Source organism: Vigna unguiculata, chromosome 6 (genome assembly GCF_037176805.1).
Source record: "Vigna unguiculata cultivar grain cowpea cultivar isolate G323 ecotype 2 chromosome 6, ASM3717680v1, whole genome shotgun sequence".
Taxonomy (NCBI): domain Eukaryota; kingdom Viridiplantae; phylum Streptophyta; class Magnoliopsida; order Fabales; family Fabaceae; genus Vigna; species Vigna unguiculata.
In genome coordinates, this window is record NC_140797.1 from 26,735,126 (window position 1) to 26,879,304 (window position 144,179).

Consider the following 144,179-nt stretch of genomic DNA (forward strand, 5'->3'; position numbering starts at 1 on the left):
TATAATCCGTAGTAGATAAAAGTAAAATATGTATCTAAATACTACAATTCAAATAATAACACTAAGATTGATAATAGTAATAATAATAATAACACTAATATTATTTAAAATAAAAATACAAATAATAATAATAATTATTATTATATTAATATTAATACTAATACTAATTATTATTTTTGAAATTTAAATGAATATTTATAATAAAAAAAACTAAATTTTAGTTTTATTATTTTACTAATTTTAATAACTACTTTTTTGGATTCAACTAATTACTCATATGTAAAGACAAACCAACAACAAAGCAAATAAAAATACAAGTAATTAAAATATAATCTCGTAGTATATAAAAATAAGATGTGCATCTAAATACTACAATCCAAATAATAAAAATGTAAATAATTAAAATATAATCTTGTGTCAAAACTGAAATAATATTAATAATACTAATATTATTTATGATAAGTATAGTACTAATAACAATAAATAATAATAATAATAATAATTTTATTAATAATAATATCATAAAAACTAATAACAAAATGTCATTAATAATATTAAGTTTTTCTAGTTTTTTTCTATAATATATAAAAAGATTAATATATTATATATTGATATGATAAATAATACTATACTAATATTTTTACTACTACTAATATTATCAATAAATTTAATAATAACAACAATCATATATAATCATAATATTAATATATTATATATTAATATTGTTAATACTAATAATAATAATAACAATAATAATATAGTAATAATTTTAATATTACTAATAATGTTAATAATTTTCACAATAACAAAATATAATAGTACTAATACTAATAATTTCACTTCTAATTTAAGTATTAATTTTCGTATATTATAGTTAATAATTTTTATAATTATTTCTTTACTCATAATAATAATAATATATAATAATAGTAGTAACTATTTTTTTTGAATTAATTACTCCGATGTAATGATAAATCAACAACAAAAGGAACAAAAAAGTGTAAGTAATTAGAACATGATTATGTAGTAAATATAAATAAAATGAGTGTCTAACTAAAATAATAATATCCTGTATTGATAAAAATAATAATAATACACAACTACATATATAGAATACATGGTCTCTTATTTTGTTTTTACAATTATATTCTCTTAATTATTATTTTTTACATTTACATGATTATTGATAATAAAAAAATTATTCTTTAGTTCTATTATTTTACTAATTTTAGTAACTACTTTTTTTAATTCAACTAATTACTCGAATGTAAAGATAAATCAATAACAAAACAAATAAAAATGCAAGTAATTAATATATAATCCGTAATAGATAAAAGTAAAATGTGTATCTAAATACTACAATTCAAATAATAACACTAAGATTGATATTAATATAATAATAACAACATAAATATTATTTAAAATAAAAATACAAAATAATAATAATAATTATTATTATTATATTAATATTAATATTAATACTAACACTAATTATTATTTTTTAAATTTAAATGATTATTTATAATAAAAAAACTACATTTTAGTTTTATTATTTTACTAATTTTAGTAACTACTCGGATTCAACTAATTACTCAAATATAAAGACAAATCAACAATGAAGCAAATAAAAATGCAAGTAATTAAAATATAATCTCGTACTATATAAAAGTAAAATGTGTATCTAAATACTATAATCCAAATAATAAAATTGTAGGTAATTAAAGTACAATCTTGTGTCAAAATTGAAATAATAGTAATAATACTAATATTATTTATGATAAGTATAGTACTAATAACCGTAAATAATAATAATAGTAATAAGAATAATTTTATTAATAATAATATCATTAAAACTAATAATATTATTATTAGTAATAATAAATTTTTCTAGTTTTTTTTCATAATATATAAAAATATTAATATATTATATATTGATATCATAAGTAATACTATACTAATATTTTTACTACTAATATTATCAATAAATTTAATAATAACAACAATGATATATAATCATAATATTAATATATTATATGTTAATATTGTTAATAATACTAATACTAATAACAACAATAATTTTACTATTACTAATAATGTTAATAATTTTTATAATAACAAAATATAATAGTAATAATACTAATACTAATAATTTCACTACTAATTTAAGTATTAATTTCTGTATATTATAGTTAATAATTTTTCTAATTACTTCTTTACTAATAATAATAATATATAATAATAATTTTAATAATACCAATAATAATATATAATAGTAACATATAATAATAATAATAATAATTATTATTATATTAATATTTGTTATAATTTTATTACTATCACTACAAATAATATTTATAATAATATTATTATTAATAATTACAAATAATAATAATACTTATAAAAATATTACAAATAATAATATTATTAATAATTACAAATAATAATACTTATAAAAATATTACAAATAATAATATTACTTATAATTAATATTATAGTTGAAATCATAAATAAATAAAAAAATAAAAACAAATTGGGATTTGTAGGATTTGAACCCGGGTCCTTTTGTTACACAGTTTCAAAATGACGAAAAAACTAAATTTTTTGACACTTGTCAATAAAAGAAGATGGGTAATGTAGTAAAATTTAGTGGTATCTTGTTTTCTTAATATGTAATAGATTCCACGTATACAATAGAGATGACAAATAAACCCGTCCCCGTGGGTATTGCCCGAACCCGTCCCCGTTTTGACGGGGAATCCCCGCATTGACTGGGTATGGGTATGGGTATGGGGAATCCCCGACTTTTTCAGTTGGGTATGGGGATGTACATATACCCGCCATAATATCCGTCCCCACCATATCTCCATTCTCGTTTAAATTATTAAAATATTCACAATTAATCAAGTAACCCCTATATATATATATATTTTTTTTTTCTATTTTTTATTTCTTTTAATTATTTCATTTGTCATGAAACTCATTTTCATCTCCAATATATTTTTTATCTTATCATAACCTTTATGTAATTATGTTAAAATGATATGTTAATAAAAAAAAATTATGCCTCACATTTGAATATTTATATTATTTTTTAATATTTTTATTTATTATAAATTTTCCTTTCACATGAGAATGTTTATACTCTCAATTTAAGGTAATATAAAAAAAATTCTTTACTTATTATTATTATTATTAATTTTTGTTTAATTTGAAGAACTCTTTTGTTTTATTAAAATAATTTTCGTTATTTTTCAACCATTAAGTATATATGTTGATATTTGAAAAGTTTTCTTAGTTCTCTAAGATATTTTTCGTCTTATCATACCTTAGTTATACATTTGATTTCCTTTGTGTGATTTTTTTCGATAGTATCTCAAATTATTTCTAAAACACACATTTGTTAATTTTTTAATATTTTTATTTATTGTTTTTATTTTCATCATGTAGAATAATATTTCGATATATTCTATCTAATTATTTTTTATTTTATAACTCATTATTAATCATAATGTAATTTTTTCACTTTAAATTCTGTTTGAAGTGGTTAAAATTATATATATATATATATATATATATATATATATATATATAATGATATTTAGGAATAGTATATGATAATTCACTACAAGAAAAACATGAAATGGTGACTGATTTAGTCAGTAACCAATATCAGTCACTATTTTTCGTCATTGGTGGTAGTAGTTGATTTTTATTGTCTGAATCAATGACTAAATTAGTGACTGATTCAATTATCGAATCGGTACTTGATTTAGTGACCAATTTAATTACTAATTTATTTGTAATTTAATGACAAATTTTTTGGTCACTAATGATATTTCTATTTATTTTTAACCACTTCAAACATAATTTAATAATTAGTTCTCTAAGGTTTTTTTCATTTTATCATACCTTAATTATACATTTGATTTTCTTTGTGCGATTTCTTTCGATAATCTCTCAAATTATTTCTAAAACACACATTTGTTAGTTTTTTAATATTTTTATTTATTGTTTATTTTCATCATGTAGAATAATATTTCGATATATTCTATCTAATTATTTGTTATTTTATAACTCACTATTAATCATACTGTAATTTTTTTCACTTTAATTGTATAAATAACTTTTATTTACTACAATATAAAAATTTAATGTAATTTCTATGAATATTTTTTTGTCACTATCCAACATATATTGAAGTTCAAAAGATACAAAATCTATGTCAAAATTTTATTATTATGTTTATTATTTGTTCTTTGTGTCATTTTGATCAAGTGATGTATTATAACTTTTATTAGTGTATAAAAAAGAGATTCATTATAATTTAAAAAATTGAAGTAAACAAACATTTAAAATATATTTTAATTTGAATATTTGTTTTCCTTTTATTATTTGTTCTTTGTGTCATTTTGATCAAGTGATATATTATAACTTTTATTAGTGTATAAAAAAGAGATTCATTAGAATTTAAAAAATTGAAGTAAACAAACATTTAAAATATATTTTAATTTGAATATTTGTTTTCCTTTTATATTTTTTTTGAAATATTTTTTAATTTTATCAACTAAGTTCATCAATGTTGTAGTTTGCAAATTTAATAAATGTTTTGGTTCACATGAAATTTTATTTGGTATTCTAATATAAAATGTAAACAATTATAATTTATTTTAAGATATTTGGCATCGAAGAAAATCCTCCTAATATTGAATATTTCATAATATTATGTTTTCTTTACCGTAATTTTTTTTTTCTTTTATAAGAATTAATATTGAAGTAGTTAGAACACGAGTACGGGTATGGGTACAGGATTATACCCGTTACCCGGTGGGGATGAGGATTGGAAAAAAGTTTGATACCCGTTGGGTTTGGGTATGGGGATGGAGATGAATTTTTTATGCGGGGATGGGTATGGGATAGCGAAACCCGTCCCCGCCCCACCCCGTTGCCATCCCTAGTATACAAGCTATTAGCAAAATATCAAATACCTCAAAAGAGAATAATTAATTACATATAAAATTTATGAATTCTAGATGTGATCAGGTAAATACAAAAGAAAATGACTAATTACATAAACTAAATTTAATTATATGTCCTTAAAAAAGTAACCAAACTAACACTAATAAAACTTATTGCTTGAGATTAAAGGTTAATTAAATTCATTTACTTTTGTTATTGGTTGAAAGATAATAAACAAAAAGTGCATATAATTTAATAAGTAATATATATTCAAAAATAGGATCAATATAATAATTTTTTTATGGCTTTAAAATATTAATTAATATAAAAATTCTCATAAAAACATTATGTTGTTCCTAAATTGAGCTACCAATTGATTCTTTTTCACTTTCTTTATTTATATTTATACATGTTTTAAAAGTGAACCAGTTAAATTAATCGATAATGTAACAATCCCGTAGTTAAATTACGAAAAATATGATTAACACATTCTCATATTTTTAAAATGTTTTTAAGGACCCAAAAATTATCATAAAATTTATTAAAATTATAAATTATAAAAGATTTCCAGATTTGAATATTTGATTTCAAATAGATTTCATTCATAAGTAAAGACTATTTTGAGAGGGATGAACTAGATAAAGGCTTTATGAAAATATATAATAATAAAACTGATATTCCTATAACATTTCTATGTTATTTATGTAATTTTTTTGAAGTCTTTCCTTAACTTTTCTATGAAATATTATTTCAAAAGCCACATTCTACAATAATTGAAATCGAAGACATTTAATACAAATATCTAACATGCGTTAGGATTAAAAAATAATATATAATTGATTTATTTTATTATTAGAAGAAATAAAATTGTTTTTGTAGTGGTTGGATGAGGACACCGAGGACAATACCTAGGATATTATGACCAATTCCACAAAAATTATCAGGTAGAATTCCTTGACCCTAGGACCTAATGTATTGGTGAGTCAAGGGGGAAGACACCTTGTCATACATGTCTACATGAGTCAAGGAGGAGGACCTCCCAACCTATAGTGGTTGGACGATGACATCTAGGTCAATACCACCTCGACCAATGCACATTGAAGACCTAAGGACACGTACACCTCGACATGTACTAAGAAGCCAAGGACATATATGTCACTACTCCTATATGGACCCATCTATGCAAAAGAACAAATCGCAAATTGATTAAGGACATGTAAACACATTAAGAAATCCTAAGATGAGTTAATCCTGCAAACCTTAGACCCAACAAGTAAGGTAGATATAGGTAATATAAATAACATTGTTCACGAGATAAGTCAGTGATATCATTTATTGCAATCTCACTATTATTCACAGTAACTAACTTAAGCGTCCTGAGTGTCTTAACAAGCTCTCATTGAGGCCACACCACCTTCATAAGAAAAAAACATCTCCACAAGAGTAATGAGTAAGGTTTCTGATCAAGAGGATAGGGAGAATAGTGGTTTTGACAAGAGTAGTGAGCAAGACTTGTGATAAGGAGGATAAGAAGAAGAATGGTCAACTGAAAAACACAAAGAGAAGTAAACACTGAAATTATCTGATACGTCTCAACATAAGTAAAAGATTTGTGTCCCTCTAGGTATATCTAACCCAACAAGAACAATTTTGTTAACATATCGTTCCCTCACTAGAAGAAAAATATTAAAATGAAGCTATATATTAGAGAAAGAAAAAAAATAGTGATATTCGCATAGTATTTAGTGGAAGTGATATTTCGCACTTTCGCACTATATTTAGGAAAAAATAAGGGTGGGCTGAGATTTTCTCCCAATCCCAACCCTAAGGCTATGTTTGTTTGTGGGTTGGATAATTACTATGGTAAGAGAATGGCGATGTATGATTTGCAGTGAGAGTGTTGTTCGCATTCATGGATTTTAAGAGCGAGAGAAGGAATGGATTAGCGAAGATTATAGGATTTTCAAATCTTTCCTCAACTAAGGAGATTTGATATACATATATATATATATATATATGCTTCAGTTGGTTCAACAGTGAGAGATTGTGTGAGTAACCAGGTTTCATGGCGAGGAAGGATGTATAGAAAAGATTTAAAGAATAATTCTGATGTATTATTTCAAAGAATAGGGTACCATATATATACATACAAGAGTGTTATAATTCCTCATCTATTAAAAGGAATGAGTGCACATATTTGCTCACAAATATAATAATACCTAAATTATAGCTAATACAATATTTGACATATCTTAACACCCCTACTCAAGTTGGTGCATGGATATCACACATTCCCAACTTGAATAGAGACTCATTAAACACTTTGCTTGACACTCCTTTAGTGAGAACATAAACCAACTGCAATTCTAATCTTACAAAAGGAAAGGAAATTATTCCAACTTCAAGTTTCTCTTTGATGAAATGTCTATCAATCTCCACATGCTTTGTTCTATCATGTTGCACCGGATTGTGAGCAATTGCTATAGCCGACGTATTATCACAGTACAAAATCATAGTTTCATTTTGTTTAAAGCCCAAATCTGATAGCATATTTTTAATCCACAAAAGTTCACATACACCTAGTGCCATGCCTCAGAATTCTGCTTCAACACTAGATCTTGCTACTACAGGCTGTTTTTTACTCCTCCAAGTTACAAGATTTCCTCCTACAAAAGTAAAGTATCCAGAGGTAGATCTTCTATCATCTTTTGAACATGCCCAATCTGCATCAGTATAGCCTTCTACTTTTAAGTTTCCATGATTTGAGAACAAAATTCCTTTTCCAGGAGTGGACTTTAAATATCTCAGAATCCTCACAACAACATCCATATGAATCTTTCGGGGGTCATGCATAAATTGGCTAACAACATTCACTACATAGGTAATATCTGGACGTGTATGAGACAAATAAATTAATTTTCCTACCAGCCTTTGGTATCTCCCTTTGTTTATGTTTTCTAAATTTGAGCATTGAAAAAGTTTATGATTCTGTTCAATTGGTGTATCAAGTGGTTTTTACTCCCAAGTAATCCAGTTTTTGATAGTAAATCAATAGTATATTTTCTTTGACATAGAAAAATACCATGTTTTGATCTAGCTACTTCAATACCCAAAAAATATTTAAGGTTTCCAAGTTGTTTCATCTCAAAATCAGATGCAAGATATTGTTGTAAACTGGAAATCTCATCTTGGTCATTTCCTGTAACAATCGTGTCATCTACATATATAATCAAAGTTGTAATTCTTCCTTTACCTCTCTTCAAAAATAAGGTGTGATCAGAGTTACTAGCTCTATAGCCAAAAGCCTTCATAGACTTGGTAAACCTTCCAAACCATGCTCCTGGGGATTGTTTTAATCCATATAGAGCCTTCTTTATTTTGCAAACCTTCATTCCAATTGAATCTATCATACCTGGTGGAGAATCCATATAAATTTCTTCTGAAATTTCTCCATGTAGGAAAGCATTTTTCACATCAAATTGTAGAAGAGGCTAATCTTGGTTTGCTACTAGTGACAGAAGTATTCTCACAGTATTGAGCTTGGCTACTGGTGCGAACGTTTCTTGATAATCTACCCCATAAGATTGAGTGTAACCTTTAGCCACAAGTCGTGCTTTATACCTCTCAATAGTTCCATCAGCGCTATGCTTAATTGTAAATACCCATTTGCAGCCCACAGTCTTCTTCCCTCTTGCTAAGGACACAAGATCCCAAGTGTTATCTTTTTCTAAAGCTGCCATCTCATCAACTATTGCTTTGGTCCATCTAGGATCTGCCAAAGCTTCCTGTATATTACTAGGAATAGAAATTGAAGATAATTGAGATACAAATGATGCATATGACTGGGATAACCTGTGAGATGACACATATTTACTAATGGGATATTTAATTTTGGCTTGGAGGTCTGGTTCATATTTAGCTGGAGGTTGACCACGGTTAGAACGGGGTGGAAGATTATACTGGACAGTAGTAGACTTAATGTTTGGTGTGTTGGTGGTCTCATGCAGACAAGGATCAATTTCATGATCGGTTTCGTCTAAATTAGTATTATCAAGGATAGGATCAAGAGAAACAATTTCATGATTAGTTTCAACTACATTAGTATTATCAAAGATAGGATCAGAAGTACCTATGAAGAGTCAAGCCGAACTTGTGGAGAAGATTGAGCCAATTGGTTAGGATCAAAAGACACTGTATTATCCAAAGGAGAAGTTTCCATATTTAGGATTGGCTCACTTCCTGCAGAATGATCCTCACACGATAATTTATCTTTACAGTATAATTTTATATCTGGGATATCAAACATACTAACATCATGATTATGCACTTCACTTTCATTGCCGCCCTAAAGTGTAGAATCAACATAAAAAAACTATGCTCATTAAATGTCACATCTATAGAGATATAAAATTTCTTTGATGGTGGATGGTAAGCATAATAGCCTTTTTAAGTTGATCCATATCCAACAAAAACACATTTTAAAGCTCGTTCTTCAAGTTTTGTACGTTGATGTGGGTGTAAGTGAACATATATAACACATCCAAAAATATGAGGAGGTAAAGAGACTATGGAAGGAAGGATACAATGATCAGACAACACATCAAAAGGCCTTCTAAAGTTAAGCACACTAGAAGGTGTTCGATTAATCAAATAAAATGCAGATCTCACAGCCTCACCCCATAAATGGGATGGGACATTACCATTTATCAAAAGTGATCTTGTCACCTCTAATATATGTCTATTTTTTCTCTCAGCCACCCCATTTTGTTGTGGTGAATAAGGACATGTAGTTTGATGTAAGATGCCTTTGGAGTTCATGAACTCGATTAATTCAGTCTTAAAATATTCCCCTCCATTGTCTAATCGAATGACCTTAATGTGTGTATTAAATTGAGTAACTATCATATGATGAAAGGAACGAAACACATTACACACATCACTTTTATGTTTAAGCAAATACACCCAAGTTACCCGAGTACAATCATCAACAAAACTAATAAACCATTTTTCCCCATTATATGTAGATTGTGGGGCAGGGCCCCAAACATCTGTGTGGATTAATGAAAAAGGAAAATCTGTTTTTTTATTGCTTAAAGGAAACACAACACGATGACTTTTTGCCATAACACAAGTTTCACAAATAAAATCAGAAATATTGCATTTATGAAATAGTGATGGAAATAATTTTTTTAGATAACCAAAAGAGGGATGTCCCAATCTTTTATGCCATAACCAAAATTCCTTTTTGTTTTTATCGTGTATATGTTCATTCGCAAGACAAGCCAACGTTCCTTTATGGGTTTGTTGTGAGACATTTTCAAGATAATACAATCCTTCTCTCTCTACCACTGCTAATCTTCTCCTTAGAATGGATGTTCTGGAAAAAACAATGGGTTGGATAAAATAAGGCAACACAAGAATGTGATTTGGTTAACTTGCTGACAGAGAGAAGATTACAATTCAATGTAGGAATAAATAAAACATCAGAGATTGATAAGGAGGAAGAGAGGGATAGAGTACCTACCCCTTCAATAGGAGATGAGATCCCATTAGCATTAACAATAGCAGTTTTAGAACAATTAGGGGAAAAATAATAAATTTATGTGGATCACAAGTCATATGATCAGTAGCACTTGAATCAATTATCCAATCACCACCCCTAGTAACAACAGAAAGATTAAGAGCAGAGTTAGATATACCTGACTTGGTCACAAATCCGGCAACAATAGAACTATGACAACTATGACTCTTGGGAATAGCATTTTGCATATAGGTAGCAACGGAAGTCCCAAAATCAAGTTTCTCCAATTGATTTTTATCGGAAGGAGCCATCAGAAATATTCAAATAAAGAAGCACTGCTTCCTATATTGTAGAGTATGTCGGTGTGTTGAGTATTGTGCTCCCTTCCTATGTGGAGAAAAGGCCCAAAACTTGAGAAGCCCATGTCTCATTTAACCTAGTGGAGAGGGGGCTATAAAATAAAGAGAGAGGCAGAACAATACAGTCAGAACATACTGAAAGCCCTAATACAGAAGGAGAGGTAGAGGGAAAATTCTGTTCACGTTTTTCACAGAGCTGTCACAGTAGAATCGGCGTTGCGGATTCGTTCACCGTTGGATCGGACTGAAATTTTTACAGCAGGTTCAGAACTCATTGCTCTTCATTCTGACCGGTCGGATCTTTGATACGAGGTCTGAGTTGGGAGATATTAATTTCGCACTGCAGCAGTGATATTATAGGTTTTCCTTTCTTGTTCTTCTCTATTTTGAAAGCTTTGTTGCTTTGTTATTTGGTTGGGTGTTGGTACTAATTTGTGCTATTGATTGAGACTCTTTTGTACTCTTGTTGATCATAGTGGAGCTATTTCTTTGGTCTGGACGACTCGTGGTTTTTACCCTTGATTTGAGGGGTTTTCCACGTTAAAAATCTTGGTGCCTTTATTTGTACTTTTGGTGATTTATTATTGCTGCTCTTTGATTATTGCTCGTCATAGATTCTTGCAAGTTAGGGGAAATTATATTTGCTGCATTCTCTGGTATATTGTTTGTTGTTGTTTTCCCCATCAGAGTGGCATCAGAGCTCTTGGTTGGGCTATATTTTTACTTGCTTGAATGATGGAGGCAAATGCAAAGATGGTTGCTTTGAATGGTACAAATTATCATTTGTGGAAGGGCAAGATGAAAGATTTATTATTTGTCAAGAAATTGCATCTTCCGGTCTTTACTACACAGAAGCCAGATTCTATGTCTGAAGAAGAATGGGACTTTGAACACCAACAAGTATGTTGTTTTATTCGGCAATATGTTGAAGATAATGTTTATAATCCTATTGCTAATGAGACACATGCCAGAGCTTTGTGGGAGAAGATTGAGTCTTTGTATGCTTCTAAGTCGGGCAATAATAAATTGTATTTGTTAAATTGCTTGATGAATTTGAGGTACAGGGAGAATTCTTCTATTTCTGATCACTTAAATGAGTTTTAAGGGCTCCTAGATCAATTGTCAGGAATGGGCATAAAGTTTGATGACGAAGTTATGGGATTATGGTTGCTTAATACTCTACCAGAGTCTTGGGAGGTATTTCGGGTTTCAATTACGAACTCTGCCTCAAATGGTGTTGTTTCTTTTCAGATGGCAAAAAGCGGTGCTCTTAATGAAGAGATGAGATGGAAGGCACATGGTTCTTCATCTCAGTCTGAGATGCTTGTTACAGAAGCTAGGGGGAGAAGTCAGAAAAAGGAACATAAAGGTGGTAGAAAGAAGAGTAGGAGCAAGTCCAAGTCAAGATACAAGAATTTAGAGTGCCATTTTTGTCATAAAACTGGGCACATTCAGAAATACTGTTTTAAGTGGAAAAAGGAGAACAAAGACAAGAAGGGCAAACAGAGAGAGAATGACCATGATGATGATGATCGTGTCACTACTGCTACAGATGGTGATCTTGTTCTTCTTCGTGACTTTGAGTCCGTTAATCTTGTATCTGATGAGAGCATGTGGATTATTGATAGTGGTGCTACACTGCATGTTACACCTAGGAAGGAGTTCTTCACATCTTACACTTCTTGTGATTTTGGAGTGTTCGAAGATGAGTAATGATGGTGAGTCTAAAGTGATTGGTGTTGGTGATGTTTTCCTGTAAACCAACATGGGAGTGCAGTTGTTGCTTAAAGGAGTCAAACATGCTCCGGATGTCTGTTTTAATTTAATCTCTATGCAGTTGCTTGATGATTGTGGTTATGACAATCACTTTGGTTCTAGTAAATGGAAGCTCACTAAAGGTAACTTGGTTATGGCCAGAGGGGAGAAACAATCTAAATTGTACTAGACCAAAGCTTTGGTTGCTAAAGACAATGTGAATGCTATGTATATGGAGGCATCTTTGTGGCACATGAGGCTTGGTCATATAAGTGAGAAAGGGCTTAACTGCTTAGCTAAAAAGGATGTGCTTATGGGATTGAGAAATGCAGAATTGGAGAAATGTTCTCATTGCATGGCTGGTAAACAAACCAAAGTATCTTTTAAGAAGCATCATCCCTCAAGGAAGTCAGAATTGCTTGAATTGGTGCATTCTGATGTTTGTGGCCCATTAAAGGTAAAGTCATTTAGTGGTGCACTTTACTTTGTTACTTTTATTGATGATTGTTCCAGTAAGCTATGGGTCTATGCTCTTCAGCGGAAAGATCAAGTACTTGAAAAGTTCAAGGAATTTCATGCTATGGTTGAGAGGCAATCAGGCAAGAAGCTGAAATGCATCCGTGGTGATAATGGTGGTGAGTACCGTGGACCTTTTGATGTTTATTGCAGGCTGCATGGTATTAGACACGAGAAGACTCCTCCTAAAACTCCTCAGTTGAATGGTCTAGCGGAGAGGATGAACAGAACCTTGGTTGAAAAGGGTTACATGTATGCTTTTAGAAGCAAAGTTGCCTAAGCACTTTTGGGGAGAGGCATTGCTTGCAACTGTGCATGTTATTAATCTCAGTCCCGCAGTTGCTTTGAATATTGAGGTGCCAGACAAAATTTGGTTTGGTAAGAATGTTAGCTATGATCATTTGCGTGTCTTTGGTTACAGGGCATTTGTTCATGTTCCTAAGGATGAAAGATCCAAGTTAGATAAAAAGACAAGGCAATGTATCTTTATTGGCTATGGTGAGGATGAATTTGGCTACAGGTTTTATGATCCTGTTGAGAAGAAGCTTGTTAGAAGTCGTGATGTATAATTCATGGAAGACTAGACCATTAAAGACATTGATAAGGTGGAGAAGACCACACCCGAGAAAGATAGTAATCTCACTGATAGTAATCCGATGAGGTTGCCCGCTCACAATTTGGAGAATGTTGAAACGGAAGCTCAAGACAATGAGCAACATGGTGATATTGATGATCAACAGTTTGGAAGTGGAGTAGAGGTTCCAATTGATGATGCTTAAGAGGAACATGATGATGATGATCTTGGTGATATACCTGAATCACCTCAAGTCCAACTCAGGAGGTCTAATAGACAAAAATAACCTTCTACAAGGTATTCTTGTGATGAGTACATAACCTTGACTGACGGTGGAGAACCTGAGTGTTTTGAAGAGGCTTTGGATAGTGAAGAGAAGAAATAGTGGCTGGATGCAATGCAAGATGAGATGAAATCTTTGCATGACAATCACACTTACGAATTGGTAAAATTGCCTAAGGGCAAAAGGGCATTGGAAACTAGGTGGATTTTCAAGGTGAAACAAGATTCAAATTCTACACTTCCAAGGTACAAGGCCAGATTAGTGGTGAAAGGTTTCAGACAGAAAAAGGGTGTTGATTTCAATAAGATTTTCTCACCTGTGGTGAAAATGTCATCCATCAGAACTGTGCTAAGTTTAGCTGCTACTCTTGATTTGGAGGTTGAGCAGATGGATGTGAAGACAACTATCCTTCATGGTAATTTGGAGGAAGAGATATACATGAAGCAACCTGATGGGTTTCTTGTTAAAGGCAAGGAAGATTATGTGTGTAGACTAAGGAAGAGTCTATACGGTTTGAAGCAGGCCCCAAGGCAGTGGTATAAGAAGTTTGAGTCTTTTATGTGTGAGCAAGGTTACAAGAAGACTACTTCTGATCATTGTGTCTTTGTTAAAAGTTTTTCTAATGATGACTTTATTATCCTGTTATTATATGTTGATGACATGCTTATTGTTGGGAAAGATATTTCCAAAATTGACAGGTTAAAGAAGACACTTGGCGAGTCTTTTGCCATGAAAGACTTGGGAGCTGCCAAAAGGATTCTTGGCATACATATCTCACATGATAGGAGATAAAAGAAGATTTATCTATCACAAGAGCAATACATTAGGAAGGTGTTGCAGAGATTCCAGATGGAAAATGCTAAAGCTGTGTGTACTCCTCTTGCTACTCATTTTAAACTGAGTGTTAAATAAAGTCCTTCAAATGAAGTTGAGAAGACCAATATGAGTCGAGTTCCTTATGCATCTGCGGTGGGCAGTTTGATGTATGCGATGGTGTGTACAAGACCAGATATTGCACATGCTGTTGGTACAGTTAGTCGATTTTTGTCAAATCCAGGTAGAGAGCATTGGAATGTTGTGAAATGGATTTTGAGGTATCTTCATGGTACAGATAATATGAAGTTTTGTTTTGGAGGTGATAAACCTACTTTGATGGGTTACTCAGACTCAGATATGGCTGGGGACATTGATTCCAGAAAGTCCACTTCGGGCTATTTGATAAAGTTTGTAGGGGGAGCTGTGGCTTGGCAATCAAGACTACAGAGGTGTGTAGCGTTGTCTACTACAGAGGCAGAGTTCATTGCTATTACTGAAGCATGCAAGGAGTTTTTATGGTTGAAGAAATTCTTGCAGGAGCTTGGTTTTAGGCAAGATAACTATTCATTGTTCATTGATAGCCAAAGTGCTATCCATCTTGGTAAGAATCCAACTTTTCATTCTAGATCCAAACATATTGATGTGAGGTATCATTGGATACGTGATGCTTTGGATGCTAAGTTATTGGAGTTGGAAAAGGTTCATACAGACGATAATGGTGCTGATATGATGACTAAAGCATTGCCAAGAGGGAAGTTTGAAGTTTGTTGTGAGATCGCCGGTTTGGCGGTCATCTCCACATAGTTGTGAGGGGGAGATTTGTTGGGTATTGGGCTCCCTTCCTATGTGGAGAAAAGGCCCAAAACTTAAGAAGTCCATGTCTCATTTAACCTAGTGGAGAGGGGGCTATAAAATAAAGAGAGAGGCAGAATAATACAATCAGAACACACTGAAAGCCCTAACACAGAATGAGAGGTAGAGGGAAAATTCTGTTCACGTTTTTCACAGAGATGTCACAGTAGAATCGGCGCTGCGGATTCGTTCACCGTTGGATCGGGCTGAAATTTTTACAGCAGGTTCAGAACTCATTGCTCTTCATTCTGACCGGTCGGATCTTTGATACGAGGTCTGAGTTGGGAGATATTAATTTCTCACTGCAGCAGTGATATTATAGGTTTTCCTCTCTTGTTCTTCTCTATTTTGAAAGCTTTGTTGCTTTGTTATTTGGTTGGGTGTTGGCACTAATTTGTGCTATTGATTGAGACTCTTTTGTACTCTTGTTGATCATAATGGAGCTATTTCTTTGGTCTGGACGACTCGTGGTTTTTACCCTTGATTTGAGGGATTTTCCACGTTAAAAATCTTGGTGCCTTTATTTGTGTTTTTGGTGATTTATTATTGCTGCTCTTTGATTATTGCTCGTCATAGATTCTTGCAAGTTAGGGGAAATTATATCCGCTGCATTCTCTGGTATATTTTTTGTTGTTGTTTTCCCTATCACGATGTTTGGCTCTGATACCATATAGAAAAGATTTAAAGAATAATTATGCTGTATTATTTCAAAGAATAGGGTACCATATATAGACATACAAGAGTGCTATAATTCCTCATCTAGTAAAGGAATGAGTGCACAAATTTGCTCACAAATATAATAATGCCTAAATTATAGCTAATACAATATTTGACATATCTTAACAAGATGGAGGTTGTGGTAGATTCCATGGTGGTGAAGGACGAATTCCAAGAAGGTGGATCTGATTCGAGTGAGAAGGGGTGAGACTAGTTCTGATTCCAAGGAAGGTTAGATCAATCCAATCTAATGATATTGAATCCAAGGTAATGAAATTGGATCGATCCTACTGATGTTGATACTGATGTTGATGTTGGATGTAATTTCATGATGCTTAGATCCTTTTCCAAGTATATATATATATATATATATATATATATATATATATATATATATAATATTAAATAATTATAGTTAAAATATATTAATTTTAGAAAAATAATTTTTTAACTAACCAACTTTTGACAAAAGTTAAGTTATCAAATAAAGTAACTTTTTATTTTCTTAAAAATGTTATAAAACAAATTAATAAAATTTAGGATTTTATTTTATAAAAAATGATTGTTTATCAGATAAAATTTTGTCGAGGTATCATTTCCCTTAATTTTAACTATATAAAAAAAATTGTAATTTTACAATTTAATATATTAAAACTTTATTTTTATTTATGAGATTATTTAAGTAATTCAAAAACTTCTATAAACCTTACTTCAAAATCTAATCGTAACTTTAAATCTTTAAAAAAATAAATTACATACTTCACTCCATCAAATCCTTTATTAATATAATATTGGAGCCAACAAAGCCTAAACGAAAAAAATTGAAATCAATCAGAAAAGCAACGCACACAGAGACTTGCGCTGCTGCTCTTCTCTCTACCAACGTGCTGTTCTTCTTCTCTCCAGTGAGCGACGGCGGCTCTTTTCTTTGTCTTCACCGCCGACGAGGAAGGAACTCCTATCCCCAGCCAGCGGCGTCTTCTCTTTTTCTTCACCGGCGTTAAGAGTGATCTCTCGAGAATCGTGAGCAATCTGTAGCTGGTCTTCTTCATCGTCTTGCTCGGCCTCACCCTCTCTTGGTCTGCCTCTGTCAAAAAGGTATGTTTTTTTATTTCTATAATATTCGTTGTTTTCTTTCTTCCTAAGGTTTTGCAAGTCAGATGGCCAATCGCACTTTGTTGAAACTTTCGTGCTTGTTAAGAATCGCGCGTCTCTGGAGTTTTACATTGTGCCTCATCTTGATCGTATTTCAAATGTGTACGACAATCACTTGGCTTCAATTAATTATTGCTTTGTGTTACAGAATTGAATTGTGATTTATCCTTACTTAATTTAAGTTGGTGGTTCTGATATTACCTGTTGGGTTTCGTTATCTCTGTTGATTTATATTGTTGTTGCATTGTTCTATTTAATATTGCATTGTTCCATTATTCATCCCGATTAGGATGTTTATTTATTAATTTATTTTTAGAATGGACGAAGAAGATATTAATGTGCCCTTCTTGTGAAAATGAGATTGAAAAGATGATATTGAAAAACAATATATGAAACTGTTGAAACTAACAAAAAGAGAAAGAATGATGGAACCGATTCTGATTGTTGGAGGTATTTTAATAAGACTGGGGTGGGTAAGAATGGAAAAGAAAAGGCAAAAGTGTAATGGTTGTAACAAAATATTGGTGTGGTGGAAAAAATATGGTATTTTTCATTTGAATCGTGATGTTATGTAATGTGATAGAAGCAAAACTGAAGATATTAGTCAAACGATGTTTAGATATGAATTGCAGATCTCAGATTTTTAGAGTAGATAGTGTCTTGATGCCCGCCTAGTTTGGTCTTGATCCAAGATTTTGTTTGCTCAGAGCATCCAACTCTCGACCATTTTAGAGATATTTTCTTTCCAAAAATGAAACCATCCATAGTGTTAGAATAAATAGTCTTAAAAGAGATTCATTTTCCTAGGAGCATGCTTTAGATCTAGTTCCTAGGAGCATGCTTTAGTCCTAGTTCCTAGGAGCATGCTTTAGTTCTAGTTCCTAGGAGCATCTTCTAGAATTCTCCTCTTTCCTCTCATCCATTGTATCTCATGTACTATACATATTGAAACCTAAGAGGAGAGAACACACACTTTCAAATTCACTCTAAAATCTTCTTCTCTTTAGTTTTAAGTTGGTATCAGAGCCAAGTTAAAGCCTATCCTAGCGAACTTTCTTGGACATTTCTGTTCCACCCGATATCGGGCCGCTAACAGACCACCCACTAATTTCTTGTCCCACGCACGAGATGAATATACCTCGGCGTGAGGGGGTGTGTTGGAAGTTCCACATCGACTAGAGATAAGGCAATTTCATAGTATATAAGTGAGGTGCAAACCTCACCTTACAAGTTGGTTTTGTGGGGTTGAATTAGGCTTAAAGCCCACTTCCAACATGGTATCAAAGCCCATGTCACCTTTGTTGAGCAATCTACCTTCTTCCCTACTGCTACTTGTGATTCAAATTCTATCCAACATGTTCTACCTATTCCCTTCATTGAGTCTCCGACTCCGATAGTCCAAAATACCGTACCCGATCCTATTGAGCCATTGTCACCACCCATTATTACTTATCAACACAGGAACCAAATGGCTAGACCAATACTCCAAGGTGAGTCCTCTTTTGAAGGTCATTCTCCATCATCACCTGGTACCACGACTCTTGATCATGATGATTTGAATTGGCCCATTGATATCCGCAAAGGTACACGATCTACTCGAAATCCTCATCCTATTTACAATTTTCTTAGTTATCACAGGGTATCTCCTTCCTATTTCTCTTTTATTTCTTCTGTCTCTTCCATTACTATTCCTAAAATTGTGAAAGAAGCACTTGATCATCCTGGGTGGCGACAAGCCATGATTTCTGAAATGCAGGCTCTTGAACACAACAAAACATGGGAGTTAGTTCCTCTTCCTTTTGGGAAAAAGACAGTAGGTTGTCGATGGGTCTATGCCATTAAAGTTGGACCCAACGGTGAAATTGATCGACTTAAGGCACGATTGGTGGCCAAAGGATACACTCAAATCTATGGGCTTGATTAGAGTGATACTTTTTCACCAGTAGCCAAAATGACTACCGTCAGACTCTTTCTTGCAATGGCAGCCATTCGTCATTGGCCCCTTCATCAACTAGACATTAAAAATGCTTTTCTGCATGGAGATCTTGAAGAGGAAGTTTACATGGAGCAACCTCCTGGATTTGTTGCTCAGGGGGAGTCTGGTTTGGTTTGTAAGTTACGTCGCTCTCTCTATGGTCTCAAGCAATCTCCACGTGCTTGGTTCGGGAAATTCAGCCACATTGTTCAAAACTTTGGGCTGAAACGCAGTGAGGCAGACCACTCTGTTTTCTATTGCCTTACCTCTCCTGGAAAATGTGTGTACTTAATAGTGTACGTCGATGATATAGTGATCACAGGCAATGATGTTGGTAAAATCTCTCAGTTAAAAGAACACTTATGCCATCATTTTCAAACCAAGGATCTTGGAACTCTAAAATATTTTCAGGGCATAGAAGTAGCCCAATCAAAGGAAGGAGTTGTAATTTCTCAAAGGAAATATGCTCTTGACATCCTTAAAGAGACAGGTATGATCAACTGTAAACCAATGGATTGTCCCATGGATCCAAATCAGAAATTAATGGCAGAATAGGGAGAAGCTTTCTCTGATCCAGAAAGGTACAGAAGACTAGTTGGAAAACTTATTTATCTTACTATTACCAGGCCAGATTTATCCTTTGCAGTTGGTGTTGTGAGTCAATTCATGCAGAATCCGTCTATCGATCATTGGAATGCTGTCATTCGTATTCTAAGGTATCTTAAAAAAGCTCCAGGACAAGGACTACTTTATGAGGATAAAGGGAATACTCAAGTTTTTGGATATTGTGATGTTGATTGGGCTGGTTCTCCTATGGATAGACGTTTTACCATGGGATATTATGTTTTTCTTGGAGCAAATATAGTCTCGTGGAAAAGTAAAAAGCAGAATGTTGTTGCACGATCATCCGCTGAAGCAGAGTATAGAGCAATGACATCCCTAACATGTGAACTTATATGGGTTAAACAATTTCTACAAGAAATAGGTTTTTGCAACATTCAACCAATGAAGATGTATTGTGATAATCAAGCTGCTTTCCACATCGCTTCTAATCCAGTGTTCCATGAAAGGACCAAACATATTGAAATTGATTGTTACTTTATTCGAGAAAAATTGATGACCAAAGAAATTTGCACAGAATTTGTAGGATCAAATGAACAACTTGCAGATGTATTAACAAAATTCTTGAGAGGTCCTAGGATTGAATTTATATGTTCTAAGCTTGGCACATACAATTTGTATGCTCCAGCTTGAGGGGGAGTGTTAGAATAAATAGTCTTAAAAGAGATTCATTTTCCTAGGAACATGCTTTAGATCTAGTTCCTAGGAGCATGCTTTAGTCCTAGTTCCTAGGAGCATGCTTTAGTTCTAGTTCCTAGGAGCATCTTCTAGAATTCTCCTCTTTCCTCTCATCCATTGTATCTCATGTACTATAAATATTGAAACCTAAGAGGAGAGAACACACACTCAAATTCACTCTAAAATCTTCTTCTCTTTAATTTTAAGTCATAGAATGAAACACATGTCTGCAAAGCTATTTAAGGTGTCAGATGATGAAGCATAGGAAGAGGGGTTTGTGGGCATTGACACTGAACCAAAAACGTTTGAACCGTTTGAGTGTACTAGTGCTGCAGTTTTAAACACCAAGTTAGTAAATATATGATAATATTTTCTCTTCCAATTGTTGCAACATAATAACAAATGAAACTATATTTGCATACTAAAAAGAATAAATAACTGAAAGTATATATAATTATATACGAGTAAGGAAGGGCCACCAAGTGATTAGATATTGACATGCCCCAGTACCTGCAAAACAAGAAAATACATTCATCAAATGTTCTCAACAACCAAATAATACCAAGGTTTATAGCGTGCTGTGTGCTGGAAATAAACAAAAAATGTACATCAGATTTAAATGCACATGATTTTTGCAGTTCTAGATGAAGGTGTTGTAAGTTGGACAAGTGAGAGGTGGGAGTGATTATTATAAATCTATAATTGGTTAAATATGATTTAAAATAACAAATTTTCCAAACCAATGAATTCATGTGTTTTGTCCAAAGCATGATGTGATATCATTTTTAATTCACAATTATTAGTATTCAACCAGTTGTTTATGCACATTAAATGAAAAAAATTGTGATAAACAGCAATACTTAGCTCATGCTTTTTGTGATAACAGTTGTTTATGCACATTTAGTGAAACAATAAATCTTTGTGACAATACATAAAGGAGGCTTTGAAGATGCTGCTTCCAAAAAAAAGTTTGACTTTTGCATCACTCAAATGGTTTTAGCTCTTGCACGTTGCGCCCCCAATCCTAAGTCAGAGTCTACAATCAATTCAAAGATGCAATAAAATAAGTTTCTTCTTTTTCTACTCTGTTCAAAATGGAATCGAAAAATCATGAACCGGGATGTGTCTGAATACCATAAAATATGTCTTTACTAAACCATGAAATGTAGGCCAGCCCGCATGCCCACGAGACAAGAAGGATGCGGGACAGACTGCATGCCCACGAGACAAGAAGGATGCGGGACAGACCGACCTGACCTGCATTTTGTGGGTAAAGTGCACAAAATGCAAGGCAGGCCTAAATGGATTGGGTCGGCCTGCATTGCCAACCTTAGTATTTAGGGTTTGCTAGGTAAAGTTCTTTCAATGTAGTATTTTTCGTATTTGATCTTTTTCTCCCTCTCTTCCCGGAAGCACATCCTCTTCTCTCCATAAACCATCCTCTCTTTCCGTGTAAACCATCTTCTCCTTGTGCATTTTTATTTTCATTAGTGTTTCCCTTTCTGTAAGTTGATCTTCTGTTATTGTGGGTTATTTTTCTCTTAAATCATCTTCTAATTCAATTTTTTTAATATTCAACTTCTCATAAACCCTAATATTAATGTGGTTGGCTACGAGTGGTGTAAGTTTAAATTCTGATGCAGTCAAATTAGATTCACTCCTTAATGTGTATGCTTATAATTATCCTTATTATTGATTGTTGACATTGTATAAACTAGGTTATGTTGACATTGTTTCTGTTTTTTGAGAGATGTTTATAATAGTTTGTGTCTTGGATGTTTGTAATAATTAGTGACATGTTTTTTATTATAGTAAGTTGCATATGAACTAAATAGTAATTCTTCAAGTTTTGATAAGTTTATAGTACGAAAATCTGGAAGAGATAAAAAGAAAGTGGGAGTAAAGTAAATGATGATCGATCGTAATTTAAACTTGCACAGCTTGTTTAAAGCAAATCAAATTGATATTTGAAACAATTTTGATAAATGAATTTGAAAATACTGTCAATATGTATTCCCTGTGATATATCCTCTTTTGTGGGTTGTTGTGATTGGAGTTCAAACAAGGGTGATATCTCATTTCATGATATACCAGAGAAAATATGGTTTCTTTTATTCTTTTCGTTTTACAAAAAATAGCCAAATCAATAAAAACAATAGCCAAGTCATTTGGGGCAGTTATTTATTCTATAAAATCCTCTGTTTTTGGCTGAAAAATTATGTGCATTTCTATAAGTAAGATCGTTTAAAGTGGGCTAGTTATATCAACCGTAATTGCAATTCCAAGTCCTAATATTAGGCAAACTAACTTTTAATCAACTCAAGCTAGTTTTATTAGGAAATTTAGTTTTACTTTTTTCATATATAAAATATTAATTAAAATATTATCTTATAAGAGAAACCCAAATCGTTTGAGTCGCGTATCAAACCCAAATCTCTGAACCGCGAAACCACGATTCTTGTATCAGTGACTTCAAGCTTCAAGCCCTGGTTGCTGTTACCAATTTTCTCTCTTCTGGTACTTTTCTTCTCAAAATCATTTTCCTTTAAATTCATCAGTTTCATTTATCAAAACCATTTCGGTTAAGCTTTTTGGTGTATTAAGTAATATCTAGGTTTTAATAATTTGTGTGGGAACTGAGAAGGTTCGCATGAAACACTATTTGTGAACAGTTTATCACACATTGAAGCTCTTTGTGAAAGATTTCTTTTTGTGTTTTTTGACTCTGCTTTTGTGGTTTTAGAGTGAATCGTGAAATGGGTTGGAAAGCAGCTGAAAAACTCATTAGGCACTGGAAAGTTCTCAGAGGGGATAATGTAAGCCAAGCCAAATTCTCCACCATATATATATATATATTGTTGCTTGTTCTTTCCCACTTCCACTTTTTTTATTTTGAAATGATAACAATTATTATTTTACAGTCATTCATTTATTCATTTGTAACAGGTAATGATAATAAGAGGCAAAGATAAGGGTGAGACTGGGACTATTAAGCGTGTTATTCGCTCTCAGAATCGTGTCATTGTTGAGGGTAAAAATCTGGTGAGGGATTAACACAACTCTCACCATAACAATTTGGTTATTCCTTGTCGAATTTTCGATTAAGTGTTGCATTTTCAATTCCATTACCGATGTTTCTAATATTAAATACTTTGTTAATTGTCTAATTGAGATTTGGACATGTTATTGTGTAAATTTGCCTGACTGGTTTCTATTTCCAATGCCGATTGACTTTCTCTTTGCAGGTGAAGAAGCATATTAAGCAAGGGCAAGGTCATGAAGGGGGAATCTTTGCAGTCGAAGCCCCACTCCATGCCTCCAACGTGCAAGTTGTTGACCCAGTGACAGGGTATGCACATTTGTTAAAGAGCATGCTTGTGATTGCATCTTCTGGGTTTGAGGATAACATATACTGAATTAACAAAGTTTTACTTTTTCAGGAAGCCTTGCAAGGTTGGAGTTAAATATCTTGAAGATGGTACTAAAGTCAGAGTATCCAGAGGAATAGGAGCATCTGGGTCTATAATCCCTCGTCCTGAGATCTTAAAGATACGAACTACCCCAAGACCTACTGTCCGTAAGTATCCCAAAGGCTAATACATGTTTCTTGTCTGAATTATTATTAAAAATGGCAAGAACTAAGAGAGAATTGGCTGAAAGTGAGAAATTGGCTATGCAGAATGTGTGTCAACATGCTAATGAAATGGCTTATGCAGAAAGAGAGAGACAATAATTACTAAACAAGATTATAACAGTTTTTATGTGGAAGCATACCATAATCTCTAAAAATAGTCCAATCCTCCAAACACATAGTTACTTATTAAATTAAGAAACCTTTGGTGATAGTAGCTGACATTTCTCTTTCAATTATCTTGATGTACCTCTGCCCTTTTTCGCTACGATTCTGTTAGGCTGCTAGCACATGTGATTATCCATAAGCTTTTTATTATACTTGGCCTTGAAGGGGAGCTTCCTTGCACATTACAGACATTCTTTAAACTGGTCCTTTTTTAGTTGAAATCCGTAATTATGTTAGCAGTAGATGAGAGTAGAAGTGTCTTAGAGAAAAATGGTTGAGAGTGTGGGCTCTCAGAAGATCTATTTTTATATCTCTTAACCAAAATATAAATAGGCTGACTGAAAACCTACACCTAGGACCCTGTATGATTTACAACCACAGCCAAAGCAGCTTTTACAAAATAACCGAGAAGACAATAGAAAGCATTTTTTTTCTAACAGTGTTAATACTCTTTTAGTCGCATGAGAGTAACAAAAATCCCAAATCCCCCCTCTAATGTAGTAGAGTGGCAACCTAGGTGTCTATCCAATGCAACTCCAATCTTAGTAACTATATTGTGTTATGTTAATCATGAGAAGTGAAACTAATGATGGGGGAAATATAAAATATGCAAACTATTCTTAAATGATGAATGAAACTAATGCAAAAAGTCCAAAATGATGCAAAAAGTGTATGCTGTAAACATGACAGTGTTTGTGTGCCAAAATGAATGTGAAAATGGTGGATTCAATGGTCAAATGATGTTGGAATGGTGTAACATAGATGGTTTATATGCAAGACAGCAAGAATTTATGAATGCAATGTGGTCTGAGACCTAGTTCTACCTATAACAGTGTAAAAATGCAGAATCTAAAACTGTTTGTGAAAAGCCCTAAAAGAAACCCTAGTGTTCACCAAGTGTTTGATGAAATGCCTAAACGAAGTAAAAATGTAGAATGTACAAAACTGAAGTATGGAGCATGTTTCAATGGATATATGTGTGCATGATATGTGTTTAAAATTGCCAAAATGCCTAGAATTCTCAAATTCACTAATCAAACCAAGATTTGACAGCAAAATGACTAAACCAGTTTTCACAGCAAATGGTTTTTATGCAGATATGGGTTTGAATAAAATGTAATGCATGAATGTGTTATTTTATCATCTAAGCATGTTTGATATGATGCTAATTGACTTCTAAAACAGTGAATTGATCAGAAGAATCAATGAAAAGATGAAATGCCTAATTCTACCCAAGCTTATGAAATCTAACTTTTAAACATGGTTGAAAATCTGTAAAATGCATGTAGAGCTGTAATTCTCAATACGAACATGATTCAAAACACTAAACAAACATGTTATGATGCTCAGATCGCCATCGGAATCACAAAATCACAAAATCAATGGTAAAACCAAAGGCGTTAAAAGTAACTATATTACCTAACTTTCAAGAAACTGGAGATTTTAATTTCTAAACCTAAAACTAATGATTGAAACACATCAAAGATCATGAAAACAGATTAAAGACATCAAGAATCAGTAAAACCAGAGATCAAAAACAGAAATCATGTATTGAGTTATGAAAACAGAAAAATGGGTTTTGAGACAAAACCAAGAACTTGAATCTTGATCAATTTGGGTTTCAACCTTTGACATCAATCAATTCATTGGGAATTATTGGATTGAATTAGTGACATTGAACTACTTAGAAGTTGATCCTGAATCCAGAAATCAATTCTAGAAAAATAAAATAAAGGCTGGAATCAATTAATCAAGCTTCACGAACAGATTTTGACAGCTAAACTGACAAATGGGTTTGGATAACATTGTCATGAAACTTCAGACTTGCAAGAACTCATGAATGAAAGCTATAAATTGCAAGAAACATAAATGACAACTAAAAGTAGATTCAAAAGCAGTAAATCAATGAAAAACAGTAAAGAGAAAGATAAAATGCTGCATTGAATTGAGAGTTGAATACAAGAGAAAGGAGTCAAGATCACAATTACTATGGGATAGTTGGAAAAACTCTGCTCACATTGTAGTCTGGTTCTCCAACTTCCTTCCTGCAAAAGCTCTCCAAAACTTCAGAAATCTAAAATTAAGGAACTGCACTATGCTTGTACGTAAAAACTTAAGAGCTGGTATATGGTGTTGTTGTTTTTCTTCTATCTACTCTAATCTATTTAAAGAAAAAGAATACAAAGAATGAAGAACTAAAAATTCTTTTTGTATACAATGTATATCCTAACCGACTAAGCTTCTCTTTGACCAATCTTTTTTACTTCCTAACTTCTTGATGCCAATTCCATGAGTCTGTCCAAGTCAGCTTGATGCTTTGTCCATGCTTGCTGCCGCCTAGAATTTGTGATGTTGACACTTAAACTTTGGTTTGGCAGCTTCTATTCATTGCTCGGCCAGCTTTCTAGGCTTCATTAGTCTTCAAATCTCATCTTAGATCCACTGAAAAATACAAATTTAGCTCAAGTTAGTCAAGTCAAGAAGGTTAAATAAAAATGAAGCAAAGTTACAACTACACTAAGCTAATTCTAAAGACTCAACTTACTAAACCAAAATTTACTCTAAAAATACCCTATTTAATACATTTTCACTAAAACTAGGATTTTTACTAAAAAGAATGAAAATGATCTAAAAACAGAAAATAAAAACAAGAAAACACCCAAAAGAAGTGCTCTAAACTACTAAAAAAAACAGTCGTAAGCACTAGAAAGAAAGCCTTTGGGAAAGGGTGTTGGATGGAGTTAATCATAAAGATTCGGGATTCATTAAGTGCCTTCCATTTCCTTAAAATCATGTTTCTATTTTGTGTACTTTTGTTAGTTGATCCCCGCTCCTTCATATTGACCCACTAACATGGTTTTATATGCAGAAGGGTAAGTAAACGCACATATGTATGGTATAAGACTGTAATTTATTGACAGAGTAATGTGGATTGATGAATTAATTCTTCTGTTATATTTGAGTAAGAAGCTAGGTTTAACGTAGTATAGTAAGTGGCATGAACTCATTCTCCTGTTCATCCTCCATAACCATATTATTAACGTAGTGTTGTTAGAAACTACTTATTCCACTTGTAAAAAATTTGCAAAATTTGTATGGACATATGAAATTAGAATTCAGTGTGAAACCTATGCCTTTTCAATTCTCAGTCATTTCAAACATACGTTATAACACATTTTTCTTAAATCCAAAATATTATCCTTTGTTATTTATTTTTGGCAGTTGGTCCCAAAGATACTCCGATGGATCTTGTGCTAGAGAAGACTTACGATGCTAAAACAGGAAGGGGAATGCCTGAGCTTTAAGGATATTATGTACCTTATTCAAATGAGTGAGTTGCTATCACGATGAACAAGATATGGAAAGAGTTTGTCACATGTTTTGTTTACCGTGATTTTGTGGAATTGCTTTCAAATTTTAATGGTTTAGCCTGTGATTTACTGATAGCTAAAAACAATTAATAATTATTTTTATCCTTTTCTATGCAATGGATGTTAGCTCTTCTAAGGATAGTCACATAACTTTCACTCCACAATTGTTAGAGTGAGTGAAACAGAGAATCCCTTTGATAGTTATGGTTATAGTGGGTGAAATTAATTGATTTCATCCATTATTCTTTGATTTGATCTCCTCCCAAAGGCCTCACATTCTATAAGGTGGAACTCATTCACCCAGTTTCTTCGAACCCTATTGTACAAAATCAGGTTGCATGAAAATGGTAAAAAAATTCTGAGGATTGCTAATTTTGTAGACTAACTTATTGGTCAACTTGTTTGGTTTCATGACCTTATTTTTACCTTTTGTTGTAAATACCATTGATTTTTCTGGAGTTAATATATTATATTTGAGAAAACCTTCAATTTGATATTCCAAAGTGACACATGTCACCACATCAGTTCTTTATAAACTGTGGCCACCAAATCAGATTAGACCGACAAAATTTAAATCATTATAGTTGTCCTCCAAAGATTGTCACTAAATTATTCCATGAAGGATTCAATTGGTCAAATTAGTCCCATAGATACTATATTACCACATTGGTCTTTATATAGGATGACAATGGTGACTAAAAGAATCACTAAAACTGTGTTGAGATAAAGCATTTGAAGAGAACAATGTAATTTCACTGTTGGCTGGAATTTCATTGCTTCAATTGAATTACTCTGCATTTCAAAATCTGACACTATAACACACTTAATACAAAAATGTAAGGGACTAATTTGATGACAAAATTTTTGGAAGATCAATATCGTAATTTATGTAACGAACGGATACAACCATTGCTGAGAAGGAAGCATGCATCTAAACAAACACATGCCATTAATGTGGGGTAAGGTCCAAAGATTCAAAAACGCGAGAAGAAAAATGATAGATCCACAAAGACACAATACTGACGTAATTTGATGAAATATACATGCCATCGTATATGTTTGGCTACAGCTATAGCAGTAGGAAAAAAGATAAATTTCAGTTTATATATTGAATTGCATAATCTTAAATATTATAATTTATGGGGTGCAGGAAGAAATTTATCGAGCTTGAAACAAGAATGATAAACTTAAAAGTCTTGGCTTACTTACGGTAAGCTGGAGAGAGTTTCATTACAGACTAAGATTTTTAAGATACTTTCGATTTTAGAATGGAAGTTAGCTTCAGAAATTAGTATTAATTTAATTTAATGTAGGTGGATTTGCTTTTGATTGAATAATAAAGTCTAAATGACACACAGTTTTATTACACTGAATCTCATTTAACTTTTGACGAAACAATCTAATCTCTCTTAATTTGACGCTGAAAAATAAAGTCCCTGAACCATATGAAGACATTGGAAATATTCAGACAAATAAACGAGGTTTGAATAAAAGGTTGTAATTGATGATTCTATTGTACAATAATATTGTAGACATTGCATAAAAGGTTGTATTTTCTTTAGGATAAAAAAAAAATACAGTCCAAATTATATATTCCGGAAGTAAAATTTACATTTGAGATTAGACAATTTAGAATGCAAGAATTCATGAGGGTGCAGGAAGAAAATATTGGAGGTGCAGAAAGAAAGTGCGTTTGAGTGTTATGGAGCATATATTATTCATGATGTGAGTGATATTAATTTGGTGGTGGAAGAAGAGAGAGAGAGTAGTCCAGAAAAATGGCTGGTGAAGAAGGAGAAAGAGGAAAGGCAGTGATAGTGGGAGGAAGCATAGCAGGTATATCATGTGCACATGCTCTTACCTTAGCTGGTTGGAATGTCCTTGTGCTTGAGAAAACACCTTTACGTCCAACCGGAAGCCCCACTCACTGGTTCTGGTCTTGGACTCAACTCTTTCTCCAAACAAATCATTCAATCATGGCTTCCACACTCACAACAACAACTCCTACACAACACCACTCTGCCTCTAACCATTGTTCAGGTCTTTCATCACTTCTATTAGTCCTTTGTCAAATTTTCAACTTATATTTCATAAATTTTGACATAAAATTGAAATTTTTCTATATCTCAAACTTTGAAATATTATGGTTTTCAAACTTTAAAAATGAATAATCGACGAGATAAACACGTTTTATATTAATATCTGAGTTATTTATATCATTTGATACAATTCCGTTTCAATATCAACTTGAAAACAAAAATATATCAACTAAATTTAACCTAATTGAAATTATCTCTATTCATTTTTTAAGTTTAGGAATCAAAGAAAAATTTTAATTTTGTTGTCCGATTTCAGGATTAAAAAAGTATTTAACCCTATTTTTTATTTTATTTTATATGCAGAATAGAAAAAGATACCGTTATGATTTTCTTTTTTGCCTGAGTAGAACTGTGTAACTGATAGTGAGAGGAAGGTTCACAATACATTGACAAGGGATGAGAGTTTGAATTTCAGAGCAGCGCATTGGGCAGACCTTCATGGCCTTCTGTACAATGCTCTGCCATCAAATATATTGTTGTGGGGTCATCTTTTTCTCTCTTTCCATCTTCTATATGATAAGGGTTCTGTCATAGTAAAGGCCAAGGTTCTATAAACTAGTGAGGTTGTAGAGATACAAGGGGATTTGTTTGTTGCAGCAAATGGTTGTCTCTCTTCCATCCGTCAGAAATATCTCCCTGACTTTAAACCGAGGTTTGTATTTCAACCCAGTGGGATAAGACTTTTGCCTGTCATTTGTATTTCAAAATTCTTATCCCTCAATATGGAAATGTAAACGATATTTGTACAATAAATTTAATGCACAAATTTACAACTTATGAAAAAAAGAAGACCCAAAAACACTGAATCTTAAGGTTTTATGTTAGAGGCAGTCTCAGGTTTATTATATGAGCAACTCAGACAACAGATGTGGTCAATTGTTCCAGTCCCAGTAAGAAAAAAAATCTAACACAAGTAAAAGAAGAAAAAGAGAAAGAAGAATGAGATATAATAAATTGTACGAGGGAGAGAGATGGACATAATTGTGTATGAATAATTGCTGTACGAGTTGTAATATGAATAACACATCTAATCTGGAAAAGGTCCATTAATAAGATCTTTTATCTTTTAAAGATATTCAGGCTATGTTAGGATTACATAGGAGATTTTATTGGGAAGAACAAACACCAATGAGACTGAGTCTAACCATACATTGGTACACTCCCCCTCCAGTAGAAGCATTCCCAACCACGAGCCAATGAGACTTGAGTCCAACCACATAAGGCATTGACACCACTCTCAACCCAAAACCTTAAGGCAATGGATTTATGGGTCTTTATCCTTATATAGTGCTCTACTTTCTCATTTATAGCCAATGTGGGATTTAGACTCACACTTGGATTCCTGACAATCTTTCTCTCAAGGATGAGTCCTTCGAAGCATTCCTGGTGTACATAATCTAGCTGATATGTTGACCAAGACTGTCACAACAACTAAGTTGAGGTTTTGCATTGCCTCAACTGGCCTTCAAGAAAATTGATGATGAAGACACTACACTAGGTGGTAATGTAAATCAAACCCCAAGTGGGAAAATTGTTAGTATTATGGTGCTTGATTTAGTATCACATCACTTAGAATTGTGAGATGTGGTTCTCTATTTTACTATATAAGAGACCCTATGTAAAGCTTGAGATACACTAGAAATAAAAATACTTCCTAGTGTAGTCATGAACGTAGACATACACATTGTACGCCGAACCATGTTAAATTTTCCGTGTCTATTTTTTTCTCCTTTATTTTTTCTTTATTGTGCATGGAGAGGGGTTCTTGATTTTTCAAAAATTGAGAATTCAGAAAAAATGGCTGGTATCAGAAAGGCATACCCTGATTTAGGAAAATGTTGTACTTTGACTTGGCCTCAGGTTCACACACTATCCTGTATGAGCTGCATAGAAAAACACTCAATTGGGTTTGGCATGTGAATCAGCCTGAGCCTGAAGTGAAGGTAAATTTGTTGCTCATCCTTTTACTTACAATATTAAAAACCTGATTGCTAATAATCCTGAAATGATTTTTCTGTCATTCTTCATGCTTCCATTGGTTGGCACTTTTTCATGGGACATCTGTGACAATGAAGGTAAATAGTGAGATGATCTAGAAGATGCATGAAGAAGCAGAAAAGGTTTTGATTCCTGAAATGGTAAAGGTGATAAAAGAAACAAGGGAACCTTTCTTGAATTTCATATATGATAGTGATCCCTTGGAGAAGATGTTTTGGGAGAGAGTGGTATTGGTAGGTGATGCAGCTCACCCCACCACTCCTCACTGTGTTAGAAGCACAAACATGTCCATATTAGATGCAACTGTGTTAGGAAAATGCATGGAGGAATGGGGACCACAAAACCTTCAATCAGCTTTGGAAGAGTATGAGTTGATTAGGCTACCAATGACCTCCAAAGCAAGTTCTCCGTGCTAAAATAATTTTTAATATATTTATATATCAAATTATTCCACCTAACTATTCAAATTATTATTTTTTTTACATGTGTATAAAATTTCAAGTATAAAAAATTATAAATCAAAAAATATAAGAAATAAAATAGCATGAGTATTTAGGAAGTAATTAAACTTGTTTTTAAATGATAAAAATTATTTTAACATGACTATAAAAGTTATAATTAAACTTAATTATTAATTTGGTTTCAAATTAGAGAGGACAAAATTGAATCATTTTAAAAATTTAGGAGACTAAGTTGAATCAAAATTTCAAATAAAGGGACTAAATTGAAAATAACCAATATTAGCTTCACACGTGGTACAATGACATGCCACATGGTAGTATATATTTTTTAAAATAAAAGATAAAAAAATTCTCAAATTAACATGTGTCACAACCATAAAGTGACATGTGGCAGTTTAATTTTTAAAAAATTAAAAAAATTAAAAAATTAAAAACAAAATTAAAAATAAAATTGAAAATTCCACAAAATGACATGTACAAAGACGGTATAACGTCAACTTAACTTAATGCAGGGACCAAATCAAACATTTTTAAAGAATTAGAAAACCAAATTGAACCAACAAATAATAAGGGAACCAACTTGAATCAAACCAACAAACTAGGAGACCGAAACATTAATTAAGCCTTTAAATAATAATATATACAAAAAAATTATTTTACTTAATATTAAAATTTACGTTAATTAATTTTACTTATTATTTTGATATTAAATTTTAATTATTTATTTATAAAATACGATTAAGAATAAAAGTAATCACACCGAAAAAGTTAAGATGTTAATTGTATAACTAATATTTAAACATAATTGATTGTGTTGTAAATATTTTAGTATATGTACTAAATAGTGAATTATTCACGTGATTATAGTTGTGTTAGTTTCAACATAGCTTATATACACACAACCCATTAGCATATCAAAATGACAAGTAATTCATTTATCATTTTTATAATCAATGACATTAATGATTTTTCTATTTTGAAGTTGTTTTAAATTCAAACAAGATTGGGAAAAATAAAAAACAAGGCCTATACTAGTTATTTTGAAGATGCTTGAGATGAGATGGATTGGTGCTCATAGAGATTTACATGTTAAACTTATGGAAGTCATTTTGAAGATTTGACATTTATTTTTAATTTTAAAATAATACACTAAGTTTAATTGTTTAGAAGTGATTAATATGTATAAGTTGAGAGTTATTTTTTAATTGAATATTACTAGCTTTTTTACCAAGATAATATATTTCAACATTGGGTTAAATTTAAATTTACTTTTACAAAAATTGAATAATAATAATAATAAGGTTAAATCATTCCATAGGTTTCCAAATTTGTAGCGAATTCTCAAGTAGGTCTCCCAATTTTCATTTGTCTCAATTGTGTCCCTAATTTTGAAAAACTGCAACAATTCAGCCATAACCGTTAACGGCCGTCAAAGACTCGTAAATAAACAGTGAATGGGATTGTCGAGGTGTTGTTTTTTACTGACGTGGCTCGATCACAATTAATTACTAATTAAGTTTTAAAAATTATATTTTAAAAATTAATAATACAAATGCTCAAGAATACCAGAGGTGTTTGTTCTGAAAGAGATTTGGGGGAAAAGCAGCGACCTAGGGTTCTTGCGTGAAGGGAAGCGAAACAATCTGAAGAGAATAGAAGGGGCAGAAGGTGCTGGAATCGAGTTGCTTAGTGGTTTTCCATCATCTGAATCGCGATTTGGTATAAATAGAAGCGTAGAAGGTGAGTTTCTCTGTATGGGTTTTCTGAATTTGGGAATCATTTTTTCGGTGCATGTTCTGATGTTTCTTGTGTGGGGAACCGGAGTATTGATTGTTGTTTGTCGGTGTTTAAATATACATTTTTTGGCCCACTATGTGTAAATGGTTTTGCGTTGTGGTCCCCATGTTTAAAGTGCCGTTGTAGTGTCTTTTTCGGTGTGTTCTGTATTTAATATATGTTTCATATTTTTTTTTGTCGGTATGTGATTAATGTATAGGTTTATGTATCTATTTCTATACGTGTTTGCGTGATGGACGAGGAATTTGAGGTGGTTTTTCACCATGGAGGTAAATTCATAAGTGATGGGAAGTTGCGGTACGAATATGGGGAAACTACTAGGTTATCGTTCGACCCAGACATGTGGAGCTATTTTGTTGTTTTAAACGTGATAAAAGGGATGGGGTATGTTGGAGAAAATAAGTTGTGGTTCTCAGTTGGAGGTTCTTCAGTATTGGATGACAAACTGCAGCTTCTGTGTGATGATAGTGGTGTGTTGCATATGGTTAATATCGCAAGACTGAATGGTGAAGTGTTATTTGTGGAACACTCATTGTCTGAACCCCAAGTCATTGAAATGTTGGAGTATTATCCGGATGAACCTGAGACACAGGAGGAGGGTGAACCTCAGGCTGAGAATCAGAGTGTTCCTGTTGCAGTAGATGATATTGGATGTGAAGGTGAATGTGATGTTGAGATAAGGGAAGTGGGAACTGAGGCTGATATTGGTGGTGTTTTAAGTGACGGTTTAGAGTGTGAAGCTGAAGGTGAAGATGAGATCAGGGATGATGGAGTGCAGTATGAAGTTGAAGGTGATGGTGAGATCAGGGATGATGGAGTGCAATGTGAAGTTGAAGGTGATGCTGAGATGAGGGAGGATGGAGTTGACTGTGAAGTTCAAGGTGATGGTGAGTTAAGGGATGTTGAAGTCAATTGTGAACCTCAACCTGCAGGTGAGATGAGGGAGGATTTAAGGGATGTTGAAGTTACTAAAGAAGTTGCAGAAGATGTGGGGCATACTAAGATAGAAGAAGATGGTGATGTTCACAGTTGGACTGAGTCTGGACCAGATGATAGCATGGATGAGAGTGCTGACAACCTACTTGATGTTAATATTGATTGTGATATTGATGACGAACTACGTCATAAGGAGTGGTCTGGTAATGTAGAAGTTGAAGTTGAATCTGGTCCCCGTGGACAATCAACTGCATGTGGGCCACAAGTGAACCAAAGCTATGACACTGACGTGGAGGATGATGTTAGGGGGTTGTCGGACAATGAATGGATATTTGATGAATATATGAGTGATGTAGTAGATAGTGATGACGAGGGGTATGGAAATTTTAGGACTTTTACAATGCCCAAGGCAATGACTGATTATAAATGGGAAGTGGGGACCTATTTCACTGAAAAGGAGGAACTTTTAGAAGCTATCAAATGCTATGCACTTGAAAATGGGAGAAACATAAAGTTTGTTAAGAATGACAAAAGACGAGTGAGGTTGAGATGTATAGGTGGAAAAGGAAAATGCCCATGGACAGCTTATTGTGGTTACATTAAAGCTATTAAAACCTAGCAGTTGCGTAAAATTGTAGATAACCACACATGCAGTAGGGAATTCAACCTATGTGTACTTAGTTCAAAGTGGTTGAGTAAGAAACTGGAAAAAACTGTTAGGGAAAATCCAAGAGTAAAAGGAATTGAAATCCGGGAAAAAATTAGTAGAAAATGGAATGTTGGTATCTCAAAGTGTATGGCTTATAGGGCCAAAGCCATTGCAGCACAAAATGTTGAAGGGTCCTTTAAAGAACAATACAAAAGGATATATGATTACGCGCATGAGCTTCTAGTAAGAAATCCAGGATCAGCAGTGAAAGTTAATGTGGAGGAGAATGAAGGGGAGACAATATTCAAGAGGTTTTACGCATGTTTGAAAGCATGCAAAGACAATTTCATTTCATGCAGACCTATAATTGGATTGGATGGGGCTTTCTTGAAAGGGAAATACGGAGGAGAGCTGTTAACAGCCATTGGTCGAGATGCTAATGACTAAATGCTGCCTATTGCATATGTAGTAGTGGAGGTTGAGAACAAGGATTCCTGGTCGTGGTTTTTAGAGCTGCTTATTGAGGACCTGGGTGGACCTACAGTGTGTACATCCTACACATTTATATCTGATCAGCAAAAGGTACATTCAAATGCAAGTTCAATTCCCACTTATTTTTGATATGAAAATTTTTAACCTATTCTTATATATATGATATTGTCAGGGGCTGCTACCAGCCATACAAGAACTTCTGCCTGGAGTTGATCAACGTTTCTGTGTAAGGCACTTGTATGCCAATTTCAGAAAGAAATTTCCAGCCAAAAGTCTGAGACGTCTTATGTGGAGAGCAGCTGCAGCCACACACCTACAAGCATAGGAAAGGGAGATGAGGAATATAAAAGATGTGAATGAAGATGCATTTAAGCATCTAATTGCAATCCCACCCAGGTAATACAATTTTCAATGCATTGTTTTCAATGGTCAGTGATTTTATATCCAACCAAATGGGATTGTATGCTATCATAATTGGAATATTTCTGTTGTACTTAGATATTGGTCGAGATCCAGATTTACCACAAAGGCTCAATCTGATACTTTGGTTAACAATATGTCTGAGGCCTTCAATAGTGTATTGCTGCATACAAGGACTAAGCCTGTGATAAGCATGTTGGAGGATATTCGGGTATACTTGATGAGAAGGTGGGCAAAAAACAGAATGAAGATACAATCAATATCAAGATCCATTTGTCCCAGAATTATGAGTAGATTTGAAAAGGAGTCACAATTAACAAAGTATTGGATTCCTAGGTAAGGATTGAACTTTGTTTACCTTGAAAAAATGAAAGATGTCTAATTATTGGTGTTCTGTGTGTTCTTGCAGCTGGTCAGCAGAGAAATTATTTGAAGTTAGGCACGTCTCGCAGTTAGGGGAGAGGTTTGTTATCAATATAGATCAACAATCCTGCACATGCAGGAAATGGAGTATAACTGGTATACCCTGCTGTCATTCACTATCTGCAATGCAGTTTCTAAACCTCAATGGAGAAGACTTCATCCCAGCAGTCTTTAGGAAGTCCACTTATGAAGAGATATACACTTCCATTATATTTCCCATCAATGGCCAGAGTTTGTGGGAGAAAACTCCATACCCTGATGTTTTGCCCCCCTCGAAGAGAATTTTACCAGGCAAACCGAAGAAAGAAAGAAGATTGGAGCAATGGGAGATAAGAAGAGATGAGACAAGACTGAGAAAAGGTGGTTTACGTAAAACTTGTCGTCTCTGTAAGCAAATTGGGCACAACAGAAGGGCTTGTCTGAAAGCTATTGAAATTCATATGGCTGAATTAAGGGAAGCCCAACAACGTCGTCCAGGTGAAGGATCCCAGCCTCCACCTCAACCAACCCAGCAACCACCTTCATCTCAAGCATCCCAGCAGCCACCTCCACCTCAACCGTCCCAGCAGCCAACTCCACCACAAGCATCCCAGCAGCCAACTCCAACACAAGCAACCCAGCAGCTAATAGCACCACAAGCAACCCAGCAGCCACCTCCACCTCAAGCATACCAGCAGCCACCTCCACCTCAACCATCTCAGCAGCCACCTCCACCACAACCATCACACCAACCATCACGAGGTGCATCAAATGCCAGAGTGAAACTGGATGCTAGAAGGGGTTGAATGGCATGAAGCTGCATGTCTTGTTTTTTTTGTGATCTTGTTTTGTAACAGCTGTGAACCTTTAAGGTCCTTTTGAAACTTTTGAATTTCTTTACTTCCATGAACACATCTTTTAATATTACTACTCAGTCGGTGGACCACTTTTGTTATGTAATTTAATATTGCTACTCAGTGGGATGACCACTTTTTTGATGTACTTTGTGTTAATTCAGGACCTCTTCATATGGAATCTATTATGAATTACCTCTTGATATGGAATCTATTATCAATTACAAGTCTCATGCTTTTCATTCACTGTATGTACAATCAGATTTAAAATTACCATATGTGGATACACTTAAAACAATAAATCGAAATAGCTTCCAATTTCATTCATACTCAAACATAAATACAGTACTGGAAATAACCATTCCAAATAAGATACCAAGTTATAACCACTAAGGGACACTACAACAACTAATCACGCATTCTTTATCAGCACTGACAGCACTATTACATTAACCACAGAAACAAAGATAACCATCCCAATCAACACCTTCATCCATTTCTCAAATATGGCAACTTATTTCTCCAAGTTAGTAATCGTTTTCCTATCACCATCACTTTCTTCAGTCTTCACCAAAATTTCACCCCTTCCTTCGCAATTCTCACTGTTACCAATCTCTTCATTTGTATCTTCAGTCCACCATTTAAAGTAATTGCATCCACCATCTTCATTTCCACTCTGCGACAAAATTACAGAAACAGTTATCCAATATACCATTCAAAAACACAAAAAAATACCTTCAACCTCTCTCACCTTATATTTTGAACAACCCCAAAATTGTTTTCCCCTGTTCTTTACTATTTTCGCAGTTCGTAAAACTGATTTCTCTCCACAGTAGCAAAGCGGTGTGAACCCAAACTCCTTGATCCTCCAACACCACGTGAAGATAAACTAGGGTTCTTCTTCCCCCAACCATTACAAGTGCAAGAGGAATAAGAATGGCAAAACGACATTTGAGGATGAAGAAAGAAATGCACCAGGTATGTATCCAATGAAGAAGACGACTTCAGTGGAGAAGATGTTGAGGGGAAGATGAATCCATTTAGGGTTTCATTGGATTTATTTGACATTTGACACGTAGGCTACAGTAAATTTTAAATACCACTGACACGTATCCGTTTTACTTGTCCACTTCATCATCTAAAAACGCCGTTTACGCAACTTTAACGGTTATGGCTGAATTGTTGCAGTTTTTCAAAATTAGGGACCCAATTGAGACAAATGAAAATTGGGGGACCTACTTAAGAATTCGCTACAAATTTGAGGACCTATGGAATGATTTAACCTAATAATAATATAAGTAACGTTTCTTTCAGATAATATTGCTTAGCCTATCTTCTCACATAAATATATGCAAATGCCAAACTTAAAAGTTGTTTTTACATGTTATTCAAATTCAATATGTACGGTAACTATTTTTTATTTATAGAAATATAATATTTTTTAAAATTTAATAAAACAGTTACAATTTTTTTTCTATTCTATTCTATTCACTTAATTATTCTTTCTGTATAATAATAATAGTAATATAAGTTGTTTAAAAATTAGGTAAAGAGGTGAATAGATAATTAATAAAAAATAGTCAATGGTTTGTTCAACTCACAAAGTAATAAATAAAACAAACATATGAAACTAATCAAGATTAAAAAAGTATAGAGTATGGATGTCAATGACACGGGTAGTAGCTCCTCCGTACCCTATCCATTGGATAAATATCTGTCATATACCGGTATCCATATTCGTACGGGTATCCGTTATATACATACCAGTATATTTTCTTAAAATCCATGGATATCCACGGGTATCCGTGGGTATTTACAAAAAGAAAATTTTAATATTTAATAACAAATTTTAACTATAAATTCAAATAAAAATATAATGCATAACATTTATAAATTTCAAACAAAGTCTAAATAACTCATTTAAATATTATTCAATGACCATTTACAAATAAATGGAGATTTTTTAAAATCAATTGATAAAAAATAACTTGTACTATACCTAGGCATACCCAAACAACTACTCGGTCTAACCCGCCTACACATAGTCCAAGTATAAAATAGAGTAAACGGATGGCTAACCAGACAACATAACACACATGACGGCTCAGGTAGCCTATATAAAGGATAACGCGTAATAAAGAGCCGCTAACTCAAAACCTAAGAAATTGCAAGTGAGGCCCCTAGCGTCTACTTGTTGACACTAGACTTGGAGCAATCTTGGAAGATCCACTTGAGAATTTCATCAAGAAACATCAAATTGGCTTGCCAAGAAGAAGAAAATTCAGACTTGGAAAAGGTGTATTCAATCTAATTTTTAGGTTGTGTTCTAAGTATACTTTGAAACTCTATGTTTTACTATTTTTTGGTTAAAACAAGTGTGTGTGTGTGTGTGTGTGTGTGTGATAAACTTGTTGTTTTTAGTTGTTAAAGCAAGTGTGTGTGATAGCCTTGTTGTTTTTGTTTGTTGAAGCAAGTGTGTGGTATAACCTTGCTTGTGTGATCTTTTTATCTTAGAGTTTAGATTTACCAAGTGTATATGTAAATCTTGTAATTCTTGAGATATAGTGAAAATCTCTAGCTGTGGTTTGCTAGGGGAAAGTAGATGTAGATTCTAAGGAATCGAACCAGTATAAATCTTTTGTGTGCTTTATCTCTTCTTCTCTATATTTTGACATGGTATAAATGCTCTAAACATTAAGCATCCAATCACACTATTTCAATTGATTCAACAAGCAAAGAGTTTATCAAAACAGTCTCGAAATTGCTAAAATTGGGCAAAATTTGTTACAACCAATTCACCCCCCTCTTGGTTATGAAATATTGGTGCATCAAATCTAACAACTTAGAGAAATAGTCTCGAAATTGCTAAAACTGGGCAAAATTTGTTACAACCAATTCACCCCCCTCTTGGTTGTGAAATATTGGTGCATCAAATCTAACAACTTAGAGAAATACATGAAGGAATATGCGACTACCATTCAGGTGCGCAGACCATGACTACAAGAATACTTAGAGCCGGCTACTTCTAGCCAACCATGGAGGCAGATTGTCAAGCCTTCATTAAGAAATGCATACCATGTCAGAAGTATGGCAACCTCATTCACCAGAAACAAGAACAATTGCAGTCCATACTCTCCCTGTGGCCATTCGCAAAAAGGGGAATGGACATCTTGGGACCATTCACCCCAGGGAAAGGACAAGTGAAATTCCTCATCGTTGACATTGACTATTTCACGAAATGGATAGAAGCTAAGCCATTAGCCATCATCACAACACAACAAGTCCAACAATTTGTACGGAAGGACATCATATGCCGCTATGGAGTCCCGCACACTATCATAACCGACAATGGCTGACAGTTCATAGATAATGCACACTATCATAACCGACAATGGCCGACAGTTCATAGATAAGGAACTCGTCAAATTCTACACTGGACTGAGAATCAAACACATCACCAGCTCAGTGTAACACCCACAAACGAATGGCAAGCTGAGGCCGCCAACAAGGTCATACTAGTCGAATTGCAAAAAAGATTAGATGGCGTAAAAGGCCGATGGCCAGAGGATTTGTTGGAAATACTATGGGCTTACAGATGCACCTCTCAATCTGCCACCAATGAATCCCCCTTCAGCTTAGTTTACGGAGTAAAAGCAATGATAACGGTCGAGATTGGAGAACCTTCCTTACACCGACAAATGTACGACCACAACCACAACGAACAAAATTTATGCACCCACCTAGACCTGCTGACTGAGCTACGAGAGAAAGCGCATATCTGAAATATAGCGGTAAAACAGAGGGCGGCCAGGAAATATAACTCGAATCTATGCCCGCGAACGTTCGTCAAAGGGGACCTAGTTTGGAGAATGACCAGTAGTGCAAGGAAGAAGGATGGCAAGTTCTCAACCAATTGGGATGAGCCATATCGAATACGAGAGGATGTAGGAGGAAGCGCCTACAAGCTTGAGCAATTATCAGGGGAAGAGATACCGAACACGTGGAATGTATCTAACTTAAAGTTCTGCTTTAGTTAATCCTGCCAATGTAATGAACATAGTTTGTATACTCTTTTTCCTCACCTGGCATTTTTTCCCTAAGGAGGGTTTTGGCCAGGGAGTTTTTAACAAGGCACCCAAACTTCATGAATAAAAGCAAAGGGTTTTTCCTCTTCTCAACAGATTCACAGATTACTTCTTAAGTTTTCCACCACTTACCAAAGTAAGCGACCTAGGTCGAACACAAATTATTAAGTTTCTTTCTTAAGTTCCCTACCACTTACCCAAGTAAGCAGCCTGGGTCGAACACAAATTATTAAGTTTCTTTCTTAAGTTCTCCACTACTTACCCAAGTAAGCGGCCTGGGTCAAACATAAGTTATTAAGTTTCTACCTTAAGTTCCACACCACTTACCCAAGTAAGCAGCCTGGGTCGAACACAAATTATTAAGTTTCTTTCTTAAGTTCCCCACCACTTATCAAAGTAAGCGGCATGGGTCGAACACAAATTATTAAGTTTCTTTCTTAAGTTCCCCACCATCTACCAAAAGTAAGAGGCCTAGGTCGAACACAAACTATTAACTTTTTTTCTTAATGCTCCCCACCACTTACCAAAGTAAGCGGCTTGGGTCGAATATCAAAATTATTGCGTTACTCTCTCAAAACTCGTCAAGTTTATTTCTTAAAACTCCCCCCACCACTTACTAAGGTAAGCGACCTAGGTCGAATATCAAAACTATTGCGTTGTTTTCTCAAAAATCGTTAAGTGATTTTCTAAATTCCCCACCACCTACCTAAGTAGACAACTTGGGTCGAACATCCAAGATTGTTACGTCATTTTCTCATTCTTGTTATTTTCTAAAAAATTTCCCACCAATTAGCAAAGAATAAGGTCTATGACGTCAATATCAAACATATATAACAAGTCCAAATCAACAAGATCATCAAACAACATGTGCCTATAACACGAGCTAGTGGCATCATACAACGCAATAGGTACATAAAGCGCATTCATCCGACAAATATATATAAAGCATTCATCATATTAAAAGAGCAAGAGAAAAAATGTACAAATTATTACAGACTTAGGATGAAAAAAGAATATCAAATGTTCAAATCCCTAACTCCTAAGTCTTTGTCTGCTTCACATTCACCTTCACGGCCACAGCCTCATCAGGGTTCGCATCAGGTTCCTCCGCCACCTTCTCAACCTCCTCCTCCGGGCTTGATTCCGTTTCATTCACGAGTTGCCCATTAACCACATCTTTGTTCATGTCAAATTTGGCGTCAAACGCGTCAATATCTTTGTGGAAGAAGGCCGCCTGCCATAAACCCTTCTTAAATTCGTTAGTGTGCTCTTTCAGTTCTTCCAATTTGCTCTCAAGCCCATCATGTTTCTCTTTCAGTTTGTCGTAATCGGTCTCAAGGTCAATAATCTTGTCATTGAGTTTTTTCTCAGAGTCCAAACCTCTGATTCTCCATGACCCTAACCTTTTCCTCTCCTCTAACCATTCCTCCATCTCATTCTTCCAAGCCTCTTTTCCTCTGCGTGCTTGTTGGTTTGGACCTTCAACTCCTTTTTGAGCTCCTCCACCTTGGACCAGCTACCCTCCTTCAACTCTCTTTGGTACAAGCTACCCACTCTGCGTCCCAAGATCAAGGCCTTGCTGCTAAACTCCAGCATAACATTGACTTTGGCGTTGGGTTCTATTTTGTCGATAGAGTTAACCAAAGACTCTGCCAGATTAATCTCAATATCACGTCGGACTGTAGTCTCCAGCAACTCGATTAACCCGACCTTAGGCTTTTTTGAATCGGAAGAAGATCTCGGCCCCAACAACGTGGCCCTCACCTTTTTTACATCCTTCCCACCACCTTGCTTCACGAGCACCCCCACTTTTCTCTTCGTACCACCATGGACATGCGCTTGCACCAGCGGATCCTGAAGGTTGGGGACTTCAGTATTCCCAGCGCTTTTGGCCTTGACAGCTTTCTCCTTACGAAGGGCCTAGAACAGATTTAGGTTCTTCTTTCCAAGTTGCGCCATGTGACCTGCAATGGCAGTAAAACACTGGTTAGTTCACTCAAACATAACATAACAGTTAAAACACCAAAAGATACCTTCTAAATCAAGAATGGGATGCACAGAATAATAAACTCTCACTAAGCCCTTAGTGGTCATCTTATCATTAAACTTCATCAAGGTCTCCACCACTTCCCTATATTAGGTAATGACAACTCCTCCCTCTTCATATCCTCATAACGTCGAGGGTCGTCGGTCCAGCTGAATGGAAATTTCGTACTCCCATCGTCGTTATAAAAATAGGAGCATCCTGGCTCCTTTACTACAACTTTAAAGAAACCATCCTTAAAGTGTTTAAATGATTGAGTGAAGGCCTTCAATCTGCTTATTTCGGGTCGGCTTATCAGCGACAGCCAGGTAGTTGGACTCTTGGGGCGAGTGTCGTAGAAATACAAGAAACATTGTGGCGACGACTACAAATACAAAGACCGACATAGTACCCAGAAGGCTTGCAGGTACGCCCAACCATTGGGATGCAGCTGAGTTGGGGCAACATTGAGCAAACGTAATACCCCCATTGTGAAATCATCAAGGGGCAACCTCACGTACAGTTGAGAAAAGTGACACATTTACATATAGAAAAACGCCTTTGATGCTCCCTCCTAGCCATGACATACGCAGTCAATCGTGCTTACTCTTTCCAAAGTCATGATATCCTGCCTGATATTCCTCTCCAAAACAGGTATACAGTTTAGCCAAGAGTTTAACAGCCGGGACCATCTAAACAAGGAATGTTGGGTTCACACGTCCTCGACCACCCATTTGTATTCGGATCTCGCCGGCAAGCTACTTTCCGCTATCTCTTCTGGCGGATCCTCCCTTATTTCAGTAGTCACTTCCATTGGGGTCCTCCCTTCATCGGCTAACTGACCACTAATCTTACTCCCTGACCGACCACTACCCCCTCCCCTTGAATATCCACTCCCACTACCCGAACTAGATGTTGACACGCTACTGGTAACACTTGACATTCCTTTTTAAGTTTAAGATGACGACAGAAAGGATGAATGTATCAGACAGATCTCACGCACACAAATCACTCTTCTCAAACTTTAGCAAATGAGGCAAGATGAACAAATGCTTCTATTTGAATCTATTTATAATTAACATTTGGACAATAAAAAGGTTTTCCCGCCCAAAACAATGAGAAGAGGAAACGCCACGACGAAGGCGAAATATCGCAAGTTAAAAATGGCTGTGCGAATCCCTCTAATAGGACCCTTGACAACTAACACCCCTTCACATACCTCCATCACTTATGATATAGTCTTACCAATGTTCATCACATCTCAAGACTGGGGGACTACCGTACCACCATACCAAGAAGTAATTATTTCTTGGCGAAAAACCAAAAACCGTCAAAGTAAACACACAGATTGCTACATGACCCACATCACCAAATATCAACAAACCGGTATTTTCAACACATGTAGCTAACATTGATACGGCTCATCACTTACTCCAAACCGATAACATCCAAACCTTCAACGTGATATATCCCGCCAAAGGCTGGGGGACTGATGTACTATACCTAGGCATACCCAGATAACTAACTACCCGGTCTAAACCGCCTACGTATAGTCTAAGTATAAAATAGAGTAGACAAATGGCTAACTAGACAACATAACACACATGATGGCTCAGACCACCTATATAAAGGATAACGTATAATGAAGAGTCGCTAACTCAAAACCTAGGAAATTGCAAGTGAGGCCCCTTACATCTACTCGTTGACACTATACTTGGGCTTGGCTCAAGCCCATCCAAAATTTGAAAATTGGCCTAGCGCAATTAAGGGGCCCAACCCATAAGAAGGGGCAAACATAATTAATAACTCTATAAATACACGTGGACCCCAACAATTAAGAGGTACACTTTCATTAATTCTCTAATCTGAGATTTGACTTTTGAGATCCCTTTGCTGACTTGATCGTTGGAGTCCTTTCCGTAGGTAACCCCTTAAGGGTCCAAACCGCCTACGTTATGAGACGACATGTACAACTCAAGAAGAAGCCAGCTCGAGAGGTCAAGGATTGGGGTAAGGCATTACTTATGTTCCTTGACATCCCTTATTTGTTTCCGCAGAAACATAACTCATTCAAAATCAATGTGTTAATATTTTAATCTTGTTTTTTATTTTTTTTAATTTAAATTATAGTATAACGGGTACGAGTATTCACGAGTACAAATATTATAATACCTGTATCCACCTCATTACTCACGAATATCCATTTTTAATATTCATTTCTTACCTGTTGCAGATTTTATCCATAAATACCCACAAGTGTGAATTTTTTTAACATCTCTGGTACATAGCGAAGAGCAAGCGATTACTAACACTCGTTGATACTCTTTCTGTTGTGAGTTGCTAATTTGATGCGAAATAGATGTCATTACTTATTTTAGAAAAAATAACTAAATATTTAGTATAAATATATATAAATTTCAACTAAAGTGATCTTATTTAACAAAACCATATCTAAAATATTATTCATTTAATTGGCATTTTATTGTCGATGAACCTCTTCTATTTTTTTATTAAATGCAAAGAAAAGTATTTATTTTAAAATAAAATAGTATTACTAATTATTTTTTTAGTGAGTATAAATTATTCTTTTTATATTAGAAATAGGAGGAAATTGATATTTAGCACGATTAAGGTGAATTTTAGAAATTGTGTATAGAGTGTGTTAGTAAAGTCGGGGAGAGAATGGACAGGTTAGAGACTTGTTTTATGAATGAAAGCACCACTTTATTTGCAGCATACATTCAAACAAAAGCTGAGTTGTTTACTCTTTTGAAAATGAAAACATGACCTACTGAGGCATAGTTTCTTTTGAAAATATATCTCAAAAGGGTCACAACATTTCTATGAAACTTTCCTATAGTAATAAAAGCAAATTTAAAAAAGAAGAAATACCTATATGATGCCTATATGAAGGTGAGAAAATAAAAAGGTTTGACAATGAACTTTGTTTGAAATTCTGAACTCATAGGATCATATTGTGTAGGCTGCAGCATTAGGAAGACAGAGAACGAGGTTAGTCACTGATTACATTCTTAAGGTAAGAGTTCAGATTCATCAAATAAAGAAAATATAGAAGGCTTATGAAGAAACACCATGATATTTTCATGTTTTACTTTTTTAAATAATGTAGATTTTTGGACTTATAGTGCGTGCTGACATTATGGTAGAGATGGAATGATAAGAGGGATCTTAGGAGGGCAGCAAAAGAGAACCACAACAAGTAGTTTTTGTTTATCAATAACACCATGAAAAATAGCTTAGAACAAGAATTGGGAACCTGTAAAGAAAAGGGGAAAATGTAATTGAGTTTTTGGAATCTATGGGTTTCAAGTGTCCTGAAAGAAAAGGAGCTGCTGACTTCCTACAAGTATGAGTGCGATTCACTTGGTATTGATTTTAAAGCTTTTCTTGTTTATATTTTATGGATTGAAGGTTAATTTTGTTCTTGTGGGGGTGCAACAGGTTACATAAAAAAAGGATCAAAGCCAATATTGGGTACGTAAAGATGAAACTTACAACTTTGTCACCGTAAAGAATTTCGCTGAAGCATTCCAATTATTTCACATAGGGAAAAAAAAGTAGGAGAGGAGCTAGCTACTCCATTTGATAAGTCTAAATGCCATCCAAATGCATTGACCACAAAGAAGTATTGTGTTAACCAAAAGGACCTACTGAGGGCTTGTGCCAGCAGAGAACTTTTACTTATGAAGAGAAATTCGTTTGTCTACATACATATTCAAAGCCACACAAGTGAGAAACATTCAATCACTACTAATTCTGTTCATATTATCTGATTTGAAACTAGAACCAAGCACAAAAATAGACTGAAAATTCTCTAAGACCTGAACGAATGATCAGGTTCTCTAGGAAGACTTCTCTAGGTACAGAGAAGAAAAAAAAAAGAAAAATAAGATCAACTTCTCCATAAACAAGAAAGAAAAAAAAGAAGAAGGAATAATAGTCACATAGCCAAAGGGACAAATCTCACAGCAGAAAGAAGTAAGAAAATATAACATCCAGACACAGTGAAAAGATATGTACGATTCAAAATTAACACCAGCTTGGAAAACCCTTTCAGAGAAGTATAAGAATGATCCAGTAACAAGGGAAATGAAGCCAATAAAAGATACCCAATCACTTCATCTTAGCCTCTGTGAACAGAACATGACGATTAACCCTAGGATCAAATTTTCGAAACTCAAGCTTCTCTGTGAACTGCCTCGGCTTCCTCTTCACATAGAAAAATCCAGTCCCGGCAGCAGACACTAGTTTCACAAACATCTGAGCCTTCTTCTTCTTGTCACCCATTCTTCACTCTTGAAAAAGCTATCACTATTATAAACGCAAGAAATATTCACCATGGTCAACTACAATTTTTTTTTTTCAATTAAAAAAAGTTATACATTTTACCCAAAAAGAAAATCATATAAAAACATTGAGAATCAGTTAAAATCAACACATTACACACATCAAAATCGCTATTCAACTCGTAAACCCTCGAGCCTAATTAACTCGCACGTAGAATCACTTTTGAGTAAGCTCGTATTAACTTAAGCAAATTCGCTCAATCTCGTGTAACATCGCGAGTTTGGAGTCGATTCAGCGAGTTCAGTTAACCACTAGATAATAGTAAAAACCTACAGTAAATTTGTTTGTTTCTAGGTCAGGATTTATGCAGAACGAACCTGGTTAACAATTGCGTGATTCACTGGTTATCTCTTGCATTCACCTATCTCACAGATCTTAGTTGGTGGTTTTCTCTAAGGTTCTGCGTTGGTGTTTTTCCCAAATGTCATAGTGAGAGGTAAGAGAGTGATAATAAGGGTAAACCTGGTTGTCGTAATTTGAAAGGGTAATAAGGGAAGTTAAAATTTGATAGGGTAATGAGGGAAAGAAAGATTGCAGGCATTAAAGGAAGCATTTGAGATATTCTGAACTATTATATCAAAACTGTTGCCGGGTAGTTCCAGTGCTGAACTATTAGCTACATTATTTAAATAAATCATTGTCCACTAGATTTAAATAAATCATTTTATGCTATTTGTAAGTAGTCGGATTGTTTAAATCCACATAAATTAAAGATTATTATGCATCACTTTAGTTAAAGAATTAAAAAAAAAAAGAAGTAAGTGGTGGTATAATTTTTATATTTTTACAGAATAGCTAACTGAAGTGACCACATAATTAATCAAAAGTTATTATAATTTATACCAATATTATAGAAATATGATTAGTACATTCTCATACTTTTAAAATTATTTCTACAGATCCAAAAGTTATCGTAAAATTTATTAAAGTTTAAAATTATAAAAGATTTAAGATTTAGATTTAGATTTCATGAACATTTTCACAATTTTATAATTTTAAATAGATTTTGCGGCAATAGAAAAGAAAATATCTGATTGTATAATTGATTTATTCTTTCTTTAATTACAATCTCTAGATTGATTTAGCCATTTCGTAATCATAGGTTTTATAATTTCTCTAATCTCTATTTACTTACCGCTTTCCAATGCATCAGAGAAACAATTATGCCTATCCTTATATTCAGTCCAAAGATAAATAATATTTAGTGAAGGACTATCTAAAGAAATGCTTTATAAAAATACATATTCTATAAAATATATAAAATATAATTGATATTTCTATAACTTTTCTATACGAAGAATTATGGATATTTCTGGATCTTTTATAAGAAACTTGGTTGATATTTGAAATATTATTTCAAATGGTATACAGAGGAGTTAAGTAGGCTAGAATGTACAGAATAGTTAAGTATGTTAGAGTGCACAAAGGAGTTAAGTATGTTGGGTGTACAAAGGAGCTAAGTAAGCTCGAATGTACAAAAGAGCTAAGTAGGTTGGGAACATGGAGACACAACCATTCCAATATTGGAGGTGCGGGAGTAGTTGAGAGGTGTACAAAGGAGCTAGGGGGTCGATTATATCTCGACCTATTCCAATTGGTGAGGTGGATGATGGCTTAGCCAGGATGGCCAAGATGGTCACCATTAAGGGTCATATATATCTTGGCCTAGCTAGGCAAAGAGAAGGTCGGGTTTATCTCGACCAAGGCAAAGGGCACGAGTGTCCTGGCCTAATATGAGCAATGTATGGGCGTACTAGTAGTGGCAATTCCAAATGAAGTAAGGAAAGATAACGGGACGCTCAACAATATCGGTAGTTGTGATACGATATTGATAAAATTATTAACATTTATGAAAGGATATAAACAAAATGGAAGGTAATAAAGTTAAGGTTAGTGACAAATAGTATAAATGTAAGGGCCCATGTTTACAAAAGGTATGCTTTTCTAAGCTCAATCATCCTTAGATATCTTTTCAAAATATTCCTAACTTGAGCGTCAGAGTGCCTGCAGGTACCCACCCTCCAGGAGTATCGTCAAGGCAGCAATCAGAGACAAGTCATGAGGAGCATAAGTCAGAGAAGGAGACTCTTGAGATCGCTTGTTTCGGTACACCCAATAAGTCTCACATCACTTAGGAGTCGAGGTTAAGCGCAATTTAAATACTCCATCCACCATTCGAGGCACCTTTTAAGGACAAACCTGTGACGGAGCACAACGCTGCTCCAAAGCGAACAATAGCTCAGGAACGCTGTGATTGTTCTTAATGATGGCTGTCAGACGAACTTGGGTCGGATCGGAACATTGGCGCCCATCGTGGGACTAATAACTCCCCTTGCCCTCGATTGGGGGGCTTGTTCCGGTACACCCTATAAGTCCTACATCGCTCAGGAGTCGAGGTTAAGCATAGTTTAAATGCTCCCTCCATCCTCTAAGGCGCCTTTTAAGGACAAAACCGTGACGGAGCTCCACACTGCTCCAAAGTAGACAATACCTCAGGAACGTAGTGGTTGTTCCTAACGATGGGTGCCGGATAAACTTGGGTTGGATCGGAACAGTTAGTTAAAACAAAAATTTTGAAAAGTAATATATAATTGATTTATGTTATTACTAGATGAAATTAAATGGTTTTGTTGACATAATGTAAACATCTAATTTCGTCCGAACAAATAAAATATATTAAAGAAAATAAGAATAATAATAATAATAAGTAAGAAAAAATGATAATGGATAAATAAAAAAGGTTGAATTAAGATTTATAAAAGAAAATTAAGAATTTACAAAAAAGATTAATTAGTTAATTAGAAATTAAAAGAAAAATCATATTTTTTCAGTTGTGCTTGTTTGTCCAATGTTGGTTAAAAAGGCTTTTTGATTCATAACCCCTTTTGTCTATAGGGGGACTTTTCCCTACACCTCCAATCACTTCTTTAGTACCCCATAAGATTTTAAAATTATCAGTTTATCCTTTGTTAAAATATAAATTTTGTTTTCTCTTTCGTGTTTAATGCCCCCATAGTTGTGCCCACCCCTAATTTTAACCTAGTTGTGCCTCCTCTACATCCACAAATGTTTCCTTCTCCTTCCTTGCCTCTTTTTGCTTTCCTAGATTCGAGAGTAGTGCATCTTGCAAGCTTTTGCTCCCACATTCGTAAGCGTCTTCCTTCAAGTAAGTTTTTTTTTTTTTCATTTTTACGTATTATATTTGAGAATAAGTTGGTTAGATTTCAGATTGTTAACCATTATTTTGATCTGCTGCGTTTGGCTTTCTCGTTTGTGTTCTATGGTATAAATGAATGCTTTGAACATTAACGAGGTGACCGTTTATGATGCATTTAACTTGGATTAGATCTTTAGATTGAACAACTTTAGTACCATTCATTGTGAAGACTCTTACGGCTGTCTTTGGTCTTCCAAGTTGATTCTTTCCTCCATTGTTTCTTCCTCCATTTCTTTTCTCCTTAATTAATTTTTTGCATTCATTGCGATAATGACCCAACTTCCCACAACTGGAGCAAGTTACAATCTTTGTGGTGTAGTTTCTTGATAGATGAGGTCCCCCACAGTGGAAACATTTGATAGGGTTGGTTATGCCCGGAATGTTTTTGTCCCAAAGAATTCTAGGAAGCATGAGATGGACGTTGAAAGGGTTTCTTATTATTGAAATCATTACTTTTATGCCTCAAAGGCTCTCTTTGCCTCCACTGAGTTTGTCTTGTTTGAGTATCATCCTCATAAATCTTGCAATGATTTACAAGAGTAGGTAATAAAGAAATCTCTAAATAACCAACTGCTTGTTTAATATTAGTACATATGAAAGAAAAATGAGAAATGAGTGAGGTCTTTATAAACCTTAAATATTACTCTTAATGAACTCAACAAACAATAGAGACACTTAGGGCCTATAATTTGAGTTACAACCACAAAACTCAATCCCATATTATTAGACATACAGATCCATATTCCACTTTTGATGATCCACTTACGAATAGCAAAAACTATTTTGGGAAATGATTATGTAGTTAAGTATTTATCATAAAAAACATTGGTACAATCATAATTATTGCTTTCTCAAGAATACTAGCCATTTATAGGCCTATAAGAGAGATATATACTCACTACCTAACCTTGGCAATGCCAAGTAGGTATCAAATAGTCCTAAGTTTGGCCTATGAATATCCTAGCTCAAGATGTTATTCTAAACTATCTAGATACTCACCTACTTGGTAAAACACTCTGACATTGATTTTATCTCAACTTATTGAACCAGACTTAAGATTCTTTATTCATTGACATACTCTTAGACATATTCAAAGATCATAAAATGTGATGACTATCAAGTTATATGATCCTTGACCAATAACATATATACACGATATACAAGGAATATAAAATAACAATAAAACATATAGGTAACTTTCTTTTATCCAAGCTCACCGAATAAAATAATATTTGCTTTTACTTTATTTTGATATTTTTCAAATTATAAAACAATGATAAAACAAAATAAAAATCAAAGAAAGAACTTTAAATAATTAACTATATACGGATTAAAATGTTATAAAATAAAATAAATTATCAATTAATATAAGGATCCGTGCAAAACTGAAGATAAATGAAATGAAATGAATAAATAAGACCAATACATAATTGGGAATAAATTACTAAAATAAATAAATAGGATCAGTGCATAATTGGAGATAAATTAAATAAATAAATAAACATGACTAGTGTATAACTAGAGATAAATAAAATAAAATAAATAAACAAGACCAATGCATAATTAGAGATAAATTAAATGAAATAAATAAATATGACTAGTGCATAACTAGAGATAAATTAAATAAAATAGATAAATAGGATCTGTGCATAACTTGAGATAGAATTAAATAGACAAATAGGATCAGTGCGTAACTGGAGAAAAATTAAATTAAATAAATAAATAGGAGTGCCTAACTGGGGATAAAGTAAGAGAAATAATTAAGCAGGACCAATGCATAACTAGAGATAAAAGATGAAATAAATAAATACGAATAATGCATAACTTGAGGTAAATTAAATTAAATAAAATAATTAGATATGACTAGTGAGTAATTGAAGGTAAATTAAATTAAGTAAATAAATAAATAACACCAATACTTAACTAGAGATCAATAAATACTATAAATATAAATAATTAAAGAGGATAATAAATGAAAATAAGTTAAATGGTAGTAAATAAAATAGTATAAGATTCAAAATAAATAAAAGGTTAATATAACATCCATGAGTTTATCAAGATTAATATAGAAAGAACTTAACATCACTCCCCCTTACCTTGTTGATTGAAGGGCACACTAGTAATACTTTAAGAGGACTATGATCTCTTCGAATTTATTGAAGGACACACTAATAATACTTTAAGAGGACTATGATCTCTTCGAATTGATTGAAGGACACACTAGTAATACTTGAAGAGAACTATGATCTCTTCGAATCTTTTGCTCCAAACTTTCTTGCGCTTTTTCACTCTATGTTTTATGTATTTTTCTCTCTCTCTTCTTTCCTTCTTTCTTTCTCACATAAGTTTTATCTTTTTCCACATTCTCTCCCTATTTCACCAATATTTATAAGTCAAAGTGCAAGGATTCATACATGTGCATTAATTGCATGATCACATTTACCTTAAATGCACATTATTCCTTCTTACCTCCTTTACTTCTTTCTTTTTCTTTTCTTTCTCTCTTTCACTCCATTCTTTTATAAGCAAACCATGTGCACACTTATTCCAAATCATGATAACATGTAATTAATGCAAAGATTATTTTCATTAATGAAGAGATAAACCTTATATCTTTCTTTTTTTTCTTACTTAATCACTCTTCCCTCATCTCTTTTGCACTTTCCTATCACATTCACACATATGCTTTAGGTGTCGTGTCAAAGTGATATTGCATGCATTAAATGCAATCTTATCACTTCTTATTCTTATGTTCCCATATTCTTATCTTTTTCTTTTTACTTATTTATTTTTTCTTTATCCTTTCTTATCTCTTAGATTTAAGATTAGAATATTCCTTTATTTTATTTTATTTTTAACCTATATATTAGTAACTTGTCTTTTTGATAATATATATATATATATATATATATATATATATATTATTGTTGTCATTTATTATTATTTTTATTTTATTTATTCTTAATGTTTCTTAAAAACTACTTAATTTCTTTCTCAATGTTCAAACTATATCTAAATATAATACAAAGCACTAATAAAAACACAAGATTTGCTAACTCTTATATTTAAAGTAAATATAAAGTAAATAATATAATTTATTAAAAGTAGGGATGTTACACAGTCAAAATAAGGTGTAATGAAATTTAACTGCTAACTAACCTGTGTCAAAACGATACACAATAAGAACGATGAGAAAGAGAAAGGCTCCAGAGGGAAAGGGCGACCACCAGAGGTTCAAATAGTTAGGGACCACGCGCACCAAAGCAAAACGTTTCAGAAAAACTCCGTTTGGATGGAGAGCACAGAGTGTATTTAAAACGTAAGAAATTTGGAGGTGCAGGGTTTGTGTGGAGAGCATAATATGTATTCAAAACGGGATAAATTTGGAGGTTCAATGTTTCGGTTAAAAACATGAGAAATTCAATAACTTCTTTTAATTACCTCAACTACCATGGTAAGTAAGGATATAATGGTAATGAAAACTGACACTTGGGGGTACAAAAGAAGCTATAGGAGGTGCAAGAAGAAGTCCCCTTATTTATATTCACATTTTTTTCAAATAGTAAAATACCTAGCCCAATAACCACACACTAACCTGTTCATTCATTCACGTAAAGAGCTTATCTCTACACCTCCAAACAGTTCTTCTACACCTTCAATGAAATTTTAAATTCTCACTTTACCCCTTAGTTAAAAGTAACTACATTTTTTCTCTCTCTAACTTACCCACCCCAAGCTTTTTTTTTTCAATCGATGTCGACATCTGTTGCCTTAATTTATTCTACGGATGTCAATATCCGATACTTTATTTTTTATTTTTTTATGTTTTTGCCCGTTACGAATGTCGACATCTAGTATTATATTTTTTTATCTACGGATATCAACATCAAGGGTTTAATTTTATTCTACGGATATTAACATCCGATACTTTATTTTTATTTTTTTAATTTTTTTCCTATTATAAATATCGACATCCAATATTATATGTGACATCTCATTTAAATAGAACAAATTTACTAAATAAAACATCACATATATATAATATAAAGCAGAGCATAAGACAAAGAGTATATATGTATCAACCCTTACAATTATCCATAAATATACTTAGAAAGAGAGGCTAAGGCACACCACGATGCCATGAACAAAACATAATTTAAGAGTATAAATGTTTCACAGAAGAATGCTCATAGAGCAAGAAATTACAAGGCAATAGTGCCCCAAAAGATGCTTCATGGAGTAGAATTTCCAAATCATGCATGCTACATTGTAACGTTTCCATCATCTTGGTGACCACTAGAGGCTTCCACATCTGCTCACACCAATACGTTGGTGATCATTGCAAAAAGAAAAAAGTCATACAGAGAAACAAACATCAAGCAGAAAGGGTAAACTAGAGTAAAAGAAAATTTTCAACATGTATGGCAAGTAGATAATTAAAGCATCTCATAGATAGGTAAAATAGTAGGCATTCAAACATGTGGTATCCAACAAATGCAAGACCCTTGATGAGTCATCATTTTCCTCCATTTCACTAGCCTTTGTGTACCCATTTGACAGTTGTTTAGTGCTTAATTGTTCATCTTTAGTGTGTTTTCATCTGTTGGGCTTTATTGGGCCACTGTTCCGAATTTGGGTTAATTTCACATTATTTGGTCTAATTTTCGTTTTTAATTATTTTTAGGTATTTGGGTGAAGCAATTTTGGAGCTTGGATATTAATATTCAGTTGAATAGAGTTGCCACATCATTTCCACGTCATTTCCACGTCATTTCCACGTCATCTAAGTGAATGAGCCAAATTTGAGGCTAGTAGTGGCATTTTTGTAATTCTAAGTGACAGAGTGACATTTTTGTAAATACTAGTGGCAAGGTTGATTTGACCACATGAATGGGAGGTCTCTTAGCTCATGCAGTCGCACCCATCATCTTCCCCACTAGTGGCAAGGTTGATTTTAACTTAATGTATTGACTACTTGAAGGAGATGCAATTGAACTTTGAGGTTCTGTTTTGGATTCATGTTTTGTCTCTCTTCATCTTGATTTTGTGGTGAATGGTTACTTTTAATCTGTTAATGCTTAATTTCAGATTGGGTTGGTTGTTCATGTTGATTTCGTTCATGTTTAATGAATTGGATTAATTGTCATAGATGAATGGATGTATGCATTGCTTAATTGCATATTGAAACACATTTTTAACCCTCACTTAGTGGGTCTGGATGAGTGGATTGGGTGAGACAAAAACCCTAATTACAAGACCTATGATGAGTAAAATTGCATTCAAATTTAAGGAGTCAATACTGATTTTAATCGTTCTATTAACATTTGCAAAACTGTTGAAATATATTTTCATAATTCTACAATCTAAATCTGCCAACCCCCATGTGTTATATTGTTGTGTTCATCTGGAAATTGAAACTTTGGACGAAAATATTGGTCGTTGGGAGACGACTTAGTTCAACTTTCATATACTGCATTTAACTATTTTAATTTGGTGGGGTACGGTCTCTATCAACCCTATGACTGAATTATTCGGATTATACTCTTGATATAGAATTCTAAAGGAAGTATGCACATGTGCTAGTTTCTAAACTTTGAAGAGTCTAGACACAAGGAGTTATCATCCAACCCTACCCCAAGGTTAATCCCATGATTTTCTAAGGCCATTAATCTACCAAAGACTAGGACTTTCTGCCACTCTTACCACATCAATCATTCTACTCTATATGAGCGTGAATGATTATTAAAGTTCAGGATAACTTCATTTATCTAGACATCTCTTATATAAAGGTATACATTAACCACACCATCACCAAGAGTTTCCCATGAAACTCTTGTACCAATAACATTCCACTTGCCATCTCAAGCACCACATATGTTGCAATCATCTCATGTCGGATTAAACACACATGGCAATCATGCTTCATGCAATAGAAAGGTACGGATCAATACTAGAGACAACAACCAATTCAGAGGAGAAAACAACAATAAAATAGTCCTTGCACTGATCTCGCTCAAGCCAGAGATCCTCGCTCAGGTGAAAGAGACCTTTTCGCTCAGGTGAAAGAGACCTTTTCGTTCAAGCGAGCCCATCTTGCTTGGGCGAGAGCTCGGACAGTGGCCTCCCAAGTTTTAGCGAGTTCTCGCTTAAGCGAGCTCTCGTCGCCTGGGCGAGATTACTCTCGCTCAAAACTAGAGTTCACCGCCTATGCAACCACTCGCGCAAAATCTCAGAGACGGGTTCCTGCTACTCTCGCTAACGAAAGTCGTTCGCTTGGTTAAGTGAAAAATAGAAGAGATAATGAATAAGTGAAAAAAAAAAATGATAAACAAAACCTAGCAGAAAAAGGATTGGGTAGGAACTATTTTTCTCTCTATACCCAATTTTAAACTTTCACACTCCCATGTATTAATAATTAGACTACACTACACTCATATTACTTTGCGTACCCTGTATTATTAATTAGAGGCTTATGTTATTTGCATCTGTTTTCGATATCATTTCATATTTTTATTTGGGTTTCAGGACATATATATCCATTTTTTTTCTTTAAATCAAAATTGCATTTTTAATATTAGAGATTATTGATTATTAAGTTGATTTAAAAATATTTTGATTACTATTTTAAATCTCGACTTACTTGATAATTATAATTTTGATTTGATTTAAATAAAATTTAATTATTATGTTAGTTTCAAACTTATTCGATAATTATAGTTTTCATTCGATTTAAATAAAATTTGGTTATTAAAGTTTCGAATTTATTTAATAATCGAATTTTTTCATATAGTTAAAAAATAATTATCATATCTATATCTAGTCTTGAATTTATCTGATAATAATTTTTTATCATTAAATTTGTCTGATAATAATTTTTTATCATGTTAAGTCTCGAATTTGCTGTATGAATAAAAAATATATTAAAATTTGAGATTAAAATAATTATTAATCAAATCAAGATTTTTAAAATAGTTTATTTTTTTAAAATAACTATGTAACCTTGTCAGTCACAATTAAAAAAATTTAAAAATGTTTTCTTATTTCACATTTGTCTGTTCTTGATTTTTAGGAAAAAACAAATATTCGAAATTTTGATTAGTTTTGTACACTTAGTTAAAAGAGAATTGTCTTCAGACAGGAGTGCTGGTAAATTCTCCACGTAATCGACTACTGAAATTAGACTGATTTCGCAGCAGAACATTTCTTTTGATTTCGTAGAGCATTTCTTTTCAGGTTTTCTATAATTTTCCTTGTTTCCATAGTTTTCCTCAGTTCTCCCTGATAAATGTTTCGCAACTTCCTTTCTAAAATTTATATTTTTTAAAATCAATATTTATGTCTGGTTACAGTTTTTTGTTGTTGTGACACATATCATTCCCTGCAGAAATATATACTTATTTTGGGGAATTTTTGTAATTAGAAAAATCGATTAATTATGCTTTTGTCTTGCCTTTGAATAATAATGTAATAAACATGGTCCAAAACCTCAAAAAGGCTTCAACTCAATTGTTTTGAAATTCCAAACCCTAAATTCCCAAAACCCCCGACCCACTTGGTTCACTCATTGTAACATCCATCGAAGGTACCTTCTCTCTCCAGGACTTTGATCTTCCAATGAACTTAGAATTTCATGCTTAAGCATTTGTTTGCACATTTCTAGAATTTTAAATGACTCCTTTTTCAGTTCAATAATCGAATTTTTTTTTTTTTGTTCTAGTTCACTTCAGTGCTGTAATTTTTCTTTATCTTCCTTTTTAATCCACTTCTGTTATCTGTGTAAATGATATATAGGGATTCGTTTCTGTTAAAAAAACTGAACAGTTCCCCCCTTATTTCTTAACGATTTAACATTTATATTTAGAGAACTTATAGAGAGAGAAATGCATTTGAATCGCAGTGTGTCGAAAAAAAAAATCTTGGCTTCTCAAATCTATTTTGATCACATTGCAATCTGCTGTTAGACTAGTAAATTCTATGTCTGAAAGAAAATTCAGTTGTTTCTGGATATTTTATCTATTGTTTGATACAATGGAACTAATACATTCATTTGCAATTCTTCGGATTCATTACTAATATTCTATCTGTCTTGTGATATTTTTCCTGTTACAATAATCTGGTTAGTGGAACGGTATGAAAAAAATCTATTGAAATTGTCAAATATTTGGAATATAAAATTATGATCTGGGTCTGATTCTTACTTCTATACTCATAACAACTACATGTATAATGTGTTGATCCCTGGTTAAAGGCACTGCTAGCTGATTCAGTGCTTTTACGAGAACTTGCTTTTTAGTTTACCATATATGACTTCGTTTTAATGGAACAAAAGAGTATCTGGTTAATCACGGTGTACATTTCTTGCAATTATGAGATTGATTCATTTGGCTTTTTCTAGGGTAAAGAATGGGTGACAAGAAGAAGAAGGCTCAGATGTTTGTAAAACTAGTTTCTGCTGCCGGCACTGGGTTCTTCTATGTTAAGAGGAAGCCAAGGCAATTTACTGAGAAGCTTGAGTTTCGAAAATTTGATCCTAGGGTTAATCGTCATGTTCTGTTTACAGAGGCTAAGATGAAGTGATTGGTATCTTTTATGGCGTCATTTCCATTGTAACTGGATCAGATCATTATGATACTTCTCTGTGAAACTCTTTTCTAATATAGTGTTAATTTTCGAATCATGCCAATCTTTTACCTGTCTCTGTATATTATATTTTGAGTTTTTACTTGTTTCTGCTGTGCGTATTGTTCAATATCTTAAAAAATTAGAATTCCAGAAAATCAATTTCTAAATTTTAAGTGACATTACCGAAATAAATGGATACTTTCTTCCTGCACTCTGGATTGTATGATTTGAAAGTTATTTTTTGACTTTACAATTCCAAAAATTTTCTCCGAAAGTAAAACTGATTTCCAGATTTTAGATTGTATTTCATAAAAAGATTTCTTTTTAAGGAATAAAAAGGATTTTCATAATGTATAATTTGGTAGACATTTTTAGCACAATCCGGAAAGAAGAATATATATGACTGAAAACATTTAGTATATTGACTTCTGAACTATATTTATTTCCCTAAATTGTATAATGTATACTGATAAATAACATGACAAGAGTTAGTTTTAGTGAGGTAATCTGCTATGGAATACGTTAGTGTAAGCTAGTAAGATGAGATCCCATAGGTTCCAAAAAGATAATACACGCATTATCATTTTATTGTGCATGCTAAAAGTACATAATCATGTTCATTAATTAAACAGTTTTCAAGGCATTTAATTTTAAAATTCAACTTTCTCCACATGTTCATTTTAACTAGTTAATAACATTTGCCAAGAGGGAACTAAGATCGAGATTTGCAACTATTACAAACATGCTAAACTAGAGTAAGTGAAGTGTATATTTGAATTTTGGTTTAATTACTCGGATGATACTCACTTTTGTATAGGTGTGTCAATCTGGTACTCACTTTTAAAAAAGTGTCAATTACATCCCAAATTTTGAAAAAGTGCTTCAATTATGTCCCTTTCAGACGGGGTTGACTAACGTTATTAGTCAACATGCCACGTGTCAGTATGTGTTTTTTTTTGAAAAAAAAATGTCACGTGCCAGGTCCCTGTGTGTGACACGTGGCATTGTTAGTGCCACGTGGCATTGCAATGCCACGTGTTAGTGTCACTATCAGATACCATTGTGTTGATTTCGATTTAGTCTCTATATATGTCTTTTTGTTTCAATTTAGTACCTACTTATGTCTATCTGATTCAATTTTGTCCCAATTTTTTTAATAAGTAAAATATTTTTGTAATCCATTTTTTCTAAGATTAAAACTAATTAAGTATAAATATTTTTACAAAATTAAGTACTAATATTTATATTGTTTCTCTCAATTTTAGACCAAATTTATTATTTGCATAAATGTTTTACTAATATTTTTTATTAAAAATGACTTTTTAACATATTACTTTATTAATTACTTTTTTATTAAGTACTCATGTTTTTGTTAATTATTTTGTTTTTTCAAAATAGAACAATATTGTCTCTTACTAATTTTAAACCAAAATTTCTATTTGTCTGAATGTTATACTATTTTTTTTTTATTAAAAATGACTTAATAAAATGACTTTTACAACTAAATTTTAATATAAATATCAAATACTTAATTTTTGTAAAAATTTTATACTTAATTACTTTTAATTTTATAAAAAATGGATTTTAATTATTAAAAAAATTAGGTTAAGATTGAATCAAATACACATAAGTAGGTACTAAATTGAAACAAAAAGACATATATGGGGACTAAATCGCAATCAACACAATGACATCTGATAGTGACATTGAAACGTGGCATTGCATTGCCACGTGGCACTGAAAATACCACGTATCACACACGGGGACCTGACACATGGCACTTTTATTTTTATTTTTTTTAAATTTAAAAAAATTAAAAAAAACCATAAACTGACACGTGGCACGTTGACTAACGACGTTAGTCAACTCCGTCTGAAAGGGACCTAATTGAAGCACTTTTTCAAAAGTTGGGATGCAATTAACACTTTTTTAAAAACGGGTACCATATCGACACATTTGTACCAAAGTGAGTACCGTTAGAGTAATTAAACCTTCAATTTTAGTTGGAAACTTCCTTTTCAGAAGTAACAAATTCTCTATCCATTTTGTATTTTGGAAATCCAAAAATTATTTTCTTAATTTTAAGAGAGTTCTGAAATCTTGTATTATTTGAATCATTGATGCGAAATTGTTATTTTAATTGGAGAACAACATCATTATAATACCCCATGTTAAGTTTTCTTTAAGATTTTGACAACATACATGACTCATGAATGATTCGATGAACTCAACTTTTTTATATGTTTTTGAGAGTTCACCAATTTTGCAAGAATATCTTTAAGAATTATTGCAATTATCTATAAAAGTGTTTTGTTGTAATGAGATTGTGAAAACCATGCATGCACATGATACTTCAAATTCCACATATAGTGTAAACCCCAAAATCAAGCCAACAACATTCATGGCTCATGAAAACATCATTTCCTCATGTATTAGTGGGCTGTTTTTATGGTATGCATGAAAACTTTGTTTCCTTTAGAAATAGTTGAACTCCATGCACCTTTTCATTTCCTCCAATGTCGTGACTGAGTTATGCCTAAAACTAACACATCTATAAAACCCCACACATGTATAACATCATTATCACATTTCCAATCATATCATCTGCAAAAGAACTATGGTGAGCACCAAGGCAGTGGAGCCAGGGAAGTACTTTCCCTTATTAGCTTTGGATCACCACATGGAGCACAACCACATTAGGTTGGTGTGTTATTACCAAGGTTTAGGAGAGTTTGTTAGAAATGCTGACCCATTTCCCCATGGTGGGTGGAAGGTTGACAAGAGATGAAAGAGGACATTGGAAGATCAAGTGCAATGATGCAAGTGTGAGAGTGGTGGAGGCCAAAGCCAAAGGGAGTGTGGAAGAATGGCTTGCAAATGTTGATAGGGAAAAGGAAATCCAACTTGTGCATTAGGAGGACATGTTCCACTAACCTTATTATTGGTCCACATTTTATGTTCTAGTTAAAAATCTTTTAATCAATTCAATTTGGATTATCTGTTGGTATTTTGTGTTGTTCCTATGTTGTATTTTTCAAAATACATTGATTTTGGTATTTTTAAAATATCATCGGTGTATTTTTAATCTTCGATAGAAGATAAAATAGAAAGATCCATTAGAAAATCTTAACTTTCTTTTTTATCTTGAAATAGTGAATCCTTATATGGGTTTGAATTTTGGTATAAATTTCAGGTGACTGAATTTGAAGAAGGTGGATTAGCAATAGGCCTAAGCTATGTTCATCTCTTGGCAGATTCCACTTCTACAACTTCATTCATGACAACATGGGCTGATATTTCAATGGGCAACAAAATCATTAATCATCCACTATTCCACCCTTTACCTCTCACAACACAAGCAAACAAAAACACTAATCATCACCCCCACATGGAATTAATACACCACTACAAGTCATTAATTGAAAACAAAAATCCATTTATTTGAAGGAAGCAAAATACACTACCATTTCCCTGGGCTTCTCAGCCCAAATGGTTCAGGTCTGCATGTCCATGTTGATGGAGGAAAACCAAATATATTAAATTCATCTTAAATTTATTAACACAAATAAATTGAGTCACAATTACATCATTTGTTTAAAGTTTAAATCTCAAATACTTTTCTTCTAAGTGTTAATTATTTTCAATCTTCATTCATATTTCTTTTCTTTTGGCAATACATGCATCATTGGTATGTCGAGTTCCAAACATTGAGATGAGATTGAGAGAAACAAACTTTTCATATTTGGAACTTTACCAATCTTGTTATCAAATTTAGGAATGCGAAAAACTTAAGTTTTTTTAGCCATGACTTTTGTTTTTCTTTAACACTAATAAATTAAAAAAATTAAATGTTTTAACTGTAACACCTCATTTAAATAATAATATAGTCAAATGGAATATTACACAGAATAATATAAAGAGCCAAAATGCGGAGTATAAAATAGCTCCTTAAAGATATCCAGGGTACCAAAAATGGAATACTAAGGCACACCACGATACCAATACGAGACAAAGTGTAAAGTTCAACTGTAATCAAATTAATACTAAAGGACAACATAAATACATGGGTCATAGCCCTACAAGAAAGTCCAATTAAACGGAATCCACGAGGAGTTCTCGCATCTGCTCACATCAATAATTTGATGATCATTGCAAAGAGAGAAAACCACACACATAACAATCAAACAAGCAAAAGGGTAACCTAGAGCAGAAAACAATTTATCATACAGTTACATATAATCAGTCATCCAGATACACACACATAACAATACACTAAGACTCATGGCACGACTCATCCAGATACATATAATCAGTCAGATTCAGCGGATGCTTGCACTTGTGGTGGTCTTTACTGCTCTACCGAGCTAAATGTTCCAGTGTCTCATCCCCCACACACAAGGTTAACCCTTAAAGTGTTCCAGGCCTCCTGCTACTCTCACCACTCGAGTCAGTACGCTCTATGTGAGACTAACTATCTCTTTAGAGTGTTAGGATGCAATATTTACCTTGAATCCTTACTAATTTACATAAATGAGTCACCACCATGAACTCCCACTAACAGGGGTCATGGAATTACGTCCTGACCAACTGAGGCACAACCATGAGATCTCACCTAGAGATTAATGGTATTATGTCCTAACCCATGACGCACCACCAAAAAACTATTGTGGAATTACGCCCTAACCACATACAAATCACGTTCCACCAACCAAGTATGTACGTATCATGCATATTAATCTCATGCCAACATTCATAACCAACCTTCATTCATATTCCATACTAAAGTCATACCAAACACATCACAATCCAATCTATGAACCAGTAAATACATGCAACATCACTCAAAACATACTTTAACCTAATAATCCAACCCAAACAAGTGGCATTCATCAAAGAACAGAGGGAAAGCGGAACAAGACACCCTCTCGCCCAGCTTCTCGCTCAAGCGAGAGGGTATCTCGCTCAGGCGAGCTCCTTTCGCCTAGGTGAGAGCTCAACAAGCAGAAATAGTGGCCTTCTGCACTTTCTCACTTAGGCGAGACCTCCTCGCCTGAGCGAGATGGACTCTCGCTCAAAACTAGAGCTCTTCGCCTAAGCGACAACTCGTGCATGTCCCAGGGAGCACTTCTAGTACTCTCGCTTGGGTGAGACTCGCTCGCTTGAGCGAAAACACTAAGTTCCTCCACAGTTCACGCGTGCAACAACCATACATTCACAACCAAACAGTGTTTTAGCATTTCCCAAGCAATCACAACATCAAACAAGCCACACTATCATGAAATAGAACCAAATTAGGCAGAATATCGAAAGCAACAAGCAAACCCTAGCTTACCTTACCAGGACAGATGATGGCTAACCAACACAAGCACCCTACAGAGAAGCACCACAGTTCTAGGAACAGTTTGGTGAGTTGAGAATATTAAGACTAGAACAAAATGAAGTCATTACGAGGAACCCTAGTTGGAACCATGAAAAACAAGCTAGACAGAGAAAGTGTGAGTCGAGGACCAACTTACGTGAAATGGAAGTGGAGTTTTGCTAGCTTGACTATAAATGAGCAAAGGGACTGCTTTTGCAAAGTGGGCAGAATGGAAAACGAAGAGACTAAAAGGGAGTTCTTGGGGGCACCCTATGGGTTGGCCCTTAGGCCCAACAGATGAGGCTAGGCCCAACAGATGAGGCTAGGCCCTTAAACTTTTAGGGTAGAAAAATAAGGGGCCTTACAGCACAATCCAAGAGTAAAAAAAAATTGAATTGCACACTCCATTGAAACGTAGAATTGATTTTCAAATTATATAATTTTAAAGTAGGAAATGACTTTCAAGTTGTACCATATGTAAAAGTGGTTATTTTATAAGACAATATTTTCATATTTATAGTATTGCAAAAGAAACTATAGGGTGCACAAAAATATACTCTTATCTAGCTATTATTTAACTGATTTGTTGTCTCGTTGGTAAAAAAGTACGAAAAATTTAAAAATTGTACACAACAATGAAAAAAATATTTAACATTTTGAATTCTTTTAAAGAAATGATAAAAATAGCTTAACAAATAATGTAAATTAATGTTGTAGTTTGTATGGGATAATAATTCATTACAGAAAACTACTCTAGGATCTTAAGATTTTAAGATTCATTGTTCTCACACATTCTCGTACAAAAATCATAATAGGATAATAACCTTGATCCATGAGAGATCCAATGAGAATGTGTTCTTGAATCTCTATTATACCTTGATCCATGAGAGATCCAATGAGAATGTGTTCTTCGATCTTTGTTATCCCTTGATCCATGAGAGATCCAATGAGAATGTGTTCTTTAATCTCTGTTCTTAAACATCATTTTCCCAATCTATCTCTTTGTCTTTCTTTCTCCTCTCACACTCTTTTTCTTGATGGCTGACTATGAAAGAATCTTATGGTCAGAGACAAACCCCTAATACCCTTTTATAAGCCAACGTCCATCAAGTTGGGTTGGGATTTATTTTATCTTTATTTTATTTTTATTACCACTTCCCCTAACAAGTAATATGTCCTTATATTTTATTGAATTACAATTGGGCTCATCATAATATTTCAAATGAGCACATAATAAAATTAATTCGTCAATTAATTATAACATTCTTCCACTTGACTCATATGATATCATAACATTATGTGATTTAATACATAAACATAATATGCATTAAAGGACCTTACATAAATTGGTTCCATCATTATTCATAATTAAAGACACAAACATAATAAGAGTCATGACGGTCACATATCATTCACTCAACATGATCCCTTCCATATACTATTGTATCATCTTTTTCTCCTTAATATGACTTTACGATGAGAAGTTCATAATGGGTTCAAACATAATGTCCTTTTTTTCCAATAGTAATAACATAACATAATTTGTTTTCTTCATCATAATTTGCATGTATAAACATAAAGAAGAAAACACAACTTCCAGAAACTTATAAATTAAAGAGTTCAAAGTGTCACATAAACATTAATAACATTAACATTCAACATTTAACATTCACTACTAGACTTAATGCTCATTTTCTTTATATGGCCAACATACAATTTGGGTAGTAACCCTTTTGTCAAATGGTCAACAATCATAAGATTTGTGCTTATATGTTCTATTGACGCTCTACATTTATGAACTTCTTCTTTAACAACTAAGTATTTCAACTCCATATGCTTAGCACCTTTTAGAATACTTGTAGTTCTTAGAAAAGAAGACTGTTGTGAAATTATCACAAGAAATTTTCAGCGGCTTGGAAATATTGTTGACTACTCCAAGTTCTGAAATAAAGTTTCGCAATTGTGGCCTCAAAGCACGCCACAAATTCAGCTTCTATAGTGGATGCAGCAATGATAGACTGCTTCACACTTTTCCATGAAATCACTCCTCGGGCTAAAAGATACACATAACCAAATGTAGGCTTTCTTGTATCCATACAGCCAGCAAAGTCTAAATCTGTATAACTTATCACCTCAAAGTGATCAAATTTTGCATAAGCATGTGATTTTTTATTCCTTTTAGGTATCTTAAAACTTTATTTGTAATGTTGCAGTCCTAGATTACTTTGGTATTACCAAGCATACCAACTACAAAGCTAAAACCTGGCCTCGTACATGTTTGAGCGTACATCAAACTTCCAACAATAGATGAAGGGATATCTTCCATTTGTTTCTGTTCCAAATCATTATTTGGACATTACATGAGACTAAACTTGTCTCCTTTTTGTATTAGAACGGGAGATGCTGAATATTTATCCATTTTGAATCTCTCTACTTTATTAATATATGTTTTCTAAGACAAACCTAACAATCCTTATAATCTATCACGAAATATTTCTATTGTTATCACATAGTATGCCTCACTCATATCTTTCATTTCAAAGTTATTAGAGATAAAACTCTTAGTCTTACGTAATACACTAAGATCATTAGTCGCAAGCAAGATATCGTCAACATACAGAATTAGAAATATAAACTTTCTCCATTGACCTTCAGATATATACATTGATCAACAATGTTTTCCTTAAATCTAAAGGACACAATAGTATCATTGAACTTAAGATACCATTGTCGAGAAGCTTGCTTAAGTCTGTATATTGATCTCTTAAGTTTACACACCATGTGTTCCTTTCCTTCTTTAGTGAACCCCACCAATTGGTACATATAAACATCCTCTTCTAAATCCCCATTCAGAAAAACAGTTTTAACATCCATTTGATGAAACTCAAGATCATAAAGAGCTACTAATGTCATGATAATTCTAAAAGAATCTTTCTTAGAAACAAGCGCAAATGTTTCTTTATAGCCAATGCCATCTTTTTAAGTAAAACCTTTGGCAACAAGTTAGGCCTTGTAACGTTCGATATTGCCATGAGTGTCACGCTTAATCTTAAAGACCCATTTACACCCAACTCTCTTGCATCCTTCTAAAAATTCCACAAGGTCCCATACGTCATTATGTGCCATTGATTTAATCTTATCTTTCATGACATCTAACCACTTATCAGAATTATCACCATTAATGGCTTTTGAAAATGAAACTGGATCATTATCAATACTTAAGTCATTTTTTGACTCTTGTAGTAAAACCACAAAGTCATTCAAAATAGAAGACTTTCTATCTCTGTGAGATGTTCTTAATACTACTTCTTGTGGTTGTTCTTTATTATGTAGAATTATCATAAATTTGATATTTGCTGTTTAAATCTAGATTGTTGTTATTGTTTCCAATTCATATTGTTGTTAATGGTTTAAAACTAAATTATTGGTACTAGTTTGGAGGTAAGTTCAATATGGCATGAGTTGGAAGCATGGTTGGGTTTTGTTGTGAGCTTTCCATGAACATGAATGCTCCTTTGTTTTATTCACATTTTAAGAATTACTTTATTGGTGAGTGCATGTATATCAATATAGATGAAATTGATGTGCAGGTAATTGTAGTTGCACAAGTAAGTCATATTGACCTTTCTGAATATGCATTGAGGTCCCTGTTATGGCTATTTATGAATCTTAGTGTGTGTGTGTGTGTGTGTGTGTGCGTGTGTGTGTGTGTGATTGATTGATGCATGAGAGTGTGATTGTGCATTTTTAAGCCATTGAACAAATATATCTTTATTATGTATTCTAGAATCAGGTGTCTGGAGTCTTAGGATCATTAAAACTTGTTGTAGGGTGCAAAAACCCATAATTTCATGTTACTGGTATAGCTCATAGTGACACAAGGGTGACCGCCAGGTGATAGGGTTCATATTGGATGTACTCTTGTGTAAGGATACGAGCGAGGAGGTTCGTATGTTCTGTGCTCACACTTATGAATGTTATGAGCGGGAAGGTTCATAATAGGATGTGTTCACGCATGTTAGGCTACAAGCGGAGAGATTTGTAGAGTTGAACTACGAACAGGGAGGATCGTAGAGTTGGACTACGAACGGGTAAGTTCGTGGAAGCATATGAAATCCCTAAGACCATGGTTGATTATGTCTTGATCTCGCAGAGATTATGAGATAGGGTTTTCATTGTACCTCATGGTATTGAGGTCTTTAAAATGAGAACATGGTTAAGTTATTTTGAGTATGGAGTATTTATCTTCATTTATGCATGTTTAATTATTTAGCTCATTCTTTCTATTTGTATTTGACGATGATTGTGTGACTTGTCACACAAAAGTAGAATCCAGGTGTTGATGATCCAGGTGCTAATGGCGAAGCATCGAGAAGGAGCGAGGGCTAGAGCTTGGGGTTTTATGAAAAACATGTGTTTTTTGAACTTGAAAATTTTAATTACTAGTTGGCTTTGGATTTCGAACGTGTAATAAATTTTTTACGACTTATTTTATTTACAGCCATTGAGGATTTTAAATTTTCCCATGTTCTAGGAATAATAATTATTTTTGAATTTATTTTCAATTATAATTTTTCTTTATACGTAATATTCGACTAGAATGTTAGACCCTTCATAGTAATTATTGGGTCACACCAACATAACTTCACTAAGCTTCATAAACATCGTCTTAACAAGCCATATTACGTTTTTGAAGTATCCAAGCCTGATCAAGAGAATCTTCCATGCAAGCGTAAAGTTATGTGGTTGGAGGAACACTTTTTATGGTAGCAAAAGCTACTTCCCTTAATCTACCAAGCCAGCATGACTGCACACAACCTGTATGCAGTAAGTTCAACAAATTCCAACTTCACCTGCCTATCAACCACCATGCAACATTTCAATAAACAATATAATGGCAAGGTCAAATCTCAACACCAAGAGAATAAAATGGATTAAACCCAAATTTAAGCAGGAACTGATGATAGTAAATTCAGATGAAAATTCATACGAGAGTTATCTTAGAGTTGTTAAGAATAACGCATAAGCTTGGATGAAAAGTCATTCAAGAGCTATCTTAGAGGCGTCAGGAATAAATGCACAAGCTTGTATAAAAAACCATTTCCTTACATTAGTGCCTAAAGCGGTGGATCTCCCTTCTCTCATCAGAACTCAAAGTCTTCCAAAAAGATGCAATAGCTCGAGTCTTGAAAGCCTAACACACCAACTTGGAGATGAAGCTTTGATAAAGCTTACAAGGATGACAACTTACAAATTGGTCTCAATCAGGATGACCACAAAATCTGTATTGCATGAGAATGCTAATAGATCGATATGCACAAGGTATGAATGATACTCTTTAGTAGAATCTTGGTATGATCTTCTTAAGGATTTCTGAGAGGAAATTATTAAACAAACACTGAGGAAAACTTTGGCTAGGAAAGACAAGGTTCTTAAGTTTTTCCATTGTGACTCACCTCTCTTTCTTGGGAGTCTACTTGGTAAACTTTGACCAATATTTCTCTTTAGAAAAACTTATATGCATTGCACAGTTGGCAATTTCGGTGGTCTCACTTACATCATCCTTCGTTTAAAGCCTAAATCTCAACCAAAATCATCTTTAATCTTCCTCACAAGAAAAGAGAGTCACTCGCTACTAGAGATCGACAAGACAACACTTTGTGAAGAACACAATGAAGAAAACCTTTGAGTTGATCTATATCTTATTCATGAAGTCCGGAAAGAAGCTCGCGTAAGAGAAGCAACAACAACATAGAGAGTTGTTTGGAAGTAAAAGAACCAGAGGCTTGACAAAATGGAGAAAGAGAGATCGCTCCAACAGGAATAACCTAAGAAGTAATTGTAAAACTCCGACCGAGTAGTAGAGTCTTGCACAACCACTCGAAGAAGCGATAATCTTCAACTCTAGAATGTTGGGATCATTAGAGTAGACTTGGGGAAGAATCTCGAAGGTCAAAGAGAGATCATGCTTCACCTCACTAGCGTGAAAGGGCGGCTAGGTCCCATCATCCTACAAGAGCAGAGCCTAAAGTCAACGAATGTAGGGATGAACTCTCCGGACAGAGCATTCACCATGATTATAATTGTAACAACAGAGGATATGTGCACAACGCCGCATCATATTAGGTTGAACCACCATAGTTCATGGCCATGAGCAAGATGATCCAAGGGTTGTTGTTATCTGATGGGTGTTGTAACATCCCGGTAGGATATTACTTAAAATAAATAATAAACAACAATTTATATACAAAAACCTCATTTATTAAAGTAACTATTTCCCAAAAACCACGGAAAATTTCAAAACTTTAAAATATTAATAATCCAATATTCTAGAGCAGTCAAAACTGTAATCAAATTACATATAAATTAAACCAAAAACAATTATAAAATCCCCTCGTGCACTGAGCCCACTTTCCGCCACTAAGCGTCTTCTGGCTCACCTGTAACATCATCTGCTCCCGGATAATAAATTACCTGATCATCACCACACACAAACAAATAGGATGAGCTATGCACATAAATATATTCAAATACATAAAACCCCAACCCATTCATAATTAATCATTTGTTTATTTTCTATAAACACCCACATTCCCACCCTCATAACCAATATAAGTTCATGCATGTATTCTAACTCTAGGATTTCATGTGCTTCCACGACCCTCCTCGTCCGTCATCCGAACTCCTCGCTCGGACCCAGACCGCATACCTGCCTTTCTTACTATGAACTCCCTCGCTCATAGCATTCTCAAGTTGAGCATGAAATGAACTCCCTCGCTCATTCATCCCAACAAGAGTACCTCCGGTGAGCTAAACATTTCACGTTCCGCATGCGGTCCACCCTATGAACTTAATCCTTCAAGCCCAAACACCATAAACACATGCATATAACTTCCTATAAGTTAGGAAATATCAAACAACAATCCAAACAATGCATAAGAACATGGTTCCTCGCCATTCTCGCTTAAGCCATGCCTGTTCGCCCAAGCTAGAACCCCAGTCTCGCTTAGGCTAGCCCACCTCGCCTGAGCAAGCGTGTAACAGTGGCTATACCTCTTCATCTTGCTTAGGCGAGCTCTTCTCGCCTGAGCGAGACCTCAAGTCGCTCAATACACACAAAGCTCCTCGCCTGGACGAGGATTCAATCAACAAAACACCAAGTCTCATTGCGACCTCGCTTAGGCGAGCCATTCTCGCCTAAGCGAGTGTATCCGTCGCTCAACACTCTAAAACTTCTCGCCTGAGCGAAAAGTCGCGCTCAAAACATCCAGGTTTCCTCGCGACCTCGCTTAGGCGAGCCACTCTCGCCTAAGCGAGATTGACTGTCACTCAACACTGAACCAAGTCCCCTGAGCGATCAGCGTGAACCAAAAACCATGAACGAGTTTCTCCAACTCTCGCTTAGGCGAAAGGGCTCGCTTGGGCGAGAATTGCAGAGTTTTGTCTCTGTCCACGCACCCAATTCACCAAAAGCAAAGCCAAAACATCACTCAATCATTACTAACACAGCATAATTGCAAGAATACTTCAGAATCACGCTTTATATCCAAATTTGACTACTAAGACACAAGGTTTGGCATTCACAACCATTCCATACCAAAACCCTCATTCAATTCATATAAATCATCCCAAAACTTTATGCACAATATCAATTTCTCCAATTCTCAATCACAGTGCCTATAATATGAAATTAACATTATGCAAAATCAAATTGAGAATAACACAAACAAAGAATCACAACAAAATTCGTATACACATAAGAATAACTCCCCTAACTTGGAATTCTTGATTAGAATTGAGAAGAATGACAGTCCTTGGTTCACCCAGAACCCTTTTTTTTTCTCAAATTGGCCCTTTTATATGTGTCTCCATTGAGGGTTTAAAAATAAAACGAAAATAGGCTTGGTGGGTTTAATTCCTATTCAAGGGTAGTTATTCAATGGTTTTTCAGCCCCTTTTGACTTGCCCCTTCTCCTAGGTTTACCCCCACCTTTTCACATTCACTCCAAGCTAAAGTTGGCAAAAATAAAGGTAAATTCCTGACTACCAAGGTTTGAACTCATGACCTTCCACTCATAAGGCCAAAGCATAACCACTGTGCCAATTCACATTCAGTGATAACTATTATAATTCTATAATTATAATATCAGTCGCTATTCACAAATATACTATCAAAAATAAACAAGAATAATTCAAGTAACACACAACAGGCATTCATAGGACTTGAACCCAAGTCCTCTCACACATATAAAGTACTCTCAACCATTTGAGTTAGTACTTTTCCACGTCATACCCATTAACATTTAATGACTTCAAAGTTTCCCACCACCCGCATTTATTACTTAATTAATTATTTAATTAATTAATTTCCACGGGTCATACAGGTGCACAATCCTAATCAACCAAGAAAGCAATTCAACATTCCAGTACCTTGAGTACAAAAGTAGCTCGGTGTTCTAGTGACTGAGTTACAAAAGTAACTCAATGTTCTAGTGATCGAGTAACAAGAGCAACTCAGAATTCCAATAACCGAGTAACAAGAGCAACTTGGTGTTCCAATGGTCGAGTAACAAGAACAACTTGGCATTCCAGTGACCGAGTAATAAGAGCAACTCGGCGTTCTGGTGATCGAGTACAAAAGCTTCTCAGTGTTCCAGTAACTGAGTACAAGAATAACTCTACATTTTAGTGGTCTAAATACATGAGTAAACTCAACGTTCCAATACCTGAGTATAGGAAGAATTCAATGAGTACATGAATAACTCGACATCCCAGTGCCCGAGTATAAAAGCACCTCGACATTCCAATACCCAAGTGTAGGAGCAATTCGGTGTTCCAACACCCGAGTACAAAAGCAACAGCAACTCGGTGTTTCAATACACAAGTACCTAAAGAATTCAATGAGTACAAGAAAAACTCAATGTTATAGTGCTTGATTACTACAATAACTCGACGTCTAAATACTTGAATACAAGATTGGATAACAACTCGACATTACAACACCCGGGTTCATGAAAGAACGCTCTAGAAAGAAGACTTAGTTTGGAGAAACTTCGACAATGATCAAAACATTAAAACAGAAGGACAACTAGAAGAACTTATTGGAAAGTTGATAATTGAGGCTGTAGCAAGACAAACCTCAAAGAAAAATAAAATAAAAGAGTAACTATAAAGAAAGAAAGCCAAAGAAAAGAAAGTTGAAGGACGAAAAGACTTACAAGGACGAAAAAGGCAAAAAGCGCAAGGGAGGTTTTCTCCCTAGGCTCCTCTTACATATGCATAAGGGCAAACATCCACAATCAGAAAGTCTTCCTAAGGCAACAACATATACAAAGCATGCCTAAGATGACAACACATGATCCTACCTAAGTCGGTAGCATGAGTTAAAACATGTTCTAGCAACATATACAAAGATGTATTAAAAACTGCTCCGGTGGACGTGGAATGCAACCTACTTAAAGATGTATTGTTGTTAAGGTACAAGGATGTGTATACTCCATTTCCTTCACTTGAATTTTGTCCCTAAGTTAGGTTTTACCAAGCAAGGTTTTAACAAGGTACACTTTACTTTCTAAATAAAAATCCTCTTTTCCAAGCGAGGCACACATATTTGCATTCTTTTTATCTAATGTTGATTAGAAAGCCCTCCAAGTGAGGCACCGAGTTACTTAGATGTAATATAATCAAAGCCCTCATACGAGACACTGAGTTATCTAGACGATAACATAAATGAAAGCCCTCAAACAACGCATCGAGTTACTTAGGCAATAACATAAGCAAAACCCTGAGACGACACACTAAGTTATCAAATCTTATCCTTTTTAGATATTGAAAATAAAAAATATCATTTAAACATTTTAAGATTAAAAAAACTATTATTTCTAGAAGATATTTTAAATAGTATTTATCAATCTTGTAAACCTATAAATACATGTGTAGCAATTATTCATTCACTCTTAAAAGTCACGGCGACATTTGAAGTGAATTATTTTCTCTCATTTCTTCTATCTTAGTCTAGCTTTCACAGCAAACGCATTTTTCTTATTCACATTTCTTATTGTCATTGTTGTTTCTATGACTTTAAAGCCATGCAATTTATGCATGGTTAAGATGAGTGGAAACATGATGAGTGAAATGAAGTTGAACTTATCTTTTCATTTTCCTTCGAAACCCGAAATCTAGAAGCTTTGAAAAAGTTTCTAGAATTGAAAGCGAAAAAACAAGACATAAAGAAGTTTTCCTCTTTCACATTGCCACCAACTTTTTACACTTGTATTTGGGCTTTGGGGTTGTGGAGTAGGAGAAAGAAAAAAGATTGATCTCACTCTTCTAGAATATTCAAATTGAGGTTAAGATCTTGCAAAATTTGTAGTGATGGGCATAATACATACCAAACTATGTTGAATATAAAGTTAGATTCCAAGTTATATTCCTTATTCTTCTGCCAAATGGTGATGCTTTTACTTCTTTTGAATATTTTTCGTATACATTAATAACCAACTATAGCAGGCATGAAATGACACAAACACTCGTGCTGACAAATGCAGTGTGGTAAACTTATATATGATAGTATGTGTAAATGTGCCAATATATGAACTAAGATTTGAACAATTATTGTCATTTTATGCAGGAAAATATTGATGCTTGGTGTTGTAAAATCTAGATATTTCCTCACATATATCTCCAAATGACCCTATTGGTGTCATATTTGGAATAGCACATCCAAGTTGGGTTAGAGGACTTTCAGCTGAAGCTTATCCTACCATTGGTTTGCAGCAATCAACTACAAGATTAAGTGGTGTCAAATTTGCTTCATCAAATAAAGCTTCACCAAATATGGATGACAAGTTTTGGAGATAGAAAGTGAGGTTGCAACTATCAAGAATCCAATGCAAATATTGCTTGCCTACATTACTTCTAAAGAAGACGTCCAACACATCTTGTTGCAATGGCTACTAGTTTGGTACATCCCTTTACTAATGAGGTATGATGTAGAAAAGAATATTACTTAAACTTATTGTATTGTTATCTAATTCAATTACTTATATTCTCCTTATTTATTCATTGTAGGCACCAGATGTTAGTAGTAACATGATGTAACATCCCTAAGGAATATTACTAATATTTAATAAATAAATTCCAAAATAAAATAAAGACCGCATTTAATATAAAACCATTTCCCAAAAACACGGGAAATTTAAAATTGTAATACAATGTAATAAATACCAGAGTCCATAATTATAAAACTGAAATAAAATTCAAATGGCTCCCAAAAGGTTACAAAATTATCTCAAAACCAAAATAATAAACATATATACAAAAATCCCCAGCTATCCCTCGCTCCGAGTTTATGCATCTCCTGACCCACCTGTCAAATCATCTGCTCCCGGATAACGAATCATCCGATCATCGCCACACACACAGAAAGGGTGAGCTATGCACAATAAATAAACAAAATACATGAAAGAAAAATGTCACCCATCCCAAAATAACATAATTAAATATCTCATTATCAAATTACCCAACCATGACCTTATAGTCCTTCATGAGTCATATGTATGAACTAGGTCTTGGGACTTCACTGTGCTCCCACAAAACTAACTCATTCGTGGTCCAACCCTATGAGCCTATCCCGCTCATAGTCCTGCCCTACAGACTCCTCGTTTGTAGTAAAACATCCAAGTCTTCTCAACTTGGACCCTGGCACGCACGCAATCACCATACTATAGACTCCTCGCCCAATAGTAGCTGACGGGAACATAACAGTTCCTTGCCCATCGCGTGCCCGACACATGTAATCACCATACTAAGGACTCCTCGCCCAATAGTAGCCGACGGGAACTCAACCAGTTCCATGCCCATCATGTGTCCAACCACCAAGCACATCCCAAACCCCTATTGGACTTAGTCCTTCAAGCCTAAATACCACACCACATGCATGTACTTCTTATACTTAGGATAAAGCATCCAAATCACACACACAATCATATACATACATGGAACTTCGCATAAACTCGCTTAAGCTAGGGACTCTTGCCCAAGCTAAGCCCTCAGCCTCGCTTAGGCTAGCTCACCTCGCCTGAGCGAGCTTAAAACAACAACATCATCATGTTATCTCGCTTAGGCGAGATCCCCTCGCCTAGGCGAGATCATCTCTCGCCCAAACACCTAATTCAATCTCGCATGGGCTACAATGCAAGCAAAACATCACACATGACCACAACATCTTGCTTAGGCGAGGTTGTCTCGCCTCAGCGAGACCCTGGTTCGCGTAACAGACAAAACTCCTCGCCTGGACGAGGTTTCGTGCTCAGAACACCCAGGTCACCTCGCGACCTCGCTTAGGCGAGTGTTTCTCGACTGAGCGAGAGACCAGGTCGCTCAACACCAACTCAGGTCGCCTGAGCGAATTGCTCGAGCCAAAACCCTGATTGAACTCCTGCAACTCTCGCCTAGGCGAGAGGGTGTCGCTTGGGCGAAACTTGTAGGGTTTCGCCACTGTCCATACACCAAAATACCCAAAGCCAATACCAAAATCACCAATTACGCATTACCAACAATTGGACACGATGCACAAACGTATATACATGACTTAGGCACAATTTAGTTCCTAGAAGTTCAAGTCGAACCACAAACAATATTCACAGTCTAGGAAACTCTCACATTTGTACAATTCCATGAGCAATTTGATAAAACAATTATCACAGTACCCAAACCCCTAATCTCCATCATACATAATCTGAATTTCTTGGCATAAATCAATCAAAATCACATACATATAACTATAGTACGAAAAATAGAGTTCAACTCCCCTAACCTGAATGCTTGATTGAAATTGGGAAGAAAATAGGATTCCTTGATTCGCCAATGATTTGCCACGGACTCTCTCTCTCAATTCAGCCCCTTACACACCCAAAACCTCACCTCACAGCCTCAATTTCGTGCTCTTCTCTTTAAAGGAACTAACCAAACTGCAGAAACCCTATTCCCCCTTAAATTCTTCCTTTTATATGTGCCTTAAGATGGCTAATGAAAAAAAAAAACGAGATTGGCTTTAGTGTGGGCTTAATGGCTATTCAAGTCCCTTAGTTGGTGATTTTTCCGCACCTAATGGTTACCCTTCTGCTAGGTTTTCTTTGCCTCTTCACATTCAACCACAACTAATAGTTAGCAAAAATAAAACTTACTCTATGTCCATTAAGGTTTGAACCCATGACCTTCCACTCATAAGGCCAAAACACAACCACTATGTCAATTCACATTTTATGATAACCATTATAATCTTATGATTATACTATCATTCCCCATTCACAATTACATTACCAAAACAAAATAATAATAAACCATACAACACATAATTGGCATACATAGGACTCAAACCCAAGTCCTCTCACAAAATCAAAGTACTTTCAACCACTTGAGCTAGTACTTTTCCACGTCACATCAAACAATAATTAATGCCATAAAGGCTCTTTCCACTCACATTTATTAATTAATTAATTATTTAATTAATTAATTTCACGGTTCTTACACATGACATCTCCAAATGATGTGATTGAATCAAGTGATGGAAGCAAAACATTTTAGGATTAGGATAAAAACTTTAGTTGTAGAATTCGATTATTAATTTGTAATGATTTTTTTTGGATACATCAACATGCTACCCTAATGTAATTTTGCTACATTTAATGAAATATAATGTTTGTTAAGTTTTGTGTTAAATATGTTTTATGTCCCTTAACTTTAAGTAAAAATTTAAATTAGTCCCTCTTTGAAATTTTGATCTAATTTAGTCCCCACACTTTAGAAATGTATGAATTTAGTTTTTTTAATCATGGATTTAGTCTTTTTAACCCTATTTTTGCTAAGTTTATTTAACATTTTAAATACGTTTTTCAGCTAACATTGAAGCAAAATTGTGTCAAACAATATAAACAACTCAAATGCTAACATTAAACTTATTTGAAACATCAAACAAAATTAACAAAATTTGGTTAAAATGACTAAATTCACATATTTCTAAAGTTGGGGTACTAAATTGGACAAGAGTTTCAAAGAAAGACTAATTTCAATTTTCACTAAAAGTTAAGGGACGACAAATATATTTAAAACCCTTAATTTTTTTGTATTATCATTTTTCTATATATTTCAAATTTTCATTATTAAAATAAATTTAATTTAATTATGAAATTATAAATATAGGTGAATAATAATAAATAATAAAATACTTAAATCATGATGAATGATAATAGTGGTAGTTATAAACGTCATAATATAATGTAACTTGTGCATTTATAAGTGTCACTATTTCCAGGACATTTAATTTTATTGAAAAATATTACGATAATTTTAACTACTACAATTTATTAAAAGAAATCGTCACTTGATACAATGTAAAAAATGATGGTTGAAACCTCAATTCCTTTGAAACATCATATTTTACTTTGTGACATCATTAATTATGAAATTTTCAAAACTGTCACCAAACATAAGTGTGGCGTTTAAACCGCCTCATTTATGGTGTTTTTTTAGTGAATGACCATTAGAGATGGTGAGAGCAAGACGGAAATAGCCATCGAAGATGGTGAGATTGAAATAAAACGGGTAAGAGGTTGAAAATGAAGAAGGTTGGAAGACAAAGAGGGAGATTAGGTAGAGAAAAGGGGGAAAGGCTTAGACAAGTTTATGGTGAGGGTACACAAATGTTTGAATTGGTGTAAAAATAACAATTATAAAATTTTAAAAAATAATTTTAACTAATTCATGTAACAATAAAAAACATATAAATTTAAAATTTGAAAATAATTTTGAGTAAAGTTGAATGTGAAACACAAATTTAAATAAACTTAGTTATGTTAAAAATATATAATAAAAATATCAATTTGAATAAAAATATCAAATTTAATAAAAATATTTGTATAACATTTATATAAAAATTAATTTTTGTTTCAATTTAGATAGGGACAGAATTGCATTATTTTTACAAAAATTGAGACAAAATTAGAATATAGGGACTAAATTGAGAATGAAGAAATGATATCTGGCATAATAGTGACACATGTCATTGTCACTACCACATCATTCTGTCACTGCCACGTGACACGACGACAGCTTGACACGTGACAATTTTTTTTTAAAATTCAAAAAAAAAATTAAAAAAATCCAGAAACTGACACGTGACACCCCATCTAATGCGGTTACTATACCACTAACAAAAAGAACTAAATTGAGATCAAATTTCCTAAAATAGGAACCAAATTAAAATAAAAAAAAAATAAAAAGACCAAATTAAAATTTTGTTACATGAAAATCAAATACATAATTAAAAAAAAAGTTTAGGATGTAATAAAAGAAGAGAGATAAAAGTGATAGATGGTTTGGAATTTGAAATAATGGACACGTGTTGCAATTCCATTGATTACATTTTTATGCTTAAACTGACAATGATTTTTATTTTTATTTTTTAATTTAAAATTGTGTTGTCCACAGCGTGTCTTATTTTTTTTTTTGTTCATTGTATTGTATTTTTTTATACATGAAGAATGTCTTTTTCTAAGTTTTTGTATGAATTAACGAGGAAGCAACATGTATCAGAAATCTACTCTTTATGCTTCCTAATTGTTTACATTTATAAATTTAATTATTCTAAATTCATATAATTTCATGAAATATTATTAATAAATATATTTTTATTATAGTTTTATTCCCTCAAGTTAAATAATTTAAATCTATAACATCAAAATTAATAATTTAAACTAAAGATATGACATTAAATCAATTACTAAAATTTTAGTTACTTTATTATTGATCATCTTTGTATCCTAATACATATTTACTTTACTTAAAATTGAATTAAAACTGTTATTACTATTTTTTTAGTATAAACCAAGACATGTGCTCCATTGTTTGTTGTTTCTAGTAGAATATTAATTAAAATATTAAATTTCTGCTAAAGCTATTAATTATTAATTGATTCTATTATTAGTATAATTAATAGTGAATAATATATAAATTAATAATGTACAAAATATATAAAATATTTAAGTATGCAATTAATATTTTATACATGAGAATGCTAACGAGTGTCAGACACTAGTTAATGAATAATAAATGTGTTTTGATATCATCATTTTTATATTGAAAGTTGAAATAATTAAATACAGTAATTAAAATAATATAAATACACATAATAAATTTTATAAAGGCAAAAATACCCTTTTAAATTTGTGAACTATAACTTACTTTTACAAAACAAGGACTTTAGAATTCTTAAGGTCTCTACTAAAAAGAAAAGAAAATTCAATTAAATCTTAAATTTACACTTTAATTGTTCTTTTTTTTTTGTAACATTTTTAGATGTTTAACACTATTTCTTTTGTTGGTTTTTATGTTAATTTATACTTTCTTATGTTATTTTTGTTTAAGTTTTAGATGTTTAACGCAATTTTTTTGTTGGTTTTTCTATTAATTTAAACTTTCTTATATTTAATTAGTTTTTAACTTTTATTTGTGAACATTAAATAAAATATTAAATACACATGTACAATATTTATGGGTATTTTTGTCTTTTAAAGAAATATAAAGTTGCATTAATGGTTATTATGTCAGATTTTATTTAATATTACACTTATCTATTTGTAAGATCTAATATATATTAATTATTCTTAATCAGTACCCTTAGCGCATCGGTTAACAAGACTCTTTTATATAATTAATGTAATGTATTTATTAGTATTTATTGGTATTAAATGATGATTATTGATATAAAATGTTAAGTATTATTTCAGGGGTATTTATTGGTGAGTGTGTATATATAAACATAAACTAGAATCATACTGGCATTAGAAATCTGCTTCTCTTCCATGGCTGAGCTAGTTCTCTACTTTTCAGCTCTTTTCTTCTTTATCTTCTTAGGCCTTATAGTGAGAAAAATAGGAAACACAAAGAAGAAAGATGAGGAAACACCTTCTAACATGCCCGATGGACCTAGAAAGCTACCTATTATAGGAAATATACACAATCTGTTATGCTCTCTGCCCCATAGAAAATTAAGAGACCTAGCCTTAAAATATGGACCCTTGATGCATCTTCAACTTGGAGAAGTTTCTACCATTGTCGTTTCATCCGCTGAGTGTGCTATGGAAGTGATGAAAACCCATGATATTAACTTTGCCACAAGACCTAAAGTCCTAGCTATTGATGTAATCAATTACAACTGCACAAACATTGCTTTTGCTCCTTATGGAAATTATTGGAGGCAGCTAAGAAAGATTTGCACATTAGAGCTTTTAAGCCAAAAACGTGTGAACTCATACCAGCCAATCAGAGAAGAGGAGCTCTTCAATCTTGTGAAAAGGATTGATGGGAATAAAGGATACCCCATCAACCTCACTGAGGCTGTACTTTCATCAATTTATACAATTGCTTCAAGGGCTGCCTTTGGCAAGAAATTCAAAGACCATGAAAAATTTATATCAGTGATTACAAAAATAACCAAAGTTGCTGCAGGATTTTACATTGGAGATTTCTTTCCTTCTGCTGTTTGGTTGCAACATGTGACTGGCATGAGGCATAAGCTGGAGAAGGTGCATCAAGAAGCTGATCAGATAATGGAAAACATCATCAATGAGCATAAGGAGGCAAAGTCAAAGGCCAAAGGTAACGAAAGAGAAGCCGTAGATCTTGTGGATGTTCTCCTACAATATGAGGATGGTAGCCAACAAGATTTTTCTTTAACTAGGGACAACGTCAAGGCAATAATTCTGGTATGGATCATAACCTCTTTCAAATACATTTAATGTCCATAATCTTTGTCATACTTTATATGAAAGTGGAATTTGTCAGATAAGGGTGAGTTTGATTTCTATTTTCAGAAACTTGTTTTAGTTTTAAAAATCTGAAGAAACTACACACTCACCAACTCTTTTGAGCTAGATCCGAAACGGAAGAACTTGATGAGAAAATATCTCATATATGTTTTTATTGTTGATTTCTAAACGTAGAATATTCTGGGGGAGAAGTTGATTATTCAGTAGGATGAGTCTTGGAAAAGCAAATTTAAAACCAAAAAGAGAGTTGGAAATAAAAATTGTTCTAAATGTCTGACACTTTTCCCCTGTATATCTTATTTCCCACTTGTAAGAGCTCTTAAGTAGTGAAACAATTGCCTAATAACTCTACAAGCATGCAGTCTATTTGATTATTTACTTCTAACCTTTTTGGTTGATAAACTATCTTTAAGGACATTTTTGGTGGTGGTGGCGAGACATCATCAACAACCATAGATTGGGCGATGGCTGAAATGATGAAGGATTCAAGAGTAATGAAAAAAGCACAAGCTGAGGTTAGAGAAGTATTTAACATGAAAGGAAGGGTTGATGAAAATTTCCTGGATGAACTCAAATATTTGAAACTAGTTGTGAAAGAGATTTTGAGATTACACCCTCCAACTCCTCTTTTGCTTCCAAGAGAATGTGGTGAAACATGTGAGATACATGGTTATCACATACCTGCCAAAAGCAAGGTCATGGTGAATGCTTGGGCAATTGGAAGAGATCCAAACTATTGGAGTGAACCAGAGAGGTTTTATCCCGAGAGATTCATTGATAGCACTATTGACTACAAAGGTAATAATTTTGAGTACATTCCTTTTGGTGCTGGAAGAAGGATATGCCCAGGCAGCACATTTGCTTTGAGAAATCTTGAACTTGCCCTTGCAATGTTGTTGTATCACTTTGATTGGAAACTTCCCAGTGGAATCACAATTGAAGAATTGAACATGAGTGAGATGTTTGGACTCACAATGAGAAGAAAAGATGATCTGTACCTGGTCCCTTTTCCTTATCATCCTTTGCCTGTCACATGAGCTTCTCCTTCAGAAACTGAAACCTTTGGTATCTCTATAATGCATACTGCACAATAAAAACCTACTGTCAATTCAAATAAGGCTTTGTTTCATTATGCTTGGCTGTCACAGAAAATGAAAATTCTGTAACTATTAAGTATAAAACTTTTTTATTTTGCTTATCTTTTATTAAGGTGTGGCTCAGAAAGACCGTAATGTTACTCTTATGTTTATATCTTTCAGTAATTTTTGGTTTAATATTTATATATTACTTTTAAATTAGTCTCCACAATGAAACCAAGGTTGTACTAAAAACACTTAATTAAGAGTTAATTCATAGTGTAGCATAGAAACATAAACTCGAAAAAGATCATAATAATCTATGAAAAAGGTTCCATAAGTACATGTCTTTTCATATTATGTGTCAACCTTCTAATACTTTTACTTTGTCTTTTCATATTATATAGGCTTAAATAGTTATTTGGTCCTAGTTTTGGTCAACTTTTTTCACTTTGGTCCTATTTCTGAAATTGTTTTCGATTTGGTCCTACATTTCGTTAATCTTTTTCAATTAACTCTTTTTCCTTAACTCCGTCTAAATTGTTAACGGAACAGTGGCCAGCGTGGTCCTTTTCTGTGACGTGGATTGTTGTTCAGTGACATGTCCGTTTTCACTGTATACATAGACCAAATGTTATAATTGAAAGTTAGGGTTTGTGTGATTTTGAAATGTGGTTGTCTTCCATCCATCTTCAGCTGAATAGGAATGTCTCGTGAGGCATCTTGCTCTTCTTGCAATAGCTGAGTTCACCAAACTTGCAATTCATGTCATGGTGGTTCTAGGGTTTCAGGCTCACCCCCAATTTGCGATTGCGGAGACATTGCAGTGGTGCGCAATCATTAACCCTAATCATTAACACTAATCCCAAACAATGGTCAGTCAGCAAAAATCAAACCCTAAACCAAAACCTACCTCCGCGATGAACACCTTCAACCCTCCGTGAACGATTCTTCAAAGATCAGCGTCAATATTGGATGACAGAAATTGATCTGAAAGGGGCAATTGAAGGATATCCCCAAATCGACAAACAAATCCCCAATTCGAGACCAAAACTAGGACCAAATGACTATTTAAGCATATTATATATCAACCTTCTAACATTTTTACTTTGTTAATGTGAGACTTCCAACTCACTCCCTTCCCCCCTCACACCGAGGTACATACATCTTGAGTGTGAGACTAAACATTAACAGGGTCATCGAGCCTATCCGTCCCGGTAGGGTAGTCGAGCCTGTCATTCTCTTCCGAGTCGTCGGGTCCTTCTCGCCCGTCTAGGGCATCATACCCGCCTGACTCGTCCTTGTCGAGCCAACAATTAAGACGACCCAAACCGATGTCTTAGACGTGTCGATCCTAAACCGATGACAAAAAGTTTTATAATATATTTTAAAAAATAATATATTTTTCACGTTTAAGAAAAACCTCGTGACTAGCCTGACTCACATGACTTTTGTGAAATTTTTGACTTTATAGACTTTTTTTATGGAAGGTTTTTTGTTCTATGGATTTTTTTAGTCCTAGTCCACGTAGGTCAGGACTAAGTCTTGTGGACTTAACCAAATTAACACCTCTAATCATCCATCTACTTAACAATATATTTTATTAAAATATCCATCCATGTTCGATATATTCGGAATGTTAGTCAAATGTTTTAAAAATCAATTTTAACAACAAATCGGAATGTTAGTCAAAAACTTAAATATCTTCTAGAACGAGCTACTCAACAAAAATGGACTATGTTCGTAAAGGTTACATATAAACATGTATCGTCCTAGTCCGGATCTCCTGAACCTGAATTCAAAGATAGATAACTTGTCCATGCAATAACCCAAACACACAACAAAATTATTAGGTCCAAAAATTGGAGCCAGGGTCTTACGAAATTTTATTTTATTAACAAAATCTTGAGGCTCTTAGCAAGTTTTATTTTATTAACAGATTCTTATGATTTAGAAAACTTTGTATCTCATTATTATATTTTTGGATAGTTATTATACTTTTAGACTTAGAAATAATTGATGTAAAAACCTTGAAGATTATAAATAAGAAGACAAATATGGCTTTGGAACTTTGAATCAAATTGTTTATTTTCTATATTTGTTCTTTGGTTTAGGGACTCAGCTTCTCACAGGAAAGACACTATTTTTAACCACCCGAAACTTGATTTTTAGTTACATTACATGATTTCTAGTGAGTGGAATGGAAAGTACTACTTTTGTCTTCTGCCCAATTGTATTATGTAGTGTGTTCATTATAATATATTCAAACAACAAAGAAATAGCTGTGGAATATTATTACTAAAACAATTGACCATATGAGAAAATTGGAGCCAAAATTCAATACTTTCTACATTCCTATAGCTACCACTAACATCTTGATAAAATTGTGTATACACAGAAAAGGCATTTTGATAACTCTATCACATGCTCAGATATCACAAAAGGGGTTTAGCTGAGTCAAATAGTTGTGCAGTGCATGTGAATTATAAAGGTGCGTATACTTGATTGCTTCCAATGAATAAAAACAAAGGTTGCATATATATCAAATGACCATCCATGTGAACTTGATGATGATAGCTTTATATTTCCTATCCAATGGTTATTTCCATTTTCTAGTTCATTTAAGAAACAAAAGCTGTAAGCATTGTAGCTGAAGTGTGTCAAGTGAGTGACAATCATTAAGAGTCACCTACATGATCCACATATGAATAACAATTTCAGTAAAAGAAGAATGTGTAGATAGGAATCAGCTTCCCCAATCAATAACATTTCTGCAGCTCATTGTAGACTGGGGGAAAAACAAATTTCTATCACAGTACAAAATGGCACTCCTTAGAAACAACTAAGAACAGTCACAAAATACTATTTACTCCCTCAATGTTGTGGTAGGCTAAACACATTGGAAACAAACTAATTGAATTATGTTCTACTTTGATTGGAATGTGGACCTCACAATAACCTGCTGAGGGATTTGATAAGTAATTTCAAATTCTTTCTGGTAGTTTCATCACCAGTGAAACCCAAAATATCAGAGCTAACATTCTGCAAAATGCAACCAAAAGAAATCAATCAGTTAGTTACAGTTTTAGGACATTTAAAATTTAGGGGGTCCTACCTCAATGTTCTTCAGCGTAAAAATAAGAGTATATATAGACTTTTGGAGCAGTTCAGTGTTCTCAGGGGTCATAATGGATGAATGTACCCTTCTGCAAAAGTATTGAATGATTTCGATTAATTAGAATTTAGAATACAATAAAAGATTTAAAGAAACCACTATACTTAATGTTCTGAGCTTAAAAATAAAAATTAAATTGACATATTATCAGTTCAATTATCTTAAGCATTATTGTCATGGATCTTCAAGGATAAGCAATGGCCCTGGAAGTTTGACATTATCTATAGAGAACTCTCAAACAGAATCCATTTCACATTTTATACAAAAACCCAATAAATATCCTTATTTTTCAAGTTGATTTTGAAATGAACATATCATTTACCATTTATTATTTCCTCAAAAAAGAAAAAGAAAGAACCTCCAGGATAATGAAACCCATAATATTCTATATCCATTTTGTTCATCTTTCTACAGATTATTCTCCAACTTTTCCTATCCTAATACTTTCTCTTTGTTTACAAATTTTGTTTCTCATTTTGTCTGCATTCTATACTTTCACACACCCACACTCCTGTGTAAGAGAACTTCTGATGCAATTTCAACTTTCAGAGATAAAGATATAAATAAGACATGTTAGATGTTACAAGTTACAATCACATATATCACAATGTCAAATTAGAGATGCACACATGACAGAGAAGTTACAAACTAACCTCAAATCATCAGATGCTTGTGTAAGGCTTCTGGTTAAATTCTCAACTTCCTTCAACAGGTTACTATCACGAACTTCGGTCAACAAAGGTTGAACATCTTCAGCCATGGCTTTCATCTGTGACATCACTACATCAAATGGAAAATATGAGTATATGAGAATCCGTGATAGAAAAGTATGTATTAAAGGCAACAACATACATACATACATGTATGTGTGTGTGTGTGTGTGTGTATATATATATATATATATATATATATATATATATATATATATATATATATATATATATATATAACACAAACAACAAAGAACCTGAAAGCCATAAATAAGGTACATGTGCATTTAACTAAGACACCAAAGTTCATAGATGATTTCATTATCACTTTGGATATCAATCGCAAAAGTATACTTGACATAAGATGTATTAATATGTTACTATTTAAATGATAATGAACCCAAATGAGCATAGTTCATAATAAGTTCCTCAGAATCTGGATAAAGATCAGATGACTTTATATGGAATATGTTGTTTGTTTTTGTAAACAGAAAACTTTATGCAATTGCAGCCACTGGGCTTTAGGAGAATGGCTCAAAAAATATTAAATAAATAACAAAGTATCTATAAGAACGTGGATATTGAGTATCCAGAATACAATAACATATCTTTGCATAAGTTCTTCCATTAACTGCTGTAAGGTTTCATTTGAAAGAGCTAATGGAAAGCCTGTTGGTCATGAAATTAACTTAGGACTTACATAAGGTGTTTTAGGCTTATTTCAATGGTTTCTTGGTGTAGCTTATAAAAATAACCTCTATATTGCTTATAAGTTTTCATGATTAAATTTAAGGCATAAGCCCTCATGAGATAAGTGTTTCTTGAATAGGTGTTTGATTAAGTCGCTTAACCAAACATATCCTAATTAGTAAAACCTGTAACTTATTCAGAAAAAGGGAATATGTTATCAATATAATAAGAGCGTATAATAAAATTAAATTCCCAAATCAAGACTTTCAAACAGAGAATTCTAAGGCATTAACAACAAAACTTGTTCTAGTTTTCTAGTGCTGCAATAACTCAAAGTTGGGCAACCATCCATTTTGTATTGGCAAGAAAATTGCTTGATTCAGCAGTCTACTTCAGAGCATATTTTTCCAATCAATCAGGCATAATAATATAAGAAAATTACATCACACCTTTGTAAGAAGTGGCTTCGCTTCTTCCATAATAGAAGCAGCTCGTTCAGCCAATGAATAGCTATTAGCAATGCCAATTTTCTCAACATCTTGCCCAAGACGAGTAAAAATGCCGACCAATTTATCCAAACTTACTCCTTCTATACCCTTAATCTTTTCTCTATCACACACAATGAGTCCTTCTTTGGAACATTCTTGGTCAAGAGGTCCAGTTGAAGGCGTTGGAATAGGATCACGAGGAGTAATGTCAATTATAGTTTCCATAAGAAGACCTGATTGATTAACTTCAACCAACGAATTCCGTGGTATGATTGTTTTATCGTCTTCAATCTACAAATAGAAGAAACCAAAGGTTTAAACTGATTAACACACCAACTAAAATAACAAAGTTCAAAGCTAAGCAATATTTCAATTGAAACAAGGTTTCATATCCATCCTAGAGATAATGTAAAGAGGCACCTCAACTATAGCTTCAATACTTCTTAGGGAAGGATTCACACGAATGACATCTCCAACAGTGACCCCTCTGATCCTCACAGGAGTTCCAGTGCTTATTCCACAGGCCTGATCAAATTCAAACGTTGCTGTGTACTTTCTGAATTTTGATCTCATTTGAAAACCCTTCAACCAAGCCAAACTAAGAGCAAACAGAACTGCACCTGAAACTATAAACAATCCTACCCCACCTTCCCATATGCTCCTTCCACCAAACCCAAAATCGCCTAATGGACGCATCGTTTGCCTCCATAGGGTACGAGGAATGTCCAAAACAACAGCAAGAGGATTAGTTGATCCTGAAGCTGGCGATTGTTCAATGTGCCCTTCATCTGCTGATGTAGCTCTTATGGTGTTTATTTTTCTCAGAGGTTTAAATGGAAGGCAGGGCATACAATTCACAGAAATTCCAGTAATCCGGGTCGAAGATAAAGCACTTGGCAAAGTTGAAGCATGCAATGGAGAGTTCTTAATCATCTTTGACCAAACGTTCTAACTCACAAGGACTAATTCCTCTGAATGTTGAGCAGGAAATGAGTCAACAAAAACAAAGACTCCAGCAGCCAAAAATTGCCCTACAAATAAAAAACCACAGAACCCTGATAAACAATACGCACATAATTAAGAGACAAAACGAGATGAAAAAACAAAAGTCAGCCAAAAAAGACAACACAACTCGATTCCGATGGTTATAAACTGTAATTATTCAATGAAAACTCAAATTGATTAAAATGGAGCCAACATTGAATGAGATATGCAAAAAAATAAAAATAAAAATAATCCACAAAAATAGATTTAGATTGAAGACAAAATGTCTTTGTATTTGGGAACCAATTAATTTAATTACAATAATAATAGCTTCTTTCTTTAACTTGGGCACAAAGCAGAGAACAGTAAAGAGATTCATTTCCCTAAAACAAATAAATAAAACAAGTCGCTCGCTAAAAACATAAACATATACCTATCACCTGTCCTAGGCACTAATACAGTAGCAGAAATGGAACAAAGACATCAAATTGATACCTCAAAAGAAAAGAATCAAAAAAATAAAATCTGGGTTTCCACCAGCACCCTACGCCCATTTCAAAAACAAAATTCCTGTGCAGGAAACAAGAGAAACTCCGAAACCCAACTCAACTAAACTATAATATTGCCACACAAAGGGTTCTACCCAGTACCTGTAACAACCATCCACCTATTCGGAAATCAAACTTTCTCATGGGAACTGAAAAACCAAGCGAAAATTCAAGGTGTGGAAGGGAAATTTCAGAAGTGACATTGGCGGCACTGTAAGATTGAGGAGTAAAGTGAGGTTTGAAACATACCCAGTAATTGAAACAATAGAAGGAGAGTGATTACTGGCTCAAGCTTTTCTTTTCTATGTAGCGAAAGAGAGTGACAAGGGGTTAGGCTATACAGATCCGTATGCAATAGCAGGAGCCATGGACGGTGAGTGAGAAAATACCAAAGAGAGAGAGAGAGAGAGGGAGAGGGAGAGGGAGAGGGAGAGAGAGAGAGTCAAGGAGCCTCGTGGAACATACATACACAGAGCCCAACATTAATCCTATAATGGGCCCAATTTATTTTCTTCTAATATGTTTATTTTTCTTACATATGTTTTTACTCTTTTAAAATAGGGTGGAACAAGGGGGAAAGGAAGAGACGTAGACACTTTGGAAGTAAATAATAAAAAATTTAGGTATATGTTAAAAACTAATTTTTAAAATAATTTGATATAAAAGTAATTTTTAAAATTAAATTGGAACTAAAATAAAAGAATTCATATTTTAAAATAAATAATATATTAAAATAAGTTATTCTGCAATATGAAAATTTAAATTATTTTATTTTATTTTACTTATTTTTATAATATTTGTATATTAATTATTTATTTGTTACAAGATATATATGAATATATATTAATAAATATGAAATTATTTACTTTATGTTATTTATTATTTTTATAATAAAGAAACATTTATAAATAAATATTAAATTAATATGTTAAATTTTTATCATTATTTATTTTATTACAATGTAAACACTTATAGTAATTAATAGCAATATAGTCATTAAAATAATAAAAATAAAATATTTAAATTTAAATACTCATAAAATATTTAGACACATAATTTTATAAATCACATGATTATGATACTTTCATCCCAATAAGAAAAGAAGAATGATGGTTGACACCTATGGCTTTATTTTGGGGATTCTTATTATTTTATTAAAAAATAAATAAAATTTAAATTTTTGTTTGATAATTTTTTTAAAATTTTAGGTTAAATACGTTTTTTAGTCATTATAGTTATATATAAAATTAGAATTTATTTCTCTCTTAAAATTTATATAAAATTTATTGTTATATTTTAATAATACATGATATACATTCTTGAGAATCAACAATGTTAACTTTGAGGTGACATTTATAACGGTTGTAAAATCCTCTTTTTCTGCCCTAAAAATTTAAAGGGGCTTAGCACCATTGGACCTAAGTACTGGCCCATAGGGTGTCTAAAGTCCCTAAGATAGCTTAACTCCTTTCATTTTTGCCTTTCTTGCAAAACAATAACTTACCTACTCTCCTTTTCCTTTCCCATAGCTCTGCTAGGGTCTGAAATTCAATCATATTCAAGTTTAGCTCGACCTCGTTTCTGCTCACGTAAGTGGTTCGTCAACTCATACTATTCTTCGCTGGTTTGGTTCTTCGTAATTACTATTAGGGTTCCTTATAGTAATCTCGTACCCCATTTGTGTTAGGGTTTTCAGCTCTTAAATCTGCTTCGGGAACTTTCGTGCTCATTCGCTTAAGTGTCGAGGTCGTTTGGCTAGTCCTTTTCCAGGTAAGGGAAGCTAGGGTTTCACGTTATTTTTATTTTATGCGATTACTGTTTTGTGAAATATGAGATAAGATTGGGGAAAACGTTAGTTTTTGGTATATTTCTAAGTTAGGGATTCAAATATTCGTGAAACTATGATATTTGACGTTATTTTTCGTATTCTGGATGCGTCGCATAGTCGCTAGGCGAGTCCCCTGGGTCGTTGGGCGACTGCGTGTTTTTCTGATATGCGCAGTTTTAGTAAAATTGACTTTCCCGACTCATTAACCGTTGGATTGAACTCAAATTTTGACATTTGGTTCATAACATGCTATTTTATGGTTTGACCGGTTGGATCATCGATTAGATGTTTGTAGCTTGAGAAATGTGTCACACATTACTGCAATGATTTTTATTTTTTGATAATAAATTTTCTTAGGAATTTTGGTGTAAGAATTATGGTTGTGGGTTGTGCTTGATTGTATGGAATTGCAGGTACTTAAATGTTGGCACTCATTTATTTGGGATGAATATTATTTTGTGATATATGTATGTCTTGGTATGCATTTATAAAGTATGAGATGAATGAATTTGCATGAGTGATGTGATTCATGGATTGTGAATGATGAACTTGGATAAATCTTGGCATGCGATTTCAATGAAATGGTTGGTTATATATGTGGTCATGAATTCGGTATGAACAATAATGTTACATTGATGGCATGGTATTGGTATGAGGTGAAGTTCTATATCCCTGAATTGGGAAGAATGGGATGGTATGAAATCAACATGGAATATGAATGAGGATAGGTTACAAAGGATGGTGTGAGGTGTTAAATGCATGATCAATATTATTTATTTGTTTGGAATGTGATTGGTATGTTGTCAGTACGTAATTCCATGGCCCCTATTAGTGGGAGTCCATGGTGGTGCCTCATCTATATAATTTGGTAAGGATTCAAGGTAAGGTTGCATCCTGACACTCTAAGGAGTCAGTTAGTCTCACTTAGAACGGACTCACTCTTGTGGTGAGAGTAGCAGGAGGCCTAAAACTCATTAAGGGCTAACCTTGTGTGTGGGGGATTGAAACATTGTAACACTTGTAACACTTAGCTCGGGGGTGAACAGCTCGGGGATGAGCACGGTAATCCACCACAAGTGCAAGCATCCGCTAAATCCCACCTGATTATATGTAATTTGGATGAGTCAAGTCTAAGTCTAGTGTATTGCTTAAGAAGTCATAACATGATTGGTTGATGAATATTGTTTTGGATTATGTAATAACATGTTATTGCTTGATAAACTGTTTCTACTCTAGCTTACCATGTTTGCTTGGTAGGGTTTGAGAAATCAACTTGGTTTTACATCTTAACAATGTCTAAGGTTCGAAGTTGAACAGTGTGGGAGGTTTGAGGTTGAGGTTGGAGGCCATGAAGCGTATAGGGAAAGCATATGGGTAGTTGGAAGCTTGTGGGAGGCAAAGCTTTGAAGATCAGCCAAGTATGATGATGTTATAGGAGAAGGAAGTGTATTAGGAATTATATACCAGATCAATTCAGTAAGGAGTAGTTAGGTCTTCTCGACGATAGTAGTTACCCAAGTTGGGTGGAGAAAGGATGTTCTAAGTAAAGTAGCCCAAAAAAAAGAAGGAAGGTTTGACATTGGATATGAGATGGACGATTTCAAGCATCAGAGGAAGAAACACATGGTTAAGTTTGTCCTTGTAGGGAAGGACAATAAGTAATGTCACAACATAAGGAAATAGGAAAGGAAAACAAAAGTTTTGAGTATCTATGAGAGTGTTTGCGATAATTGGTACTAAAGTGGCCAACACAAGTAATCTGATTTAAAAGATACATGTTACAAAGGTGGTGATTGGATTATGGGTTTTGGCTTCACTTAGGGTCGTGCACTCTTTGATGTCGTCAGTATGGTATATGGGTCATGGTTGTCTATAAGAAGGAGCTGAGTTTGAGATGGTGGTTTTTGTCACTGTAGTGGCCAAATGAAGATTCGCTCGGGTGTGTGGTGCCTTCGTGGTGATCAAAGTGTTTAAATTCAAACCCAATTCGAATTGTTTCCTTTGCAAGGTTGGAACATAGTCTCAAGGGTGAATTAGTTGTTTTCTCAATCTCAATCCGATGAGCTAGGACGACCAACGAGGTGATGTTCTTTGATTTAAAAGGGATAAGTCAGTGATCACGTATGAAGTACGGATCAAACTAAATAGTGTGGGTAGAGTGTCACGTGAATCAGAGTCATATGACAAAGGAAAGTGAATAATAAACACAAAGGATCTCGGTAGTAGAAGAGTTGGTAGACGTGTTCTGAAGCAAGTATTAGAATTTTAACCTTGGTGTGGTGGAGTTCACTTTTGCATTGGTGTCTGAAGGGAGACTTGTGCCAATAATTTCTAATTGGATGGTTCCTACTGAGAATTTGAAGTAAATACAGAAGTGGGGGAGATGTTGGAGAAGTAGTGGCTTATACTAAATATAACGACAAGGATAACTAAAAGTTTGGTGAATCTTAAAGGAGAGGTAGGGGGAGGATAAACTATTCAAGGGTAAATGTTGGATAAGGTAGGATAGACTTTTTGGCATATGGTTTAAAAAGGGTGGATGTGATGTTGGGAAAATAGGATGTTAAGGCTATAAACAGGGGAGTCCAAAGGGTTTTGCAAATTTCATAGAAGCTTTGGAGGAAGGTTTCTCAGCGATGATTGATTCCTTATCACGGCAGACATGAAAGGAGCATCATATTGAGTTAAAAAAATAATAAAATAAAATAAGTGACTTTGTGCGTTGTTCAGAGTAGCGCAACGGGATGACGACAAGTGATACTTATGAAGGGTAAGAGGTGTGTGAAGAGAACTATCTTACTCACAACTTAGAGTATTACTACGACAATCAGTTCTTGTTGAACAACAAAAGTGTCGTTCTTATGAGTATCAATTAAAGATGTTTAGGGAATCATTTAGAGTTGGAATTATGAGGTTACTCAGAGGAAGTTATACAAGAGTAGTAGGAGATGGTTTGAGTTATAATTTCAAGTTAGAATGCCAACTTGGAAGTGAGAAAGTGAGAGTAGATGTTTAGCCAGAGAATGGAATCCAAGATCCGTGATTTGACGAGTTAAGAGTAAGGGTTGGTTGAGAAACATAAGTGTTTGGGTTGGGAAGAGAATATGTGAGGAGATTTCATTAGTTTAGTCATCCGACTAGGACTAGTGAGTCTCAACAAGGTTGGGGAAGAAGCAATTCAGAAAAATCTTAGTTGAGAAGTATCTTAGAGTTGATAGGTATAAATCAAACTAGAAATTTCAAGTCAAGGAAAGACGTGGTTCTAAGGCTGTTGTGGAAGAATGGTTACAAGTTAGTAAATCAGAAATGAAGGGAAGGTGCTAAAATAAATTGGGTGGTTGTAACAGATGAAAGTTTGATTTAGAAATGGAATGACTTGGTTGAGGACCTTCTTACCATTGGTTTAAGTTAGTAAAGGAGGCAAGATGTTATGAGTGTTGTCATGGATAAAGGTAACCAAGAGTGTTGATATGGGGCAATAGACCAGAAGTCAAGAGCGATCAAGTTAGTGGAGTGAGGCTTCAAGGAGGGAACAAAATGGTGTGGAGTGATGACTAACATGCTTTAGTTTGAGACTTGAAGGCATATGAGGCTTTGGTAAAAACCTACGAGGGGTAGTGGAGAGCATATGGTAAGTGAGTCAGTATATTATATACAAGTTAGTGGGGCAGGTATGGAGAAGCATTCCAATTTTAAGGCTAGAGGATTAGGAGTGCTTCGAGAGTAGTGACCAAACTAATCTACATAGTTGAACACATATCGCTTAGCACAAAGGCAAAGTTTCTAGTGACTATAGGTGTTGGAGTAGTTATATCGTCCGTGTTTGAGTGGTGGTTCTTAGAGGAGATAAGGAGAACATAGCTCCTTCCTATCTCATCCATGAATTTTCGAGGACGAAAATTTTGTTGTTGGGGAGAATGTAAAACCCTCTTTTTCTGCCCTAAAAATTTAAATGGGCCTAGCCCTATCTGTTGGGCCTAAGTACTGGCCCATAGGGTGTCTAAAGCCCCTAAGGCAGCCTAACCCCTTTCATTTCTGCCTTTCTTGCAAAACAATAACTTATTGTCGCAACCGAAATCACGACGAGACAACGAACCAAAAATAAAAATTTGTAAAAACAGAGTTTGGAGTCGCCACCATAGTTATTATAGGAAACTATGGAAAACCATAAAAAAAAAGCAAGGTCTGCGAAAAACTAGATTTTGGGTCCGGGAGCCGGTTACGCGTGGGGAAGGTATTAGCACCCCACAACGCCCATCCTAAGACGGTACATTTAATTAAACGTAGGTTTAATTACTCGTAAGGTACCCAGTTTGGGTCAAGGGTGTCAATTTGGTTCCCGGCGAAAAAAAGGTTTCAATTTGGTACCCAAGTTATTTTAAGTACATCAATCACGTACATTTTCATTGACGTCGTTAAAGTCTTTAACGTTGACAAATGAACAGGGTATGTTGACACAAATAAATGACACGTGGTATGGCACTTATTACTGACGTGGTATTTTCAAACTAACTAATAAAATAATCTGTGTTTGAATTAAAAAATTAAGTTTGTGAGAGTGTTAAGTTTGGAAAGTCGAAAAGGTGAGTGAGAAGTGAGAAGGTCTGGAGGAAGAAGCGATCGAAGTTTCTGCAAAATCGAAGGGCGAATTGATCGGAGAAGGTGAAATCGTTCGGAGAAGGCGATCAAAGGTACGTTTTTTTGAGACCCTTGTTCGTCGTTCTCTTCAGGGTATGGATTTAGGGTTTTCTTATTCGAATGCGTTTGCTTTGAAATTGGTGTGTTGGTATGTTTTAGGGTGTTGTTTTTATACGCGTTTGTCGGTTGAATGTGCTTTTTAAGTAATGCGGTTGGTTGTGTATTTGTTTAATCAATTTTATGGTCCACCGTTTGTGTGAAAGTGATGGTGTTATAGTTGTGGTCCCCCATTTTAAATTGTTTGTCGGTGTGTATGTGGTATTGACTGTAAATTTGGTATTATTGTTTGGGAAATTTTATAGATTACAGATGGACGACCACTTTGAAGTTGTCTTCCACCATGGGGGAAAGTTTATAAATGATGGGTCACTAAAATACATGGGTGATCATCCCAAAAGCCCAACCCTAAACATGTGGACCAAAGAGGATTTTCTGATACAGAATGGCAATCTGAAACATTAGATAGTGATACAAGTGATGAAGATAGAGATAGATATGGGAGTTTTAGTATATTTTCTCAACCAAAAAATATGGAGGACTATAACTGGGAGGTTAGGACTTACTTCACTGAAAAGGAACACTTCACTGATGCAATTAGAACTTATGGGGTGCATAGTGGGAGGAAGCTGAAAATATTTAGAAATGACAAAAGAAGAATTTGTGTTAAATGTTTAGGTGTGAAGGGTAAGTGCAAGGGGTATGCCTACTGTGCTTACAAGGCTGCCCAAAGCACTTGGCAATTGAGGAAAATAATAAACAAGCACACTTGTAGTCGTGAATTCAATGTGAGGCTAATGACTTCTAAATGGTTGAGTGGACGGTTGGAGAAGACATTAAGAGACAATCCAGGTGTTAAATTGACTGCCTTGAAACACAAGATTGGAAGGAAATGGAATGAGGGGAACCCAATATTCAAAAGACTTTATATCTGTCTGAAGGCTTACAAAGACTACTTTGTGTCTTCTAGGCCCATAATTGGTGTAGATGGTTGTTTTTTGAAGGGCAAATATGGTGGTGAGTTGTTGACAGCTGTAGGAAGAGATGGAAATGACCAGATGCTCCCTTTAGCATACGCAGTAGTTGAGGTTGAAAATAAGGAGACATGAAATTGGTTTTTGGATTTATTAATTGGAGACCTTGGTGGGCCTGAACTTTGCTGCACTTATACATTTATTTCAGATCAACAAAAAGTAAGTTTCCTGACCTTTTTCTGTCACTTTTCAGATTCTTATTCAATTGTTATTCTTTTAATAATGCACTACCTTACATTACTTTGACAAGGACTGCTCCCAACATTGCAAGAATTGTTACCTGGTATGGACCAAAGGTTTTGCGTGAGGCACATCTATTCTAATTTCAGGAAGAAATTTTTTGAAAAAATATGAAGTTGTTGTTATAGAAAGCAGCCTACTGCACACATCCTCAAGCATGAGAGGCAGTCATGAGGGAAATTAAAGAAGTTAATCTAGACGCATTCAAACACTTGTTAGCCATCCCCCCAAGGTATGTTGTAATAAGATTCCTGCAGTGTATTGTATATAGTATGAACTGTTTTTAAAGTCAATTTTTTTTTTTTGCAAAGTAGGTTTTGGTCTAGGTCCAGATTTACAGCCAGACCTGCATGTGATACACTGGTGAATAATATGTCTGAGGGGTTCAACAACACAATTTTGGACGCAAGGAGCAAACCAATTATCAGTATGATGGAAGAAATTCGGATTTATTTCATGAAGAGATGGGCAAGCAATAAAAAGAAGATTAGTACATTTAAAGGTACAATCTGCCCACAAATTAAGAAGAGAATTGAAGAGGAGGCAAAAAAGACTAAATATTGGCTTCCAAGGTAATACTAATACATTATTGTGATAATGTTACAATTCATTTTCAAATGTTAATTCACTTTATTTTTTTTGCACTCAGAACAGCTGGTCAGGACAAAGATTGTTTGAGGTGAGTCACAGGTCAATGATTGGAGAACAATTTTTGGTTGACATTGACAAACAAGAATGCAGTTGTAGAAAGTGGACCATAACAACAATCTCATGCTGCCATGCGCTAACTACTATTAGATTTTTAAATCTGAATGCTGAAGACTTCCTTCCACATTGGTTTCTTGCATCTACTTATGAAGAGACATATTTGTCACTCATATACCTTGTCAACGGATCTCATCTGTGGGAGATCACTGCTGCAAATGATGTTTTGCCTCCAACAAAGAGGGTCCTGCCAGGAAGACCGAAAAAGAAAAGAAGATTGGAGGCTTGGGAATTGAGGAAAGATGACACTCAACTGAGATAAGGTGGTACACGTAAAAAATGTGGGTTATGTAGAGAAATTGGCCACAAAAGAACAAGCTTCCCACATGCTCCTCCTGCACCAGTAGAAACTGCTCCATCTGGAACACAACAAAACACAGCTGCAGACCCTACTCAACCAAGCCAGAGCATTCCACAAACTGAGCATACTCAACCAAGTCAGCCTATTCCACCAACTCAGTGTACTCAACCAAGTCAGACTACAAAAATCTCACAGCCACAGAATTACACTCTTCCAACACAAGCAAGTCAGACTCTACCAACACAAGCAAGTCAGACTACTGTAGTCCATCAAATGCAGTCTACTACAACAGCAGCCTATAGAGAAAAATTGTCCTTCAGGAGGGGCCCAATACTGAATCCGTGATTTTGCAATACTATGTCAATTTAAATTTTATTTGCTGTTGTGTTTTGGAAGATCAAATTGGAAGAAACTTTTGTAATCTGATCGTGTATTTTGGTTTGTATTTTGAAAAGCATTATGTATTTTGAACATCCACTTGGTACGAACATCAATTACCATCTTTTGAGTTAGCAAAACAATATTCAATGAATGTGATATTGGGTTATTATGCACACATTGGCTTATTACTGGATGGCAATGTTTTTGGCTTATTATGCACAAGTTACCTTATTATTGCTGGATGAATATGGTAATCCAGTTTGTGTGCTTTCATGGTGTAGTTTTTTGTGGTTTCATTACAAGGCTATATATGATTGCTGGATGAATATGATGCTCCAGTTTGTGTGCTTTCATTCAATAATCAAATATAGTTCAAATAAAGTGACAGGAAAATTTACTGCAAAGCTATTTTCATTCCATAATCATAATCCATTACAATAACATAACGTAAATACAAACATTCCAACCTATGAAACTGCATCCACACCCACTGTACTCCATCCAGGTTACAACAAAATCAAAAAATTTTGCTCAACTTACAAACCAATATTACGTTCACCAGTCCCAGAAAACATATTACCCATGTTAAAAACTTAATCCTTTTTTCATACACCATAACTGATTTTTCAAGAGCATATATTTTTCTCCTTTGTCTTCTTATGGTTGCATCTCTTTCATCCCCATTGTCTTCGTTCAACCACTTGAAATAATTGCATCCTTTAGATTCTTCATTGGCACCACTTCGTTGGTTACAAGAAATGAAACCCACAAAAATGCTTACCACCAACAAACATTATGGAAACTAAAAATTTAAACAATAATTCATACCTTGTAGTTAGGGCACCCAAGAAATTGTTTTCCAAAATTCTTAATTGTTTTAGCAACTCTCAACACTGCAACCTCCCTACAATAGCACATTTGGGTTCCACCTGCACTCCTATACGAAATAGTAGGGGAGAAGACACTATTTTTTTGTGATGCCCACGAAGAACACGCACAACCCTCACTGCGAGACATTGAAGAATTGATTGGAAGAAGAAGACACACAACAAGAAGCACCCTCTTCAGCTCTAAACCTGCAACCGAATGGAGAGGAAGAAGAAGATGAGACATTGACGAATTGATTGGAAGAAGAAGACACAAATCAAGAAGCCACCTCTTCAACTCTGAACCTGCAACCGAATGGAGAGGAAGAAGAAGATGATATGGTACTATTAAGAGTTAGGGCAAATTTAGACTTCACCAATCATTAAATCACCACTGCACACTGTACAATTATTTTTTTTTACACGTCTTCTTCTTTCAAAGACACGTATCCGTTATCCATTGTCACGTCACCAAGATTTTAACATCGTTCCTGACAATCTAATGGGATGTACCTGATCGATGCACTCAAAATAACTTGGGTACCAAATTCAAACCTTTTTTTCGCCAGGTACCAAATTGACACCCTTGACCCAAACTGGGTACCTTACGAGTAATTAAACCTTAAACGTAAAAAATGATGTGGTTTTCAAAATATTTATTTTTCCCCAAAAATAATAATAAATGAATTTGCAAAAGAAAACTAAAATATTTTTTTGAATTTTTGGGCCCGACGAAGATTAATCCTCGCTCCTACATATCTTCATGTGAATAGAGAATCGGAGTTACGTAGTTCTTTAAAAGATATTTGAAAAAAACAATTGAGAAAATGATTTGATTTTTTGGAGGTGAATTTGACAAGGACTGGCCTTGCTCCTACGTATCTCACAATGGAGAATCAAGGATCACGTAGTTCTTAATGAACAACTATTTGAAAAAAAAAATTGAAAAATGATTTACTTTTTTTAATAATTTTGAAAACCTTTTTTTCTAATTTTAGTATTATTTTAAAATTGGTGTCACACGACGCAAACAGCCAAATAGACACTTGTAATAAATTCTTTTTTTCTAATCTTTTATTTTTTTATTTTTTTAATCATTTATAAATTTTTAATATTTTTTAAAGTTATTTTAAAGTAGTTTTGGATGTCATTGCGACGTGAGCAACCAAATAGATATAAAAGAGTAAACAAAGAAAGCTATTTTTTAATTTTAGATCATCTATATATATTAAAAAAATCAAAAGTCTAAATTGGATGTCATGTGACGCGAGAGGCCGGGCAGACAATAAAGAAAAGGGAAAAATATTTTTTATGATTTAAAAAAAAGAATGAAAATTGAAAAAAACTGAATCAAAAGATGGAAGATTTGAGAGTGACGTACCTTAAAAAAATTTCATTGTCTATGTGGGTGGTAATGAGAGAAAGAGAGTGTAGAGAATGTTTTCTTCTTCTTTTTTTCTACCCCTTCAATATGTTTTTTTTAAAGAGAGATAAAAAAGGAGGTGTGTATGTGGGAATGGTGATGGGAAAGAATTAGAGAAGTGTAGAGAATCTTTTCTTTGTCCTGACAGAGTGAATATTTATACTCACACCTTATAATATCAATGCAATCTTAGCCTTAATTGTAATGAACACTATAAGGAAGGAATTGGTCATGATACCAGCAAATTATGGGGATCAAATCGCAGTCAAACAGAGCACAAAATCAATCATCATCAGTAACAAATCAAAGCACAAAATCAATCCCAATTAATAATATTGATTCTTGCCATTTGAAGAGATATTGCTTCTAATTTTTATTATATTACTAATTTCTCTATCAGGAACAAAAAGGTAGAAAATATTTGAGTTATTGGGCTCATAACAAATTGGGCTCTTCGTCCCTTTTTTTCTTTTTTTTTCTCTTTTTTTTTCTAGGTCTTTTCTTTTTTTTCTAAAATTAAAGTTTGAAAAATCTATGAAGAAAATAATGTTTCACATTTTTTTAATTTCTTTTTAAAATAAATTTATTTACCCGGACGAAATTGGGTGTTGACAACTGCTCCTCTTTACTTAGATTTTACTAGATAATATGAAAATTTGATTTTTTTCATATTATCGTAATAAAAGATAAGTAAAGATAAAAACACTAATTTCGTTCGGGTTTCAAAAGAAGACAAATTTGAAGATAGACTTGACCATTCAAAAGGAGATGGTCTGCATCTGAAAGAAACTAGGTGACCATTACCAAGTAGAGGGTCCCAATCAGAAAAACCAAATTCTTTTTGTATTTTGACTTTTTGAAAAAAAGATTAGACCAATCCTGAGGAGAGAGTCTATATTTATAAAAAACGATGACCATTACCATGTAGAGGGTCATTATCTAATAAAAGAAATCAATGACCATTGCCTCGCAGAGGGTCTTGATTTAAAGAGATCGATGACCATTGCCTCGCAGAGGGTCTTGATGTAAGGAGATCGATGACCATTCCCTCATAGAGGGCCTCGATGTAACATAAGAAATCAATGACCATTGCCTTGTAGAGGGTCTTGATGTAAAGAGATCGATGACCATTGCCTCGCAGGGGGCCTCAATGTGACTTAAGAAATCAATGACCATTGCCTCGCAGAGGGTCTTGATGTAAGGAGATCGATGACCATTGCCTCGCAGAGGGCCTCGATGTGACATAAAAAATCAATGACCATTGGTTGCAGAGGGTCTTGATGTAAAGGAATCGATGACCATTGCTTCGCAGAGGGCCTCGATGTAAAGAAAGGAAATCAATAACCATAGTCTCGCAGAAGGTCTTCATGTAAACATAAGGAAATCAATGACCATGGCTTCGCAGAGGGTCTTGATGTGAACATGAGGAAATCAATGACCATTGTCTCACAGAGGGTCATGATGTTAAAAAAGGAGAACCTAAATTTTGCTCTTGAAGTATGGACAAACACCGCATGAATGCTTAACATTTGTAAGACTTTAAAAAATGTCATTGCTGACTTTCTTTTTTAAATGATTTTCAAAATGATTTTGTGGAGTATGATGGATGATTTGATGATGCATGACATGTTATGATTTTCTTTTTGAACCTATATGGTGATGCATACATGGATGCGTGAATGCATGGGTGAAATTTGCTTTTTTTTCATTTTTTATTTTTCCTTTATTTTAATTTGAGAGCAAGGAAAACTAGGCTAAAAGGTTAGAAAAAAAAACTGTGAAGCCTGACAACACTGGATTTAGGGGCCAGTGTGGAAACTAGGCTTAGGGGTTAATGGAAACTGGGCTTAAAGTATATTGGTAATACATATGAATGAAGAGGATTTTGATTGAAAAGATGGAAAATATTTTATTCAAAAAGATGGATGACGCATGTATGCATGACTTAGTATGATGTATGAATTACCCTATGTATGAGTTTCTTTTGCATTTTGTTTTGAAAACAAATTTGAATTGTTCCCCATTACATGGTTATTTCAAATTCATGGAATCATTCTACTTTGATATTTTTTTATTTTTTCAAATCATTTTTTTGGTCTAATCAGTTTACTAACAAACACTTTCTTTTTAATCATTTCTTTTGAAACACTATTTGAATGACATCCATGAAATTGTCAAGGGCTTGAAAAGGCTTGGATGAGGTGATGAAGATTAACTAGGTAGTTGCCCCAATTTGAATTGGTCTCGGGGCACAAAATGTGTTTGGACTTTCCCTAGTTATTGATGGTATGAAGGAAAAGATGGGGACTTCAAGAATTTGCCTTAGTGTAAGAGCCTAGGATGGTCTTAGGGTGCAAAAGCATGTTAGACTTTTTCCAAATGATGAGATTGAAAAATGACGAGATCTTCACAAGTTGCTACTAATGTGATCACAATCTTTGATGTAAATAAATGCCCCAATTCAGAATGAATGATAGGAATATATGAATTACAAACAAAGTGATTGCCCCAGTTTGGGTTTGAGATTGATAAAGATGGATTATTTTAAAGTTGGTCAAGGTTTAGGCTTAGAGCGGGTTATTGTTGGAGCAAAGATGGAGTTGCATGAAGAATGAATTGAAAAAGAACAACCCAATTTTAACCAGATTGCTTGATTGCCCATGCTGATTTTGGAGCTTTGAAAACATGTCAACCAAACATAAACTACCCCAGTGTTTAAAAGAAAATCTCAGAACACACTTTTTCAATCCTTTTTTTTTATATTTTTTTAGAACAAACCTGTTAGCAAATAAAAATTTTCCTCTAAATTAAAATCTTCGAAAGATAAGAACCAATATTTGATCTATGTGAACTTTATTAGGCTTGTATCGTAGCCAAGGCTAGGGGTATGAAAGTGAATGATAGTAAAGGCCCAAACAAGTGATGTGAGGGTTGTTTCAAACAAGGATCTTTGAATAATGTTTCATTCAATATTTATTTGACTTTATTTCGTTCACCTTTTTTTTTCTTTCTATATTTTGACATTTTATTCTCATTCTTTAAACTTTTGCTTCTTTTTTTTTATATATAACCATGTCATTTCTTTCTTTTTTTATATATTTTTGTATTGGTGAACTACAAGTCGGATGAAACAAATGCAAACATTATTTCAACCCTCAGTGGGAGGGTGATCCTTGTTTAGGGTAATTTGAAAGAAATTTTTTGGAAGGCTCAAATTGGATAGCAAAGGATAATTACTTTTGTTTTTTTGGATAAAGAAACATGGCCACACATCATTTCAAAACATGATTGTTTTTTCTAAAAAAAATTCACAAGAAAATTATTAATTTCATCTTACAGGATGCCCCTTGTTCTCTTTTTTTCACTTTTTTTGTCTTATTTTTTGCCTAGACTATCCTTCAAAGTTGTTAGTCTAGCGAACTTTTCTTCCATTTGATTTTTTTTGTGATCAAAGAGTTTCTTGTAATCATTTTTAACACATGTGTCCCTTTTATGATAATTTTCCATGAAAAAGAAAACAAGGTTTATGGTGGAAGAGAGATGGAAAGAAAGATAGATTTGAGCAATTTCATGCATGCAAGATTAGATGGGTATTTCAAAAGAAATGATAATAAATAATATTTTATTTCTTTATTAAATCCACTGATTTGACCAAAGAATATTTTATTATTTACTCATTTTTAATAAGAAATATTCCAAGAAATCATTAACAAGAAAAATGGGAAACAATTTGAATTTATTTGTTTTGTTTTTTTTTTAAATTATGCATATACATGTTGAAACTATGAACATGGTACCATGGATGACCACAAAATGGGAATGCAAATGCATGTTTGTGCATCGCAGAGCACTTATTCATGTGATATGCTAATGAAATGCATGCTTATACCTTAGGAGGCATTTTTTTTATAATGGTGTGATTGTGATGAATTTATTATTATATACAAGAAAAGATGAGGGTAAAGGACGCAAATATTCTCCCTTTTGTGCCTTTATTTAACATGGGTTTGATGCTTAAAGTTCTAAAGGAAAGTATATGTGCTCACAAGAATAGTTCCCTAATACCTAAATATCAAGCTCACTAGAGCTATGGCCCACTTCATGGCATTTCCCACGACAGTTGGTAAACAACAAGAAGTGGGAGTACCAATGAAGCAAACAACTCTAGCTGGGGTTCTCACAATGACCACTTGGGAAGTACATCCATTGTGACACTGTTAAAAAATCCCCTCTAATTCTAAGCAACTTAGACCCGGGTATAGGGCCCCACTCATGTAATGAACAAAATGTGTGTGTGTGTGTGTGTGAAGGGAGAACCTAATGTATACCCAAACCCACACCTGACAATTATTCCAAATACAAAAATAAAGAAGAATATACACATACAATTATTCTAAATAAAAAAAGATAAAAAAACACATACCCAAAAAAAATGAGAAAGAAAAAATATGAAGAAAAACCACATCCATTTTGCATATCCAAATAAATGGCCTGACCTTTTAGCATCCCCAGTGGAGTCGCCATCTGTCGTAACCGAAATCGCAATGAGACGACGAACCAAAAATAAAAATTTGTAAAGATAGAGTTTGGAGTCGCCACCATAGTTATTATAGGAAACTATGGAAAACCATAAAAAAAAGCAAGGTCTACGAAAAATCAGATTTTGGGTCCGGGAGCCGGTTACGCGTGGAGAAGGTATTAGCACCTCACAATGCCCATCCTAAGACGGTACCTTTAATTAAACGTACAAAATGATGTGGTTTTCAAAATATTTATTTTTCCCCAAAAATAATAATAAATGAATTTACAAAAGAAAACTAAAATATTTTTTTGAATTTTTGGGCCCGACGAGGATTAATCCTCGCTCTTACGTATCTCCATGTGAATAGAGAATCAGGGTTACGTAGTTCTTTAAAAGATATTTGGAAAAAACAATTGAGAAAATGATTTGATTTTTTGGAGTTGAATCTGACAAGGACTGGCCTTGCTCCTACGCATCTCACAATGGAGAATCAATGATCACGTAGTTCTTAATGAACCACTATTTGAAAAAAATTGAAAAATGATTTACTTTTTTTAATAATTTTGAAAACCTTTTTTTTTTAATTTTAGTATTATTTTAAAATTGTTGTCACGCGACGCAAGCGACCGGATAGACACTTGTAATAAATTCTTTTTTTCTAATCTTTTATTTTTTTATTTTTTTAATCATTTATAAATTTTTAATATTTTTTTAAAGTTATTTTAAAGTAGTTTTGGATGTCATTGCGACGTGAGCAACCAAATAGATATAAAAGAGTAAACAAAGAAAGCTATTTTTTAATTTTAGATCATCTGTATATATTAAAAAAATCGAAAGTCTAAATTGGATGTCATGCAACGCGAGCGGGCAGGCAGACAATAAAGAAAGGGGAAAAAATATTTTTTATGATTTAAAAAAAAAGAATGAAAATTGAAAAAAAAAAAACTAAATCAAAAGATGAAAGAATTGAGAGTGACGTACCTTAACAAATTTTCATTGTCTATGTGGGTGGTAATAAGAGAAATAGAGTGTAGAGAATGTTTTCTTCTTCTTTTTTTCTACCCCTTCAATATGTTTTTTTAAAGAGAGATAAAAAAGGAGGTGTGTATGGGGGAATGGTGACGAGAAAGAATTAGAGAAGTGTAGAGAATCTTTTCTTTGTCCTGACAGAGTGAATATTTATACTCACACCTTACAATATCAATGCAATCTTAGCCTTAATTGTAATGAACACTATAAGGAAGGAATTGGTCATGATACCAACAAATTATAGGGATCAAATCGCAGTCAAACAGAGCATAAAATCAATCATCATCAGTAACAAATCAGAGCACAAAATCAATCCCAATTAATAATATTGATTCTTACCATTTGAAGAGATATTGCTTCTAATTATTATTATATTACTAATTTCTCTATCAGGAACAAAAAGGTAGAAAATATTTGAGTTATTGGGCTCACAACTGTAAGACCCGCGAATTTAATTAATTAATTAAATAATTAAATAATAAATGCGGGAGCCTAGTGTATTTATGACATTAATTTCTTTTATGTATGACGTGGAAAAGTGCTAGTTCAAGTGGTTGAGAGTGCTTTGATTGTGTGTGAGGACTTAGGTTCGAGTCCTAAGTATGTCAATTATGTGTATTTTGTTATTAAAGTTTTTATAATATGTTGGGCCACACTTAGAAACATGGGTTGGCCTGATGGTTTAGAGTTGATACTACTTTGGCATGGTGTGGGTTCGAACCTGGGTGGACTCAAATTTAACTTCTTTTTGCTAAAAGGTTGTGTGGCTGAATATGAATAGATGAGAGAGACCTTAGGGGGTAGCTAAAAGGGGCTGAAAAACTATTAAGTGATGGGCCTTGAATAAAAATAAAAGTTAATTCACGTTTTTTTTAATTAACCAATTAGTAAGACCTATAAAAGGCAAAATCTAAGAGGAGAATAGGGTTTTGGAAGGCTGTTTTCTGAGAAGCTTAGAGGAAGTGCGAAAATTGAGCCAAAACCTGCAATTCTCGCTCAGGCGAGCTAGGCTCGCCTAGGCGAGACGGGCAGGGGCGTGTGTTCTCTAATCGTGCTCATGTATCTCGCCCAAGCGATGTGGTTTGGTCTTGGGCGATGGGTCATCTTGCTTAGGCGAGTATACCTCGCCCAAGCGAGAATTCGTGGGTGTTTTAGGTGTTGATGGACATCTTACGTAGGCGAGATCGAATGCTGTTCTGAGCGGAAAGGCGTCTCGCTCAGGCGAGCACCCCATCGCCTAAGCGAGATCTCGAGGTAAGGTTGGTGGTTATTGTTGCACTCGTCGCCTAGACGAGGTTTGTCAATTTTGGGCGAGTGGCAATCTCGCCCAAGCGAGAATGATCTCGCTTAGGCGAGATAGGTTGGACAGGTTATACAAAGGAGTTTATTTTGAGAGAGTGAGTGGGATGAGAAACTTCCACAGCAGGTGTCATTGCTATATTAATGGGATGAAGTGGAAATTATAGAGCATGGTCTATAAGGCTTCTAAGGATATCTCGATGGTGGGCTTGCTGGTGTTCCAAGGGTTGTGGCCCGGAACGTATCCTTGAGTTGTGGCTCAGGATAGGGGTTAAGCACGTGGCATTCTATGGGTTGTGGCCCGGAATGATTTCCTTTGAGTTGTAGCTCGGGATAGCGGATGAACACGAGGAACCTTGAGTTGTGGCTCGGGTTGGCGAGTGTGCCGGTGTGAGTGTGCTAGTTGTGGCCAGTACGGATGGGTCCAGATGGATTGCTCTCCTCAGTGGTTGTTGACGAGTTTGGTAGTCCTGGGACATTACGGACTATGTTCGTATTTGGGAACTCCACCTGGCGTTACGATGTGTGATCCGTAGTATGGTTTTCGCACGTGCTCTATCGGTTGTGGCCGATAGGTGTGGCAGCAAGGCACCTGGAGATACTCATTAGAAGATATAGAACACTGCTTACATGGTTGTGGCCATGAGAGAAACTCAAGCGAGGTTTCCTGATGTACTTATTATGCATGGTGGTGGCCATGTGGAGGGAAGGTAACATGACTTCCATTAAATGCATCGGTACACATGGTGGTGGCCATGTGTTGGAAATAGGGTCAGATTCTGTGGGAAGAGAAAAGAAGAATTGTGTTGTTGTTATACTATTTGTACTGGTTAACATGTATATGTATATGTGATATATGTTTTGTATGTTTTAACTATTAGGTCACCCTATCTGTTTGTGTTTGGCGATGATCGTGTACGTGGTACACGTGAACAGGTGATGATGCAAGTGGAGCTGGTGAGGCTTAGCTGCGGAGAGGGGCTGATAATGGGGATTTTTATGTTCATGTTTTGTCACTCTATTTTAACATATGATGTAAAGGCTCATGGCCTACTTGACTAAACTTACATTTTGTATGTATGGACTTATTAGTGATTTTTAATGAAGTTTTACATTTCCCGTGTTTTGGGAAATGAGGTGTTATTAATAAATGAGTTTTTACATAAATGATGCTCATGTATTATTTCTTTTTATTTAATTAAATTCGTAATATCCGGACGGGATGTTACAACAACAAATTGGGCTCTTCCTCCCTTTTTTTTCTCTTTTTTTTCTAGGTTTTTTCTTTTTTTTTTAAAATTAAAGTTTGAAAATCTATGAAGAAAATAATGTTTCACATTTTTTTAATTTTCTGAATTTTTTTAAAATAAATTTATTTACCCAGACGAAATTGGGTGTTGACACTTACCTACTCTCCTTTTCCTTTCCCAGGGCTCTGCTAGGGTTTGAAGTTCAATCAGATTCAAGTTTAGCTCGATCTCGTTTTTGCTCACGTAAGTGGTTCGTCAACTCATACTCTTCTTCGCTGGTTTGGTTCTTCGTAATTACTGTTAGGGTTCCTTGTAGTAATCTCGTACCCCATTTGTGTTAGGGTTTTCAGCTCTTAAATCTACTTCGGGAACTTTCGTGCTTATTCGCTTAAGTGTCGAGGTCGTTTGGCTAGCCCTTTTCTAGGTAAGGGAAGCTAGGGTTTCACGTTATTTCTATCTTATGCGATTATTGTTTTGTGAAATATGAGATAAGATTAGGGAAAATGTTAGTTTTTGGAATATTTCTAAGTTAGGGGTTCAAATATTCATGAAACTGTGATATTTGACGTTATTTTTCGTATTTTGGATGCGTTGCACTGGGTCACTGAGCGACTGCGTGTTTTTCTGATATGCACAGTTTTAGTAAAATTTACTTTCCCGACTCATTAACCGTTGGATTGAGATCAAATTTTGACATTTGGTTCATAACATGCTATTTTATGGTTTGACCGGTTGGATCGTCGATTAGATGTCTGTAACTTGAGAAATGTGTCACGCATTACTGCAATGATTTTTGTTTTGTGATAATAAATTTTCTTAGAAATTTTGGTGTAAGAATTATGGTTGTGGGTTGTGCTTGATTGTATGGAATTGCAGGTACTTAAATGTTGGCACTCATTTATTTGGGATGAATATTATTTTGTGATATATGTATGTCTTGGTATGCATTTATAAAGTATGAGATGAATGAATTTGCATGAGTGATGTGATTCATGGATTGTGAATGATGAACTTGAATAAATCTTGGCATGCGATTTCAATGAAATGGTTGGTTATATATGTGGTCATGAATTCGGTATGAACAATAATGTTACATTGATGGCATGGTAGTGGTATGAGGTGAAGTTCTATATCCCTGAATTGGGAAGAATGGGATGGTATGAAATCAACATGGAATATGAATGAGGATGGGTTACAAAGGATGGCATGAGGTGTTAAATGCATGATCAATATTATTTGTTTGTTTGGAATGTGATTGGTATGTTGTCAGTATGTAAATCCACGAGTCTTTAGGTGAGACTTCCTGAAGGTGCTTCAGTGGTCGGGACATAATTCTATGGCCCCTATTAGTGGGAGTCCATGGTGGTGCCCCATCTATATAATTTGGTAAGGATTCAAGGTAAGGTTGCATCCTGACACTCTAAGGAGTCAGTTAGTCTCACTTAGAGCGGACTCACTCTTGTGGTGAGAGTAGCAGGAGGCCTAAAACTCATTAAGGGCTAACCTTGTGTGTGAGGGATTGAAACATTGTAACACTTGTAACACTTAGCTCGGGGGTGAGCACGATAATCCACCACAAGTGCAAGCATCCGCTGAATCCCACCTGATTATATGTAATTCAGATGAGTCAAGTCCTAGTCTAGTGTATTGCTTGAGAAGTCATAACATGATTGGTTGATGAATATTGTTTTGGATTGTGTAATAACATGTTATTGCTTGATAAACTGTTTCTGCTCTAGCGTACCATGTTTGCTTGTTTGGTTGTCTTGTATGTGGTTCTTCTCCTTTTGCGATGATCATCAATTTATTGATGTGAGCATATGCGAGAAACACCCGTGGTCAACAGGGAGGTGACGGTTCCGCTGCTTAGCCATCTGAGCTGGATTCTACTGCTCTGGACTTTCTTTTTGGGGTTATGGCCTATGTACTAGTCTGTCTTTTAATTTCCTATTTTGAGTACTGATGAACATTGTATCTAGTTTAGTTGTGGCATAGTTGTGTGCCTTGATTATTGTATGGAATAGTGTTTAAACTCCAGGACTGTGTTTCTGTATTATCATGTGTGACACTTTTTTTAATCATGATTATAAATTAAATGAGGTGTTACAGTTATATTGACCAGATTAAAAAGACAAAACACGTTATATGTAATTTAAAAATAATATATATTTTTTTCTTATTTTACATTCTTTTTTCTTTTGATTCAGTCATACATATTTCATGTTATTAAAGTATGAAAACGAATTTTACTTATACATATAAATAGAAGGAGTAAAAACACACTTAACCTAAAAATTTTGCATGTTGTATTCATGCATGAAGTATAAAGATAAATTTTATATGAACTTTGATATAAGAACGAATTTTCCAATTTGCATGCAAATAGAAAGACTAAAAATATATTTAATTTATATAAAATATAAATTAAGAAAATAAAAATAAAAATAATATTTTAAATGAATGCAATTAAATTATTGTATTATGAATAAATTAAATTGCGTATTTATTTATTTATATAAGGCTTAAATAATGATTTGGTTATAGTTTTCATTCAGTTTTTTTAATTTGGTCATACTTTTTATATTTGTTTTTCAATTTGGTCCTCGTCAATTTTATTTAATTTGGTCATTTTCGCTAACACCGTTAAAATAGTTAATGAATTATGAACAGTAATTGGCACGTGTCATTTTGTAATTTTTTTTTTAATTTTAAAAAAAATATTTAAAAAAATGTCCATGTGTCAAGTTCATATCATGTCACGTGTCATTTTGTTTTTTTTAATTAAATTAATTTTTTTATTTTTAAAAAAATTTCACGTGTCAATCTTATATCATGCCACGTGTCAGGGTCAGTTTTTTATATTCAATTTGGTCCTAATATTCGTTATTTTTTTTCAATTTCATCCTAATCTTTTTTTCTTTTTTACATTTATCATTCTTGTTCTTCTCCCAATTGAAACAAAATTTAATTTGTATATAAATATTATATGGATATTCTTATTAAAATGTATATTTTTATTAAATATTTTTAATTTAGAGTTAGAGTTGGTTTAAAATTAAAACGAAAAATTTAAAAGTAGGCAATAACACCATTAATTTAAAATTACAAGAGGTTAAAAATACTTAAATTAATGGTGTTATATCCTACTTTCAAATTTTTAAGAGGAAATTAAAATTTTAAATTAATGATATTATTGCCTACTTTGAAATTTTTCGTTTTAATTTTAAACCAACTCTAACTCTAAATTAAAAATATTTAATAAAAATATGTATTTTAATAAGAATATCCATATAAAATTTATATACAAATTAAATTTTATCTCAATTTGGAAAAGAACAAAAATGTTAAATTAAAAAAAAAATATTATGACCAAATCTATTACATCTATTACATATTACATTACCTATCCTCTTTTATTGACAAGTGTCATAAAATTTAGTTTTTTCGTCATTTTAAAACTGTGTAACAAAAAGACCCGGGTTCAAATCCTACAAAAACCAATTTGTTTTTATTTTTTCATTTATTTATGATTTTAACTATAATATTAATTATAAGTAATATTATTATTTGTAATATTTTTATAAATATTATTATTTGTAATTATTAATAATATTATTATTTGTAATGTTTTTATAAGTATTATTATTATTTTTAATTATTAATAATATTATTATTATAAATATTATTTATAATGATAGTAATAAAATTATAACTAATATTAATATAATAATAATAATTATTATTATTATATGTTATTATTATATATTATTATTAGTATTATTAACATTATTATTATATATTATTATTATTATTATTAGTAAAAGAGTAATTAGAAAAATTATTAATTATAATATACGAAAATTAATACTTAAATTAATAGTGAAATTATTAGTATTACTATTAGTATTATTACTATTATATTTTGTTATTATAAAAATTATTAACATTATTAGTAATAATAAAATTATTGATGTTATTATTGTTGTTATTATTATTATTAGTATTATTAACAATATTAACATATCATATATTAATATTATGATTATATATGATTGTTGTTATTATTAAATTTATTGATAATATTAGTAGTAGTAAAATATTAGTATAATATTACTTTTAAATATTTATTTAATAAAAATTGATAATATTTATTTTTATTTTATTTAAATATTTCTATTACAATGACTATAAATTATAAATATTATTATTAAATTTATAAAACTATAATATAATATTTTTATGAGATAATTTTATATTATATTTAAATAAAAAAAGGTACGTATAGGTTACTATTAAAAAATGTATATTTTTTATTTCTTTTCTCTTAATAATTTTTAGGGTTAAATACGTTTTTGGTCCCTCAAGTTTCAGTGAATTTTGAAATTAGTCCCTCATCAAAACTTTATACCAATTTAGTCTTTCAAATTTTAAAATGCGTGAATTTAGTCCTTTTAACCAAATTTTGTTAAGTTTATTTGACATTTTAGACACATTTCATGATAGTATTTAAATTAACATTGAAGCAAAAATGTGTCAAACAGTGTAAATAATTTAAATACTATCATAAAATGCGCTTGAAACGTCAGATAAACTTAACAAAATTTGGTTAAAAGGACTAAATTCATGCATTTTAAAAGATGAAGGACTAAATTGGTCAAAAGTTTTGATGAGGGACTAATTCCAAATTTTGCTGAAACTTGAGGGATCAAAAACATATTTAACCCTAATTTTTATTTAAAAATTAATTACACATTTTCTATAAATAATAAATATAATATCAATTATATTATTTAAAAAATAAAAACAAAAAAAAGACCCCTTGTATATGCACGGGTGAGAGACTAGTTGAATATAAAAAAATAACCTTCACACGTGGTATGATATTGGCTTGACACGTGAAATTTTTTAAATAAAAAAAATAAATTAAAAAAGTCACAAAATGGCATGTGGCATGATATGAGCTTGACACGTGAATATTTTTTTTAAATGAAAAATAATAATTTTAAAAATATTAAAAAATCATAAAATGACACATGACAATTAGTGTTCACAATCCGTTAATTATTTTAATAGTGTTAGCGAAAATGAACAAATTGAATAAAATTGACGAATATTAGGACCAAATTGAAAAAATAAATAAAAAGTAGAACCAAATTGAAAAAACCTAACGAAAACTATGATCAAATCATTATTTAAGCCTTTATATAACAAATGTAATTACACATAATTTATTTTATTTAATATATGAATAATAATTACTTTTAATTTTTTTAATATAATATATTTAATAATTTACTTTTTAGTATTATTTTAAAATTATAACTATTTTTTATTAATTTTGATATACTTTTTTAGTATATCACAAGCAATGACTTTATCTTACAAATAAAAAATAGGTTAAAATACTTCATTTGTCATCATTTTTGTACCAAAATATTTAATAAGGCGTAGATTTTTATTAGTCTCAATTGGATCCATATATTTTAAAATATGTAGCAATTAGGTCATTTCTGGAAGTATGATACTAACAACATTAAGTATGTGTTTTTTTTTTTTAATTTGTTTTTAAAAATTATTTTTGTCATGTGTCATGTCAATATCATGCCACATGCCAAGTCAATATGGTGATATGCGTTAAGTCATTGTCTGAATATCAATTTATAAATGACCAAAGGGGAATATCAAAACCAATATAACGACATCATATAAGAGCACCTGCAGAATACACAAGAACTATAAGGGGAATGAATGAATGCCATGGGATTGATAATTGTTAGAATTGTTTTTTAACACACAACTGTAGAATACACAATATTACTAATGGTTAGACAAAATCTTGCAAAATTAATTTCTCTAACATGTGGTCTTCGTGTGGCCAAATGAGTATCAATTGGTTAAGACTTAAGAATTGCCTTATTAGCTCGAGAAATGCCTAATCAAGAAACTGGGGAATTTCCTAAATTACCATTCTGCAAGGGAACTTATTCTTTGGATATCTCCAATAGTCAATCACAACATTTTCAACTCCAAATCATTAACAATATACAGAAAAAAGGAAAAGTTTGGCTTGGAGGATTTCTTTTCCATAGAACTGCTACCAGTTTCCGCAATTTTATAAACTTTTCCCTTAATTATTATTTGTTTGGGAATTCCCTAGTTTCATCATCTGCAATGATCATGAATGATAAATGTTAAACCACCAAGTTATAATAAAAATATATATGAAATAGTAAAAACACTTCTGATCCTATATTTTTCATTACAACCTTAACTTTCTTGATAGGTTGAAACACTTCTGATCCTATAAATCAAACTAATTAATATTATCTTTAACCGTACGAAAAACATTGTGTCCAAAATATACCACATTGTCAAATGCATTTTTTTCAATATACATAAAATATAAATTATGACGTGACAAATTAGACTCCCAATACAAAAGTTCAAAGAAAATGCTTCATTTTTTCCATTGTTTAACTTCTTTTCTTTTTTCTTTTTCCTCTACCGTCCAAAATTCCTCATCTCCCAAATGTAACAGTAATATTTTCAACTTGCCTAAAAATGTCAGATCTTGATAATTTTAGTGGTGGATTCCTTATTTCAGTGCTCCCATCAAAGTGAACACGATTTAATCTAAATTTATGGTTTCTACTCAAAAAGCGACGATGCCCCATAAAACACCACTTCTTCCTATGAGGAAGATGACAAGGTTCTACATCAAAGTTACAAGTAAGGAAGCTAAACCTGTGTGTGTTCCAACCAGATAAAATGCCTAGGTCAGGAAAGTCACTAATTGTCCACATTAGAGCTACTCGCATCCTAAAAGTTTCATTTAATGAAGAATCAAAGGACTTCACACCATCATTCCATAGCTCACGTAACTCATCCACAAGGGGTTGTAAGTACACATCAATATTATTTCCTGGCATTTGCTTGCCTGGAATGATCATGAATAGGATCAATGAAGTGTGCTTCATACATATCCATGGTGGAAGATTGTATGGAATTAAAAATACTGGCCAAATACTATAAGTAGAACTCATAGTACCTAAAGGATTAAAACCATCACTAGCAAGGCCTAAACGAACATTTCGAAGATCAGAAGCAAATTCAGGATGTAATAAACTAAAGGTTTTCCATGCGTCACCGTCCCTTGGATGCCTTATGAACCCATCCTCGTTCTCTAAAGAATATCATCTGATATGCTCTACAGTCTTAGAACACATAAACAATCTTTGCAATCTTGGTTTCAATGGAAAGTAACGCAAAATTTTGCAGGTTGCTTTTTTCTTCTTCTTTGGGTTCCATCTAGATGTACCGTTATGTTTGCATGTTTGCAAATCTTTTTCATCATCTCTTAAATATAACATACAATCATTCAGACATGCACCTATTTTGGTATAGTTAAGACCAAGTTTGTTGATGATTTTCTTAGCCTTATAAAAAGAAATAGGCAACTTTGCTTCATTAAATGCATCTTTTAACAAATCTAGGATCATAGTCATTGCCTTGTCACTTAATCCACACAAAACCTTGATATGATATATTTTGATTACAAACTCTAATTTTGTGTACTTGCTCCCGTCACATAATGTTTGATTTTCATCATTGAGAAACTCATTGAACTCATTATGATCCTCCCTTGACCTTTCATTCAAAACATCATCTACACCCAATGGTTGTGTTCTGCCTAAATTAGTACCTTCTTGCCTATAATGCCCAAATGTTTCATTGATCATTGTTTCCATTGGATTTTCAAAATGAAATGCCTCTTGTATATCATCTTCATTACTAGAAATATCTTCTATTTGTTTCTCACCATGAAGATTCCATACAACATAATTTTTGGGAAATGCTTTTAAAATCAAGTGTTCCTCAACTACACCTCTAGTTTGTCATTTCATAAACCCACATTTGGGACATGGGCATTTAATTGTATCTCCAATAGCCCCATTATCAAAAGCAAAATCTAAGAATTTTTTAAACTAATTGAATATTTAATTGTATTTCGAGGCTTAGCAATCCAAGATTTATCCATTGAAACAGATACCTAAGCAAAATGACAATGAGTATTTTATAAAATACACTAACACTTATAACATTTTTTGATTGAAAGTTATAATATATAAGAATATAAGAAATATGTTTCACCAATAATTAAATATGTAACCCTTTCATTCATCAATATATATCATACCAAGGAAGGAAATAACAAAAATAAATCATTCATTTTTCTCTTTTTAAAAATATGTGATTTCTAGGACTTTATGAAGGTTTCATCAAGTATTTTAAAAAGAGAAGTTTGGATGTCCTATATGTAGTACACAAATTTTGGCTTTTATAATAAGGATATAGATAATTGATAGAAAAATCATGACATGGGTCGAGCATGCAATCCAATCCAAGGTAGCTGAATTTCTAAAATAGTCATATCCAACATATATTCTCAATTGTCTTTGAGGACCCATCATAATCCATTTTGGTGGGGAAATTGAAACATATACACCACACCCAAAAATTCTTAAATGAGAAATATTAGGTTAGTGACCGAAAACCAACTGCATAATAGAGTATTTGTGATAACTTATTAGCTTGATGTGAATTAATACTGCAACATGAAAAATTGCATATCCCCAAGTAACCATTGGAAGATTAGCTCTCATAAGTAATGGTCTTGCAACCAATTTTAGACATTTTAGTAATGATTCCACAAGTCTATTTTTGAGTATGAACATGTGCTACTGGGAATTCCAATTAATATACAATACTCATGAACAGTGTGAGATGTAATTTCACCAATATTATCAAAAAAGATTTTCTTAATCGAATAATCTGGGAAGTGAACTCTTAACTTTGCTAATAACTTTGCAATTGCCTGATTACGAGTTGATAATAAACAAATATGTGACCATATAATTGATTCATTAATTAAAATCATGAAATATCTAAATGATCCACATGATGGGTGTATTGGACCATAAATATCACCTTGTATTCGTTTTGAAAATGAGATTGACTCATTTCTAATTTTTCTGGTGATGGTCTTATTATCAACTTTCCTTTGTGAACATGTAGTACATGAGAACTTATTAGTCTGAAGAAGTTTTTTTTTACTCTTAAGTGGGTGTCCATATAAGTTTTTCAGCTCTCTTTTTTTTCGCATCATAGTAGATCAAGGATGACCCAACTAACCATGTTAAACAAGGAATTCATATTTGATTCGTAAACTTCATGTTTACCATGACATGCATTTTAATTGTATTAATATATGTGTAGTACAAACTATCCAACTGATCATGCCAAATAAGGCATTCATTTTGATTCCTAAACTTCTGGTTTACCATGATATGCATATCAATTGTACTAATGTATGTGTACACCATAAGAAAAGGTTGATAATTTATCCAATACACATTTTTTTTTCATTCAAATCAATTATAGTGATATAAAGATATTTCATATATTCTTCATTATTTCTCTCAATATGATATCCATTTAGACAAATATCTTGAAACTCTTAATAAATTTCTATTAAACTTCTTGGTAGAAGTATAATAGCTCTTTTGGAGCCTTCAAATATATTTGTAGTTGCGAGACTCGAGAAAATTAAATAATTAAATAAATAATTATTTAATAAATGCGGGTAGTATGAGCCTTTATGGCATTTAATGCGAATTGTTAGATGTGGAAAAGTACTAGCTCAAATGATTGAGAGTACTTGATTGTGTGAGAGGACTTGAACCCAATTGGATGATATTTTAATATGTGTATTATTTTACTATTATGTTTGAATGTGATTAGTGATAATGTAATCCTAAAATTGTAGGAATTATCATGAAACATGAATTGGTTGTGCATTGACTTTGTAGTTTAGTGGTTGTGCGTTCAAACCTTCTAGGAACGAATTTAACTTTCTTTTTGCCAAATTTTATTTTTGCCAAATTTTCTTTTGACATGAACATGAAAGGGTAGAAAAACCCTAACTGCAAGAAGGGCAGCCTAGTGAGCTGGGAAGGCAGCCACTAATGGTCTTTGAATGGCCATTAACACCACATTCAAAGTCATTTTCGTTTTCATATCACTAACAAGCATTAAGGCTTAGTTAATGGTCTAATTAAGGTGGTTTTTAAAGAGGAAAGAGAGAAAAAGTGAGGGAGCAAAAGGGCAAACGAATTTTGCAGTGAGAGAGGGAGTCTGAAGGTGATTTTGAGTGGAATTGAGCAGAGCATCAAGTGCATTTGGAGAAGGCCAAGGTTGGACTAATGGTGGCACAAAAGAAGTCCTAATTCTTCCAAGTGAGCAAGAATTATCCAGGTTAGGAGAGTTTCCTTACGTGTGTATATATTCTATAATTATTTTCGTGTTATACTGTATGAATATGATGCCTATGAATGATCAAAATCTCTTCATCTTCGTGTTCTGGAAAATTTCCAGAAACCGCCTTGCGGCTTTGAATGAGCCGTCAGGCGACACAAGCATGCTTTTGTTCAGGGTGTGTTTTGAATTTTGTGATGGATTGGGTTCTTTGAGATTGTTCATGTGTACGATGGGAAATCATGAAAAGTATGAATGTACGAATGCCTGTGTGTTTGGATGAACCTTGGGGATTCAATGAGAGACATTCAATTGCGTTAACCTTGATAGGGTTTGGGAAGATGATTTAGTAATTTGATTACTTAAGTATAATCGTGAATCAATCATGTTCTGATTGGATTAGTATGATGTTATTGGTTAAGCACGCATCCAAAAATAGAATAATTGAGAAATATTGTGTCGTGGGTGAAATACTAGAATTTTGCAGGTTAAATTATTGGTGTTCTCAGGCGCAAAAAACCTAGAATTTTTCCAGATACTGATGTGCTGCCTGGCAGCATCTTATTGGCCGTTAGGCGACAATATTGAAACCTTACTATTTTAGAGTTTAATTGGATGGCTGGGGATGAGGTTGTAGGAGTGGAATCATGTTAGGGTGGTGGGTTACCAAGAAATTAACCTTGATTGGAGAGTGCATATCTGAACTTGTGGGGAGTACATGAGATTGTAAGTTCAATCTATTTGGGTGCTAAAACCAGTAGAATATCATTACTGATATAGCGCATGGCGGCACGGGTGTGACTGCTAGGCGTAGGACCACCAGGGGTGTCCCTATACTGTGTAGCGCCTGGTTGCAAGGTGTGCTCCGCCAGGCGATAGACCCTGAAACAGTGGGTTTGGGAAAGGCCTGGTGCCTGACGACAAGGGTCCCGCCAAGCGGTTTGCATAGTAATTTTGCATGGCGGCGCTTAGGCTGCGCCAGGCGATAACGCTGCAGGTAATGGGTTGCGTGTGTTGCTTATACGCAGTAATGCGAGACTTGGATCAGGAGATGTTGTGCCATGAGCGGATAGGTTCATGGATGGTGGTGAACACATGATGATATGAGCGATGAGGTTCATATCCTCTTACTCTCGTGTGGGGATACGAGTGGGTATGTTCGTATGTTCCATGCTCTCACTTGAGAGATGTTGTGAGCGAGGAGGTTCGTAGCTGGTGGATCACGTGTGTTGGACTACGGGTGGGGAGGTCCGTAGAGTAGGACTGCAAGCAGGGTGGTTCGTAGAGCAGGACTACGAGCGTGGAGGTTCTTAGAGGCAGGACCACGAGCGGGCAGGTTCGTGTGAGTATCATAAATCCTAAGTCCAGGGCTAACTATTTGTGTGAATTGAAGGTTGAAAAGCCTTGGGGTGTTAAGGTCTTGACCAAGAACTTACTAGATTAACATAGTTGGGTGTATTTTGATATTATTAACTTATGTGTTAATTTCTTATGAGCTCACCCTTTCTGTTTGTATTTGGCTATGATCGTGTGACTTGTCGCACAGGAGAAGATGATATTACAGGTGATTTTGGTGATGCATAGAGACGAAGAGAGGGCTAGCTTGGGGACTTTGAGCTAGAAAATTATTTCTGTTTCTACTATTTTTGCTGGATTTTGAGAAATTGACTTTATTACTTGAGATGTTTAAATTATGGCGCGTTGATAAATATTTTCAATTTTCCCGCATTTGGGAATAATAAAATTATGACGTTTTATTTTCAATTCTTATATACTTATTTTAATTAAGTAATTTTCAGTAGGGACGTTACAGTAGTACTATATCTTCATCATTGGTGTTAGTGCGAGGAGAAGAAGAATAAAATATTTAGAGGATTTTATTGATAAAGAAAAACTTATTTATAAGCACAAATATAAAGCATTATCTTAAAAGTGAGAACATAATATGAGAAAATGTATTCTTTTAACACTCTCATCACCAATGAGGTGATCAATGCTTCCATTTGGTTTAGCAAAAAAAAAAAACAATATCAAGATGAGTAGTCTCCATATGGCCATAATCAAAATCATCATCTTTATAAGTAAAGTATATTTCTATGTTCTTCTCCTTATTTTTTAAGATGTTTTGGTGTACGACAAGTACAACTAAAATGACCTTTACCACCATAATGATAACTTATATTCTCATCTTATTTGTCATTATTTTCACATTTCCCTCCTTTTTCACATTATTGTTCCACTTCTGGTGATAAAATGTGTCTTTGAAATTTCCTTTATGATCATGTTCAAAATCATTATCACGACCATGAAAACATATATCAATTGTCGCTGGATTCACTTCTAGGAATGGAGCGAAACCAATTGGACGGGTTTCATGATTTTTTTTTATCAAAAACTCATTGTTTTGTTCCACCACAAGAAGGCATCAAATAAATTCAGAATATTTTTGAAATTCCTTTTCACGATATTGTTGTTGCAGGAGCAAATTATTTGCTCAGATACTTTATTTATTTCTTTAATGACATCACCAAGACTCATTGCATCTAAATATATTTCAGCATTCAATATCCAATATAAATAATTCTTCTTCGTAATATCAAGGATCACAAATTCAAAATTTACAAGATTTGACATGTTTAGAACTAACACGTAAAATAATAGTAATAAGGCAGATATGAAGATTGATAAACTCAAATCATTCTTATGACAAAAATAAGAATGTAAGATAAAATTGTAAATGAAAAAATGATTAGAAAGACCCTGGATTAAGACCCGTAGAACATTGTCCTTAGACAGAAAATGCTTCCATTAGTGCTGGGTTGGTTGGAGCATTGTGCTGATAACATGTTATAAAATAAAGCTAATAATAGATAAAAAAAAGAAAAAAAAAAGGAAGGATGGAGGATAAGAGTAAGGGGAGAACTTTTCTCTTTGTCTAATTAATGATAAGAAGAGTCTTATTTATAGATAGAACATGTAACCCATAAATGATCCCAATAATATAATTAATACAAATATTTAAACCTCAATAAAAATAATTAAACATATAAGTAATCATAACAAATGAATCAATTATATAATCATATAAATCGTAATAATTATATCAAATGGACGGCTAATTATTCATATCCGTCATGTAATTTGATTGTATTTAATACTATTTTTTATTCTATTTAATTTCACTCTTAATTTTATTTTCATAAATTATTTCCTCTAGTTCTTTTTTTTTCATTTTAATCATTTAATGTTCATTATGTATTTAATAAATGACGAATAGTCCATTAATTTTATGAAATTGAATAGAATTAAAACCTTTAATTACATTTTTGTTTATAATTATTAAGTCAACAACGTAAACATTCCCGCCAAAAACGAATCTGCCTACCATTCCCAACAGCCCATCTACTTGTCACCAACATTGTCTCTTACTAATACATATAATATATATATTTCTTTTCATTCTTCAATTTCATAATAAACTTTCAATTTGCAACTTAAGATAATAAGAAGTCACGATATTGCCCTTTTAAGGTAGCTTTTCATTCAAATCGCTATGCAATTGTTCATAATTTGTTACTAATCGATTTTGATTTTGTTTATGATTCGCATGATTACTACTCAAAACTTGTGTTTGACTTGAATTGACGAGTAATTAAAAAAGGTAGAATTACCGAAAAAGAGAATACTAATTCCAGCTAAACAAACATTCCTTAGGTGTATCTCTCTATCTTCTTCTCGCCCACCGAAAACGACCCACCTCACCTCACCTCAGAATTTCTTTTTCTGCATATAATTTAGGAAAATCACATAAACGGAAAGTTAGGCTCCGTCACTTCATGCCCACCAAAATGGACCCATTCCATAAACAATCACATGAAAAATAATAATGTCATTTATCACAATATTCTCCAAGGTGTCCACTTCAACAATTATTCAGATTTTTCTCTTTACAACACATGCGTCAATCTAAGTTTTGTATTAAATGAAAATAAAAAGATTAAATTCTATATAAAGAAAAAAAATTTAAACTTATTAATTTATTGTTTTAAATTAAAAATAGTATAAATATAAAAAACACATAAATTTGTTATTTTAAAATTTTAAATTAAAAATAATATCTATATTTTATATAAATTGATTTTATATGATATTATATATTTTTTTCAAAGACTCGTATTTCTTTTCTTCTTTTTGATGAAAATGGATGGTTATAGATTCACCAATTTTATTTATCACAATATTCTTCATGTTGTCCACATCAACCATTATTAAGATTTTTATTTTTTCTTAAATATAAATATAAGTTTAAGTTCAACACAAAAAAAAAATAACAAACATTAAATAAAAATAATAAAGTTAAACATAATAAGAAAATGATTAATAAATTTATTATTTTAATATTTAAAATTAAAAACAGTATCAAACTTTTATGTTCATTGAGTTCATTCGATTAATTTTCTTAAAGTTTTTTTTTTTTTTTTTTTTTGTGAAAATGAATCTGGTGAACTAAATGTTTTGTGTCACATAATACCAATGGATGGTTATAGCTTCACCAATTTTGTTTACTATATTGTTTTAGAACTTTTTTAACCGCCATTCTGATTTGGTGATGAATCATACAGCTTTATAAGAAAATATTTTATAGTCAAAAGACAGGAAAACGTATTAGGTACACAAGAAAGAAAATTGTCATGTTGAATGGATGTCAATAATTTAATGGACTGTTACAAAATCTATCATATATAAAATTAGGATTTATCACCTCTCCCTTTGCATTTACAAAATCTTACTCTTGTTATTGTATATCAAATTCAAGTATGTGAGCACTTTTTCTTTTCTTTTTATTAATTATTTTTATTAACCACAACCACTCATGTAGCTAGATATCAAACTCTTATTCTGTAAATTTGGAATATTTCCCTTTGGAAGAGCTTGTGTGCTAGTACTAGAAATTTGAAAACTTTATCTTGATTCTATGTTTTGTTGTTTCATTCTCAGCATGCGTTTTGATTCATAGAAAAGTGGTCCCCTTTTTGTTTCTTCCCTTCCTTTTTTCTAAGGCAACCTTTTTATTAGCTTTTGTTTTTTTCCTCTATTTTCTTTTATATATCTGTTAATGCAAATCGAGCACTAGTTTGGTTTTATCTTCTTCTGTACTTCTGGTTTCTGGGATTGATCACCTGCTAGGGTATTGCCTCTCTCTCTTTTACAAGTGCCCTTGTGCTATTGTTGAATGATTTAAGTGATGCATCAACATGACATGATTCTACAATTATTGGATTCTGAAATGCTGGAGAATCTCTGGTTTGATAATTTTTTTTTAAGATTTGATACTTTATCAAAAATGCAGTCTCCGAAATCTATATTTTGTTAAAGTGATGTTGTGTTGATTTTCCTATTCCAGTTGAATTCTGGTTTTAAGACTAGTTTTAACTGAAAGTTCTTGGTTACTACTGTAAGATCTCATGGCTTCTTTACAGTTGGAAACATGGTTCTCTTTGATCTCTTTCTGGTGCATTTCTGCATTAACTAGTTAAAAAATGGTATTTCTGGGGTTTTGTTTTGCTATTGATCGTGCACCATTCTAAAGCGGGGAAAGATAAAATCTCTAGGGTGGTGTTTTGAAAAAAAAATAAAATAAAATTGAGTCAGTGGCTAAGTTGCATTTCATCCAAGACTTCAGCTTTAGTGTTTTTGAAACCACAGGGACTAATGAGATTTTCTAACCTCTCATCAAAGAATAAGACATTTTTTAACCATTGGTTAAAAACTTAACTGTTGTTAAAGTTTGCTTAGGAACTGATTGTGATGTGCTTTTCAGGTAGATACTTCATATCTTGGCAGAAATTGTAATAAAGTTGAACCATCACAGAGGATGAATGGGCAGAAAATTAAGCGCAGAGTGGGTAAATATGAGGTAGGGAGGACCATTGGGGAGGGAACATTTGCAAAGGTGAAATTTGCAAGGAACTCTGAGACTGGGGACCCTGTGGCTCTTAAGATTCTTGACAAGGAGAAGGTTCTCAAGTATATGCTGGCTGAGCAGGTACTTCAACAAATTTTCTTTTAAATTACACTCTTGTTCTACCTTCCCATGTACTATTAAGGCATACATTTTTATGTGTAATTGGTTCAAGATACTGATTAAGCATGGTTTTTTTCTTCAACTGAGTTTCAGTAGGCATTAGGTTTCAGATTTCAAATACATCTATTGTAGTGAAGTTGCTGCAGAGCCTCACTTGAGGAAGTTAAATATGTCTATGATGTTTTCTTGATGTATTTTCACAGATCCAGCGAGAAATAGCCACAATGAAGTTGATCAAGCATCCAAATGTTGTTCAACTGTATGAGGTCTCTCTCTCTCTCTCTCTAATACTACACGCACAACCAATATCTTGTCCCTCACTTTTTGACAAAGATATTCTTCTCTTTTTATTAGGAACAGATAAACTTTGACTCAAATGTTGCTGATGCAAAGAGTAATCAACTCTGTTATGAACTCAATTTACTGGCCTATGTTTTGATATCTTTACTATATCTTTCATTGCATTTAATCGTTTCTAAAAGTTTTCCTTGCCTAAAGTTTTCCTATTTTTAAAACCAGTGTTTGGGCATAGAACTTAAAAAAACAGTCGATTTGAAAGAATTTAGCTTACCGTTCAAGAAATTTGTCAAAGTGTCATAAAACAATATTTGAAGTCAAAGGATTATAAAAGTTTTCTAAATGTTGAAAGTAACCTCCTTCACTTAAGGTTCTAAACATGTTTATTCACTCTGTCTAACAAAAGGAAATCTCAACTCAGTTTTGCTTTCTTGTTTTTATATTTCTTCACCTTACGGGTGAACTTTCTATCCCATAAGCATGATTATCTTTCTGATCAATTAAGCACTTAATTTGATGTCAATCATCCTTGCCACTTCTGGCTTGAAGACCGCCAAAAGTGATTGGCATACATTCCATTAAAGCTAATACTCAAGACTCATAACAAATACCCTATCAAACTGAGTGGCCTACTCTCTCATTATTTGCTTTCTAGCTGATATTCAAAGAACAAAGATTAGAATTCTTATGCACGAAACAAATTACCAAATTATTTATCAAACAAATCCTTATACACTAAATTCATTTCTTAAAGTGCATCATGCAAGATTTCATATTTCATTTGCAGGTCATGGGGAGCAAGACAAAAATATACATTATTTTAGAGTTTGTGACTGGGGGAGAGCTTTTTCATAAAATAGTGAGTAACTAAATTTTTCTTAGATCCTATTTGGTTGTAATTTTCTTTCATTTACGATTGATCTGGAACTTGATTAGGAGAATATAAAGTGGATACATATTAGATTACATTTTGGGTTCTCCCACTCCATTTGGCTTATGATTCTATAGTTGTGTTCTACCTTTTTCGTGCTTGTTAAGTCCTTCAATCCCCACTGGTATCATAGTTTGACATGTAAAAGGGTGTTGTGTGTCTTAGTCCATAAGTTGCAATTTTATTGAAATGGAAAAAGTGTTTGTTAAAAGTTTTAATTGTATTTTTTTCTTATGAAGCTAAACAGTGGACGAATGAGGGAAAAGGAAGCACGCAGATATTTCCAGCAGCTTATAAATGCCGTTGACTATTGCCATAGTAGAGGTGTCTACCACAGAGACCTGAAAGTAAAGCCCTTTCAGCCAATTTGCAATATGCTGATTCCTTAATTTATTCTTTTTGATTAAAGAAGATAAAAAAATACTTACTTTTGTTTCATTGTTATTTATGTAACTTTGTTCTGCAGCTAGAGAACTTACTATTAGATTCTTTTGGGAACCTTAAAATTTCTGATTTTGGATTGAGTGCACTTTCCCAACAAGTCAGGGTAAGAATGATTCATTGCCTTCTGAATTAACTTTGGGTAAAACATCATTTTGCAATTTAAAATTTGCACCATTGATTAACTTAGTCCTCTATATAAGGAAAAATGGTAAATTTAGCCTGATTTTGGCAATTGTAAGTTAATTTGAAGCCCGACTATGGCATGCAGGAGTAACACAGCACAAGGACTAAACTTGATTTTTCAGTATGTTTGGGGAACAAAACTAAAATATAATTGGCATGTAAAATCAAACAAGTTTCAATTATATAAGTAGGGAAATTAGTCTTGAAAATTTGAATCTCAAAAGATAAGCTCGTTAATTTTCTACTTTTCGGCAACCAAAGTTGTGGCAGATCCTGGCCAAGTAATTGTTCTTTTTATCTCATAATATCCACATGTTTTGAATTTGAATATGAATGACAAACTGGTCTTTTGACAGGATGATGGACTGCTTCATACAACATGTGGAACTCCAAATTATGTTGCTCCTGAGGTGCAGACAAATTATATGCTAACTACAAAATTTTCTACATTTAAAATCAATCCTGTAACCATATATTCTTGTTTAGTAGGTCCTTAATGATGGAGGCTATGATGGGGCAGCTGCAGATTTGTGGTCATGTGGTGTGATTCTCTTTGTATTGCTTGCAGGCTACTTGCCTTTTGATGACACTAATATTCTGAACCTGTATAAAAAAGTAAGCACTTTTGTGTTTTTGCATGACTTTATTATTGTCCTGTATATTGTGTTTATTATTTTCATTTCTTGGTTTGCAGATATCAGCTGCTGAATTTACTTGCCCCCCTTGGCTTTCTTTTAGTGCCAGGAAATTGATAACTAGAATCTTAAATCCCAACCCCGTGGCTGTAAGATGCAAATGAACCCTTTTAGTCAAATGACATAGCTCTCTGGACAGTTTGAAAAGTTTGAACTCATTACAACTGAAATTGCATCCTTATTCCTAAATTAAAAGAGCCATTTCACTTGTAATATTTGTATTTTTTGAAACTGAGTTAGCTATGTCATTTGACTGATTCACTATTTTTCACTTATTGTAATCTCCTTATCTTTGATTTTTGTTGCATAAACCACAAATATTTAAAAGAAGATGATAAGTAATAATCAAATAGTTTCATTGTTCCTTTAATTGTTTCATTCGTTTTTCTGATTTTCTATAACTTCATTGCAGCGTATCACTGTATCGGAGATTCTGCGTGATGAATGGTTTAAAAAAGAATACAAACTTCCAGTTTTTGAGGAGACAAAGGAGAGAAACACTGATGACATTGAGGCCATCTTTAAAGACAGTGAAGTATGTTGAAAATGCCCTGTATGATTTTGGTATTGGTTTTCTGTATCATTGTTGTATTGAACACAGAGCAGTAGGTTCATATTAAGGATTTTCTCAAAAAATGCAGGTACACAATGTAAGAGAGAAGGAAGATCAGCCAACACCTATGAATGCATTTGAATTGATATCCTTGTCCAAAGGGCTGAACCTAGAAAACTTGTTTGACGTAGACCAGGTTTTTAACTTCATATGATAGGATTGTTTTTATTATAATGATGAATCTTTAGCATCCATTTTTTTTCTCTCCAATTCTCATCCACCAGGAATCTGGTTGAGATGTGGAAAGGTTTCCAGATACCAAGGAAATGAGTGTAGCCCCACAGGCATGTCTCATTGGATATTCAGGTTTTTATTTACTATAATAGTAAAAATCATCATTTATGTTAGAATATGTAGTCAACAATAATCATGTTGATTTAACAGTGACCATGCTACAAGTTAGTTAGTGATTATTGGGATGCAAATTAGCATCTGTTTACCTCCTAATTACCCCTTAAGTACTCCATCGATTAACTGTAATCAAGCTATAAATAAGAGATCAAGTGTCCTGCCATTACACACTGTTACTCTCTATAATTATCTCTTTCAATATTATTTATTACTTTACTCATAACACCATTTATATAGTGTGAAATGTTTAACCTTTTTAGGATTTAGTAATAAAATATAAAATATAGTAAAGCATGAATTGCTACTAAGTTATTTAAATTTCAGCATACTGAATTAAGGAGAACCTAGTTCTTTTTAGCCAGGTTATTTTTCATTTTCATAAAAGGACTATAACCAAACATTTGTGAAAAATTCTAAAACAATTAAGGAGATTAATTTTGCATATCCTCGTCTTGCGCTGTTTCTCATCCTGAATTAATTGGAACAAGACAGTGAAACTATTAGGAAGGGAAATAATGGTAGAGTGGAAGGTGTATTATAGAAGGAAATTTAAAAATATAATGTAGTTATGCAGTTAGTTGTTTTGGGTGAGAGACTTGTGAGAAAGTCTGTGTATAGTTTTCCTTTGGGAGGTGTTGGGGTCTTTTTTAGTGGGGAGAGTTTTCTTTCTGTCGTAAGAGGGAGTACCCTGTGTGAAAGGAGGTATCTTTCTTTATATGTGGTTGTTTGTGTACAATATTGAGAGTTTCTGATATAATACTGCACAAGTTCTCTACGTTTTTGGCTTTTTTTCTTTCTGGATCATAACAATTTAGTCCGACCTGCCGGATCTGAAAACAGAGGAACCAAATGGAGAGTCGACAACTAAGCAAGCTTGAAAGATGGGCAATGAACAAGAGAAGGTGGTTGTGGAGTTGGAAGGTGATATGACCGTAACGAAAGAAAGTTTGTTGGATATGAAAAAAATCAAAGAACTAGTACAGGACATCAAGAAAAGTGAGAAAGTGTTTGAAGGAGGGGAGAACTCGATTAATGATGAAGAGAAGAAGGAAGAAAGATCGAAAGATGTTAGTAGATCAAATGAGGAAGGAGAAGAATTGTTAAAGCCTTGGACTAAAAGGGTGGAAAGGAATTACCACATTTGAGGAGAATGATCACTTAGGATGAAATCTTTTAAAGTTCAGAATGTCACTTCAAAGGAAAATCTATGTTTGGCTCTCATTAGCATGGAAGGGAACCTCTCATTAGCATGGAAGGGAACGCAAGCCATTTAAATTTTGGTGTCAGAAGTCCAAGAATCCATCTTGTAAAGCGGTTGCAGTGGCGTTGAATAGGAGATTTGGATGCAGGGAGAAGTACTGTGTTTGAAAGGTTAGCAGCAATAAGACAGAATGATAAGGTGGACGATTATACCAAAGAGTTTGAAATGTTGGTGTCACAAGCTCTGCATGTGTCTGAAGAACAATTGTTGGGATATTTCTTTGTGGGGGTGCAAATTAATACCAATTTTCAGAATAGGGAGGAGCTGAAATAGTTTCATGTGCATAAACCTTTAAAGGTACTAGAAATATGCAAGATTCTTCTAGTATGGACAACAATGCAAGAAAAGGGTCACTCAGCACTACATATGATTCAACTATAGGAGGAAACACAGCAGTGGGTTTGAGGAACCAAGGATCAAGAAACTTTCCCTAACCTGAATATGTTAGAAGAGAAGAGGGGAGATGTTTCCATTGTGGAGGAGCATATAGTCTAGGGGCATCATTGTGCTGAAAAGAATTTGGGGGTTATCATCTTGGCTGAAGATGAGGGATCCTAAGAAGTGGGGGATATGAGGTAGATGGAGAATGGCAAGTTCTCGCGGAAGGGAGGAGAAGAATACATTGATTAAGAATGTCAGAGCATGGATTTGTCTGTTTTGTCAGTAGGAGGATTGACACAACCCCATACTATCAAACTACAAGGAAGAGTGATGGGAAGATTTATGTTGATATTGATAGATAGTAGGACGAGTCATAATTTTATCTCTTCTTGGCTAGAAAGTTGAACTCAACTTCATCATACAGTGTAATATAAGAACATGGACTCAAGAAACAGAGGAGTAGATGTGGCATGTATGTAGAGGTACAACTGGAAAAGCATACGGTTAAGGAGACCTTTTTCTTGTTTGATTTAGGAGGGGTGGATTTGAATTTAGGGGTAGCACGGTTAGTGATAGAACAAATGAGCTCTAGAAGAGGGGATTGAATAGAACCTGTAAACACTTTCGTCCAGGGTTAAACTAGACCTCTAGTATCAAGAACAAGCACAGAAAGGATTTAAATTGGTTCACCCAAACTAACGGCCTACGTCCGGTTCTCCCTTAGCATTCGAGATTAAAAACTTTCAAGAAAATAAAGAAAAGAGACAATCTCATAGAGAGCACAATTTAAGCTTATTCGGAAATGCTTCACAATGTGAAGTATTACACAGTTTTTCTTTCAATCACAAAAGAGCACTTCTCAAGGTCTGTTGTGTACAGTATTGGGAGTTTCCGATATAATTCTTCACAAGGTCTTTTTGTGTTCTTTCTTTCTTAACGAGAAACGTATAATAAACAAAGGTTTGGGTTTAAAAGGAGGAGTTTTTAGCTAAAAATGTCCAAACAAATAAATTTAAAACTCTTAATTTTTAACTTTTAAGACAAAAAATTGTTCCAAACATCACCTAGTTAACTTTATTATAACCTGGTTTGGATGAGAGCCTTTGATTTGCAATGCCTAATTTATGAGGTTTCTTACTTTAAATTAATGTGCGGATTGTTAATCTGAAGTTATTGGTTACAGGGGTTTAAAAGAGAAATAAGGTTCACATCAAAATGCTCTGCCAATGAGATAATCAACAAGATTGAAGAAGCTGCAAAACCTCTTGGTTTTGATGTGCTGAAGAAAAATTTCAAGGTAAGCCAAGCTTGTGCAACTTATTATGTACATGCACTCATTTAGTTCCATTAATGTTAATTTTCTTTAATTAAGAAATAATCATTGACAGATGAAGCTTAAAAATGTGAAAGCTGGAAGGAAGGGAAACCTTAATGTTGCCACAGAGGTACATCGTTGCTATTTTTGGGTGATGTAGAGCCTCATTTCTCATAATATTGAATATTGATTTACTCTTGGCATTTTAAACAGATATTTCAGGTGGCACCTTCTCTTCACGTAGTTAAGATTAATAAAGCTAAAGGTGATACATTGGAGTTCCTTAAGGTACCCTTGTCTCTCCCTTCTCATTGAATTGATTTCTGTAGTATCTCCTACATTTTAAATATAATTCTTCTGTTGTGAACTTTTGAAACCTTAGTTTTCTGAAGTGGAACAAAATAGTTTCCACTTCACATCCATTTTACCTTCTGTTGTCTCTTTTCTGTATCTTTAGAAATGGTAATTCTGAAATGTGATCTTAGTGAAATAATATTGCAAGTAATATTTGTAATCTCCGACATTATGTAAGTTTTTGCTTAATAACATTCAGAATGGTGTGGTTTTTAACACCTTTGTGTTCCTTCCTTCTAATTCTAATTGAAAAGAATTTGCCTGTTTGACACTATGCAGTTCTACAACAATCTTTCAACTCGCTTGGAGGATGTTGTTTGGAAAAATGAAGATGACATGGACGATGCGAAGTGAAGTTGATGCAACCACCAATGTTGTTTTTTTTGGGGTATAGCAATGTCCTACTATGATCCATTGCTATCATTGATTTTTGTCCACATTATCTTTGGTAGGTTTGGTGGGCATATACCAATGTTTTCCTTGAATTATTGTTGGAAAATCGAGTTTATGTCAATACTCTTGTAATGTTGAACTATGTTCATGAAACAAGAAATATGGAAAAACTTACTTGGACATTGTATATATCCATTTTGTTACACTACTAGATATATGAGTTTTAATAACATTTAAAAAATGTTGCTAAAGCCTAAAAAAATGTTACCATTTGCAAAGGTAACATTTATACACATGTTATGTATAGTACATGTTACAAAAAGGCTTTAGCAACATTTTTATCTATATTTAGCATCATTTTAAAAATGTTACTAATTAGTGTCTTTACTAACATTAGAAAAATGTTACAAATTTAGTTTTTTGTAAGCACTGAGTAGACCTCTCTGGTTTTTGCATCCTCAATTGCTTTTTAATCATTAACTATACTTGGCTAAATCTGATTCAACAAGGTCTGCAATTTAATAACCTCTCTGGTTTATTGCTTCATAGTGTAATCATATCATGCATACAAAACATTCCCCTTCCTTGATTTGGAAGAAAGCTGCTTCACTGCTATTATTTTCCCATCTGATAAATTTCCCTGCATATGGAGCAATGCAATATAGTTGTTGGGTTGGAATGCTGATTTTTCCCTCAAAAGTAATATCTTCAATTAAAATAGACTCATAATAATTGAGGGGGTATGCAATATTATCCAAATTACCTTGTACATAGGACCAAACCCTCCTTCTCCAATTTTGTTGGCTTTGTTGAAGTTATTTGATTTGTCGTAAGGTAAATATACCCATTTGCAGTTTTAACCCCTTTAGCTCTGTCAATTAAACAAAAAAAGACAGGGAACAAGACATTAGCCAAAAGTTATTTATAATATAACTTCTTGTGGCTAAGAGAAACTAACGAATAAAGATTATATGGCATCTAAGTGAGCCAAAAGTTAAGACTACAGAAAGAATATAAAGAAAAACTGAGCTTCTCAATAAATAATAAGACCATGTTTGGAAAAAGCATCATCCACACTCTGTTTTTTATCATTGATCTATTATATATATATGGATCAAGTAAAACTATATTTATACAAAAAGAAATATTAGAGCAAAAAAGTTGGTGATTATAATAGAAAGCACAAGCAAGAGCATGAAGGTGATATAGAGAATCTTAAGAACAAATACAAACAAAATGATTCTTCCAAAAGAATATACAACACAGAATAAAACTGATATATCACATAGTGACTTATCAGTTTAGCTTTCTAGGATATGCATAGGTAAGTCTTGAAAAATCATGCATCTATCAGCAAAGTTGCAGATAAATTTTTTACAGAACTAACTACATAAGAAAAATAACTACATAATAAACTGATGATAAAAGGAGTAAGTAGGAATTTGAGATGTATAAATTACATACTGTGTAATCTTAACATGTTGATAATCTCATACCCTTGTGTGAATGTTATTGTTTTATCAGTGAATGGAAAATATAGTTTTTTTTTTCTAATAACTTATGTATTTTGATAAAAAGATTTTGAGGAAAAAATTCCAATACATTTATAAGTTGATTTGCATATAAAATAATTTCACATATATTCTCACCTTATTTAATGATTGAATTTATTGAATACATGTAACTTGTTAGATTCATAAAATAATGTGATGTTACATTTGTATAAAATTTGTGTACCAAACTGCAACAGAACTGAATTATAAATAATATAGTTGAGTTACAGTTGTTCTTTTATTTTAAGAAGAGAAATCACATCAAATCCTATTTGAACATATAAATGACAATATAGGGGTCATCTCAAGCTCAACTAAGGAACATACAACATCAAATATAAATTTATCTGTAAGAAAGAAAGTAATTAATAGTTTTATAAATCAAAATGACTTTATGTGTAATTTTTTTTAATTTATAAATCTTTTTTATATATTTCTATAAATAGTTAGTTTCTTTTATCCAAACAGACTATAAGTTAGAATGAGTTCTTATCATTTTAATTAACTACACCAAGGTTTCTTAATAAAACCTGTTTAATCTAAATCTCACAAAATGAGGCTTTTTATTCACATTTTAAACCAGACAAGATGCAATACTTACTTATGTTGTTGCCTTCGTGTTCTTTAATATTAAAACTAAAATTTTGTTTGAAGAGTTTAGATACAAAAGTTGTGATTAGAAATAATGGTTTAGAAGTAACTAATAATTTCTTGGCAAGGTACATAATTATGTTGCAACACTTAATTCCAGCTTGCAGGCAAATTGGAGACAAGAAAAGTTATGAGATGCCCCAACAATTAAAATAAATTCCTTCTCCTCTTTTTTTGACTTTTTGGGTGCCTCCATTGTAAATAAACTAGATTTGCTTTAACATATTCATGTCTAATTGTTGTGGAAAATCCATGACAGAATCCCATGATTCACACGCTGTGAATCATACTATGTTGACAAATGGATAGAAAAAAGCATCATCATGTACAACCTAATCATAATTACTTACTTTCCTTCCTTTCTCTTCTTCCTTTTTCCACTCCTTTTAATTCTAAAATATCTCCTCATCATATCTCTCTTTTTTTTTTTAATTTTCTCCCTTGCTTCCTCTTTTTTGTAGTAACCCTCCTATTTTTTTAATTTAAAGGGAAAAGAAAGGTTGCTTTCCCATTAGGGCAACCGTGATCAGAAGGCAAAAAATAAAAATTCATTACAGTTCATTCTTAAAGTCACCAATTGCTCTATCTATTAAAAATCAAGATTATATATAGTTGTGTAGTTAAATATTAAAAAGAGGCATTAATCAGTTGCTCCTATTGGACAGGAAAATAATTTGGCCAATCATAAGACCATAGAACAATTCCACATTACACCAAAATAATAAAAAGGACAATTTATAGACCATCAGAATGCAGTCTTTGCAGCAGTTGAATAAAATATACACAAATAGTTGTTGCTTTTATAGAGTAAATGAGGGGAAAAAAAGAAAGTCACGCACCAAGAACAAGACTCCAGGAACAAAGCTGAGGAGAATTATATGCCTTGAAATCCCTGAAATGCATAACTAGTGACATAATACAATAATACAACATAGATGAAAATTTTTATTTTCTCACATTCCAACAACAAATTTTACAGTACAACATGGGCAGAGGAATAACCATGACAATATGAAAACTTAAGAAGTAGGCACACAAAGAGAAGCCATAAAAAACATTCTACTCAAACATAACCATAATTCCACTCAAACAATTCAAAAAACGAAGCCCCAATTCCACTAAACAAAATTGTCAAAATAAACTCAAAATTTAGACACGAACCTGAAGATGCAGTGGCTGCAAGATGAGTCGACGAAGACAAAATCACACCTCGTAGAATTTGGAGGAAGAAGAAAAACGCAATGTCTGAAAGATGAGTCAACGGAGACAGAATCACACCTCGTAGAATTTGGAGGAAGAAGGAAAACGCAGAATTTGGAGGAAGAAGGAAAGCGCAATGACTACAAGATGAGTTAGCGGAAACAAAATCAAACCTGTAGAATTTGGAGGAAGAAGGGAAATGTTGACAGGTTCAGGAGTTTAAGGTAAAAGGATGTTGGAGAAGTTGGGAATCAGAAGCACGGAAGTTAGGTTTAGGAGTTTGAGGTAAAGAGGATGTTGGAGAAATTGGGAAACAGAAGCACGGAGGTTTGGTTGGGATGAACGTATACTCTAAATCTGAACTAAATTTTAATGTTTGTTTTTAATCAATTATAAATTTATTTAAAATATTGATTTCAAATTGTAACCATCTATAATTTAAATAACCGAAAATAATGTATAAGGTTGGTTGTTAATTTAAATTTATAATTAAATAAATTATAATATTACTTTAATTTTATTTTAAAATAAATTAAAATATTACTTTAATATATTAAATTTTAAATTAATATTAACTATTTCAATATTATAATAAAATTATTGTTATATTTTTAAATTTTACGGTTAAGGTAAAAAAGTGAAAATTATTTATTTATTTATAGTAACATTTATTTAAAAATGTTACAATATCATAATAACCATGCAACATTTTTAATTAGTTATAGTAACATTTTTTAAAAAGTATTACTATAACCATTTATAAGGTAACATTTAAGATAAATGTAACATAAAAATGTTACTAAATCTAATAAATCCTGTAGTGTTAGTAGGGATCTATTTCTTATTTATTGCTATTATAATTAGATAATGTCATTATGCATATTACAACAATACTCTTGAGAGAAAGATGCCAACAAAACAATATCAAAGTAAAAGATACTAAGAAAACAATATTATATAAAGAAAAAAAAAGCATGAAAAAGAACATCAACTTAAGTTATTGATAGAAAAAAAAAAATTAGTGCATTTAGTTGTCAGTTGTACAACCAGTACGAAACTTGGAGAATATATTTAGGGATGTCAAGATTTTTTATATATAATTTTTTAATTAAAAAAATATTTTCTTTACTTAAATCATGTAATTCAAACTTTTCAATTTTTAATCTTCTTAATTTATTGATTTCACATAAATGAATATTCTAATTTTTATTTTAATTCAAGACTATTCAACTAACTTATTATACGCAGTTGAAAATACAAAATATCAACATTTTATAAAGTTGGGTTATACAAATTTGAGAAAATATAATTAGGGTTCAGGTCAATTTCATACAAAAAATTCTTAAAATCATAGTTAGGGTTCATATTAATTTGGAGAAACTTAATTTGGGAGAAATATCATAATGGAAGAATCATAAATCTAACATACATAAATCATACTAGGGTACTGATTCATGAGATCGTGTGAGTATGCATGATTCATTCTCTATGTTCTCCAATTTCTTTTTCCTAATCTGTCTTTCTTTTATTTCACACTTTCTTGATGACTTGCTATGGAAAAACCTTATAATTAGATATAGAACCTTAATCTCTTTAATTTAGTTATTAACCATACTAGGGTACTGATTCATGAGATCGTGTGAGTATGCATGATTCATTCTCTATGTTCTCCAATTTCTTTTTCCTAATCTGTCTTTCTTTTATTTTACACTTTCTTGATGACTTGCTGTGGAAAAACCTTATAATTAGATATAGAACCTTAATCTCTTTAATTTAGTTATTAACCAAGGTCCTCAAATTAATTTTTATTTTACTTTTGAAACAATATATATATATATATATATATATATATATATATATATATATATATATATATATATATATATATATATATAACATAATTGTATAGTTTTGTAAGGGCTATGCAAACCATGGCAGGGTATGTAGTGGGAACCACAATAACAATATGTTTGGGGCCTCTCCCTACACCTCCAATAGATTCTCTTCTATACCTCCAAAATATATTATAATTCCTAAGTTGCTCGGTAGTAAATATTGAAAACAATTTTTCTCCCTCCTATTAATGAAGCAGCCTCACTCATTTATTATACCAACACCTCCAATGACCTAGTTCTTTGCCGCAAGATATATATATATATATATATATATATATATATATATATATATATATATATATATATATATATATATATATAAGCTAAATAAAGAAAATGGTATTTACTTTTTTTTTTAATTTCATCAAACGAACTAGCACGTGATTGAAGGGGTTAATAAAATTAGCCTACCATTAACTTTCTTGCTGTCACCTACCATTAACTTCCTTGCCGTCAAAGTGAAAAAAGAATCCAAAAGCTGATTTTCAAAAAAACTTTGCAGACCCTCGCATATCATCGTGTCTCGCAGACCAAAAGCAGTTTTCTTCTCCACCATGCCTCTGAAGTCCACCGTCCCTGCGAAGTCCACCGTCCCCTTCGAAAATCCACCACCACGAATTCAGTTAAGGTATGAGTTGCATCTGAAGAATATTTATTCTTTTATTGTTTCAATTTCCTCTCATATTTTTTCGTGTTTCATTTATAGATATGTTATATTTACTTTTGTAATTTTATCTATGTTTGTAATCAACAAAAAATGAACAAAATTTTTTCTTTGAAACCCTAATTTGACAGCTTTGGCTGTTGTAACGGTGTATCTAACTTTTTGGAACTAAGACCAATTTTTCATTTGTTGTCATCCAATTATATGGGCCATATCATGTAGTCGTTTTTTTTTTTTTACGTTTTTTTCTTGCTACATGCGTGATCTTCAAGATCGATGCTTTTGTGTAAGGAGCTAAGCAGCTAAACTAAACCATTTTGCCTTTTTCATAGTTTTGACATTTTTCCATTTGACTCTCTTAATTACTATATTCATAAAGGATTCTGAGCCCCAAGTTTGTACTCTTGGGATGCTGTTGCAGTGCATAATATATTGTTATTGTTTGGTGACTTTGTTTTCCTTTACCTAACATTAACATATGGACTGATACAAACTACTTCAAACATTAATTTGCAAATCATTTTCCTTTTTAAAACTCATGACAAGATAAAGCCAGTTGTCTCTAAATAATACATTTGTGAACGAGCCGTTGTAATCCTTTATTGATTTCATGGAATTCAATAAACTTTGTTTGTGATTTAGGAATTGTTATAATATTGATTGGATAGACGGTTGAATCACCAGTGCAGGAAGGACTTTTGGCAGCGGTTGTTTTTTATGTTCTACACTGGTTCCCGAACCGAGCCATATTGGGGTGAGGCCAAAAGGTGAAGGCTTTTGGCCTCGGGTGTGACCCAAAGCCATAGATCACGTTTCTACTTCGATTCTAGTACACCCGAAGCCATATATCCACTTTTATGCTTCGGTGATCCTGACCACCACCATTGAACCCACTCCAACCCATCCAAAACAGGCTGGCGCTGGCAAGCCCTACGATTATGTTGTTTGATGGAAACCTTTCTCTCTCCTTTTCACATCTTGGACCCACCTATTCAACCACCCAAAAAGTTATGATCTTTAAAGAAAACTGGAAAATGGAGAAAGGTGAGTGATGAAATGAAGACCTGATGAGCACATAATATATAGGTATATTCATGCATTAGTGTAGGGAATTTTTATTCATTTGTGCATTATTAGACTCATTTCATCCCATGATTTATCTAGTTTCGGATCATACATTTGGATTGGTGTGTTATTGGTGTAAACAGGTCTGAAGGGAGTAAGTTAGACACAAAATAGCATGTTCCACAAGTATCTGGTGGAATCTTCCACGACTTGTGAATTTGGCTTCAAAGATGCGAGTTTCAAAACAGTTTGTTCCATAGGTGCCTGGTGGAATTTTCCACGACCTGTGGAGTTTGCTTAAGGAGATCATGTGCAAAAACAGTGTGTTCCACAAGTGGCCTGTGGATTTTTCCATAACCTGTGGGATTTCCAGCGAGAAATTTAAAGATTACGTGGACTGATAAAGATTTAAAAGGAAAAGAAAATATAAAGATGAGAGAAAGGGGAAACGGTTAAAGGAGAGAGAAAATCACTTCAGCAAAGGAGAGAACGTGGGGAAAGATAAAAGGGGAGCGTTCACGAAAAAAAAAACCTTCTTCTCCTTCCTCTCAATTTGGTTTGTTGTTTTGGCTACCGTTTGGAGTTTTTCTTTTCATTATGCAGAATTAATTTCTTTTTGTTGGAGGATTGATGTAAGACTTTGGATTATAGGTTCTACTCTTTACATTTGATGTTTGTTAATGTTCTTCATCTCAGTGCTCTGTTTATGGTTTTATCGTTTATTTATAAGCAATTTCACAATTGGGAAATTGGGGATTGCTTGCGATTATAAACAAGACAGGTTAGATTATGTCACAATTGGGAAATTGGGCATATCTAATTAGTTTGCAATAGAGATGATTATTGATTTTCATGATTTTATTGAATTTTTGTAAATTGACCTAAGGAATTGGGGGTTCGAATTCAATAAATAGATTTTACCTACTAAGGGATTAAGGGTAAAACAGCTCTCAGTAAACTCAAGTGGATGATTACATTACTTGCATCAATTGAAAATGAGTAGAATTTTATAGAAAAAAGTACAAAATCAATCCTCTAACGATTCTTCTCTTGATTAAAGTTTTTGTTATAAATTCTATGCTTGCAATTATATTGATTCGCATTTGCTCAAAATTATGTAAATTAGGAATCTAGTATTCAACAAATCAATCCTAGAGGACGATATTTTATTACTACGTTAACGATTGGTTCACTTGTGAAACATTCATCAAGTTTTTGGCGCCGTTGCCGAGGATTGATTTTCTATTGATATTAGTGATCTAATTTGCTTGAGAGTTTTAAGTTTTAGTTAGTTAAAATTGTTTGTGTTTTCAGTTTTTTGTTTTTTCTGTTTTAATTATCTTGTTTGTTGTTAATTTGTTTTCACACGATTTTTGTTGTTGGAATCTTGTGTGTTTAAGTTGTTTATACGAGGTACAGTTGCAAAAAAAAATCTTGCTTTTTGACCCAGAAATTGAACGTACAGCTAGACATAATAGGAGTATCACAAGAAAGAAGAAGCAAGAAAGAAAAGCAGGGTCATCAATTCATAAGAAGGAGCTCATATCAACAATGGCAAAAGAACAACCTATGAGGAGGACTCTGCTTGACTACTCGATGCCAAATACAAATAATTACCAAGGGAGCATCGTGAGACCTCCTATTCAAGCCAACAACTTTGAAATCAAGTCTGCACTATTACAAGTCATCCAGCAGAATCAATTTGGAGGTGCAGTTTCAGAGTATCCTAATTCTCATATGGAGAATTTTTTGGCCATTTGTGACACTTTGAAGATTAATGGAGTTTCAGATGCAATCCGCTTGAGGCTTTTTCCTTTCTCATTACGGGATAAAGCTAAAAGTTGGCTTCAAACACAACCTCAAGGTAGTATTTCTACATGGGAAGATATGGCTACAAAATTTGTAACCAAATACTTTCCTCCATCCAAGTCAGCGAGAATGAGGAATGAAATCACTACTTTTGTGCAACAAAAACTAAATCGTTGTACGAGGCTTGGGAAAGGTATAGGGAGCTATTGAGGAAATGCCCACATCATGCTTTACCAGATTGGTTGCAAGTCCAAATATTCTATAATGGTCTTGCAACATCTTTTAAAGCAATTCTTGATGCGGCAAGTGGAGGATCGTTTAATCTGAAAACACCTAAGGAAGCTATGGAGACTCTGGAGTTAATGGCAAGTAGTACAATGAATATGCAGTTTGACCGGCGAAATAGAAAAGCTGGAGTGTTGGAGGTTAATACCTAGGATGCTATCCTTGCCCAAAACAAGTTGTTAACACAACAAATTACTAAGTTGACGCAGAAGTTGGGGAATATGCAAGCAAAAGCAGTTAATACAACGTCTCTACTATGTGATTTTTGTGGAGGAATGCATCAAAATGTTAAGTGTCAAGTAACTCAACAAGAGGTGCAGATGAATGCAATGGGCCAACAACAAAATCAGTTTGCTAATAATTTTTCAATTTGGAGGAGCCAACCAAATAGACCTTGGAGTGGTTCGAATCAATCCAATCAACCAAGGCCTCCTTATCAATATCAAGCACAACCTAGTAACCAAGGAAACAAGATGTCTACTTTGGAGAGTGCTGTGGAGAAATTAATGGTGCAAACCTCAACATTTGTGGAGCAGACTTCTAATTTCATGAATGAGACAAGGACTAATCTCAAGAAC

At 33.4% G+C, this 144,179-nt stretch overlaps 6 protein-coding genes, 2 long non-coding RNA genes, 1 other non-coding gene and 4 pseudogenes across 18 annotated transcripts; 7 read left to right on the forward strand and 6 right to left on the reverse strand.

Moving 5' to 3' along the window:
* The first annotated feature begins 17,150 nt into the window (after positions 1 to 17,150).
* On the forward strand, positions 17,151 to 28,198 carry LOC114188970 (uncharacterized). 2 transcript variants are annotated; one of them, XM_028077658.2, is made up of 7 exons: positions 17,152 to 17,447; positions 23,246 to 23,295; positions 23,522 to 23,594; positions 23,725 to 23,820; positions 24,024 to 24,127; positions 24,219 to 24,355; positions 27,800 to 28,198. In XM_028077658.2, exons 3-7 carry the CDS (start codon positions 23,535 to 23,537, stop codon positions 27,880 to 27,882), a joined length of 480 nt encoding a protein of 159 aa, XP_027933459.1. In that variant the 5' UTR covers positions 17,152 to 17,447; positions 23,246 to 23,295; positions 23,522 to 23,534; the 3' UTR covers positions 27,883 to 28,198. The 2 variants fall into 2 exon arrangements, with proteins under 2 accessions (XP_027933458.1, XP_027933459.1); XM_028077657.2 differs by lacking the exon at positions 23,246 to 23,295 and having other exon boundaries at positions 17,151 to 17,447.
* Positions 28,199 to 30,597: 2,399 nt separating this feature from the next.
* LOC114187587 (uncharacterized) lies at positions 30,598 to 32,183 on the reverse strand. The gene is made up of 3 exons (XR_003605285.2): positions 32,020 to 32,183; positions 31,869 to 31,930; positions 30,598 to 30,734 (listed from the first exon to the last, which is right to left on the reverse strand). It is a non-coding gene; the product is annotated as an uncharacterized LOC114187587 (long non-coding RNA).
* A 63-nt stretch (positions 32,184 to 32,246) lies between these two features.
* Positions 32,247 to 36,708, forward strand: LOC146885699 (uncharacterized; annotated as a pseudogene). The gene is made up of 2 exons (XR_014995639.1): positions 32,247 to 36,470; positions 36,553 to 36,708. The product of XR_014995639.1 is annotated as an uncharacterized LOC146885699 (transcript).
* Positions 36,709 to 47,915: 11,207 nt separating this feature from the next.
* On the reverse strand, positions 47,916 to 48,865 carry LOC114187359 (uncharacterized). Its single transcript, XM_028075597.2, has 2 exons — positions 48,850 to 48,865; positions 47,916 to 48,496 (listed from the first exon to the last, which is right to left on the reverse strand). Exon 2 carries the CDS (start codon positions 48,470 to 48,472, stop codon positions 48,299 to 48,301), a length of 174 nt encoding a protein of 57 aa, XP_027931398.1. The 5' UTR covers positions 48,473 to 48,496; positions 48,850 to 48,865; the 3' UTR covers positions 47,916 to 48,298.
* A 10,267-nt stretch (positions 48,866 to 59,132) lies between these two features.
* LOC114188888 (uncharacterized) lies at positions 59,133 to 60,426 on the forward strand. 2 transcript variants are annotated; one of them, XR_003605467.2, is made up of 2 exons: positions 59,133 to 59,331; positions 60,145 to 60,426. XR_003605467.2 is itself a non-coding variant. In XM_028077553.2 (2 exons), the coding sequence occupies exon 2, from the start codon at positions 60,153 to 60,155 to the stop codon at positions 60,324 to 60,326; it is 174 nt and encodes a 57-aa protein (XP_027933354.1). In that variant the 5' UTR covers positions 59,261 to 59,331; position 60,152; the 3' UTR covers positions 60,327 to 60,426. The 2 variants fall into 2 exon arrangements, 1 of the variants encoding a protein (XP_027933354.1); XM_028077553.2 differs by having other exon boundaries at positions 59,261 to 59,331; positions 60,152 to 60,426.
* Positions 60,427 to 62,976: 2,550 nt separating this feature from the next.
* LOC146885700 (protein ECERIFERUM 26-like) lies at positions 62,977 to 63,911 on the forward strand (annotated as a pseudogene).
* Positions 63,912 to 82,550: 18,639 nt separating this feature from the next.
* On the forward strand, positions 82,551 to 84,763 carry LOC114187563 (cytochrome P450 71D9-like). Its single transcript, XM_028075840.2, has 2 exons — positions 82,551 to 83,495; positions 83,972 to 84,763. Exons 1-2 carry the CDS (start codon positions 82,593 to 82,595, stop codon positions 84,593 to 84,595), a joined length of 1,527 nt encoding a protein of 508 aa, XP_027931641.1. The 5' UTR covers positions 82,551 to 82,592; the 3' UTR covers positions 84,596 to 84,763.
* A 2,430-nt stretch (positions 84,764 to 87,193) lies between these two features.
* Positions 87,194 to 91,732, reverse strand: LOC114188695 (protein TRIGALACTOSYLDIACYLGLYCEROL 2, chloroplastic-like). 3 transcript variants are annotated; one of them, XM_028077296.2, is made up of 7 exons: positions 91,479 to 91,692; positions 91,332 to 91,378; positions 90,118 to 90,728; positions 89,659 to 89,988; positions 88,463 to 88,578; positions 87,750 to 87,840; positions 87,194 to 87,676 (listed from the first exon to the last, which is right to left on the reverse strand). In XM_028077296.2, the coding sequence occupies exons 3-7, from the start codon at positions 90,628 to 90,630 to the stop codon at positions 87,584 to 87,586; spliced, it is 1,143 nt and encodes a 380-aa protein (XP_027933097.1). In that variant the 5' UTR covers positions 90,631 to 90,728; positions 91,332 to 91,378; positions 91,479 to 91,692; the 3' UTR covers positions 87,194 to 87,583. The 3 variants fall into 3 exon arrangements, with proteins under 3 accessions (XP_027933097.1, XP_027933096.1, XP_027933095.1); XM_028077295.2 differs by lacking the exon at positions 91,332 to 91,378 and having other exon boundaries at positions 91,479 to 91,732; XM_028077294.2 differs by having other exon boundaries at positions 91,332 to 91,692.
* Positions 91,733 to 117,380: 25,648 nt separating this feature from the next.
* Positions 117,381 to 118,610, reverse strand: LOC146885701 (uncharacterized; annotated as a pseudogene).
* A 7,492-nt stretch (positions 118,611 to 126,102) lies between these two features.
* LOC114187931 (CBL-interacting serine/threonine-protein kinase 3-like) lies at positions 126,103 to 134,668 on the forward strand. Of its 5 annotated transcripts, none has more exons than XM_028076352.2 (15): positions 126,103 to 126,364; positions 126,998 to 127,222; positions 127,465 to 127,527; positions 128,346 to 128,417; positions 128,729 to 128,836; positions 128,956 to 129,036; positions 129,473 to 129,526; positions 129,606 to 129,731; positions 129,811 to 129,900; positions 130,224 to 130,346; positions 130,453 to 130,560; positions 133,601 to 133,714; positions 133,806 to 133,862; positions 133,946 to 134,020; positions 134,366 to 134,668. In XM_028076352.2, the coding sequence occupies exons 2-15, from the start codon at positions 127,052 to 127,054 to the stop codon at positions 134,438 to 134,440; spliced, it is 1,317 nt and encodes a 438-aa protein (XP_027932153.2). In that variant the 5' UTR covers positions 126,103 to 126,364; positions 126,998 to 127,051; the 3' UTR covers positions 134,441 to 134,668. The 5 variants fall into 5 exon arrangements, with proteins under 5 accessions (XP_027932153.2, XP_027932155.1, XP_027932156.2 ...); XM_028076356.2 differs by lacking the exon at positions 126,103 to 126,364 and adding an exon at positions 127,616 to 127,655 and having other exon boundaries at positions 127,129 to 127,222; XM_028076354.2 differs by lacking the exon at positions 129,811 to 129,900.
* A 168-nt stretch (positions 134,669 to 134,836) lies between these two features.
* LOC146885702 (uncharacterized) lies at positions 134,837 to 138,234 on the reverse strand. The gene is made up of 5 exons (XR_014995480.1): positions 138,057 to 138,234; positions 137,845 to 137,928; positions 137,523 to 137,575; positions 135,243 to 135,350; positions 134,837 to 135,119 (listed from the first exon to the last, which is right to left on the reverse strand). It is a non-coding gene; the product is annotated as an uncharacterized LOC146885702 (long non-coding RNA).
* A 1,580-nt stretch (positions 138,235 to 139,814) lies between these two features.
* Positions 139,815 to 144,179, forward strand: part of LOC146885703 (uncharacterized) — a 5,623-nt pseudogene continuing 1,258 nt past the window's right edge.
* Positions 143,443 to 143,548, reverse strand: LOC146885704 (small nucleolar RNA R71). The gene has a single exon (XR_014996177.1). It is a non-coding gene; the product is annotated as a small nucleolar RNA R71 (small nucleolar RNA).

Bases quoted from the DNA above. Each gene is read 5' to 3' on its own strand.
- LOC114188970 (XM_028077657.2), top strand. From the start codon at position 23,535: ATGGGTTGGAAAGCAGCTGAAAAACTCATTAGGCACTGGAAAGTTCTC. The intron at 23,595-23,724 runs GTAAGCCAAGCC...CATTTGTAACAG, and splicing joins AAGTTCTCAGAGGGGATAAT to GTAATGATAATAAGAGGCAA. The intron at 24,128-24,218 runs GTATGCACATTT...TTACTTTTTCAG, and splicing joins GTTGTTGACCCAGTGACAGG to GAAGCCTTGCAAGGTTGGAG.
- LOC114187359 (XM_028075597.2), bottom strand. From the start codon at position 48,472: ATGGGTGACAAGAAGAAGAAGGCTCAGATGTTTGTGAAACTAGTGTCT.
- LOC114188888 (XM_028077553.2), top strand. From the start codon at position 60,153: ATGGGTGACAAGAAGAAGAAGGCTCAGATGTTTGTAAAACTAGTTTCT.
- LOC114187563 (XM_028075840.2), top strand. From the start codon at position 82,593: ATGGCTGAGCTAGTTCTCTACTTTTCAGCTCTTTTCTTCTTTATCTTC. The intron at 83,496-83,971 runs GTATGGATCATA...ACTATCTTTAAG, and splicing joins ACGTCAAGGCAATAATTCTG to GACATTTTTGGTGGTGGTGG.
- LOC114188695 (XM_028077295.2), bottom strand. From the start codon at position 90,630: ATGATTAAGAACTCTCCATTGCATGCTTCAACTTTGCCAAGTGCTTTA. The intron at 89,989-90,117 runs GTGCCTCTTTAC...TTCTATTTGTAG, and splicing joins GTATTGAAGCTATAGTTGAG to ATTGAAGACGATAAAACAAT. The intron at 87,677-87,749 runs GTAGGACCCCCT...TGCATTTTGCAG, and splicing joins TTACGCTGAAGAACATTGAG to AATGTTAGCTCTGATATTTT.
- LOC114187931 (XM_028076352.2), top strand. From the start codon at position 127,052: ATGAATGGGCAGAAAATTAAGCGCAGAGTGGGTAAATATGAGGTAGGG. The intron at 129,037-129,472 runs GTAAGAATGATT...GTCTTTTGACAG, and splicing joins CACTTTCCCAACAAGTCAGG to GATGATGGACTGCTTCATAC. The intron at 130,347-130,452 runs GTATGTTGAAAA...CAAAAAATGCAG, and splicing joins CCATCTTTAAAGACAGTGAA to GTACACAATGTAAGAGAGAA.